Source organism: Oreochromis aureus, linkage group 19, assembly GCF_013358895.1.
Source record: "Oreochromis aureus strain Israel breed Guangdong linkage group 19, ZZ_aureus, whole genome shotgun sequence".
Taxonomy (NCBI): domain Eukaryota; kingdom Metazoa; phylum Chordata; class Actinopteri; order Cichliformes; family Cichlidae; genus Oreochromis; species Oreochromis aureus.
The window spans coordinates 15,214,081-15,358,259 of record NC_052960.1 but is presented as its reverse complement, the minus strand read 5'-3'; the positions used below and the strand labels follow the sequence as shown (position 1 = coordinate 15,358,259).

The 144,179-nt window shown below is 38.9% G+C and overlaps 6 protein-coding genes and 1 long non-coding RNA gene across 11 annotated transcripts; all 7 read left to right on the top strand.

Moving 5' to 3' along the window:
* The first annotated feature begins 31,531 nt into the window (after positions 1–31,531).
* On the top strand, positions 31,532–40,018 carry LOC120434690 (B2 bradykinin receptor-like). Its single transcript, XM_039602954.1, has 2 exons — positions 31,532–31,614; positions 38,797–40,018. The coding sequence occupies exon 2, from the start codon at positions 38,829–38,831 to the stop codon at positions 39,756–39,758; it is 930 nt and encodes a 309-aa protein (XP_039458888.1). The 5' UTR covers positions 31,532–31,614; positions 38,797–38,828; the 3' UTR covers positions 39,759–40,018.
* A 7,199-nt stretch (positions 40,019–47,217) lies between these two features.
* On the top strand, positions 47,218–87,029 carry LOC120434689 (B2 bradykinin receptor-like). 3 transcript variants are annotated; one of them, XM_039602952.1, is made up of 2 exons: positions 47,218–47,306; positions 48,044–49,436. In XM_039602952.1, exon 2 carries the CDS (start codon positions 48,076–48,078, stop codon positions 49,003–49,005), a length of 930 nt encoding a protein of 309 aa, XP_039458886.1. In that variant the 5' UTR covers positions 47,218–47,306; positions 48,044–48,075; the 3' UTR covers positions 49,006–49,436. The 3 variants fall into 3 exon arrangements, with proteins under 3 accessions (XP_039458886.1, XP_039458885.1, XP_039458884.1); XM_039602951.1 differs by lacking the exon at positions 48,044–49,436 and adding an exon at positions 85,625–87,029 and having other exon boundaries at positions 47,234–47,306; XM_039602950.1 differs by lacking the exons at positions 47,218–47,306; positions 48,044–49,436 and adding exons at positions 84,781–84,889; positions 85,625–87,029.
* LOC116330574 (B2 bradykinin receptor-like) lies at positions 55,563–61,763 on the top strand. The gene is made up of 2 exons (XM_039602953.1): positions 55,563–56,167; positions 60,366–61,763. Exon 2 carries the CDS (start codon positions 60,398–60,400, stop codon positions 61,325–61,327), a length of 930 nt encoding a protein of 309 aa, XP_039458887.1. The 5' UTR covers positions 55,563–56,167; positions 60,366–60,397; the 3' UTR covers positions 61,328–61,763.
* A 6,817-nt stretch (positions 87,030–93,846) lies between the features above and the next one.
* On the top strand, positions 93,847–95,533 carry LOC120434757. Its single transcript, XR_005609333.1, has 3 exons — positions 93,847–94,097; positions 94,818–94,896; positions 95,479–95,533. It is a non-coding gene; the product is annotated as an uncharacterized LOC120434757 (long non-coding RNA).
* Positions 95,534–103,442: 7,909 nt separating this feature from the next.
* On the top strand, positions 103,443–109,738 carry LOC120434980 (B2 bradykinin receptor-like). 3 transcript variants are annotated; one of them, XM_039603661.1, is made up of 3 exons: positions 107,690–107,767; positions 108,502–109,291; positions 109,385–109,738. In XM_039603661.1, exons 2-3 carry the CDS (start codon positions 108,534–108,536, stop codon positions 109,461–109,463), a joined length of 837 nt encoding a protein of 278 aa, XP_039459595.1. In that variant the 5' UTR covers positions 107,690–107,767; positions 108,502–108,533; the 3' UTR covers positions 109,464–109,738. The 3 variants fall into 3 exon arrangements, with proteins under 3 accessions (XP_039459593.1, XP_039459595.1, XP_039459592.1); XM_039603659.1 differs by lacking the exon at positions 107,690–107,767 and adding an exon at positions 103,443–103,476 and having other exon boundaries at positions 108,502–109,738; XM_039603658.1 differs by having other exon boundaries at positions 108,502–109,738.
* Positions 109,739–114,692: 4,954 nt separating this feature from the next.
* LOC116330575 (B2 bradykinin receptor-like) lies at positions 114,693–116,552 on the top strand. The gene is made up of 2 exons (XM_039603848.1): positions 114,693–114,761; positions 115,496–116,552. Exon 2 carries the CDS (start codon positions 115,528–115,530, stop codon positions 116,479–116,481), a length of 954 nt encoding a protein of 317 aa, XP_039459782.1. The 5' UTR covers positions 114,693–114,761; positions 115,496–115,527; the 3' UTR covers positions 116,482–116,552.
* A 19,208-nt stretch (positions 116,553–135,760) lies between these two features.
* LOC116326110 (B2 bradykinin receptor-like) lies at positions 135,761–143,556 on the top strand. The gene is made up of 3 exons (XM_039602965.1): positions 135,761–135,828; positions 137,159–138,962; positions 142,946–143,556. The coding sequence occupies exon 2, from the start codon at positions 137,187–137,189 to the stop codon at positions 138,192–138,194; it is 1,008 nt and encodes a 335-aa protein (XP_039458899.1). The 5' UTR covers positions 135,761–135,828; positions 137,159–137,186; the 3' UTR covers positions 138,195–138,962; positions 142,946–143,556.
* The last annotated feature ends 623 nt before the right edge of the window (positions 143,557–144,179 follow it).

The window sequence follows — 144,179 nt, the reverse complement described above, 5'->3', positions numbered from 1 at the left end:
GTGTTCACAGTGTGGGAAAAAAGTAGCCACTTATGACCCGAAAACTACGGTAAGTAAAAACAAATACTCAAAATGTAAATGGAACCTATAATGTAAAAGTAATCAGAACTAAAGACTAAAAGTGAAACAAAGATACAAAACTCACAAAGTCAAAGACTCAGGACCATCTCTCACAGTTGGATTTTTGGAGGATCTAAAGAGCAGACTCAATATACTGTATATTTGTTATTTTTACTCGTCTAGTGATCACTTGACCCAGTGGCACTGAGCAGCAACATGCAGGCTGCAGTGCGTGAGAAAGTATGGTGTAGGTACTTCACAACCTTTTTTGTATATAGAAAAACTGCAAACAGTTATGCATGTTGGAAGGAAATTTTCCTCTGTGGCAACACCATCAACTTACATAGAGATGTGAAAGAACACAAAGCCCTTCCTGAGGGGCAAAGAACAACTACATAGCTCATATACACTACAAAAACAGCTCTACTCCATCCATCCATCCTCCCAGTCTCTTCTGCTTATTCTTTTCAGGGTCGTTGGGAATCTGAAAAACTAGCAAATGAATCTAACTGCTGTATGCCTGAGATTTTACACCTTAATTTAGATTTTCACATAAACAAAACAAAAGCTTTCTATAGGACAAACTTTAGTGTCATTAAATATTTTTTTTCTATATTTTAGGCCTTTATTGATTGTGACAGTGAAGAATTGCTGAGGGAGAGAGGGGAAGACATGCACCACAGGGCTCTTTTCTCAAACTGAAAAGTTGTTTATGTGACCGTACGCTTGAAATAAGAAAAACAATTTTATTCTTATTGTGGAATTTCACACAAACCACTGCCATACCCTGTAACTGGTTAATAAAGCTCAAGATGAGCTGAAATATCTTATTAAGAAAAAGTCAGACATATTTTCCTAAAATGTGCAAAACTTGCTTGTTAAGAATATTTTTTCTTAGACAGAAAAATAAGAAACAAATGTGCATAAACAAGGGTTGTTTTTTTTTTACTTTCTTGAAAATCGTTTTATGCAGTGCAGGTGTGTAAATAATGTCTCAGTCATGTCTGATGCTGCATTAGGTCAAGTATTATTGTTCATCATAGTTACTTCAGCAGACTGATTAACTACATAAATATATGGAGTGGACCCAAAAGGTTTATTTAACTCAAGAGTCTTAACCATGAAAGCATGGCAGGAGCAAGAGTCTCAGGAGTGGAGTCGCTGTAATCAAAGGGAGAGGAGAGTTATTTCTGGAATACCGGCAGTAATTTAATCTTTACACAATGCTTACTTGACAAGCAGAAAAAAGGAGCTCTGGGGGAGGCAACCTAGCAAGTGCCTTGGTGAGGCGTGAGATGAGTGAAACAAGATGTTTGACCTTTTCACTCGTGACCAGTGATCCAGAGGTAAATGGTGAGCAGGAGGGGAGGCAGGCAAGATGTCCGAGCTTTAGTTATTTCCAGAGCAATAAAAGGAATCATCAAGCTGAAAAAGCAGAGGGGTGAGTTTGCAGCGGTTATGGGATGGCGAAGTAGACCATATTTAGTCAAACCAGAAGAGCGACAAGTAAGTTGAATGCTGGTCCTGAGCAAAGGAAAACTGGAGATGCAAAGCTAACACAAGGAGTAACACGATATATGCTGAAAATACCACCGAGTTTTAGCACAAAATCTGATGAAGAGTAAAAGTCTGAGCTGGTCTTAAATGCAAATCCAGTGATTGCTTCTTCAATTGCTCACAGGTGGGAAGAGGCAGGCACAGTATTCAGAATCTGGAAACAGGAGCCGTAGTAGAAAAACACGAGACACACCACCCGAATCATGACAGGCTGCCCATTTTAGCTACACAGCACACTTAAACAACACAAGCTGACACAGAGATGAACATTTATATTTCAGGTCTCCATTTTTATATGCTCATGCACTGTCATCCTTTTGCAGATCACAAACAGCCATAGCAATGTTTTAAACTTTTGGGGTTTTTTTTATATCTTCAAGACTCAGCTGTTCTTTTAAGTATGACTAAAACGGTCCATGCATCTGACTGTCCCCATATGACCCAGCGCTTTATGTTTTCTTGTTTTTTGATATTCATTGTTTATAGTTAGTCCTTTTGGCATTAGATCCTAGGTTCCTTACTTGTAGTTATTGTTCACTGTTTAGTAGGTCACCTTTGCGTCATCTTCCCATCTGTTAAAGTTCCCCTTGTTGTTTACTGTGTCTTATCTGTCATGTTTCTGGTCTGCCTGGTTAATGATGTCATGGCTGTGTCTTGTCATGTTTTCCTGTTATTTTGAAAGTCCAGTTTCCATGTGTTTGTGTTTTAGTTTACATTTCCTGTGCATCGTTATGTTCATCCTGGTCAGCTCTTTATCTCATGTGTCTCCACTTCCCCTGATCACCTCATGTGTGTATTTAAGTCATTTGTCTCTTAAGGTTCATTGTCAGGACATCTGCCAATTTCCCTCATGTCATCTAGTCACAGTTCCAATCACAGTCTGAGTCATAGCCTTTTGTTATCATAGTCAGTCATAGTTTCGTCATAGTTTTTCTTAGTTATTCTTGGTGTTTCATAGTTTCATGTTTTCAGCCGAAATAAAGGCTCGCCTTCTGTTTGCAAACCAGCTCCTTCCTTCAGTGTATGCTTTTGGGTCCGCTCTAACAAACACACTGGTGCACCTCACCGTGACATTATGTAGTTACTATGGACTTAAAATTTAGGATATAGTGGTTGTATTGATGTATAGCAATTTGAAATGCTCAAAAAAATTGCACACTACAGCATGTAAAAATGTAAAGATACGTTCTGGCAGACTTGGTTCTATGGTGAGCTTGAAAGGGTTAATCCTCAGTTTATTTTTCTGCAGGTAATTATTATTATTTTATTTTTTTTATTGACAAATGACTCTTTCCTTTGAATAAATGAGTCAAACTAATGAACCAATCACCCATTGTTCCCTAGATGCTTAATACGGTGGTAGTAACTGCTCTGTTGCAAAACTGGTGTAACCAGTGCTTTTTTAAGTCATTTGTGCTTCCTATATGTGACAAGCTGTGTAACCAGGCCTGTATTTCTTTTTAAACATGTGTCCAAACCATGTGTTAGACTCTGACAGCTTCTTATAAAAAAAAAAAACCCATCTGTGTTAGGTCAGTGACAGAAAACTTTATTTAGATATGTCCAAGTGGGTGAAGTATATTTATAAAGTGAACTTGGGAAAATACCCCGAGAAATAAATATAGCGAAGAGACGCACATGAGGAAAAAACAGAGAAGGGGCTGACTGAAGAGTGAAGGAGGCGGTGATAGAGGGAGTCATCTGGCATATTCCTTGTCTGGCATCACTTTAATATCAGATTACTTTCTCCTTTAAGTTAGGAAAGTCAAAGACAGAGACAGACAAAGTTACAGGTCATATGCTTAATTTGTCTTGCTTATGTGTTTTCACTTCTGTTCTCAGTAGTCAAAATAGTTGATAGGTTGGTTAAAAATTGAAAAAGTGTAAATCATTGTTCTTCAGTGACAGTGTTTTCTACGTCATAGTATTAAATGACAAATTGTAGAAACATTCTGAAAAGCAAAACGACTTCAGTTAACTTACCAGCAGAGACGATTTTGACAATTCCAGGAACAGTCTCCAGCCGAGACGATCACAGATTACAACCATTGTAATCTGTCACCCTCCAGGCTGAAGACTGTTATCTGGATTTGTCTCAACGTGTTTGGTGTTTTTGACACGCTACATCCAAATACAAAAAGAACCTTTATGCTAACAGGCACACACATATGATAAAGAGATCTTTAAGCATTTAATTTAAGTTATTTTTAAGCAGCAGCAAATCTGTGGTGTAAATATCAGTAATTTAATATATTTAAATGCTAAACAGTATCACACAAAAAAGTTGTCATCCCTTCGTCCCTTTTTTATATTTTTCAGCCTAAGTAATAGAGAATGGACAGCTCGTAGAGCTCTAGAGAAAAACTAACAGAAATGAGTTTGTTTTTCTAATAAATACAGTAAGAACAGTAAATTCAAACTGAGTACTGCTACGTTTTTACTACAACTACAGGAAAAAGAAGGAAAGCAAGAAGAAAACAGCAGGCTAAGGTTTTGTCTTTGGAGAACACTCACTCTATTGTTTAGCAGAGAAGGGAAATGTCTATAGAGCCAAGGATACATACCAGAACATGCTCTCCTGCTTTTAAAACTGGTGGAACTGCTTCGTTTTTCCAGTAATTTGGGAATCTGCTCTTTCTGATTGTTACTCTTATGAGATGTGTCACAGGTCTTATCAATTAAGTCTTGATATTTTTTTATTTATTATGATTTTTAAAAAAAGATAAAACTATATACATCTTTTGCCATAGAGTGTGATAGTCGCTTAATGATGCATGTGATTTCTACTTCATTAAACTACTAAATACAACAGGTTTGTGGTGATTCTGCTGCTTGCATCGTTAGTTATTGCTGAAGAATCAACATTTTGTCTTCATTCTTTTACTAATTGTACTAATTGTGTGAAGTATAACTCATGTGTCATGCAGCAATTATCTCCAGAATAGTTGAATTAAGAATACATGATGTGTATACTATTTATTTTCTGTTAATTTATTCTCTTTCTACTAGGTGACTTATTAGATAAATTAGTGACATTGTTTTTAACAAGTTTGAGATTTTTGCTTTCTGTAATTCCAGGTGTTTTTTATTTCCAAAACTGTAACAAATCACAACATGGTTGCATTGTTGTTGTGTTGTGTGAGAATTAATGGTGCCAATTCAAAAAAAAAAAAAAGAAAAGAAAAAATAGGTGTTCAACCCTAATAGGACATATGCACAGAATGATGATTTGACAAGAGTGCCAAAGTTTACACAAACACTGTCCTGTGCAAAACACTGGGACGTAAGGCTGTTGGCGGTGGCTTACCACTACTAGCAAGCCATAAAAGACCTTTAGGTTTGTCAGCTGTCCATCCAGTGTCTTCCACTTGTCCTTAACAGGGTCGTGGGACCTGGAGTCTGTCCTAGCTACCATAGGGCGATATGCAGGGTACACCCTGGACAAGTCACCAATCTGTCACAGGGACAGCACAGAGAGCTCGTGACTTGATTTATTATAGCTTGACTTATTATAGCTGATAACAAGAGTGCACAAACAGAGTTCAAGCAAGAGGGGAAAACTCTAAAAAAAAATTATGTAAGACAGCTCTGAATTGCCACTCTTAACTACAAGCAACGCTGAAGTTCAGAAGTTCAGTATGCTCCCAGGCAACGCAATCCATTATGCATGTTGTCTGAATTATTGCTTTATCTTCATGAACATAAATAACCTTTTTTTTTTAGTTTTGTTGATGCTTAAAATAATATTTTCAGGATTTCTTGTCACAGGCTGGGTCTCTGACCCAGCAGTTTGTTTTATTTTGTAATTTTTGAAGTTTTCATGTTAGTTTGGTTATAAGTTTGTGCTGTTCTTATTTAGGGGTTAGTGGAGGTTTAGGTTAGTTATTACTTATCATCTGTCTCGTTGGTTTCTGTGTTTGGTTCCTTGTCTAGTCTGTCATGTGTGTTAGGCCTGTTAAGCTTGTGTTATCATGTCTAAATCTGCATGTTTCCTGTTTTATTTTGAAAAGGGTCTTGTGTTCGGTGTTCATGTGGTTAGTTTTACTCTTGCCTGTGCATCATTATGTTTATCCTAGTCAGCTGTTTCCTCATGTGTCTCCACTTCCCCTGATCACCTCTTGTGTGTATTTAAGTCCTCTGTTTTCTGAATGTCATTGTCAGGTCGTCTGTTATCCCTACCATTGTCTTAGTCATAGTCATTCTTATAGTCTTAGTCATAGTAGTTCATAGTATTTGTTTCTTAGTGATTTTTAGTTTGCTTAGGTTTCCATGTTGAACCCCTGCTATCATCCAAATAAAGGATCGCTTTCTGTTTAAACCTGCAACCCCTCGTCCACATCTGCTTTTGGGTCCTGTTTCAAGAAACACACCGGCGCACCCCGCCGTGACATTCCTGGAAATTTCTCATTAATTGAACACTGGCCTTTATAGATACTCAGCTCTCTTCCCAGCAAATAAATATCCAGCAGAGTTAGCAAAACTATTTTTTCAAAGATTCATTAAGAAATCCAAAATTCACAGTTGCATATCTATAACATGGCTAGTTGTGCTCCAGATTTGAAGTGTGGAGGCTACACTGTGGCAAATGAGCCAATTAGGGTATGTTAAGGACAGACCAAAGAAGAAGGCCACCACTCTCTTCCTGGCAGTTACCCTGGCAGTCCTGATCTGCTGGATAATATTCCGTTTAAGTGAGTTACTAAGTGTGCTCGAAATAGTTGACTTTCTAAGGCGTCATCTCATACTGGTCATCTACCAACACATTTCTCTATATTTAGCCTTCTTCCACAGTGTCCTTGTCCTTAAGCCAGATCTCTTCATTATCTTTGGGAAAAGTTTCAAGAAAGAGCAAAGGAATTCTTTAAACAGAGATCCAATCCAACAATAAAAGCATTCAGCCTGCACAGACAGATTCCAGGCTTGGCCCTGGAATCTAACACTTCAATCTGATCTGCAGAACTGTGATGTTTTCAGCTGTGATGTGTGCTTTGATAATTTTAAATCATTTTAATGGCTTATCCAAAAAGAGTAACTAGTAAACTCCTCACCAACCAGCCTTAATCAGTCCAATTCGGCCCCCACCTCTTCCCCCCACTCTCACTCAGCACTGGATGCCCACAGGGTGTAACAGGCAGTGGGAGCCAACTGTGTTTAGAGTGTATACTGGACCCAAATGCAGACCCAAAAATGGAGCGTGAAATGTGATTTGAACTCAAAGCGAGCCATTTATTATAGCTGATAACAAGAGTACACAAACACAGCAAAAGCGAGAGGGGCAAAAACTAAACTAGAACCTAAACTGGCAGAAACTAAACTATGATAACTGTGACATAAGACATGAACATGATTCAGAGCAGGTGCGTGCAAGAACTATGAGAAAGCAACACAAACATGGTGCATGAGCAAGACCTGAGCGACACTTGACATGGTGGAAGGAACACAGACGACCTGACAACCACTGAATGAAACACACAGATTAAACACACACAGGAGGCGATCAGAGGAAGTGGAAACACATGGGGAAACAGCTGACACAAATGAACACCCAGCCCATGCCTTCTACACCTATGACTGCACACCAACCCACCCAACCAACGTCACTGCCAAGTATGCCGATGAAACCACGGTGGTTGGGCTTATGGATGGATGAGATGCACCGTACAGGGGAGAGGTAGAGAAGTTGCCCCACTGGTGCTCAGAAAATAACCTGTGGCTGGACGTCCATAAAACAAAAGAACTCATAATGGATTTCAGGAGGCACAGACAGATGCACTCCCCTCTCATTGTAAATGGAGAATGGGTGGAATCTTCAGGTTTCTGGGCACCCACATCTCCACTGATCTCACCTGGACTCACAACACCAATGTCCAGCAGAAGGTCCAGCAGCGGCTGCACTTCCTTCATGTCCCAAAGAAGAATAATCTGGACTGGAAGCTAGTGCTGGCCTTCTTCCACTTCTCAGCAGAGAGCATGCTCTCCTACTGCCTGGGTGTTTAGTACACATGAGCCACGACTGAGAACAGGAACGCTGCACAGAGGGTAATTAACGCCGCCCAAAAAATAATTGGCTGCCCCCTGCTACCCCTTAATGCCATTGCCAGATCCTCCTGTCTCAAGAAAAACAGGGCCACACAGGTGACCCCTTGCACATTGCTCACCACCTGTTTTACATGCTGCCCTCTGGTCGGTGCCTCAGGTCAATCAGGTCCCACACCCCCAAAATTACAAACAGCTTCTTCACCCAGGCCATTCGGACTGTCAATAAACACTATCCTCCCACACCCCACACTGCCCAGTCACCTCAATAATCGAAACCATGGTATGAGTAACCCTGATCACTCAGGTCACTCACACACAAACTCTATTCAGACCAAGTCTTTTTTTTGCACTACGTCCAAGCACTTTGTAACTCTTTTGTTCTCTGTTGTGTACCTTTCTATCGTTTTTTATATATCTTCTTGACTGTATAAATTTCTCCTGTTTGCTATCTACTATCTGTAGTTTATCCTATCACAGTTGGTGTGGAGCACCCACAATGTTGTTGGACATGTACAATCACAACAAAAGGCTATTCTATTCTATTCTATTCTATTCTATTCTATTCTATTCTATAATATGCTTCACTTACTTTCTGTATGTAACAGTGTTTTGCAAATCCAGATAATCCAGATGTTTACTTAATAAAAGTGCTGCCAGTCTGATTCTGCTTGAAGTAGTGAGGTTTTAGTTCTCTTTGAGTATTTTCCAGATGGGACATATCCCATGGCTAAGAGAAGGTATTTCAGTGGTTTTGACTCTGATGCTATGAGCTTTGTGGTATTTTTTTTTATGGGAACCCTACTATTATATATGGGAGTGTTACATAAAAACTGGAAGTTCAGACTGCTCTTAATTCTAGAAGTTTTTCCTACTCTTGGTTGTGCATAATGTAATGTCAGTGAGAGTGGATAACTTGATATAATCATCTCAAGCACACAGCTCTGGCTGCCCCAATCAGGTGCTGTTCAAATGCTGGCTTGTGAGGAGCAGCCAACCACAAGAAGGTGGACTTCAACGGACTGTGAAGTCACTTCAGCAGCTTAGTTAATTTTAAAATGCTCAAGATGGACTGTGCTTTCTAATAGAGAAACACATAAACTGTTTTCAGTACAAGACTGAATGTTTCTGTCACTGATGCATATCACTGAAATATAAAATTAATATAAAATGAATTGCCACTGTTGTAATCTGTGACTTAGCTGGTGCCTAGCGTGTGTAAATATATGTGTGACCTGCATAAGGTTGCCAACCATTGTCTGGGCATCCTTCATTGTCAATAAAACGGGGCCATAGTTACATACTTCCTTTGAACACTGGCATAACTGTTTCCTTTTTTCTAGTCATTTTGGAATCTGCTTCTTTGGATTTATGACTGGAAAAAATGCGCTTCCAGCCTTGTCAGCAAAGTCATGAATGTTTTTAATGATAAAAGTATGAAAACCACATATATTTTTTCCCTTAAGTTTAATAGTTTCTTTATGATTTTACTTTATTAAACTGATTTTGTTGTACATTGCATTATTAGTTACTGCTGAGCAATCAAAATTTCTGAATTTATTATATTTATCTTATCAATTCTCCTACCCATCATTCCTTTACCTCAATGAAAACATCATCAAGGTTAAGGAAAGGACAGGAAAGAGTTTAGGAAAGGGAGATAGGAGGGAGTTTTGGAAAGCAGCCTCTGTTTTTCCTCCATGTCGTGTAGTTTTACTTCCTGTCTCTGCCCTTGCTTATCCCCTGAGTATCCTCAGCTGTATTTTATTTCCCACTTGTTTCATTTCCTCTCGTCACCACTTGTGTAAACATTGTCTCTGTCTTGTATCCTTCCTTCCTGTATTCTAATCTTGGATACTCTGTGCTTTCTCGTGTATTTTCCAAGAATGTTTCGGCTTTGTGGATTTCCTAGTTTTCTATTTTTCCCTAGAATTTGTGCCCCTAAGTCTAAACAGCATTAAAAGCTCCCCTTTTCATTTACATCTGTCTATGATTCCGACATTTGGGTCCTCAAGACAAATTTGACTTTCGCAAAGCTAGCCTTGACCTAAAGATCTCACATATTCTCCGTACTCAGACACAGAATCAAGAAATTTAACGCACTCAGGAGATTGTGTTAGATTTCATTACTCTGGAAACAACCATGCAGTCAAGTGTTTTTATAGAGCAATCTCTCTCAATATGAATAGAACAAGAGAGCTGGCATGTGTTAAACACACCTCAATCCTTTATGCCACAGGATGCTTGTAAATTTATTGTGCAGCAGTTGATGACTTCTAACATAATGTCCCCATCGAACTTGAGGGCATTATGTTTAGAAGTGGGAAAATTTCTTTGCATTTATAAAATGATCACTGAGAAATTATGTTTAAAAATCATGACAACTGGGCTGAGTGAGAGCAGAAGAAGTCTGAATCTGATATCTCTTCTTGGATTCTGCTGAGTTTGTTTTGTGTTTCAGCACACTTCATATTTCGCTAAAATGCATCCCCATGCAGTACAAACAATTTACTCTAATGCTAATTAATGTAAAGACACAGACACAGATAATGAGACTTTTCAAAATTTAAATTGTTTTACTGTGGCTGCATATTTGAAGATACTCATACCTGGGTAAACCTGTTTTGTTGGTGTTGCTGTGGGGGAGACACTATGATCTTAGAAAGCATGCTCAGCACTAAATACATTATAATGCAATATATACATTGGTTATGCATGCATTCTAATATGATAATGGAAGAATTAAATATATAATTTTGATCACTAAATGCTCCATTAGTGATAAAAATTATTTGGTTGGTCTATTATTTAAGCCAAAGATGAATAACAAGAATGCAAACAATCACTGAAGAAAGACATAACCTATTGTTTACACAGTAAACACCAGTGATTGAATTGCCACTATCAACAGTAGTTAATCATCAGAGCTGACAGCACTGCACCTCACTCTTTAACAGTCAACACTTAAACACTGTTATTTCCCAGATGATCTGATGATAAACCTGCCACACTTCTTACTGCAGCTCTGCACTGACACTGAAACCCACAAACATGGTTAGGAGGTGTTAGGAGGGCCTAAAAACACTGAAAGGTGATTTCTATTGACTGAGGCAAAGCATGACAAACTAGTCCTACCTGCTGCTGATTGCAATTGTATATGTTCCGAATTCAACCTGAAATATCAGGCTATTAATCTCCAATTTTGACCACAGAGATAGCGATCAGATCTTGGTTGTAATCATGAGGAATGAAATAAGGGATGGTTCAGGGTCTCCTGAGCCAGCCATAAATCTTTTTATCAAAATTTAAAGATTTAGGTCTAATCACCAAGACATGTATGTTGTAAAACTGAGCCTGAATTCTGATTGCCACAATTTTTATGTCCATTGAAATCCACTGGAAAAATAGTGGGAAAATAGTTGGAATATTTTGGGGGGGATATCTCTATATTATTTTATAACATCTTAACTTTGTTAGAAAAATGTCACAGTTAGGAACATATTGTCCTTTATTTCTCTGCAGCATCCTTACCAAACTATTTCTTGAGACTGAAGATGTCTGAAAACCAAAACAATAATAATTGCAGTCTTGATGTAAACAGTGTGGTCTGTCCTTCCAGACTATATCAAGGTCATCCGCCTGCTTGGATTCATCTTTAACATGTTTGTGCTGATGGTTTTCTTCTTCCACAAGAAGACCTGCACTGTGGCTGAGCTCTGCTTGGCTGCAGCTGACCTTGACTTGCTGTGCTGTTTGCCCTTCTGGATCGAATACATAAAAAAGGGCTAAAAGTGGCTTTCTGGTGAAAGTGCATGTGAATTGTCATCAGCTGTTATCAACATGAATGCATTCTGCAACGTCTACTTTCTTGTTTTGGTTAGCATAGACTGCTATGTGATACTGGTACACCCGCTTTCCCATGAAAATATGAGAATGTGTTTTTATGCCAAACTGGGATGTCTGTGTGTGCTTGGTGTTTGTTGCCCCTGTATTCATCTAATCATCTAATTCACCATCTAAATCTGAGGGTTCAGTCAAATGTTACTGAATTCACATTTCACTTCACCAGACGAATATCCAGATATCTAAGATTAAGACCATAATCTTCAGCTTCATCATTTCTGTTTCCATGATCTCCTTCTGTACTGTCAGAATTATTCACACACTCCAGAGACTTGAGCTAGGAGTGAGTTAAGCAGTGAAATGGCAGATGAACTGAAGACACAAGGAAATCAAGATAAGTACAGAGCACAGACATAAAGATACGGCCTGGTTACCTCCATGAGATAGCTGACAGACTGGCACAGAGTAGATGAGTAGATGCACTGCCCTTAAGTATAGCCTCATTGATTGTCATCAGTGGATGGCAGGTGAGCAGAACAGGTGAGGAACCAATGCTCTGCCCACAAAGCAGACACAGAAAGACACAGGATGACCACCATGATGGATGATGGATATCCTTGATAGGATCCTCTCAGGCACACAGCTCTGTAAGCACAGAAGCCTCAACCGGCTGATGTTTTAAATTTTGTTATTTGAGGAACAGTCAATCAGTGTTTTCCAATAGAGAAACACATTTTTTGTCCTCTGTGCAAGATGACTATGTTTCTGTCATTTACACATATAATCCAGATTCACAGTTAGGGTGGCCCTGTTGTATTATGTGAATTTACAACATGTATGACTGCAACAATTGCAGTTTGCATCCATGCTCTAGACAAAGGACAGAAAAGTAAATAAAATAAAAAGTATTCAAAAAGAAAAAAGAGAAAACAAAAGAGAAAAAAAGTGAGTTCTACTTCATTTAATTATTGGAAACAAATAGTGTCAGCTGCTTATTACTTCTTGTCAAAGAATCTAAATTTTGTTTTCTTCAACTTATTGTATGAAGTATTTATTCAACTCATGTCCTTTGCAACAATTGTGTCTAGGATTATTTAACAACATTAACAGGGGGCAGGCATTTAATATTGAATCAATATCTACTTTTATGCATAATGTTTCATCGTCTGTTTTGAGGTTTTCATGAATTTTTTGGAGAGTAATTTAAATCTCTGCTCTTCATTTTTGAAAGGTAGTTTTGTTTATAGTTTTGTTTGGTGTGGTATTATATCCCTGTGATTCTTCTATACATTTATTGTAATTTGCAAGGCTTATTTTGTACTTATCTTAGCGTCTTTTACCTTATAATATAAACGCGACTGTTTTTGTGATTTGGCACCATTCAAATAAAATTTTTATTTAACTGAATATGTTCTGGTAATTGTGTGGATTCTTTATAATTTATTATCTGTGGTTGTTACTTGAGACCTTACTTCTTAGCTTTTGTTACTGGTGACTTTGAGGCTGTATTTAGCTTCTTCCCTTTTTTTCCTTGTGTCTCGTATCTACTTGTCTCTGTCATTATGTCTCCTCGTGTCGTGCTCAGTCTGTCTTATCGCACTATTTTGGTTTGTCTGCTCCCTTTTATCACTTCCTGTCTTTACTTTTAAAGTTTCTGTTTCTGCCCATGTCGTTTAGTTTTACTTGCTTTCTCTGCCCTTTCCTATTTCCTGACTTACCTCAGCTCTGTTTTGTTCCCCACTTGTTTCACCTCTGCTCGTTACATTTTGTGTGCATGTTGTCTCTGACTTTCTTTGTTGGCTCATCAGTATTATGGTGTTCTTACAGCAAAGTCCCATATTGGTATTTTAATCGATAACGACAACATCTAACATGTTGGCATTAAGTTTATAAATGAAAAATATAATTTCTCTGGGTGTCCTTAATTCAGTCATTTCAGTCATTTTTTATAAAATGAACCCAGAGGGAAAAAAAATGTTTAGAAGTAACTAAGTACTTCACTGAAGAGTAAAGGAAGTGGTCATAGACGGGGTCTGATGTCTCTCTTATCTGAAATCACTTGACTATCAGTTCTTCTTTAAATTAAGCAGTTCAGAAAGAAGACTGTAGCAGAAGGTACTGAGAGAGTGGAGCTGGCTGTTTGTTCTTTTTCCATCTGGAGGACTAATTGACTAATTTGCCTGCAAGGTATGTATATGCTTAATTTGGCTTGGAATTTACTTTCCTATGTCTTTACCTTTAGCTGGAATATTTGCAAGGTCTAAAACACTGTCCATCAGGAACAGTGTTTTTGACTTTTTGGCGTTATCTGTATAATCGTGGCTCAAGAGTTGGCAGTTTGCCTTTTAATCGGAAGGTTGCCGGTTCGAGCCCCGGCTCCTACAGTCTCGGTCGTTGTGTCCTTGGGCAAGACACTTCACCCGCTGTCTACTGATGGTGGTCAGAGGGCCCGGTGGCGCCAGTGTCCGGCAGCCTCGCCTCTGTCAGTGCGCCCCAGGGCAGCTGTGGCTACAATGTAGCTTGCCATCACCAGTGTGTGAATGGGTGGATGACTGAATGTTTGGGGTCCATACGGACTAAGTAAAGTGCTATACAAATATAGGCCATTTTACCATTTACCAAAAAAAGGAAATTTCTTCAGTTTAACAGCTGCACATGTTTTGGAAGCAGTGATGTCTTTAGGTGTACAGTAACGCGTCGACAAGTAGACGGCAGATTAACTAATTTTGTCTCAGCATGTTTTGTGTTTTGATCAAATTCAGTCTCATGCAGTAAGAACGTTTATACTAATGTATTTAACACAAACGAAAATGTATATTATAAACACTTCAGCCCAAAAAACATGATAAAACTTGTGAACTTGTTTTATGTCGCTGGTGCTGTGGCGATGACTCTATGATGCTGGAAAGCACGCTCAGCTCTAAATATGATGTAAAATGTGCATTGGTTATGCATGTTTTCTAACATAATGATGGTCTTTAAAATTGAATCAGATACTATCAATCCATCCATTTAGTTCTGCTTATCCAATTTAGGTCGTTTGGGGTCTGAAGCCTGTTAGTTATATATCAGTCTTATTCAGAATTGGGTGTATCTATATTTTGTGTCATCATAACAAATTATGTTAGAACAATACCAATTAAAATTATATGTATGTTTTCTATTTTGGTATCCTTTATTTCACTCCAGCATCCCTGCCAACTTGATTCCTGACACTGAAGATGTCCGGAAACCAAAGCAACACAAGTGAAGACCATTGTCCCACCATTGTTGACAACAATATCTTAATCTTCACTCTGGCTTTAACTTATGTCATCAGCGTGCTTGGATTCATCCTTAATGTGTTTGTGCTGATGGTTTTCTGCCTCCACAAGAAGGCCTGCACTGTGACTGAGATATACCTGAGCCACCTGACTGGAACTCACCTTCTTCTGGTGTGCGGTTTGCCCTTCTGGGCTGATTATGAAAAAGCCGACTATGACTGGCCTTTCAGTGAAAGCCTGTGCAAGCTGGTACCAGCTGTTTTGATAATGAATACATTTTGCAATATTTACTTTCTTGTTCTGGCTAGCTTAGATTGTTATGTGGCCCTGGTGTACCCACTTTTTCATGAGTTGATGAGTAGGCCATTTAATGCCAAACTGGGATGTCTGTTTGTGTGGAGTTTTGGTTTGCCCTTTGCTTTCCCCGTATTCATCTACAGGAAGTTAGAATTCGACTCTCAGTCAAATACTACTGAATGTACATTCTCCTCCATTTCACCAGATCAATATCTGCTGTATGACGTGAGAGGCATAATATTCAGTTTCATCATCCCTGTAATCATTATTTTGTTCTGCGCTGTCAGAATTATTCAAGCTCTGAGAAAGAGGCTAATGGGGGTTTTAAAACCTGAGAGAACAGAGCAGAAGACCACAACTCTCATCCTGGCAGTTCTGCTGGCATTCCTGATCTGCTGGGTGCCATTCCACGTGGCAAAGATACTAGATGTGCTGGAATACACTGGCATTCTGAAATGTAACATCATAGTGGTAATAATCAAAGCGTTATCTTTTTACTTAGTCTTCTTCAGCTGTGTCCTTAACCCCATTCTCTACATCATCATTGGAAAAAGCTTCCGGAACAGAACAAAGGAATTCTTCAAGCAGTGAAAAAAGCCTTAAAGGTTGAATAATTAAACTGGCAATTATTTATCCAAGCATCAGGAGACTTTGCTTTCAGATATATATTCTTACATTGGCAGCGTAATGTGTGATCGCAGAGAGAAGACGCTATAGCAGCTTCCATAACTTAGAAAACATAGTCTGTGAGAAGGTTTTTAAACTCAGTTGTCTGTTTTGGGATTTTTGTTTTATTTTTCATTATTATATGATTGTGTTTCTGCCACTGATGCATGCAGGGTTGTGGCTATCATACTAGGTGACTTTTTTTTTTTTTTTTTTTTCTTTTTCTTTTTTTTAACCTGTCCCGTTTGGTTCTTTTGCCATCAGAATTATTGTCTAAAGGCGAAGAAAGATGCCCAACGGATTTACTTTACCAAATGGACCATCCCAGCCTTGCCGTAATGGTCCATCTGATTCACCTTTTATTGTTTATTTTATTTTCACTTGCTGAATACGGGACAGACTTGACTGGTGGAAAGAAAGGGGAGAAAGAAAGAGGAAAAAAAAAAAAAAAAAAAACCTGAGAAGAGGGACGGGGAAAAAGGGCAAAAAACAAAAACCAACAGAATAAGCAGACAAAAAATACATATATCGATCACCTGGATCACCTGTTGAGAAAGAAAAAAGAAAGCAAGCAGAAGAAAACGAGAGTAATAAACAAGATCACAATGATATATGGGAATATGACAGTAAATACTAAATATTAAACATTATTGTGCAGCACGTGAGATCGACAGCGCACAGTGTGCTTTGAGGTAGGAGCCAAAAAGGGTGTAGTTTGTGTGTGTGATCACCCGTGTGTGCACCTGTGAGCATGAACGCACTTGTTTTTAAAAGGTTCCTTCATGTAATGATCTGCTAGAGGGTGTGGGGGGCCACTGCCCCGTCCTCCAGGGCATGAAGCAGGTATGGAGGAGATCAAAACTCCAGACATCCAGAGGCCCCCAGAACACAAGAGACCAAGGAAGACCAACAGAGGGGCAGCCGCGCCACTATCCCAGAAAGAGCTGAGGAGAGTCCCAGATGAGGGGTCACTCAGCAGCCGCGGAGCAGAAGCCGGGGGGGGCTGCAGTGACGTGCCCGTGAGCTCCGCCGGCAACCAGCCATACTAGGTGACTTACCTGGGAGCAGATTGTGTAAATCTATGTGTGACCTGCATAAAGCTGACAGCTACCCTCTGGGCACCTGACAGGCACCACTGTTTTGTTGTTTTGGGTTTTTTTTTAATGTCTTCTACTGCAATTTCTTCTTCTGAATTCTCGCACATGCAAATAGCGTTTGGCTATCTGCAGCTACTGTATTATTACTTATTGTCAATGAATTAAACAAATTCAGTTCCACTCACCATGTGACTCATTTTTTCAAACAAATCACAAAATAATAACTATTATTATTAAACTAATAATTATATTAGTTTAATAAATTACATCATACATTTATGTATTGAACTCTCAAAGAACATATGAACAGAAAATATAAACATATAATAATAGTGTATTTTCTGTTTCTTATATTCAATTCAATTCAATTCAATTTTATTTATATAGCGCCAAATCACAACAAAAGTCGCCTCAAGGCGCTTTATATTGTACAGTAGATCGCACAATAATACATACAGAGAAAAATCCAACAATCATATGACCCCCTATGAGCAAGCACTTTGGCGACAGTGGGAAGGAAAAACTCCCTTTTAGCAGGAAGAAACCTCCGGCAGAACCAGGCTCAGGGAGGGGCGGGGCCATCTGCTGTGACCAGTTGGGGTGAGAGAAGGAAGACAGGATAAAGACATGCTGTGGAAGAGAGACAGAGATTAATAACAGATATGATTCGATGCAGAGAGGTCTATTAACACATAGTGAGTGAGAAAGGTGACTGGAAAGGAAAAACTCAATGCATCATGGGAATCCCGGCAGCCTACATCTATTGCAGCATAACTAAGGGAGGATTCAGGGTCACCTGGTCCAGCCCTAACTATATGCTTTAGCAAAAGGAAAGTTTTAAGCCTAATCTTAAAAGTAGAGATAGTGTCTGTCTCCCGAATCCAAACTGGAAGCTGGTTCCACAGAAGAGGGGCCTGAAAACTGAAGGCTCTGCCTCCCATTCTACTTTTAAATACTCTAGGAACAACAAGTAGGCCTGCAGAGCGAGAGCGAAGTGCTCTAATAGGGTGATATGGTACTACAAGGTCATTAAGATAAGATGGGGCCTGATTATTTAAGACCTTGTATGTGAGGAGCAGGATTTTGAATTCAATTCTGGATTTAACAGGAAGCCAATGAAGGGAAGCCAAAACAGGAGAAATATGTTCTCTCTTTCTAGTCCCTGTCAGTACCCTTGCTGCAGCATTTTGGATTAGCTGAAGACTTTTCAGCGAGTTTTTAGGACATCCTGATAATAATGAATTACAGTAGTCCAGCCTGGAAGTAATAAATGCATGAACTAGTTTTTCAGCGTCACTAAGAGACAGGATATTTCTAACTTTAGAGATGTTGCACAAATGGAAGAAAGCAGTCTTACATATTTGTTTAATATGTGCGTTGAAGGACATGTCCTGGTCAAAAATGACTCCAAGGTTCCTCACAGCATTACTGGAGGCCAAGGTAATGCCATCCAGAGTAAGAATCTGCTTAGATACCATATTTCTAAGATTTTCAGGGCCGAGTACAATAACCTCAGTTTTATCTGAATTAAGAAGCAGAAAGTTAGCGGCCATCCAGGTCTTTATATCTTTAAGACATTCCTGCAGTTTAACTAATTGGTGTGTGTCATCTGGCTTCATAGATAGATAAAGCTGGGTGTCATCTGCATAGCAGTGAAAATTTATGCTATGTCTTCTGATGATGCTGCCTAAGGGAAGCATGTATAATGTAAACAGAATTGGTCCTAGCACTGAACCCTGTGGAACTCCACAATTGACCTTAGTGTGTGAAGAGGACTCTCCATTTACTTGTACAAATTGGAGTCTATTAGATAGATATGATACAAACCACTGCAGCACAGTACCTGTAATACCTACAGCGTGCTCTAATCGCTCTAATAGGATATTATGGTCGACAGTAACGAACGCTGCACTAAGGTCTAGCAGGACAAGCACAGAGATGAGTCCACTGTCAGAGGCCATAAGAAGATCATTTGTAACCTTCACTAAAGCTGTTTCTGTGCTGTGCTGAGCTCTGAAACCTGACTGAAACGCTTCAAATAAGCCATTCCTCTGCAGATGATCTGTTAGCTGTTTGACAACTACTCTTTCAAGGATTTTTGATATGAAAGGAAGGTTGGAGATTGGCCTATAATTAGCTAAGACTGCTGGGTCTAGAGATGGCTTTTTGAGTAAAGGTTTAACTACAGCCAGCTTGAAGGCCTGTGGTACATAGCCGATTATTAGAGATCGAAGAATTAATTAATGGCAGGACTTCTTTGAGCAGTTTTGTAGGAATGGGGTGTAAAAGACACGTTGATGATTTGGAGGAAGTAATTATTGAAGTTAACTCAGAAAGATCAATTGGAGAAAAAGAGTCTAACTTAACATCAATGGTACTAAGAGTAGCTGTAGACGATATTACATCTGTGGGATGATTATTGGTAATTTTTTCTCTAATGTTTAAAATGTAATTTTTGAAGAAGTTCATGAAATCATTAGTAGTTAACGTTAAAGGGGTGGTTGGCTCAAAAGAGCTCTGACTGTTTGTCAGCCTGGCTACAGTGCTGAAGAGAAACCTGGGGTTGTTCTTATTTTCTTCAATCAGTGACGAATAGTAAGATGTTCTGGCTTTGCGGACGACTTTCTTATAAAGCAGCATACATGCATATATATATATATATATATATATATATATATATATATATATATATATATATATATATATATATATATATATATATATATATATATACATACATATATATATATATCTATATATATATATATATATATACATATATATACATACATATATATATCTATCTATATATATATACATATATACATATATATACATACATATATATATCTATATATATATATATATCTATATATATCTATATATATATATATATATATATATATCTATAGATATATATATATCTATATATATCTATAGATATATATATATCTATATATATATATATATATATATATATATATATATCTACATATATATATATCTACATATATATATATATATATCTACATATATATATATCTACATATATATATATATATATATCTACATATATATATATATGTATATATATATATATATCTACATATATATATATGTAGATATATATATAGATATATATATCTACATATATGTAGATATATATATAGATATATATGTAGATATATATATATATATATGTAGATATATGTAGATATATATATAGATATATATGTAGATATATGTAGATATATATATAGATATATATGTAGATATATGTAGATATATATATATATATATATGTAGATATATGTAGATATATGTAGATATGTAGATATATATATATATATATATATATATATATAGATATATATATATATATGTAGATATATATATATATATGTAGATATATATATATATATATATATATATATATATATGAGTCACCTAAATCTCAAATCAACATGGGCCTTCTGCTCGAGCATCTCTGAGTTGAATAAAAATTTTATGACTCAAAGTTTATAATGTACATAAAATTCTGTCATATACTGTTACACTGGCAAATACATTAAACGAGTCCATATTTAAAAGGCTGAGGTCTGCATATGTTGGAGTGATCCTGAGAGCTGGAAAGTCGTACTTCAGATTAATCTAAACACTCAGGTTCACATGTTTGATTCGCCAAAAGTTGAGTACTTGAGGCAAATGAGTGACTTTTCACTTGCCACACAAATGTGTTAAAAACTAAATATACATAAAAAAGAGTAAAAAGTACTCAAAGTAAATCTACAAAAAGTAGCTCCTGATTCGAACAATTTTTGTAGAAAGGTAACAGAACCTTGTGCTAAATATACGTATATTAATATAATAATACAATAATATATTAGTACAACATTTGAATAACACAAAGTTAGTGTTATTTTGTTTGCTTTGCAGGACGTTTCATAAAATGAAACTACATTATTTATCAAAACACATCATATACCAATCCAATATGTCATTAAAATTCTGACATGTAAGTTTTAAATTTGCAGTTTATCGAGCATCACTGAGCAGTCCTTACCTTTAAATCTAACCTCTTTTCTTTCTCAAATGTCGTGCCTGTCTTCCTACATCTTCCTCAGAGTAAAGTTATCTCTCACTCTTTCTCTCCCTGTGAAATACAGCAGCTGGGCCTTTAGCTAGTAACACACTGTGCAACACACAGCATACAAACAGTTTGTGTGTTCGCTGTGTTGAGCTGATAGAATTTAAAATTACCTGCCACTTTTAAAAAAACTCACTTATGTGAAAATAAAGTCAATATTTTGAGATTGAAGTCGAAAATGGATTTTTAGAAAAAGGTCTAAATATGGAGATTACTGTTGTTGTTTTAAGACAAACTGCCATGGCTGCTATACCCTCTAAAAATGCCGTGTTTAGTTTGTTGGTGAGACAAATCGATCAGCCGTCTTGTGATACAACATCTTTTTTGCACGAGGCTGTGACCATCGATAACTTTGCATCTGTCCATTACAAGCCATTTCCTTTTGTGCAAATCTACTCTTGCTGTAAATTCTAAATCCTGTAAAAGAAAAAATGGTTATGAATGCTTTCTAAACTGTTGATGGCCTTTAAAATGAAGTGAAATACATTAATAAAAATAATGTTGGTCACTTAAAGATGATTGCTGTGAAGTGCCATATACATGACCATCTAACAAAACTACTGAAAATATAAGCAAAACATCTGTCTATCAACTCAAGAGAAAAAAACTGATTTATACAGTAAATGTCAACAACTAAATTATCAGTCTATCAACACTTGTTTACCATCAGAGCTGACAGCACTGCACTGAATATCACCTGCACTTCCCTTTTTATCAGAGTACACTCAAATCTTGTCATTTCCTGGCAATACTAGTGATGATCTGATAGAATAGAACGCCTTTATTGTCACTATACGGTTGTACAATGAGATACAGAGCATCTCCTACTCAGTGCAAACATGTTGGGGGGGGGGCACAGTTCTGCAGCACTATATACGGATGAACAGTATTAACAGAGGGAAAAAATATATATATACGGTATATAAAATGTACAAATATACAAGCCGGTTTTAAAAAAGTAATATGTAATAAATAGTGTTGTGTATATACAGTTGGGTTATTGCACATAGAATTTGGTATTGCACAGTGGTGGTTCATAGAGGAAATGGGAAGAAAAAAATGGGGGGGGGGGGGGGGTTACCGGTGCATGTGTGATTTCAGGGTGGTTATGGCTTTAGGGAAGAAACTGTTTTTGAGTCTGTGGGTTTTTGTGCTGATGCACCTGTAGCGCTTCCCTGAGGGAAGCAGGCTGAACATGTTGAAACCAGGGTGGGAGCTGTCCTTGATAATGTTTGCTGCTCTGCTGAGGCAGCGGGAGGAAAAAATGTCCATCAGGGAGGGGAGAGGGCAGCCGATGATCTTTTGTGCTGTCTTGACTACACTCTGAAGCCTCACTCTATCCGCCTTAGTGCAGCTGCCGTACCATACCGTGATGCAGTAGGTTAGCAGGCTCTCAATGGACGAGCGGTAGAAGGTCAGCAGCAGGTTGGAGTTCAGCTTGTACTTCCTGAGGACTCTCAGGAAGTGCAGCCGCTGTTGGGCCTTCTTGACGCTGAGATGTTGTCTGTCCAGGAGATGTCAGCAGAGATGAGGACACCAAGGAACCGGAAGGTGTGGACCCTCTCCACACACTCCCCGTTGATGTAAAGGGGGGCTAAGTCAGTGCGGTGTCTCCTGAAGTCGACAATGAGCTCTTTGGTTTTCTTAGTGTTCAGTGCCAGGTTGTTTTCTGAACACCAGGCTGCCAGCTTCAGGACTTCCTCTCTGTACTCTGCCTCGTCTCCCTTTGAGATGAGTCCAACTACCGTGGTGTCATCAGCAAACTTGATGACGAGATTGTTGTTGTGGGTCGAACTGCAGTCGTGGGTGTAGAGAGAATACAGGAGGGGGCTCAGCACACAGCCCTGTGGGGTGCCGGTGCTCAGTGTGCGAGTGGAGGAGAGATGAGGGCCGAGTCTTACAGTCTGGGGCCAGTTTGTGAGAAAGTCTTTTATCCAGGCACATGTGAGAGGAGGGAGGCCAAGAGTGACCAGTTTGGTGATGAGGATGTGCGGGATGATTGTATTAAAGGCTGAGCTGTAGTCCACGAAGAGCATTCAGACGTAGCTCTGCCGCTGCTCTAGGTGACTCAGCACAGCGTGGAGGGCTGTGGCGATGGCATCTTCTGTGGATCTGTTTGTGCAGTATGCAAACTGGTGGGGGTCGAATTCTGGGGGGAGATAATCCTTGATGTGCTGAAGGACTAGTCTTTCAAAGCATGATTACCGGCGTGAGGGCCACAGGGCGGTAATCATTCAGGCTGGAGATGGGAGACTTCTTCGGCACTGGGATGATTGTGGCTGATTTTAGACAGGATGGGATGGCTGCCTGATCCAGTGAGAGGTTGAAGAGTCTGGTGAAGATGAGGGTGAGCTGGTGGGCACATGCTCTTAGTACCTTGCCAGGTACTCCGTCGGGACCGGCCGCCTTCCTGGGGTTCACTGCTAGGAGCACACGTCTGACATCGTGCTCCGTTACAGTGAGTGGAGTGGTGCAGGAACCAGGTGAGGGTGAGGATGGGAGCAGGGGTGAAGCAGATGAGTGCTGCTGTTGTGGTGTTTGAAAGCAGGCGAAGAAGCTGTTTATTTCCTCTGCCAGCTGCACACTCAGGTTTTCTGTTTTCACAGTGCTGCCTCTGTGGTTTATGATGTCTTGCATTCCCTGCCACACCTCCCGTGTGTTGTTGCTGGACAGGTATGGCTCTATATGCATGCTTGATGTTGGAGTAAACATGGTCTAGAGTGTTTTCTCCTCTGGTGGGACATTTGACAGATGATAGACCTCTGATAGACCTTTGGGAGTACAGTCTTTATGTTGGCCTTATTAAAGTCACCTGCAATTATGTCAACACCGTCCGGGTGGGCCTGCTGCTGTTCGTTAATGGTGTTTAGCAGGATAAAGAGCGCCGTGTTTACGTTGGCATTGGGTGGAATGTACACAGCTGTGATGATCACTACTGTTAGCTATCTCCGTAGAAAAAAAGGCCGGCATCTTACTGACATGTACTCGAGGTTCGGGGAGCAGTGACTGTTTATAATTGTCCCGTTGTTGCACCAGCTTTCATGCACGTAAATACAGAGCCCCCCCTGCTCTTACCGGAGTCCTTTGTCCTGTCCCAGCGAAGCAGAGTGCGGCCTGCTAGCTGCACTCTAGCATCGGGTATTCCTGGGTGAAGCCAGGTTTTGGTGATGATCAAGGCACAGCAGTCACGAACATAGCAATTTCCCACTAGTTGTAATTCCAGGTCATCCGTAACAAGCATGCCACAGTTTAGAGAACCAAAAACAGGTCTCGCCTATTATAAATATAATTTATACATACATAAATATATAAGTGATATGTGCCTACACATTGCTTTTTAAAGGAGTACCCTCAAACACTGTTATATAGAAATATATATATCAATATAAATAAATGTTGGCTGTCATCTTAAGTACCAAAGGAACAACTAATCTTCTGGGATCTGCTGCAGAAATTCATTTTTTGCATTTGCCACCATTTTCATGTGCAATGGTGCTCCTGTTTATGAGTGTATATATGTGTGGTGTGCTGTGTGAGCTTCTGGGCTGATAACAGATGGTCTTTCAGTGATATCCTATGCAAAGTGTCATCAGCTGTTATCAACACCAATGCATTCTGCAGAATATACTTCCTTGTTTTGGTTAGCATAGATCATTATGTTGCACTGGTGCACCTGCTTTCCTATGAGAGGAAGAGTAGGGCATTTTACACCAAAACTGGGATGTCTGTTTGTGTGGGGTCTTTGCTCATTCATTTACTGGAAGGTCAAAATTCACCCTCAGTCAAATGTTACTGAATGCACATTTAATCTCACAAAAGATCCATATCTAATGATGGAGAGGATGATGATTATTTTTAGTTTTATCATCCCTGTTATCATTATTTCCTTCTGCACAGCATTAGTCAAGTTCTGAGAAACAGTCTAGCAGCGGGTTTAAACAGTCAGAGAATTAAGCAGCTGTCATGTTTTGCAATTTTTCTTGGCTTATCTTGTGTCTTCTTCTTATAAGTGAGCATTTTAGTTTGCTTTTCATTGCTGTTCTTGAGCTTTAGTTTTAATTATTATTTTAGGCTGAGTTTTGTTAGTGTTCCTGTGATTATTATTGCATTTCTGGGTTCTGTCAGAAATATCACTCCTTCTGGCATTTTAAAGTCCCTGTCTTAATGTTAGGCTTTTCCCTGTTTTGTTGCTTCATCTTTTTAATTTGGGTCTTTGGCCTCTTGTGGTCTATATTTTTTTTACCTTCCCGTTTGTGTCTAGATTCTGCTATGCCTTGTTATCTCCAGCTGTGCTGACTCTTCATGATTACTTTGTGTGTGTTTAAAGCCTCTGGCACCCATCTGTCTAGTTCCTAGTGTGTTTTCTCCTCCTGGTGTTATTTGGACTTTCTAAGCCTTTGTTTGGATTTTTTCTTTTAGAATTGAGTCAGCTGCAATGAAGCTCACTTTTTTGTTTGACAACAGGAGATGTATCACTCCTGTAACACCTGTAACATTCAGCAGTCGCCTCATTGTTCTGACACACACAACAAAACTATTGACTACACTACACACTAACTACACAAGCTTTGCGCTAAACGTCTCAAATCTCTCACATCTCAAAACACCGCTGTCACTCCTAAAACTTCCCCCCGTTTCTTAACAACTAGATGCCATGTTGCCATATCATTTTTTGATTGGTCGACATGGTACTTTTTTGGATGAATAGGAAAGGGGGAGCGGAGGGTTTTGTTTTTATCACAACTCTGGTTTTATGTGGCCTATCAACACAATTTAAAAACTGGTATAAAGTCCACACTTTTTCCGTCAATTGTTCCGTCTGTCCTGCTCACATCTCCAATGGTTGTACACGTTGTCATTAACGTGGCTTCACTTCACATCAGCCACGCCGCTTTGCTAGCTAAAACTCCGGTGTCGGCACATAAGGACGCTGTCATAGCCTGTCAACCACGTTGATTGGCTGCGTATATACGAATGTGAATCGCATTATTGGCTGGACTATAGGATAAGGTGGCATCGTTCTAATCCAGGGGTGGGCAATCTCAGTCCACGAGGGCCGGTGTCCCTGCAGGTTTTAGATCTCACCTTCGGTCAACACACCTGAATCACATGATTAGTTCGTTACCAGGCCTCTGGAGAAGTTCAGGACATGTTGAGGAGCTAATTTAGCCATTTAAATCAGCTGTGTTGGTTCGAGGACACATCTAAAACCTGCAGGGACACGGGCCCTCGTGGACTGAGATTGCCCACCCCTGTTCTAATCCCATACGGGAGCAGCCAGTCACTTACTGACTAACACTGCAAAACAGAATTGTCAAAGTATTAATTTTAATTTCAATTCAGGTTAGACTTTTTTTTTGTGCGCAACGCAGATTTTCTGTGTGCAGAGACCGTGCCAGCAGTACGCAATTGCTCACGTGCGTAGCTTAGAGGGAACATTGGACACAGCTAAGCATTTTGAAATTTTGCATAATTTTAAAAAGTTTAAATTTGTTCAGTAGCCTATTGAACAGCAGAAATGCATCTTTCTCTTCAAAAGTAAGGAAAAGGGGAAAAAAACAGCGTCCAACAGCGCTGTAAACAACGGTAGACTGGTGGGTAATAAGCAAGCGAATAATGCAGAAAACAGAGATTTTTTTAGATCAGAAACTGTACACACAGAGAGAGAGAGAGAGAGTGTCAAGTGCATTTATAAAATGATTACTGAGAAATTATGTTTTAATGTGGCTGCAGATTTGAAGATACTCATACCTGGGTAAATATGTGTTAAATTGGTTTTGCTGTGGGGGAGACACTATGATGTGCACACTCAGGACTAAATACATTATAATGCAATATATACATTGGTTATGCATGCCTTCTAATATGATGATGGAAGAATTCAAATATAATTTTGATCACTAAATGCTCCATTAGTGATAAAAATTATTTGGTTGGTCTATTATTTGAGCCAAAGATGAATAACAAGAATGCAAACAATCACTGAAGAAAGACATAACCTAGTGTTTACACAGTAAACACCAGTGATTGAATTGCCACTATCAACAGTAGTTAATCATCAGAGCTGACAGCACTGCACCTCACTCTTTAACAGTCAACACTTAAACACTGTTATTTCCCAGATGATCTGATGATAAACCTGCCACACTTCTTACTGCAGCTCTGCACTGACACTGAAACCCACAAACATGGTTAGGAGGTGTTAGTTCACATGGGCCTAAAAACACTGAATGGTGATTTTTATTGACTGAGGCAAAGCATGACAAACTAGTCCTACCTGCTGCTGATTGCAATTGTATATGTTCCGAATTCAACCTGAAATATCAGGCTATTAATCTCCAATTTTGACCACAGAGATAGCGATCGGATCTTGGTTGTAATCATGAGGAATAAAATAAGGGATGGTTCGGGGTCTCCTGAGCCAGCCCCTATATGCTTTTATCAAAATTTAAAGATTTAGGTCTAATCACCAAGACATGTATGTTGTAAAACTGAGCCTGAATTCTGATTGCCACAATTTGTATGTCCATTGAAATCCACTGGAAAAATAGTGGGAAAATAGTTGGAATATTTTGGGGGGAATATCTCTATATTATTTTATAACATCTTAACTTTGTTAGAAAAATGTCACAGTTAGGAACATATTGTCCTTTATTTCTCTGCAGCATCATTGCCAAAGTATTTCCTGACCAGTGTTGGACAAGTTACTTTGAAAAAGTAATTAATTACAGTTACTAGTTACTTCTTCAAAAAAGTAACTAAGTTAGTAACTGAGTTACAAGATTCTAAAAGTAATTAATTACTTGAAAAGTAACTATTGCGTTACTTTAAAAAAAAAGTTTCACCCTCTGGGGTCCAGGGTATAATTGGCAATTTTGATTCTCCCTCTACATTTCACCTTTAAAAACTATTTACTTTGCCTTGTTTGGTATCATTCTTTTCAGCACAACCTCACGTGTCTGAATTTACAGTTATGTTTTCATTTAGACATACTGTATTAACACAATTGATCTAAAATCAGACAAAAAACATAGAATCTGAGTAAAAAAAAAAGTTATATTTTATACTGTAACAACCACAAACATGTTTATTGAATCATATTTCATAACTTTTAATGCAAATATAAACTGTCAATTTTAATTTTTATATTTATTTATTTATTTTTAAATGACCATTTCAAACTACTTACATAACATGCATTAAATAAGATGCCACACAAATTATTTTTGCCACTCCAAAAATTTCTGTCCACTACAAAGGAGAACATCACAGCCTGATACCTGCAGGTCTGACAGCAGCAGGTGTATCACTCCTGTTTCTACCTGGAGACAGCAGTCCCCTCATTGTTCTGACACACAACACAAAACTATCTACAACACTACACACTAACTACACACTCCAAACACGCTAAACGTCACAAATCTTTCACATCTCAAAACTCGCTCTCTCTCTTTTTCTGCTGTCTTTCTTTCTCTCTCTCTCTCTCTCTCTCTCTCACTCACTCTCTCTCTCTCTCTCTGTCTCTCGCCGTCACTCCTAAAACTTCCTAAACAACCAAATGTCATGTTGCCATATCATTTTTTGACTGGTCGACATGGAGCATTTTTCCACCAACACGAAAGTGCTGATTTTGGTTTTGGTTTTTTATTTTTTGCTCATAAGCAGAGAGTGCTTGCTAGCGCTGTCTTTAGAGAGTAAACGTGACGAAACTGTTGAGGAAAAAAATGCTGCGTATATATTGCTTATCATGACTCTGGTTTTACGTGACCTGTCAACACAATTAAAAACTGGTATATATCACCTTGTTGCTTTGTCATCTTGAAGTGGTCATGTGATTGGCTTACCCCGACTGCTTTATTCTTCCTCAGTCAAACAGCAGCACTCATGCATTGTTTTGCTCCCTTAGCTCCAGGTGTTGTGCCAAAAAGTGATCGTCTGCCAGAAAGTGATTGCCGTCCGTGGGAGCGCGTGCAGCTGCTTAAAGCTGTAGTGCCTAGATTACTTACAGCTACTTCAGTGCAACTGATATAAGATGCGGTAAGTTGAAGACAGCTTCAACCGTCTGTTTGTTGAAAAATAGTAATGCAACCGCGCCGCATTTTCTTGTTAGTAACAACGTTGTAACGATAGGAATAGTAATTAGTTAGATTACTCGTTAAAGAAAAAAGTAACGCCGTTAATAACGCTGTTACTTGTAACGCCATTATTCCCATCACTGTTCCTGACACTGAAGATGTCTGAAAACCAAAACAATAATAATTGCAGTCTTGATGTAAACAGTGTGGTCTGTCCCTCCAGACTATATCAAGGTCATCCGCCTGCTTCGAATCGTCTTTAACATGTTTGTGCTGATGGTTTCCTGCTTCCACAAGAAGACCTGCACTGTGGCTGAGCTCTGCTTGGCTGCAGCTGACCTTGTCTTGCTGTGCTGTTTGCCCTTCTGGATCGAATACATAAAAAAGGGCTAAAAGTGGCTTTCTGGTGAAAGTGCATGTGAATTGTCATCAGCTGTTATCAACATGAATGCATTCTGCAACGTCTACTTTCTTGTTTTGGTTAGCATAGACTGTTATGTGATACTGGTACACCCGCTTTCCCATGAAAATATGAGAATGTGTTTTTATGCCAAACTGGGATATCTGTGTGTCCTTGGTGTTTGTTGCCCCTGTATTCATCTAAGGAAACTCAATTCTGAAGCTTCAGTCAAATGTTATTGAATGCAGTAGGAGTGAGTTAAGCAGTGAAGTGGCAGGGAAACTCAAGACACAAGGAAATCAAGACAAGTACGGAGCACAGACATAAAGACACGGCCTGGTTACCACCATGAGATAGCGGACAGACTGGATTGCATTTATATGGCGCTTTTCGAGACCCTCAAAGCGCTTTACAATTCCACTATTCATTCACTCTCACATTCACTCACTGGTGGAGGTAAGCTACAGTTGTAGCCACAGCTGCCCTGGGGCAGACTGACAGAAGCGAGGCTGCCATATCGCACCATCGGCCCCTCTGGCCAACACCACTAGGCGGCAGGTGAAGTGTCTTGCCCAAGGATACAGAGGAGAGGATCAAACCGGTAACCTTCTGGTTACAAGATGAGCTTCCCAACCCCCTGAACCACAGTCGCCCTCAGAGTAGATGAGTAGATGCACTGCCCTTAAGTATAGCCTTGCTGATTGTCATCAGTGGATGGCAGGTGAGCAGAACAGGTGAGGAACCAATGCTCTGCCCACAAAGCAGACACAGAAAGACAGGATGACCACCATGATGGATGATGGATATCCTTGATAGGATCTTCTCAGGCACACAGCTCTGGCTGTAAGCACAGAAGCCTCAACCAGCAGATGTTTTAAATTTTGTTATTTGAGGAACAGTTAATCAGTGTTTTCCAATAGAGAAACACATTTTTTGTCCTCTGTGCAAGATGACTATGTTTCTGTCATTTACACATATAATCCAAATGTACAGTTATGGTGGCCCTGTTGTATTATGGAAGTTTACAACATGTATGACTGCAACAATTGCAGTTTGCATCCATGCTCTAGGCAAAGGACAGAAAAGTAAATAAAATAAAAAGTATACAAAAAGAAAAAAGAGAAAACAAAAGAGAAAAAAAGTGAGCTCTACTTCATTTAATTATTGTAAACAAATAGTGTCAGCTGCTTATTACTGCTTGTCAAAGAATCTAAATTTTGTTTTCTTCAACTTATTGTATGAAATATTTATTCAACTCATGTCCTATCCAACAATTATGTCTAGGATTATTTAACTACATTAACACGGGGAGGCATTTAATATTGAATTAATATATACATTTTATGCATAAAGTTTCATCGTCTGTTTTGAGGTTTTTCATGAATATTTTAGAGAGTAATTTAAATCTCTGCTCTTCGTCTTTGAAAGGTAGTTTTGTTTATAGTTTTGTTTGGTGTGGTATTATATCCCTGTGATTCTTCTATACATTTATTGTAATTTGCAAGGCTTATTTTGTACTTAGTGTCTTTTACCTTATAATATAAACACACCTTGAGGTGACTGTTTTTGTGATTTGGCACCATTCAAATAAAATTTTTGTTTAACTGAATATTTTCTGCTAATTGTGTGGATTCGTTATAATTTATTATCTGTGCTTGTTACTTGAGACTTTAATCAAGTTTCTGTTTCTGGCCATTATGTGTAGTTTTACTTGCTTTCTCTGCCCTTTCCTATTTCCTGACTTACCTCAGCTCTGTTCTGTTCCCCACCTGTTTCACCTCCATTCATCACATTTAGTGTACATGTTGTCTCTGACTTTCTTTGTTGGATCATCAGTATTATGGTGTTCTTACAGCAGAGTTAGTCCAATATCGGTATTTTAATCGATAACGACAGCATCTAACATGTTGGCATTAAGTTTATAAATGGAAAATTTTCTCTGTCATTTTCTCTGAAAACATTTTTTAGAAATAACTAAGTGTGTCACTGAAGAGTAAAGGAAGTGGTCATAGACTGGGTGTGATGTCTCTCTTATCTGAAATCACTTGACTATCAGTTCTTCTTTAAATTAAGCAGTTCAGAAAGAAGACTGTAGCAGAAGGTACTGAGAGAGTGGAGCTGGCTGTTTGTTCTTTTTCCATCTGGAGGACTAATTGACTAATTTGCCTGCAAGGTATGTATATTCTTAATTTGGCTTGGAATTTACTTTCCTATGTCTTTACCTTTAGTTGGAATATTTGCAAGGTCTAAATCACTGTCCATCAGGAACAGTGTTTTTGACCTTTTGGCATTATCTGTATAAAAAAGGAAATTTATTCAGTTTAACAGCTGCACAGGTTTTAGAAGCAGTGATGTCTTTAGGTGTACAGTAACGTGTTGACAAGTAGACGGCAGATTAACTGATTTTGTCTCAGTATGTTTAGTGTTTTGATCAAATTCAGCCTCATGCAGTAACAACGTTTACAGTAATGTGTTTAACACAAACAAAAATGTAAATAATAAACACTTCAGCCCAAAACATAATAAATTTTAATTGTTTTAAACTGTCTGCAAATGTGAGGATGGATATACTAAACTTGTGAACTTGTTTTATGTAGCTGGTGCTGTAGTGATGCTGGAAATCACGCTCAGCTCTAAATATGATGTAAAATGTGCATTGGTTATGAATGTTTTCTAACATAATGATGTTCTTTAAAATTGAATCAGATACTATCAATCCATCCATTTTCTTTCGCTTATCCAATTCAGGTCGCTCGGGGTCTGAAGCCTGTTAGTTATTGTCAAGAGTTTATTTTTAATAAGACATTCTTCAGGCTGAATAAAGACACTCAAACAGTTAGAATGTAATAACATTAACGTGCACGGGTGAGCACTCTGACGAGACTCACGCACGGGTGAGGACTCTGGCGAGACCCACACCCTGAGTGCAGGCACAGTTCTTTATTTATAGGTTACATCGCGTATGCAAATACGTCACATTTCTCTTTACAAATTCCTTTAAACCAACAGTTGTATATGTGTGTGTGTGTCTGCTTCTTTCTAAAAAGACGTGGCGCTGACTTAATCTTTTGTGGTTAGGGAGTCGCGCATCTGTTTTCCTGTTGTGGTTTAGGTGCCTCATCCGTTTTCTATTGTAGTCTGGGTGACCCGCATCTGTTTCCTGCTTAAACTATATGTATTGCAGAGTTCACTGTCGGGTTGCATGACAATGGAGCAATACATCGAATCTTGTGACATGGGAAAGTACAGCAAATTCTGTGAAATATATAAACACTTTACAATATGCTTGAATATTAAAAGATAATAAAACAAAGAATAAAACACATAAAAACATAGAATCTCATAACATTCCCTCCTGTTGTTAATATATTTCACTCATACTTCATAGGCTTCAGTAGACAATCACTTGTTTGCACATTTTCAATTGCTACGTCATGTTAAGTGCAAGAAATTCTTAAACACAGTCTTCTTCTTCTTCAGTTGCTATCGGGCTATAAGCTTGTGCCAGGAAGATTCGGTTGCAGTGTCTTATTTGGATAAACAAAAGATACACCCTGCTTTTCTGGGACTCTAAGTCTCCATAGGCAGACCATGGTCATGTTATGGGCTAGTTCGGGCGGTGTGACCGGAAGTGTTGTTAAGTTCTTTATTGGTTCTTTTGGAGCACATGCACGCAGACTTGTATTCATTACTGTTTCTAGAGTTTGTAGTAGGTTTACAAAGAATGCCATTTCAGTTTTGTTATGGGGTACATAATTATGCATTAGTTGGCATTCCTCTGACCAGCATCGTCGTCGAGTCCTGTTGGGGACTGGGTCCTCTCCATCTGAAATGTCTGAATGTTCATTTTGCACATCTGTGTCGGGCATTGTTTATAAGTGTCTGAGTAGTTACTTGAGTGATGGGTTGCTCTTCTGGTTTTGCAGGTCGGACTGATCTCCTGTTACTCTACCGGGCAGGTGGGGCAAGGTCGGTGCTCGGGTTACAATGGGGTTTCTTCAGGTCGACCAAGTTCACCAGATCACCTAGTGTGTTGACTGAAAGCGAGAAGTCAAGAGGGCGGGGTATACCCAATCTGCCCTCTCCTCCACTTACAGATCACTAGATGACAGGTGAACTGGCGTCTGGGCTTGTGTCCCCTTGTACTTTTTTGGTGTGGCTCTGGTGGATCCACGAAGGTCTTTCAGCGGTCTTGCACGCTGTTGGCGTCGTTAGCAGGACCTGAAAAGGGCCCTCCCACCTCGGAGAGCTCCAGTTTTTCCTCTGGAGTACCTTGATCAGGATCCAGTCGCCTGGTTTCAACCTGGAAGAGACTGGAGAAGAATCATTCGGCAGTTGGTTGCTCAGAACTATTTCTTTGTTCTCTAGCAGTTTTGTCATCCATTCTGCTAGGGTTGTTTCTCTGACTGACTTGTCTATTGGTTCACTGGTGATGAGCAGAGGAAAAGGTCTACCATGTACAATTTCAAATGGTGTCAGTTTCTGCGAGCATTGGGTTAATCTCATCCACATTTTTACTAGGCCTATACACTCTGGCCACGGTCTTCCTGTTTCTTCCATGCATTTTCTAAGTCTCTGTGCCGTTAGTTCTTTCCGCTAGGCCGGCACTTTGAGGATGGTAAGCACAGTGATATTTGATGTTGAACCCTAGTGCTTCAGAGACTTTGCTGATTACCTCATTGACAAAGTGTGTCCCATTATCTGATCTTATCAGAGTGGGGATGCTATATGTTGGAATAAAATGGTTACATAAGCATTTTGCTGAAGTTTCGAAATTTAGAGTGTGTTTTGGAGATTATATCTCTTATCCCTCCTGTTGACGCATGGAGGGTAACTCCATGTGTCACTAAGGCTGCTGTTTTGTGTAGAGATTTTGGAAGTATTGGTTTTCCTTCACAAATCATCAAGTCGTCTTTTAGTTGCGCTCCGCATTTCAGCCATTTCTTTTGCTCAGCTGTGGGAGCTGCTTTTTGTTCATCCTTTGTCAGTAAAATTGTTTCCCTTTGTAATTTCATAGTCATTCTTCTGATGTGCTGCACACTTGCAAATTGCTAAATGTCGCATCACATGAGGAGTTTCCTCCGATGTAAACAGATGTGTGCCATGATAAAACCTTCTCCACACACTAGAAACAAAAACTAATTTCAACCGTTGTTACATCTTATTCACTTATTTTATAATACAGTTATTTTTCAAATCTAATATCAATCAACTAATTTGCATATCAGTTTATAATGCGCTAAATTGACAGGTCAACAGAAATGCACGTTCAAAAGATTATCACAAAGAGAATTTCCTCCATACAGTAAATTACTTGTGTTGCATCAATCAAACAGAAAGCATCTCACAATTTATTGTATTACCAACTAAATTTATTGTCTGGTCACTGCTTGGTCATACCAGACTCTCTCTGTGTCTTTATTTTTCCTTCTTTGTTTTCACAAACGTTTCACCTATTGTCCTGCAAGCTGGAGAGTTAAATGTCAGTAGTGGGTAAATTCAGCAGTTGATAACAAAACTATTAAGTTTTTCCTGTTTTAACACCAATGTGAGATATAGAGGCGCACATATAGTGTGTGCTCTAGTGTAAGCTGCTCTTCATTGCATGTATGTTAGTACGCTTGCATGCAGGGCCTCTGGGCCTGTCTCACCCAAAAGGGCATTTTCTTAACAGTTGCCTTTCACTCGTGTGTGTTAAGAAAGGCAAATGTGCTTGTAGCAGTTGTGAGATTATTATGCTGTCATATATTACATTATACCTGTAATCAAAATGAGTGAATCATAATACTGCTGGAGGCCACATCATACTTCTTAGTTAAAAGAATTTGAAAATCATTAGATTTATTAGATAGGTTTGTATTATCCTATACTGCTGATTCACTGCTGATTTACTGTGAGTGAGTTACACTGTTTCATGACATTTCATACTGCCGAGTTATGAAGAGAATATTGTATTCAGAGAGTAGGGGCCTCTCTCTCTTTTTCTTTGTGATAGTAAAAAGAACAGAGCACATGCCACGGGAGCGTCACCCCCACCTTTGGTGGAAGCAGAAAAACAGGGAGCCAAGGTCATAACTCAGGCTCACAAAGAGTCAGAAAGAATGTGAATACTTAGTTTTGTGGCTGTGGCGCATTCTGTATAGCTTCTTTTCTTTGTTTAGTAGCTTTCTGCCTTCACCTGAGGGTGTGCCCTAAGCATGTGACTTCAGGTCTCCATAATTGGAGTTTATTTAAAGATAAACAAGATGATTTCATATATTGCTCGCAGATCATGCACTAGACGGTATGTTGCAGTATTAGCCTGCTTCAACACTTAAACAAAACATCACTCTTTGTTCTATTATTATTATTATTATTATTATTATCCTGTCTCAAAACAGAAAATGAAATTGTAGTTGTTCTTGGCTGAGAAACACAAAACCTCTTTTTTTCTTTTTTTTTTTTTTTTTCAAAACAAGAAACTAAGTTTTAATCTCTCAGCCTTGTCACATAAAACAAAACAGATAACCCAGCTCTCAGCTGGCTCTGGACTTATCATCATCAAGGACACAAAAAGAAAAAGAAAAAGCTGCTGCCAGAAACAGAGCAGAAGTGTGAGGAAAAAACTGAGCTCACAGACAGCTGCATGTGTGACCTTTAATATGCAGCTTCTGCACTAAAAAACAAATACAAATTAAAAAAAAAAAATGTGTAACTTGCTCATCAGCTTGGTAGTGTCCACATATTTAATTCATTTTATTCAGCTTTTCAAACCTGTAGCTTTAGCTGTTGTATACAGGGTTTGACTCATTAGTTGTTAGTATAGGTTTGCTCTTCATCTTAACAAAGTCTCATCTAAGATGACAGGTTTACAAGCAGGTCAAGTGTCTCTATGCACCTGATTAGTGTAGTTATTTCCTTATTTTCTTCATCTCCTATATCATTGTACTGAGTTTGAGCAAACCTTAAGCTTGATTTAGACTACTTTTAACAATCTTCCACCTCGCATCATAACTGACTGAAGTGCCTCTTCCTATTAATAGTATGTCATTATTAATGTTATCATTGTATTGTTTTTCCTTTTTTATAACAGCAATAGTATATCACAATACACTACTTTACTACTAATATACAATAGTATATTGTAATAGTATATATACTAATATACAATAGTATATTAGTTTATATTTTATTATGTATCCATCACGGGTCTGTGTGAACCTGCAGCTTCACACCTTCCCAAGCTGGAGACATTTCCCTTGGCTGAACAATGACACAGCCTTAATATGCCTTATGCATCCCTCTTTTTTATTTGATATATTTTGTGTGAATTATCTGGTTTCACGCATTCTATCCATTCTAGGCACGGTCGTCATGCCAACTATATTTCATTGTTAATACCAGTTTACAGATTGTTATCCTTCTATTATCAATTTGAATACATTAAATAAGCTCTAATTTAATTTAACCTTTTGTTTATTCCACTTCATTCCTCTTTCCATGCTTTAAAACATTACAACTCTTGTGTACGCTTTGTTTTCTTTTTAGGATTCTTTTCGGTATTTATTTCTACTTGGAGGGTTTCTTTTAATTTAGTCAATGCAGAGGGGCTACATTTTCCCTCCCATGTGGGGCATTCAGTTTTTGGGTTTTTTTTTTATTTCTCCATCTGTTTGCGCTTATTTGTCCTGCACCGGGCATTTCTTTTCTAACCATAGTTCATCTGCAGTCAATTCAGGCTTTATGGGGTTTATTTCCATTTTTGGGCTTAGAGTTATCAATAATATTTTATTGTAAATTGCTTATAATTTATTTTGATTTATTGTATTTGGAAACACCTTGTTTTGCTTTTATTTATTAATACTGCCAACATACACTCTGTGTGACCTTCGCTGATATTAGAGTCGGGGAGGTTATTAAGGCAGCCTTCTACCCTGGTCTAGACCCAGGCGGCCTTAATTTTATGCGTTGAAGCGCAACCTTTGACCCCTTCTCACCAGTACATCGGTCAACACAGGAAACAGTAAGAGTGGTGCAGAAACCTGTTGTTTCTATTCAAAAGATCACTCACTCTTCAACAACACACAAACTTCACACGCGGTACTACAATCCTATTTTAGTTGACACGTTCTTTATTTACCATTCACTCTTAGAGTGAGATCCCTGACTTCCAGCCTTTTAATTGCGGAACGAGTCTCCCAGGGGACTGCCAGTTCCGTCTTACAGGCGAGTCTTAATACCCGACTTCCAGTCCTTAAAGGACGAGTCTTTTCCCCACTTCCAGTCCTTGAAGGACGAGTCTTTTCCCGACTTCCAGTCCTTGAAGGACGAGTCTTTTCCCGACTTCCAGTCCCTAAGGGACGAGTCTTTTCCCGACTTCCAGTCCCTAAGGGACGAGTCTTTTAAGAACCGTGTCAACCTAAAAACCGATTTCAGCCGCAATGTGTTCTTGAGTGTTTATATTCACCTGGTTCGGACGAAAATGCCGGTCAGAGAGAATCCTCCTCGCTCCCTGGGATCGTGGACCTCTTGCTAAAAACGCTGGCCAACGGCGAATTCACGTAGTTGGTCTTTACTGTTTCACTAGAAACAGGCTGTCGCGACAGACTTTGCAGCGTGGGTTCACGAATCCAGGAAACGACGAGGTCACTCTATCCGGCTCGAAGGACCAATTAAATGTCAAGAGTTTATTTTTAATAAGACATTCTTCAGGCTGAATAAAGACACTCAAACAGTTAGAATGTAATAACATTAACGTGCACGGGTGAGCACTCTGACGAGACTCACGCACGGGTGAGGACTCTGGCGAGACCCACACCCTGAGTGCAGGCACAGTTCTTTATTTATAGGTTACATCGCTGTATGCAAATACGTCACATTTCCTCTTTACAAATTCCTTTAAACCAACAGTTGTATATGTGTGTGTGTGTCTGCTTTTTCTAAAAGACGTGGCGCTGACTTAATCTTTTGTGGTTAGGGAGTCGCGCATCTGTTTTCCTGTTGTGGTTTAGGTGCCTCATCCGTTTTCTATTGTAGTCTGGGTGACCCGCATCTGTTTCCTGCTTAAACTATATGTATTGCAGAGTTCACTGTCGGGTTGCATGACAATGGAGCAATACATCGAATCTTGTGACATGGGAAAGTACAGCAAATTCTGTGAAATATATAAACACTTTACAATATGCTTGAATATTAAAAGATAATAAAACAAAGAATAAAACACATAAAAACATAGAATCTCATAACAGTTATATATCAGTCTTATTCAGAATTGGTTGTATCTATGTTTTCTGTCATCATAACAAATTATGTTAGAACAATACCAGTTAAAATTATATTTATGTTTTCTATTTTGGTATCCTTTATTTCACTCCAGCATCCCTGCCAACTGAATTCCTGACACTGAAGATGTCTGGAAACCAAAGCAACACAAGTGAAGACCATTGTCCCACCATGCTTGGCAGCAATAACTTGATCTTCACTATTGCTCCAGCTTATGTCGCCAGCGTGCTTGGATTCATCTTTAATGTGTTTGTGCTGATGGTTTTCTGCCTCCACAAGAAGGCCTGCACTGTGACTGAGATCTACTTGAGCAACCTGACTGGAACTTATCTTCTTCTGGTGTGCGGTTTGCCCTTCTGGACTGATAATGAAAGAGCCAACTATGACTGGCCTTTCAGTGAAAGCCTGTGCAAGCTGGTACCAGTTGTTATGAGAATGAATGAATTTTGCAATATCTACTTTCTTGTTCTGGCTAGCTTAGATTGTTATGTGGCACTGGTGCACCCACTTTTCCATGAGTTGATGAGTAGGCCATTTAATGCCAAACTGGGATGTCTGTTTGTGTGGAGTTTTGGTTTGGTCTTTGCTTTCCCCAATTTCATCTACAATAAGTTAATATTCAACCCTCAGTCAAATCTTACTCACTGTTTACTTGACTTTACTTCACCAGATCAATATCTGCTGTATGACGTGAGAGTCATAATATTCAACTTTATCATCCCTGTTATCATTATTTTGTTCTGCGCTGTCAGAATTATTCAAACTCTGAGAAAGAGGCGAATGGAGGGTTTAAACCCACAGAGAACAGAGCAGAAGACCACGACTCTCATCCTGGCAGTTCTGCTGGCATTCCTGATCTGCTGGGTGCCATTCCACGTGGCAAAGTTACTACAAGTTCTCCAATACACTCACATTCTGAAATGTCACATCATAGTGGTAATAATCCAAGAGTTCTCTGTTTACTTAACCTTCTTCAGCTGTGTCCTTAACCCCATTCTCTACGTCATTATTGGGAAAAGCTTCCGGAACAGAACAAAGGAATTCTTCAAGCAGTGAAAAAAGCCTTAAAGGTTGAATAATTAAACTGGCAATTATTTATCCAAGCATCAGGAGACTTTGCTTTCAGATATATATTCTTACATTGGCAGAGAGAAGACTCTATAGCAGCTTCCATAACTTAGAAAACATATTTTGCTAGAAGGGTTTTAAACCAAGTTGTCTGTTTGGGTTTTTTTTGTTTTATTTTTCATTATTATATGATTGTGTTTCTGCCACTGATGCATATCATCCAAATGGGACTATTGGGGTGTTTGGCAGTTCTGCAGCTACTGTATTATTACTTACTGTCAATGAATAAAAAAATTCAGTTTTACTCTCCTTGTGGCTTATTTATTCAAGCAAAGCACAACATATTTATGCTGTGTAAAATTGTGACAGTTAATAAATTACATCATACATTTATGTATTTAACATAACTGTATTTAACCATTTTATTTAACTCTCAAAGAACATATGAACAGAAAACATAAACATGTAATAATAGTGTGTTTTCTGTTTCTCATATGGGTCACCCCATCTCAAATCAACGTGGACCTTCTGCTCGATAATCTCTGAATTGAATAAAAATGTTATGACTCAAAGTTTCAAAATATATAATGAACATGAATGATTGCTGTGAATTTTTAGCCTCATACATCAAATTCATTTCAAGATACTGGCTATATTTTTTAAAATGGTCCACTGGCAGACTTCCAGGCATTTTTATCATGTTTCAACATAAATATCTTAAAAACTGTTAAAGACAAAAGCCTAAAAAGTTTTTTGCAGGTCTTTCCTGCAGACAAAATGAATCAGGATCTGTAGTTTGGATTAGACATGTCAATAAAAGTCTCCTTCTTAATTAGCTCATGTTTTTACATTTTCTTCTTCACCGTTGTCTTTTGGCTGCTCCCTTTAAGGGTCGCCATAATGGAAACCCAAATCAAATCTGTGTATTCGTGATTTAAATTTGCAGTTTATCGAGCATCACTGAGCAGTCCTTACCTTTAAATCTAACCTCTTTTCTTTCTCAAATGTCGTGCCTGTCTTCCTACATCTTCCTCAGAGTAAAGTTATCTCTCACTCTTTCTCTCCCTGCACAGCAACACACTGTGTGACACACAGCATACAAACAGTTGGTGTGTTCGCTGTGTTGAGCTGATAGAATTTAAAATTACCTTCCACTTTAAAAAAGAACTTCACTTATGTGCAAATAAAATCAATATTTCAAGATTAAGTGCCATATATACGATCATCTAACAAAACTATACTAACATCCACCTATGTATTAACTCAGAAGAAAAAGACAGATTCATACAGAAAATGTCAACAACAAAATTATCACTCTATCAACACTTGTTTGACATCAGAGCTGACAGCACTGAATATCACCTGCACCTCATTTTTTATCAGAGTACACTCAAACCCTGTCATTTCCTGGCAATACTAACGATGATCTAATAACAAGCATGCCACAGTTTAGAGAATGAAAAACAGGTCTCGCCTATTATAAATATAATTTATACATACATAAATATATAAGTGATGTGCGCCTACACATCACTTTATAAAGGAATACCCTCAAACACTGTTATATAGAAATATATATATCAATATAAATAAATGTTGGCTGTCATCTTAAGTACCAAAGGAACAACTAATCTTCTGGGATCTGCTGCAGAAATTCATTTTTTGCATTTGCAACCATTTTCATGTGCAATGGTGCTCCTGTTTATGAGTGTATATATGTGTGGTGTGCTGTGTGAGCTTCTGGGCTGATAACAGATGGTCTTTCAGTGATATCCTATGCAAGGTGTCATCAGCTGTTATCAACACCAATGCGTTCTGCAGAATATACTTCCTTGTTTTTGTTAGCATAGATCATTATGTTGCACTGGTGCACCTGCTTTCCTATGAGAGGAAGAGTAGGGCATTTACACCAAACTGGGATGTCTGTTTGTGTGGGGTCTTTGCTCTTCACGCATTCATTTACTGGAAGGTCAAAATTCACCCTCAGTCAAATGTTACTGAATGCACATTTAACCTCATAAAAGATCCATATCTAATGATGGAGAGGATGATGATTATTTTTAGTTTTATCATCCCTGTTATCCTTCTGCACAGCATTAGTCAAGCTCTGAGAAACAGTCTAGAAGACGGTTTAAACACTCAGAGAATTAAGCAGCTGTCATGTTTCGCAATTTTTCTTGGCTTATCTTGCGTCTTCTTCTTATAAGTGAGCATTTTAGTTTGCTTTTCATTGCTGTTCTTGAGCTTTAGTTTTAATTATTATTTTAGGCTGAGTTTTATTAGTTTTCCTGTGATTATTATTGCGTTTCTGTGTTCTGTCAGAAATATCACTCCTTCTGGCATTTTAAAGTCCCTGTCTTAATGTTAGGCTTTTCCCTGTTTTGTTGCTTCATCTTTTTAATTTGGGTCTTTGGCCTCTTGTGGTCTATATTTTTTTTTTACCTTCCCGTTTGTGTCTAGATTCTGCTATGCCTTGTTATCTCCAGCTGTGCTGATTCGCCATGATTACTTTGTGTGTGTTTAAAGCCTCTGGCACCCATCTGTCTAGCTCCTAGTGTGTTTTCTCCTCCTGGTGCTATTTGGACTTTCCAAGCTTTGTTTGGATTTTTTCTTTTGGCATTCAATCAGCTGCAATGAAGCTCACTTTTTTATTTCTTCAAGTCTCCAGTAGTCTGCATTTGGGGCCAGAGCTGGGGATCATCACAGATTTCTAGAATCGATTCGATTTTAATCGGGCAAGTTTTGCCTGAGACAGGCAGAAATATTATAATTCTGATCACGTATCAGTACATTTCCATATTTTTATATCTATAAAAACAAAGCTGACACTTGCAAGACTTTATCAAAGGTGTGAGCATCACAGCACATGCCTTTGTGTCAAAGTAACTGAGGATAAAACACAGAAAAACATGAAGGCGACTTTCCTGGCCTGGGGTTCTATAGCAGCTGACCTTAAAAATATTCTGCAGTAGATCAAAAACGAAAGAAAACCATTAATCAACATATGAACGTTACCTGATGCTGCTGAAATGAAGCAGAGCAAAGTTACAGAAGTTTTATTAGAGACACAGCTAAGCATTTTGCAATTTTGCATAATTTTAAAAAGTTTAAATTTGTTCAGTAGCCTATTGAACAGCAGAAACGCGCTTCCGACAGCGTTGTAAACAACGGTAGACTGGTGGGTAATAAGCAAGCGAATAATGCAGAAAACAGGGATTTTTTAGATCGGAAACTGTTCTTAAAGCACACTGAGAGAGAGAGTGTCAAGTGCATTTATAAAATGATTACTGAGAAATTATGTTTAAAAATAAATACAACTGGGCTGAGTGAGAGCAGAAGAAGTCTGAATCTGATGTCTCTTCTTGGATTCTCTTAAGTTTGTTTTGTGTTTCAGCACACTTCATGTTTTGCTAAAAATGCATCCCCATGCAGTACAAACGATTTACTCTAATGCTAATTAATGTAAAGACACAGACATAGATAATGAGACTTTTCAAAATTTAAATCGTTTTACTGTGGCTGCATATTTGAAGATACTCATACCTGGGTAAACCTGTTTTAAGTTGGTGTTGCTTTGGGGGAGACACTATGATGTGCACGCTCAGGACTAAATACATTATAATGCAATATATACATTGGTTATGCATGCCTTCTAATATGATAATGGAAGAATTAAAATATAATTTTGATCACTAAATGCTCCATTAGTGATAAAAAATTATTTGGTTGGTCTATTATTTGAGCCAAAGATGAATAACAAGAATGCAAACAATCACTGAAGAAAGACATAACCTAGTGTTTACACAGTAAACATCAGTGATTGAATTGCCACTATCAACAGTAGTTTATCATCAGAGCTGACAGCACTGCACCTCACTCTTTAACAGTCAACACTTAAACACTGTTATTTCTTAGATGATCTGATGATAAACCTGCCACACTTCTTACTGCAGCTCTGCACTGACACTGAAACCCACAAACATCGTTAGGAGGTGTTAGTTCACATGGGCCTAAAAACACTGAAAGGTGATTTCTATTGACTGAGGCAAAGCATGACAAACTAGTCCTACCTGCTGCTGATTGCAATTGTATATGTTTAGAATTCAACCTGAAATCAGATCTTGGTTGTAATCATAAGGAATAAAATAAGGGATGGTTCAGGGTCTCCTGAGCCAGCCCTATATGCTTTTATCAAAATTTAAAGATTTAAGTCTAATCACCAAGACATGTATGTTGTAAAACTGAACCTGAATTCTGATTGCCACAATTTTTATGTCCATTGAAATCCACTGGAAAAATAGTGGGAATATAGTTGGAATATTTTGGGCGGGAATATCTCTATATTATTTTGTAACATCTTAACTTTGTTAGAAAAATGTCACGGTTAGGAACATATTGTCCTTTATTTCTTTGCAGCATCCTTGCCAAAGTATTTCCTGACACTGGAGATGTCTGAAAACCAAAACAATAATAATTGCAGTCTTGATGTAAACAGTGTGGTCTGTCCTTCCAGACTATATCAAGGTCATCCGCCTGCTTCAAATCGTCTTTAACATATTTGTGCTGATGGTTTTCTGCTTCCACAAGAAGACCTGCACTGTGGCTGAGCTCTGCTTGGCTGCAGCTGACCTTGTCTTGCTGTGCTGTTTGCCCTTCTGGATCAAATACATAAAAAAGGGCTAAAAGTGGCTTTCTGGTGAAAGTGCATGTGAATTGTCATCAGCTGTTATCAACATGAATGCATTCTGCAACGTCTACTTTCTTGTTTTGGTTAGCATAGACTGTAATTGTCACGATCCTGGGTCTTATGACCCAGTGTTTTGAGTTTTAGTTTATTTTGATGTTTATAGTGTATATATAGTTAAGCTCATTAGTTTTTCTAGTTCTTTGTTATTAGATTCCCCTTGTGTCTTCCAACCCCTGTTAAGTCTCCCCTGCCCTTCATGTGTTTCATGTCTGTGTCTTACATTGTCAAGTTCTGGTTGTCATGTCTGCGTCTCATTATGTTTCCTGTTTTATTTTGAAGACATCTTGTGTTCCTGTGTTCATCTTGTTTAGTTTTACTCTTTCACTGTGAGGTCGTTATGTTCATGTGTGTCAGCTGTTCCCCATGTGTTCCCACTTCTCTCATTAGCCTCCTGTGTGTATTTAGTCTGTACCTTCTCATTCAGTCTTGGTTGGATCGTCTGTGTTGTTCCCATGCCATGTCCTGCGTTCAGGTTTTCATATATACTCCTCATCATTGCCATGTTTAGAGTTTTGTTTGTTTTTCTGTTTGCCAGGGTTTTTCATAGTTCGTGCTTCCTTTCTAGTTTACCCAGTTTAGGTTATTGCTTAGTTTGCATTGTTTTTGCCCTTTTATTTTGTACTTTTCTGTCTGCCTTAATAAACAGCTCATCATCAGTTAAGTTTGAGTTTTAGAATGTCTGCACCTGGGTCCACTCCTCACACTCCACACAGTTTGCCTCGGCAAACTGTGACAGTAATGTGATACTGGTACACTCGCTTTCCCATGAAAATATGAGAACATGTTTTTATGCCAAACTGGGATGTCTGTTTGTGCTTGGTGTTTGTTGCCCCTGTATTCATCTAAGGAAACTCAAATCTGAGGCTTCAGTCAAATGTTATTGAATGCAGTAGGAGTGAGTTAAGCAATTCCACTATTCATTCACTCTCACATTCACTCACTGGCAGGGAAACTCAAGACACAAGGAAATCAAGATAAGTACAGAGTACAGACATTTACATAGCGCTTTTTGAGGCCCTCAGAGTGCTTTTAATTCCACTATTCATTCACTCTCACACACTGGTGGAGGTAAGCTACAGTTGTATACACAGCTGCCCTGGGGCAGACTGACAGAAGCGAGGCTGCCATATCGCACCATCGGCCCCTCTGGCCAACCCAGAAAGTGGCAGTTGAAGTGTCTTACGACCAAGACAGACAGAGGAGGGGACCAAACCAGTAACCTTCTGGTTACAAGATGAGCTTCCCAACCCCCTGAACCACAGTCGCCCTCAGAGTAGATGAGTAGATGCACTGCCCTTAAGTATAGCCTTGCTGATTGTCATCAGTGGATGGCAGGTGAGCAGAACAGGTGAGGAACCAATGCTCTGCCCACAAAGCAGACACAGAAAGACAGGATGACCACCATGATGGATGATGGATATCCTTGATAGGATCTTCTCAGGCACACAGCTCTGGCTGTAAGCACAGAAGCCCCAACCAGTGGATGTTTTAAATTTTGTTATTTGAGAAACAGTCAATCAGTGTTTTCCAATAGAGAAACACATTTTTTGTCCTCTGTGCAAGATGACTATGTTTCTGTCATTTACACATATAATCCAAATGTACAGTTATGGTGGCCCTGTTGTATTATGGAAGTTTACAACATGTATGACTGCAACAATTGCAGCTTGCATCCATGCTCTAGGCAAAGGACAGAGAAGTAAATAAAATAAAAAGTATACAAAAAGAAAAAAGAGAAAACAAAAGAGAAAAAAAGTGAGCTCTACTTCATTTAATTATTGGAAACAAATAGTGTCAGCTGCTTATTACTGCTTGTCAAAGAATCTAAATTTTGTTTTCTTCAACTTATTGTATGAAATATTTATTCAACTCATGTCCTATCCAACAATTATGTCTAGGATTATTTAATCACATTAACACGGTTGGAGGCATTTAATATTGAATTAATATATACATTTTATGCATAAAGTTTCATCGTCTGTTTTGAGGTTTTTCATGAATATTTTGGAGAGTAATTTAAATCTCTGCTCTTCGTCTTTGAAAGGTAGTTTTGTTTATAGTTTTGTTTGGTGTGGTATTATATCCCTGTGATTCTTCTATACATTTATTGTAATTTGCAAGGCTTATTTTGTACTTAGTGTCTTTTACCTTATAATATAAACACACCTTGAGGTGACCGTTTTTGTGATTTGGCACCATTCAAATAAAATTTTTGTTTAACTGAATATTTTCTGCTAATTGTGTGGATTCGTTATAATTTATTATCTGTGGTTGTTACTTGAGACTTTACTCAAGTTTCTGTTTCTGGCCATTATGTGTAATTTTACTTGCTTTCTCTGCCCTTTCCTATTTCCTGACTTACCTCAGCTCTGTTCTGTTCCCCACCTGTTTCACCTCCATTCATCACATTTTGTGTGCATGTTGTCTCTGACTTTCTTTGTTGGATCATCAGTATTATGGTGGTCTTACAGCACAGTTAGTCCAATATCGGTATTTTAATCGATAACGACAGTATCTAACATGTTGGCATTAAGTTTATAAATGGAAAATTTTCTCTGTCATTTTCTCTGAAAACATTTTTTAGAAATAACTAAGTGCGTCACTGAAGAGTAAAGGAAGTGGTCATAGACTGGGTGTGATGTCTCTCTTATCTGAAATCACTTGACTATCAGTTCTTCTTTAAGTTCAGCAGTTCAGAAAGAAGACTGTAGCAGAAGGTACTGAGAGAGTGTAGCTGGCTGTTTGTTCTTTTTCCATCTGGAGGACTAATTGACTAATTTGCCTGCAAGGTATGTATATTCTTAATTTGGCTTGGAATTTACTTTCCTATGTCTTTACCTTTAGTTGGAATATTTGCAAGGTCTAAATCACTGTCCATCAGGAACAGTGTTTTTGACCTTTTGGCATTATCTGTATAAAAAAGGAAATTTCTTCAGTTTAACAGCTGCACAGGTTTTAGAAGCAGTGATGTTTTTAGGTGTACAGTAACGTGTCGACAAGTAGACGGCAGATTAACTGATTTTGTCTCAGTATGTTTAGTGTTTTGATCAAATTGAGCCTCATGCAGTAACAACGTTTAGAGTAATGTGTTTAACACAAACAAAAATGTAAATAATAAACACTTCAGCCCAAAAAACATAATAAATTTAAATTTAAATTGTTTTAAACTGTCTGCAAATGTGAGGATGGATATACTAAACTTGTGAACTTGTTTTATGTAGCTGGTGCTGTAGTGATGCTGGAAAGCACGCTCAGCTCTAAATATGATGTAAAATGTGCATTGGTTATGAATGTTTTCTAACATAATGATGGTCTTTAAAATTGAATCAAATACTATCAATCCATCCATTTTCTTTCGCTTATCCAATTCAGGTTGCTCAGGGTCTGAAGCCTGTTAGTTATATATCAGTCTTATTCAGAATTGGTTGTATCTATGTTTTCTGTCATCATAACAAATTATGTTAGAACAATACCAGTTAAAATTATATGTATGTTTTCTATTTTGGTATCCTTTATTTCACTCCAGCATCCCTGCCAACTTAATTCCTGACACTGAAGATGTCTGGAAACCAAAGCAACACAAGTGAAGACCATTGTCCCACCATGCTTGGCAGCAATAACTTAATCTTCACTACTGCTCCAGCTTATGTCGCCAGCGTGCTTGGATTCATCCTTAATGTGTTTGTGCTGATGGTTTTCTGCCTCCACAAGAAGGCCTGCACTGTGACTGAGATCTACTTGAGCAACCTGACTGGAACTTACCTTCTTCTGGTGTGCAGTTTTCCCTTCTTGGCTGATAATGAAAGAGCCGACAATGACTGGCCTTTCAGTGAAAGCCTGTGCAAGCTGGTACAAGCTGTTATGAGTATGAGTGCATTTTGCAATATCTACTTTCTTGTTCTGGCTAGCTTAGATTGTTATGTGGCACTGGTGCACCCACTTTTTCATGAGTTGATGAGTAGGCCATTTAATGCCAAACTGGGATGTCTGTTTGTGTGGAGTTTTGGTTTGGTCTTTGCTTTCCCCAATTTCATCTACAATAAGTTAATATTCAACCCTCAGTCAAATCTTACTCACTGTTTCCTTGACTTCACTTCACTAGATCGATATGTGATGTATGAGGTGAGAGTCACAATATTCAACTTTATCATCCCTGTTATCATTATTTCGTTCTGCGCTGTCAGAATTATTCAAACTCTGAGAAAGAGGCGAATGGAGGGTTTAAACCCACAGAGAACAGAGCAGAAGACCACGACTCTCATCCTGGCAGTTCTGCTGGCATCCCTGATCTGCTGGGTGCCATTCCACGTGGCAAACTTACTACAAGTTCTCCAATACACTCACATTCTGAAATGTCACATCATAGTGGTAATAATCCACGAGTTCTCTTTTTACTTAACCTTCTTCAGCTGTGTCCTTAACCCCATTCTCTACGTCATTATTGGGAAAAGCTTCCGGAACAGAACAAAGGAATTCTTCAAGCTGTGAAAAAAGCCTTAAAGGTGGAATAATTAAACTGGCAATTATTAATCCAAGCATCAGGAGCCTTTGCTTTCAGATATATATTCTTACATTGGCAGAGAGAAGACTCTATAGCAGCTTCCATAACTTAGAAAACATGTTTTGCTAGAAGGGTTTCAAACTAAGTTGTCTGTTTGGGTTTGTTTGTTTTGTTTTTCATTATTATATGATTGTGTTTCTGCCACTGATGCATATCATCCAAATGGGATTATTGGGGTGTTTGGCAGTTCTGCAGCTACTGTATTATTACTTACTGTCAATGAATAAAAAAATTCAGTTTTACTCTCCTTGTGGCTTATTTATTCAAGCAAAGCACAGCATATTTATGCTGTGTAAAATTGTGACAGTTAATAAATTACATACATTTATGTATTTAACATAACTGTATTTAACCATTTTATTTAACTCTCAAAGAACATATGAACAGAAAATATAAACATGTAATAATAGTGTGTTTTCTGTTTCTCATATGGGTCACCCCATCTCAAATCAACGTGGACCTTCTGCTCGATAATCTCTGAATTGAATAAAAATGTTATGACTCAAAGTTTCAAAATATATAATGAACATGAATGATTGCTGTGAATTTTTAGCCTTATACATCAAATTCATTTCAAGATACTGGCTATATTTTTAAAGTGGTCCACTGGCAGACTTCCAGGCTTTTTTGTCATGTTTCACCATAAATATCTTAAAAACTGTTAAAGACAAAAGCCTGAAAGTTTTTCCAGGTCTTTCCTGCAGACAAAATGAATCAGGATCTGTAGTTTGGATTAGACATGTAAATCAAAGTCTCCTTCTTAATTAGCTCATGTTTTTACATTTTCTTCTTCACCGTTGTCTTTTGGCTGCTCCCTTTAAGGGTCGCCATAATGGAAACCCAAATCAAATCTGTGTATTCCTGATTTAAATTTTACAGTTTATTGAGCATCACTGAGCAGTCCTTACCTTTAAATCTAACCTCTTTTCTTTCTCAAATGTCGTGCCTGTCTTCCTACATCTTCCTCAGAGTAAAGTTATCTCTCACTCTTTCTCTCCCTGCACAGCAACACACTGTGCGACACAGCTTACAAACAGTTGGTGTGTTCGCTGTGTTGAGCTGATAGAATTTAAAATTACCTGCCACTTTAAAAAAGAACTTCACTTATGTGCAAATAAAATCAATATTTCGAGATTAAGTGCCATATATACGATCATCTAACAAAACTATACTAACACCCACCTATGTATTAACTCAGAAGAAAAAGACAGATTCATACAGAAAATGTCAACAACAAAATTATCACTCTATCAACACTTGTTTGACATCAGAGCTGACCGCACTGAACTGCATATCGCCTGCACCTCACTTTTTATCACAGTACACTCAAACCCTGTGATTTCCTGGCAATACTAACGATGATCTAATAATAAGCATGCCACAGTTTAGAGAATGAAAAACAGGTCTCAACTATTATAAATATAATTTATACATACATAAATATATAAGTGATGTGCGCCTACACATCGCTTTTTAAAGGAATACCCTCAAACACTGTTATATAGAAATATATATATCAATATAAATAAATGTTGGCTGTCATCTTAAGTACCAAAGTGTTGAAAGATTTTATGTTTTATGTGTTTTTATTCGTTGTTTTATTATCTTTTAATATTCAAGCATATTGTAAAGTGTTTATATATTTCACAGAATTTGCTGTACTTCCCCATTTCACAAGATTCGATGTATTGCTCCATTGTCATGCAACCCGACAGTGAACTCTGCAATACAAATAGTTTAAGCAGGAAACAGATGCGCGACTCCCTAACCACAAAAGATTAAGTCAGCGCCACGTCTTTTAGAAAGAAGCAGACACACACACACATATACAACTGTTGGTCTAAAGGAATTTGTAAAAGAGGAAATGTGACGTATTTGCATACGCGATGTAACCTATAAATAAAGAACTATTGCCGGCACTCAGGGTGTGGGTCTCACCAGAGTCCTCACCCGTGCGCGGGGTCTCGCCAGAGGCCTCACGCATGCACGCCGCTGTTATTATATTCTAACTGTCTGAGTGTCTTTATTCAGCCTGAAGAATGTCTTATTAAAAATAAACTCTTGACATTTAATTGGTCCTTCGAGCCGGATAGAGTGACCTCGTCGTTTCCTGGATTCGTGAACCCACGCTGCAAAGTCTGTCGCGACAGCCTGTTTCTAGTGAAACAGTAAAGACCAACTACGTGAATTCGCCGTTGGCCAGCGTTTTTAGCAAGAGGTCCACGATCCCAGGGAGCGAGGAGGATTCTCTCTGACCGGCATTTTCGTCCGAACCAGGTGAATATAAACACTCAAGAACACATTGCGGCTGAAATCGGTTTTTAGGTTGACACGGTTCTTAAAAGACTCGTCCCTTAGGGACTGGAAGTCGGGAAAAGACTCGTCCCTTAGGGACTGGAAGTCGGGAAAAGACTCGTCCTTCAAGGACTGGAAGTCGGGAAAAGACTCGTCCCTTAGGGACTGGAAGTCGGGAAAAGACTCGTCCTTCAAGGACTGGAAGTCGGGAAAAGACTCGTCCTTTAAGGACTGGAAGTCGGGTATTAAGACTCGCCTGTAAGACGGAACTGGCAGTCCCCTGGGAGACTCGTTCCGCAATTAAAAGGCTGGAAGTCAGGGATCTCACTCTAAGAGTGAATGGTAAATAAAGAACGTGTCAACTAAAATAGGATTGTAGTACCGCGTGTGAAGTTTGTGTGTTGTTGAAGAGTGAGTGATCTTTTGAATAGAAACAACAGGTTTCTGCACCACTCTTACTGTTTCCTGTGTTGACCGATGTACTGGTGAGAAGGGGTCAAAGGTTGCGCTTCAACGCATAAAATTAAGGCCGCCCTGGGTCTAGACCAGGGTAGAAGGCTGCCTTAATAACCTCCCCCGACTCTAATATCAGTGAAGGTCACACAGAGTGTATGTTGGCAGTATTAATAAATAAAAGCAAAACAAGGTGTTTCCAAATACAATAAATCAAAATAAATTATAAGCAATTTACAATAAAATATTATTGATAACTCTAAGCCCAAAAAATGGGAAATAAACCCGCAAAGCCTGAATTGACTGCAGATGAACTATGGTTAGAAAAGAAATGCCCCGGTGCAGGACAAATAAGCGCAAACAGATGGAGAAATAAAAAAAAAAAAAAAAAAACTGAATGCCCCACATGGGAGGGAAAATGTAGCCCCTCTGCATTGACTAAATTAAAAGAAACCCTCCAAGTAGAAATAAATACCGAAAAGAATCCTAAAAAGAAAACAAAGCGTACACAAGAGTTGTAATGTTTTAAAGCATGGAAAGAGGAATGAAGTGGAATAAACAAAAGGTTAAATTAAATTAGAGCTTATTTAATGTATTCAAATTGATAATAGAAGGATAACAATCTGTAAACTGGTATTAACAATGAAATATAGTTGGCAGGACGACCGTGCCTAGAATGGATAGAATGCGTGAAACCAGATAATTCACACAAAATATATCAAATAAAAAAGAGAGATGCATAAGGCATATTAAGGCTGTGTCATTGTTCAGCCAAGGAAAATGTCTCCAGCTTGGGAAGGTGTGAAGCTGCAGGTCACATCGGCCTTTGATGGACACATAATAAAATATAAATAATATACTATTGTATATTAGTAGTAAAGTAGTGTATTGTGATATACTATTGCTGTTATAAAAAAGGAAAAACAATACAATGATAACATTAATAGTGACATACTATTAATAGGAAGAGGCACCTCAGTCAGTTATGTGAGGTGGAAGATTGTTAAAAGTAGTCTGATTCAAGCTTAAGGTTTGCTCAAACTCAGTACAATGATATAGGAGATGAAGAAAATAAGGAAATAACTACACTAATCAGGTGCATAGAGACACTTGACCTGCTTGTAAACCTGTCATCTTAGATGAGACTTTGTTAAGATGAAGAGCAAACCTATACTAACAACTAATAAGCCAAACCCTGTATACAACAGCTAAAGCTACAGGTTTGAGAAGCTGAATAAAATGAATTAAATATGTGGACACTACCAAGCTGATGAGCAAGTTACACATTTTTTTTATTTTTATTTGTTTTTAGAGCAGAAGCTGCATATTAAAGGTCACACATGCAGCTGTCTGTGAGCTCAGTTTTTCCTCACACTTCTGCTCTGTTTCTGGCAGCAGCTTTTTTTCTTTTTCTTTTGTGTCCTTGATGATGATAAAGTCCAGAGCCAGCTGAGAGCTGGGTTGTCTGTTTTGTTTTATGTGACAAGGCTGAGAGATTAAAACTTAGTTTCTTGTTTTGAAAAAAAAGAAGAAAAAAAGAGAGGTTTTGTGTTTCTCAGCCAAGAACAACTACAATTTCATTTTCTGTTTTGAGACAGGATAATAATAATAATAATAATAATAATAATAATAATAAAACAAAAAGAGTGATGTTTTGTTTAAGTGTTGAACCAGGCTAATACTGCAACATACCGTCTAGTGCATGATCTGCGAGCAATATATGAAATCATCTTGTTTATCTTTAAATAAACTCCAATTATGGAGACCTGAAGTCACATGCTTAGGGCACACCCTCAGGTGAAGGCAGAAAGCTACTAAACAAAGAAAAGAAGCTATACAGAATGCGCCACAGCCACAAAACTAAGTATTCACATTCTTTCTGACTCTTTGTGAGCCTGAGTTATGACTTGGCTCCCTGTTTTTCTGCTTCCACCAAAGGTGGGGTGACGCTCCGTGGCATGTGCTCTGTTCTTTTACTATCACAAAGAAAAGAGAGAGGCCCCTACTCTCTGAATACAATATTCTCTTCATAACTCGGCAGTATGAAATGTCATGAAACAGTGTAACTCACTCACAGTAAATCAGCAGTGAATCAGCAGTATAGGATAATGCAAACCTATCTAATAAATCTAATGATTTTCACATTCTTTTAACTAAGAAGTGTGATGTGGCCTCCAGCAGTATCATGATTCACTCATTTTGATTACAGGTATAATGTAATATATGACAGCATAATAATCTCACAACTGCTACAAGCACATTTGCCTTTCTTAACACACGCGAGTGAAAGGCAACTGTTAAGAAAATGCCCTTTTGGGTGAGACAGGCCCAGAGGCCCTGCATGGAAGCGTACTAACACACATCATGGCTAAAAGCAGGCGCAATACTGATAAATGATATCATGACTTGATGATTTGTGAAGGAAAACCAATACTTCCAAAATCTCTACACAAAACAGCAGCCTTAGTGACGCATGGAGTTACTCTCCATGCGTCAACAGGAGGGATAAGAGACATAATCTCCAAAACACACTCTAAATTTCGAACACACTCTAAATTTCGAAACTTCAGCAAAATGCTGGCCAGAGTGTATAGGCCTAGTAAAAATGTGGATGAGACTAACCCAATGCTCGCAGAAACTGACACCATTTGAAATTGTACACGGTAGACCTTTTCCTCTGCCTATCACCAGTGAACCAATAGACAAGTCAGTTAGAGAAACAACCCTAGCAGAATGGATGACAAAACTGCTAGAGAACAAAGAAATAGTTCTGAGCAACCAACTGTCGAATGATTCTTCTCCAGTCTCTTCCAGGTTGAAACCAGGCGACTGGATCCTGATCAAGGTACTCCAGAGGAAAAACTGGAGCTCTCCGAGGTGGGAGGGCCCTTATCAGGTCCTGCTCACAACACCGACAGCGTGCAAAATCGCTGAAAGACCTTCGTGGATCCACCAGAGCCACGCCAAAAAAGTACAAGGGGACACAAGCCCAGACGCCAGTCCACCTATCATCTAGTGATCTGTAAGTGGAGGAGAGGGCAGATTGGGTATACCCCGCCCTCTTGACTTCTCGCTTTCAGTCGACACACTAGGTGATCTGGTGAACTTGGTCAACCTGAAGAAACCCCATTGTAGCCCGAGCACCGACCTAGTCCCACCTGCCCGGTAGAGTAAAGGAAGATCAGTCCAACCTGCAAAACCAGAAGAGCAACCCATCACTCAAGTAACTACTCAGACACTCACAAACAATGCCTGACATAGACGTGCAAAATGAACATTCAGACATTTCAGATGGAGAGGACCCAGTCCCCAACAGGACTCGACGACGATGCTGGTCAGAGGAATGCCAACTAATGCATAATTATGTACCCCATAACAAAACTGAAATGGCATTCTTTGTAAACCTACTACAAACTCTAGAAACAGTAATAAATACAAGTCTGCGTGCATGTGCTCCAAAAGGTTACTCGTCCACAACAAATGACTCAGACCCATGTAATGGGCAGACACAATCAAAGTATTAGCAACTATCTTATGCAGTATTTTAGTGATGTTGGCCATTATTGTTTGTTGTATTGTACCATGTTTCAAAGCTTTGATTAAGAAAGTTGCTAAAGACACTGCAACCGGAATCTTCCTGGCACAAGCTTATAGCCCGATAGCAACTGAGGAAGAAGAAGACTGTGTTTAAAAATTTCAGACACTTCACATGATGTAGCAATTGAAAATGCGCGAGCAAGTGATTGTCTACTGAAGTCTATAGAGTATGTGTGAAATATATTAACAACAGGAGGGAATGTTGAAAGATTTTATGTTTTATGTGTTTTTATTCGTTGTTTTATTATCTTTTAATATTCAAGCATATTGTAAAGTGTAATATAATAGAACTTAACAAAACTTCCCCCCAAATCAATTCAATTAACAAAACTCAACATAACATGGCTCTGGTGACACAGCTCACCTCTCCTCTCTCCTGCATCTGGTAGAGACTGGCTTTAAATAGGGCCATCAATTTCCCTCCAATTACCCAGCCAGTACCACTCACTCAACTGAGGGATGTAAAACTCTACACAAATGATTTAAAAACACAAAACCTCTACACACGTCTAATATGCACATTTACACAACTAAATGGCAATATTAACAAAAGGAAAAACATTCAACAAATTCCTTTAAACCTTAACACAAACAAAAGGAAGCATCTCTATGGAAAAAGAAACCCCTCCACTTGGTTTGACCCGCTGATGTCATGTGTGACATCATCAGGATTTTAAAATGAGGAAATGCCAGGCGGGCGTTTCCCCACACCTGACCCTCATGAAAACTGAAAAGACAAACAAAGTAAGTATGAACAAATGACTTAATCTGTAACATAATAAAATATAAAGAAACATAACTTAGTATTTGTCCTAATTTGCAGAATGTTTGATTTGCCGGCAACAGAACGCTTACACAAACAAACCCGGGATAGTGAGTGAAGCAATGTTACTTGACAAATAGCAAATGGAAGCAAATACATAGAAACAGAATGTGTACAATGTGCAAAATAAAGTAAACACATATGGGACAAATGGAGAGCTTTACAACTGCTCCTCCACTTTGTCACAAGGCCCATATGACAGAGAATGTGCATCTTCTTTTTGTTTTCATATTTTAATTAATATTTAACTGTGTTGTGGTTTGGAGTGTTTTGTGTTGTTTCACTTAAAACCTAACTGGGGGACTCTTCAACTGGCAGGGAGGTTGTTCCATCCTTGCAGAAGTCCCCTCTGCAGGTGGGGGAGAGACACAGGAGAGGTGGAGAATAAACCTAACCTGGGTGTCTGTTGTCTTGTGTAGTCTGGAGATGATTGAATGTTGGGGTGGGTATAGTTTCCTCTGCGGTGGGGTGGGGTGGGCTTCCCCAGGTCCTGTGGGGCTTAGCGGTGCTGCTGCCGTGGGCCCCGATCGGGATGGGCCTGGGCTCCCTTGCCTTGGTGGGTACTAGAGGACGGGGGTGCCTACTGGGGTCAGCCGGGAGCTGGCCCTAAGGAGGGCATCTTGCCCTCCCTTCTTTTCCTCCCATCCCCGGCTGCCTCCCTCTTCCCGCTCCACCACACCCACCCACACAGGTAGGGCCTTGGGGTGCGGGTGTGTCACCAGGGTGCAGGGAGGCATTCCCCCCTCTGTCCCCTTCTGGCCACCTGTGCCTCAATTTTATTTCACAACTTAGACATCCACATTATTCACACTCTCATAACACACACACACATATATATATATATATATATATATATATATATATATATATATATATATATATATATATATATATATATATATATATATATATGTATAGGGCCTTGAGGGTGATCACGTTAACGGCGTCCAGAGGGCGGTCTGTGTATTCAACCCTACCTCTGGCGCCGGTGCCCACCTCTCAATTTTAAATCCATGTAGACATTGAGGGTTCTCGGGAGGGCCGTGCTAACACCTGCTGCTCTCTGGCAGCAGCACCATGCCCTCCCTTGTTTTAAATGCACTTTAGAACAACACGCAGCAACACTACACACGAGCGGGAGGAGGGAGGTATGGGGTCTTCACACACCCCTGTTCTCTACTAGCCATCAGGGCGGGGGCTGGGAGGAGGTGTTGGCTGTCCGATTGGCCTCCCTGCTGCTGCGGAGCCTGGGGCGGTCTGCTTGCCTCCACCCCGGGGAAAGGGTCACATCTCTTGGGTCTGGTGCCGTTTCCCCTCTGGGGCGAGTACCTGGACCCAGGGCATAGAGTATGTTTGGGGAGTATGATTGTGTGTACATGTCTATGTATGTCTATCCCTACGTTGGGTGAGTGCTGAGTGTTTGTATATGTGTGCATGAGGGTGGAAAAGCATGTTTATGTCTGTATGTGCCTGTTTGTCTGTGTCTATATGTCAGGTCTGGTCTTAGACTCCACCTCCCTGGGTACTCCCAGGCCCTCCAAGTGTGGAGGCTATCTCCCCTCACCACACTCCCTGCTGGTAGCTGATGCCCTCAGGGGTTGGTGCATTGGTGGTTCTTGGTGTCCGGGCTGGGCGCTCAGGTATGCACCGGCTCACTCCCGGTGGCTACTTGGCGGGGCCCGATGCCTGTCGCCGGTCAGGCCTCTTCCGGGCAAAGGGGCCCTCGGGCCTCCGGCCTCGGGGCCTGCAACTCGGTTCACTCTGGCACAGCTGGCTGCCGGCAGAGCGGCGGGCACGCCGGTGCAGCCCCTCTGGCTTCTGCTCCGTGGCTACTGGGTGACCCCTCGTCTGGGGATCTCCTCAGCCCTTCCCAGGAAGGTGGCACGGATGCCCCTCGGTGGTGCTCCTTGGGCTCTCGCACTCTGGGTCCTCTGGATGTCTGGAGCCCGGATCTCCTCCATGCCTGCTTCATGCCCTGGGGGACGGGGGCTATGGGCCTCCACACCCTCTAGCAGACCGTTACATGGGAAAACCTTTTGTATACAAGCGCGTTGATCCACACAGGTGTGCACACGGGTGTTCACTGTTCGTGAGACATAAACTACACCTTTCTTAGCTGCTACTTCAAAGCACACTGTGCGCTGTCTGTCCTGCGTGCTGCACAACAACTTTCAATATTTAGTATTTACTGCTGTTCACACTCAGCTAGATTAACGTGATGGTGTTGTGTTTAGTATGTTGCTTTGTTTTGTTTGGTTTTTTTTGCTTGTCTTCTCTTTTTTTTTCTCTCAACAGGTGATCCAGGAGATTTTTTTTTTTTTTTCTCTTTGTCTTTGTAAGTGCCCTTTCTCACTGTCCCTTTTCCTTCTGTTTTCTTTTCCTTCCTCTCTTTCTTTCTCCCTTTCCTATCCCCCAGTCATGTCTGTCCCATCTGTAACAACTGAAAATAAAATAAATAATAACAACAAAGTTTGATCAAATGGACCAATACGGCAATGCCATGATGATCCATTTGGCAAAATAAATCCATTTGGTATCCTTGTTGGTCTTCAGACAACAATTCTGACGGCTTAAGAACCAAATGGGACAGACAAAAAAAAAAAAAAAAAAAAAAAAAAATATGTTTAAAAGGAAAAAGGTGAAAATTTAAATAGTTAAAAGTTGAAATGTGAATAGTTGGTTTTAGTATTATGATTTATTTATTACATTTAATGTGGAGTGAATAAGTGAAAGTATATTTACAGTCGCCCCTAGAGACAAAGCATGTACAAACTTCAAAACATGTACGAACTCTGAAGCACGTACAAACTCCAAAACGCATAAAAATTCCATAGCACGTACAAACTCCGAAGCATGTACAAACTCCAAAACATGTAAAAACTCAGAAGCACGTAAAAACTCCAAAACAGTGCAAAACACAACAGAAGTGCTCCAGAATGCTAGGCGCAGTGTTGAGCTTTTGTTACCTAGTGGCTACACAAGCCAGCAAGTACCAACAACCGGATTTGGTGTGTGGTAGTAACAGGTAAATGAACATTTTTTTAAATTATTTGAATATATGTGAGTGCTTGTGTATAAATACACAAACAATACACATATGCTTTCAATTGTGTAATTTAAGTGATCTAGGTAGCTCTGCTTTGGAAGTTCAGTTAATGTTAGAAATGTGTTTTGGAGTTTGTACGTGCTTTGTCTCTACGGGCCACCGCCTATATTTATATATAAACATATATAAATAAAAACACTTTTTTTTAACATTAGTAATTCCTATTGTGCATGATTTTATATTATTGTTAATGATAAATTAATTAAAGCAACAAAACAACCTGAAGAGCCGGTTCGGAGCCGAAAGAGCCGGCTCTTTTCAGTGGCTTGAGCCGAAAGAGCCGGTTCTCTAAAAAGAGCCAGAAATCCCATCACTATAAATCACTGTCCATCAGGAACAGTGTTTTTGACTTTTTGGCATTATCTGTATAAAAAAGGACATTTCTTCAGTTTAACAGCTGCACAGGTTTTAGAAGCAGTGATGTTTTTAGGTGTACAGTAACGTGTCGACAAGTAGACGGCAGATTAACTGATTTTGTATCAGTATGTTTAGTGTTTTGATCAAATTCAACCTCATGCAGTAAGAACGTTTATAGTAATGTATTTAACACAAACAAAAATGTAAATAATAAAGACTTGACTTCTCCACACAAAAAAAAACTAAATTTAATTAAAAAAAATTTTTTAATTTAAATTGTTTTAAATTGTGTCCAAATGTGAGGATAGATATACTAAACCTTTGAACTTGTTTTATGTAGCTGTTGCTGTAGCGATGACTCTATGATGCTGGAAAGCACGCTCAGCTCTAAATATGATGTAAAATGTGCATTGGTTATCCATGTTTTCTAATATGATGATGGTCTTTAAAATTGAATCAGATAATATTAATCCATCCATTTTCTTCCGCTTATCCAATTCAGTTTGCTCGGGGTCTGAAGCCTGTTAGTTATATAACAGTCTTATTCAGAATTGGGTGTATCTATGTTTTCTGTCATCGTAACAAATTATGTTAGAACAATGCCAGCTAAAAAGATATTTATGTTTTCTATTTTGGTATCCTTTATTTTACTCCAGCATCCCTGCCAACTTAATCCCTGACACTGAAGATGTCTGGAAACCAAAGCAACACAAGTCAAAGCCATTGTATTCCTGAAGACAACAGCTTGATCTTCACTCTAGTTCCACCCTACATCCTGGTCATCAGCGTGCTTGGAATCATCTTTAATGTGTTTGTGCTGATGGTTTTCTGCCTCCACAAGAAGGCCTGCACTGTGACTGAGATATACCTGAGCCACCTGGCTTTAGCTGATCTTGCTCTGGTGTTCTGTTTGCCGTTCTGGTCTGATTATGCAAGAATTTCCTATGACTGGCCTTTCAGTGAAAGCCTGTGCAAAGTGTCATCAGCTGTTATATCCATGAATCCGTTCTGCAACATTTACTTCCTTGTTATGGTTAGCATAGATCGTTATGTGGCACTGGTGCACCCGCTTTCCCATGAGAGGATATGCAGCCCGTTTTATGCCAAACTGGGATGTCTGTTTGTGTGGGTTTTTGGCTTGGTCTTTGCTCTCCCCATATTCATCTACAGGAAATTAACATTCAACCCTCAGTCAAATCTTACTCACTGTTCACTTAACTTCACTTCACCAGATCAATATCTGATGTATGAGGTGAGAGTCATAATATTCAGCTTCATCATCCCTGTTATCATTATTTTGTTCTGCACTGTCAAAATTATTCAAACTCTGAGAAAGAGGCGAATGGAGGTTTTAAACATTCAGAAAACGGATCAGAAGGCCACCACTCTCATCCTGGCAGTTCTGCTGGCATTCCTGATCTGGTGGGTGCCATTCCACGTGACAAAGATACTAGATGTGCTCCGATACACTCGCATTCTGAAATGTCACATCACACTGATCATCGCCCAACAGGTCTCTGTGTACTTTGCCTTCTTCAACAGTGTCCTTAACCCCATTCTCTACGTCATCGTTGGAAAAAGCTTCCGGAACAGAACAAAGGAATTCTTCAAGCAGTGAAAAAAGCCTTAAAGGTAGAATAATTAACTGGCAATTATTTATCCAAGCATTAGGAGCCTTTGCTTTCAGATATAAATTCTTACATTGGCGGCGTAATGTGTGATCTTAGAGAGAAGACGCTATAGCAGCTTCCATAACTTAACAAACATAGTCTGTGAGAAGGTTTTTAAACTAAGTTGTCTGTTTGGGTTTTTGTTCTGTTTTTCATTATTATATGATTGTGTTTCTGCCACTGATGCATATCATCCAAATAGGATTATTAGAGTCGTGGCTATCATACTAGGTGACTTACCTGGGAGCAGAGTGTGTAAATCTATGTGTGACCTGCATAAAGCTGACAGCTACCATCTGGGCAACTGACAGGCACCACTGTTTTGTTGTTTTGGGTTTTTTTTTTAATATCTTCTTCTTAAAATTTCTTCTTCTAAATTCTTGGACGTGCAAATAGTGTTTGGCTATCTGCAGCTACTGTATTATTACTTATTGTCACTGAATAAAAAAATTCAGTTCTACTCACCGTGTGACTTATTTATTCAAACAAATCACAGCATAATTATGCTGTGTAAGCAAAATTGTGACAGTTTAATAATTACATTATACATTTATGTATTTAACTCTCAGAAAACATATGAACAGAAAATATAAACATATGATAATTGTGTATTTTCTGTTTCTCATATGGGTCAACCCATCTCATTTCAAGGTAGGCCTTCTGCTCAACCATCTCTGAATTGAATAAAAATGTTATGAATCAAAGTTTATAGCGAACATGAATGATTGCTGTGAATTTTTGGCCTTATACATCAAATTCATTTCAAGATCCTGACTATATTTTTAAAAATAGTGCACTGGCAGACCTCCAGGCATTTTTGTCATGTTTCAACACAAATATCATAAAAACTGTTAAAGACAAAAGCCTGAAAGTTTTTCCAGGTCTTTCCTGCAGTCAAAATGAATCAGGATCTGTAGTTTGGAATAGACATGTAAATAAAAGTCTCCTTCTTAATTAGCTCATGTTTTTACATTTTCTTTACCCATGTCTTTTGGCTGCTCCCTTTAAGGGTCGCCATAATGGAAACCCTAATCAAAGTCTGTGTATTCCTGAGTCCAGAGGTTTGGTCTTCAGTCACCACTGCAGCTTAGATTTATTTGAGTAACCTGGCTTTAACTCATTTTGCTCCAGTGTGCTGTTTGTCCTGCTGGGCTGATTATATAACAGATGCTTTTCAGTGAAATCCTATGCAAAGTGTCATCAGCTGTTATCAACATGAATGTGCTCTGCAGCGTCTTCTTCCTTGTTCTGGTTGGCGTAGGTTCTGTGCTCTTAAAGATTCTTCAGCTGGCTAAAGGAAGGTTTCTCAGAATGATGTTTTGAGCTGGGATGTGTGTTTAATTATTTAATATGATAAAAGGAACAATTATTTGTCTGTATGAGACAAACATTGGTGTATTTCTCTCTAATACTCTTACTGTATCAGGTCTAATTTAAATTCGTTTTTGAGTGACATGACATGACATGTTATTTTCATAGAAGTGATATGAAGGAGGACCTCCTTAATCCCACTGACACATCTTCCGAGGAGGAAGCAGAGTCTGGGGATGACGGGGATGACCCGCCAATATCCGGGGGCGAGGTCACTGAGGCAGTTAAACAACTCCTTGGTGGCAGAGCCCCTGGTGTTGATGAGGTCCGCCCCGAGTTCCTGAACGCTCTGGACGTTGTAGGGCTGTCCTGGTTGACACGCCTCTACAATGTTGCGTGGAGATCAGGGGCAGTACCCCTGGATTGGCAGACCGGGGTGGTGGTCCCCATCTTTAAGAAGGGAGACCGGAGGGTGTGTTCCAACTACAGGGGATCACACTCCTCAGCCTCCCTGGGAAAGTCTATGCCAGGGTGCTGGAAAGGAGAGTTTGTCCGCTAGTCGAACCTCGGATACAGGAGGAACGATGCGGTTTTCGTCCTGGTCGCGGAACACTGGACCAGCTCTTTATCCTCTCAAGGATACTTGAGGGTGCATGGCAGTTTGCCCAACCAGTCTACATGTGTTTTGTGGACTTGGAGAAGGCATTCGACGGTGTCCCTCGGGGTGTCCTGTGGGAGGTGTTGCAGGAGTATGGGGTGTCTGGCCCATTGCTACGGGCCATTCGATCCCTATACAACCGTTGCAAGAGTTTGGTTCGCATTGCCGGCAATAAGTCGGACTCGTTCCGGTGGGTGATGGGCTCCGCCAGGGCTGCCCTTTGTCACCGGTTCTGTTCATAATTTTATGGACAGGATTTCTAGGCGCAGCCAAGTGGCGGGGGCTTTCGCCGGTGGCCTCAGAATCTCATCTCTGCTTTTTATGGATGATGTGGTTCTGTTGGCTTCATCAGGTGAAGGCCTCCAGCTCGCACTGGAACGGTTCGCAGCCGAGTGTGAAGCAGCGGGAATGAGGATCAGCACCTCCAAATCTGAGGCCATGGTTCTCAGCCGGAAAAGGGTGGAGTGCCCACTCCGGGTCGGGATGAGTTCCTGCCCCAAGTGGAGGAGTTCAAGTATCTCGGGGTCTTGTTCGCGAGTGATGGGAGAAGGGAGCCGGAGATCGACAGACGGATTGGTGCTGCAGCTGCAGTGATGCGGACGCTGCACCGGTCCATCGTGGTGAAGAGGGAGCTGAGTGTAAAAGCGAAGCTCTCAATTTACCGAGTCGATCTCGTCCCTACCCTCACCTATGGCCACGAGCTGTGGGTAGTGACCGAAAGAACGAGATCGCGGATACAAGCGGCAGAAATGAGCTTCCTCCGAAGGGTGGCTGGCCTCTCCCTTAGAGATAGGGTGAGAAGTTCAGCCATCCGGGAGGGGCTCAGAGTAGAGCCGCTGCTCCTCCACATCGAAAGGAGCCAGTTGAGGTGGTTCGGGCATCTGACAAGGATGCCTCCTGGGCGCCTCCTGGGTGAGGTGTTCGGGCATGTCCCACCAGGAGGAGGCCCCGGGCAGACCCAGGACACGCTGGAGAAATTATATCTCTCGGCTGGCCTGGGAACGCCTTGGTGTTCCCCGGATAAGCTGGAGGAGGTGGCTGGGGAGAGGGAGGTCTGGGCTTCTCTGCTTAGGCTGCTGCCCCCGCGACCCGGCCTCGGATAAAGCGGATGAAGATGGATGGATGGATGGATGGTCTAAATATGGAGATTACTGTTTTTGTTTCAAGGCAAACTGTCATGGCTGCCATACCCTCTAAAAACGCCATGTTTAGTTTGTTAGTGAGACAAATCGATCAGCTGTCTTGTGATACAACATCTTTATTGCACGAGGCTGTGACCATCAATAACTTTGCATCTGTCCATTACAAGCCATTTCCTTTTGTGCAAATCTACTCTTGCTGTAAATTCTAAATCCTGTAAAATAAAAATTGTTATGAACGCTTTCTAAACTGTTGATGGCCTTTAAAATTAGGATATATATATTAATAAAAATAATGTTGGTCACTGAAGGATGATTGCTGTGAAGTGCCTTATATACGATCTTCTAACAAAACTATACTAACATCCACCTACTGTATGTATTAACTAACAAAATTAACAAAATTATCACTCTATCAACACTTGTTTACCACCAGAGCTGACCGCACTGCATATCGCCTGCACCTCACTTTTTATCACAGTACACTCAAACCCTGTCATTTCCTGGCAATACTAACGATGATCTGATAACAAGCATGCCACAGTTTAGAGAATGAAAAACAGGTCTCGCCTATTATAAATATAATTTATACATGCATAAATATATAAGTGATGTGCGCCTACACATCGTTTTTAAAGGAATACCCTCAGACACTGTTATATAGAAATATATATATCAATATAAATAAATGTTGGCTGTCATCTTAAGTACCAAAGGAACAACTAATCTTCTGGGATCTGCTGCAGAAATTCATTTTTTGCATTTCCAACCATTTTCATGCGCAATGGTGCTCCTGTTTATGAGTGGATATATGTGTGGTGTGCTGTGTGAGCTTCTGGGCTGATAACAGATGGTCTTTCACTGATATCCTATGCAAAGTGTCATCAGCTGTTATCAACACGAATGTTTTATCATCCCTGTTATCCTTCTGGACCGCATTAGTCAAGCTTTGAGAAACAGTCTAGCAGCAGTAGATCAAAAACGAAAGAAAACCATTAATCAACATATGAACATTACCTGATGCTGCTGAAATGAAACAGAGCAAAGTTACAGAGGGTTTATTAGAGACACAGCTAAGCATTTTGCAATTATGCATAATTTTAAAAAGTTTAAATTTGGTCAGTAGCCTATTGAACAGCAGAAATGCGGCTTTCTCTTCAAAAGAAAGGAAAAAGAAAAAAAACAGCGGTCAACAGCGCTGTAAACAACGGTAGGCTGGTGGGTAATAAGCAAGCAAATAATGCGGAAAACAGGGATTCTTTAGATCGGAAACTGTTCTTGAAGCACACTGAGAGAGAGAGTGTCAAGTGCATTTATAAAATGATTACTGAGAAATTATGTTTAAAAATAAATACAACTGGGCTGAGTGAAGAGCAGAAGAAGTCTGAATCTGATATCTCTTCTTGGATTCTCTTAAGTTTGTTTTGTGTTTCAGCACACTTCATGTTTTGATAAAATACATCCCCAAACAGTACAAATGATTTACTCTAATGCTAATTAATGTAAAGACACAGACATAGATGATGACACTTTTTAAAATCATGAATTTAAATTGTTTAATGTAGTGTAATATTTAAAGAAATTAGGTCACTGCTGAACTGTATATAACCACCATCCTTAACATTGTATTAATTATCATTTCATCAAAGTGTTTATTGAAGCTGCTGGCATTATGTTATAATTTATATTATAGGGGTTATCATAATCAAATATTAACATGTTTATTACAGGTGCAGTTATAACTACTTTAAAATGATTGAGTTAAATATATATGTATCATAACTCATATGCTGAGTATATTGGTACAGTAAAATAGTAGCTGAGCAAAGGCCTGAATGTATTCAGCTTCTTGTGGTATTTGAGTTTGCTTAGTTACAGGTGACGGAAGGATGTCCAGTCCATGGTGACCTCAAAGGCCTTAGGTCATCACCATATTCGGAAGAGTATGCCACAAGGAGGAACTTCTGTGTTTGCATTTAATTCTTTAAATACATGAATGTTCTGTACATGCAAATTATGTGCTTGTAAACGCAAGAAGGGGCGTTACAATACCCTGATGTTATAAAAGCAATCTAGAGTGTATTTTGGGCAGAGATGTACAACTGTTTTGCAGTTTACACCTCTCCACGCTGCGTGCATTAAAATCAATTGTTTGAATGACCTCTTCTGGACTATCATTGTTTTACTCTCATCCTCAATTTCGAACCCGTAACATTTGGTGCATTGGCCGAGGTTGAGGGAGAGAAGTTGGAGAATGAGACTGAGAGGGTCCAAGGTGCTCAAACAGGCAGACACGAGTCAGTGGTCGAAGTGAGTGGACATAAGCCGGCTTATTGAAAGGTAAGGCACTACCTGTTGAATTATTTCCAAACAGTGCTGAATTGGTTCTGACAAAATTGAAAGTCTACTCACTGAAATTACTGGTAAAGGTCTGTTTTGATTTTGGTGAAAATCTCATGAGAATTGAAGTTGAAGTAATGATAATGTAAGGTTAAGTGACAGTACTGATTAAAGGAAATGCAGTTGGACTGCTAAGGAAAGAGAATTTAAAGTAGTTGGACTACTAAATAGGAATAGGTAAAAGTAACGGAAATAGGAAAAGGACAAGTTAAAGTAGTTGGACTACTGAATTTAGGATATAGGTCATTTGAAATCTGTATATGGTCATACAGTTATAATTGAATATAAAGCTGGGCTTGGACATCAATAAAGTCGGTTTGGTGGTTTCATAGGATGTGTTAAGAGATTTTCAAATGTTTCAAGTATTATTCCCACTGCCATTTGTACGTTATTGAAAGTTTATCTTTAATTTTAGTGTTAATAGTTGTTTACCCATTTATTCTTTCCATTTAATCGTATTTTACTGCTTCACTAGAAGTGAAGCTGAAGTAAAGACAAAAGCATAGTGTTCTCAGATATGATTTACCCAGGACATCTCCTCTGTACCTGGTTCTCTACGAGCCGTTTCACTCCCAGGAAGGGGAGAGCAGGACGTTCTTATCTATACACTCCCAAATACAAAGAGGGGCCCATTCTTCAGAATCACACACACACACTCTGAGATCATAAACTTCACACACACACACATACTCTGAAACGCTATAAATAAAGAACTGCCACATACGCTGGTTGTGGGCCTGAGACAGCAGCGCTCACCCAGCGTGCGCACGTTGTTACCATCTAAACTGTTTTGAGTGTCTTTATTTCGCCTGAAGAATGTCTTGTTTAAATATTTACTCCTTACATTTATTTGGTCCTTCGAGCCAACAGAGTGACCTCGTCGTTTCCTGGATTCGTGAACCCACGCTGCAAAGTCTGTCGCGACAGCCTGTTTCTAGTGAAACAGTAAAGACCAACTACGTGAATTCGCCGTTGGCCAGCGTTTTTAGCAAGAGGTCCACGATCCCAGGGAGCGAGGAGGATTCTGTCTGACCGGCATTTTCATCCGAAGCAGGTGAATATAAACACTCAACAACACATTGCGGCTAAAATCGGTTTTTAGATTGACACGGTTCTTAAAAGACTCGTCCTTTAAGGACTGGAGGTCAGGGATCTCACTCTTATGAGTGAAAGGACTCGCCTGTAAGACGGAGTTTGACGGTCCTGTGTGGGGTCACTCCGCAGTTTAAAAGGTTGGAAGTCAGGGATCTCACTCTCACGAGTGAATGAAAATAAAGGGATCTCACTCTCACGAGTGAATGAAAATAAAGGATCTCTCACTCTCACGAGTGAATGAAAATAAAGGATCTCACTCTCACGAGTGAATGAAAATAAAGGGATCTCACTCTCACGAGTGAATGAAAATACAGAACGTGTCAATTAAAATAGGATTGTAGTACCGCGTGTGAAGTTTGTGTGTTGTTGAGGAGTGAGTGACCTTTTGAATAGAAACAACAGGTTTCTGCACCACTCTTACTGTTTCCTGTGTTGACCGATGTACTGGTGAGAAGGGGTCAAAGGTTGCGCTTCAACGCATAAAATTAAGGCCGCCCTGGGTCTAAACCAGGGTGAAGGCTGCCTTAATAACCTCCCCGACTCTAATATCAGCGAAGGTCACACAGAGTGTATGTTAACAGTATTAATAAATAAAAGCAAAACAAGGTGATTCCAAATACAACAAATCAAAATACATATGGGAAAAATAAAATTATAAGCAATTTACAATAAAATATTATTGATAACTCTAAGCCCAAAAAATGGGAAATAAACCCGCAAAGCCTGAATTGACTGCAGATGAACTATGGTTAGAAAAGAAATGCCCCGTGCAGGACAAATAAGCGCAAACAGATGGAGAAATCCTAAAGAAAACCTAAATGTCCCACGTGGGAGGAAAATGCATTAACTAAATTATAAGAAACCCTCCAAGCAGAAATAAATACTGAAAAGGAAGCTAAAAAGAAATCAAAACATACACAAGAGTTGTAATATTTTAAAGCATGGAAAGAGGAATGAAGTGGAATAAACAAAAGGTTAAATTAAGGTTAACTTAAATTAAAGCAATGAAATAATATTGGGAAGACAACCAAGCTGAATGAATGGAATGCGTGAAACCAGATAATTCACACAAAATATATCAAATAAAAAGAGAGATGCATACGGCATATTAAGGCTGTGTCATTGTTCAGCCAAGGAAAATGTCTCCAGCTTGGGAAAGGGTGAGACTGCAGCTCACCCTCAGCCCTTGGTGGACACAAATAAAATATTGTAATATACTATTGCTGTTATATAAAAAGATAATAACATTAATAATGAAATAATATTAAATATGAAGAGGCACCTCAGTCAGTTGTGATGTGAGGTGGATAATTGTTAAAAGTAGTCTGCATCAAGCTTGAGGTTTGCTCAAATTCAGTATAATGACATATGAGATGAAGAAAATAAAGAAAATATGTAAACTAATTAAGTGCATAGAGACACTTGACCTGTCATCCTAGATGAGATTTTGTTAAGATGAAGAGCAAACCTATACTACCAAGCTAATGAGCAAGATACACACTTTTTATTTTGTATTAATTTTTTTTGTTTTTCAGAGCAGAAGCTGCATGATATTAAAAGCTCACACATGCAGCAGTCTGTGATCTCAGTTTTTTTTTCTCTCACACTTCTCCTTTGTTTCTGACAGCAGTTCTTTTTCTTTTTGTGTCCCAACTCGTGTGTAAAGCGTTCATGCCATCAGCAACTTGTTTTTGTTTGTTTGTTTTGTTGGTTTGAAAAACAAATCTGTGATCATACTTGAGGATCACAGTGACACGAAATGATTAGGCACATGATTTACTGACGCCTAGTTTTAGAGCTGTGAGCTACGAACTGTAAGCAATGCAAAGTTTTTCCGAACTTAGAAGTTTGACATATGTAACATGTATGAGATATATGAATTATTTTAAAACGAAATAGAAATTGTCCAAAATGCCTTAAGAAAATATGTAGTGCTGTATCTACAGAGAAAAAAGGAAGAAGAAGCATTCAGTAACTTGGAAACAGCCTTTCTACTTACATGTAGATGGAAGTGCAGGTTACATGAAAGCTGTTTTAACACAGGCATTTGGAGAAAAACAACGTCAGCTTGCATTTTACTTCTGCAAATTAGACTCTGTTGTGTGCAGGCCGGTGTAGCTGCAGCAGAGGCAGTAAAAGGTCAGCTGACATTGTTTTAGGACACACTTTAATCATCAAAGTGCCCCATGCTGTGACTTCTGAAACAGCTCTCTTCATGCAACTTCATGCTTGATGATGATAATTTCGAGCCAGCTGAGAGCTGGGTTGAGAGCGATGCTTTGTTTTAAGTGACAAAGCAGAAAAGTTAAACTTAGTTTGTTTTTGTTTGTTTGTTTGTTTTTTAATACGAGAGAATGGTAATGGATAAGAAGTGATATTTTGTTTAAGTGTTGAAGAAAGCTAAATACTGCAACATACGTCTAGTGCATGATCTGCGAGCAATGAATGGATCATCTTATTTATCTTTAAATAAACTCCAATTATGGAGACCTGAGTCACATACTTAGGGTACACCCTTAGGTGAAGGCAGAAAGCTACTAAACAAAGAAAAGAAGCTATATACAATGCGCGATAGCCACAAGACTAAGCATTCACATTCTTTCTGACTCTTAATGAGCCTGAGTTATGACCTTGGCTTCCTATTTTTCTGCCTCCACCAGAGATGGGAGTGAAGCTCCGTGGAATGTGCTCTGTTCTCCTTACTGCATCTATAAAAATAGCATTCAGTAACTTGGATATAACCTTTCTACTTACATTTAGGTGGAAGTGCAGACTAGATGAAAACAGTTAAATTCAACAAAGAGTTCGATTACTCTGGAGAAACGGGAAATGTGTCTGTAACAGGAAAACGTGTAACAGGAACTACATGCCCATACAAAGGAGCTGACTGTGTCAAGACGCAGACAGACAGAGAGACACAGAGACAGCCAATATGTTTACTCTAACTGTTTTAATAGTTTTGCAATTTTCATTAGTTTTATTTTTCTTTAGTTTTGACTTAAGAATTTAAAACTAAACACATTTTTGCTACAAAATCAGTTAATTTTGTGACCACTCATTGCAGTTTTAGATAGTTTTACTTTTGTTTTTATTTTTATTTCTGTTAACGAAAGAATATTTTATTTTTTTTGACTTCTAGTTTTGTCTTTTCGTTGGTTTGACTTATCAATGATGAATTTGATCTGCAGTACGCCATTTTGAAAATATGGCATGACAGAGGGCGACAATTTTGCAGACCAAGCAGCAAAATCAGTAGCAGTACAAACAGTAGGCGCACTTATGGTGACAACACCTCTATGCAAATTCCACTGGATATCTTGAGAAATGAACCACACATTTGTGCCATTACTAGAGCGAAAGAAATGGTTGAGGTGCGGAGCAATTCTACAGGATGATCTGATCATATGTGATGGGAAACCGTTACAACCAAGTCTTTATACAAAAAACAGTAGCTCTTGTGACACATGAAGTTGTTCATGCGTCAACAGGAGGGAGTCTAATTAGTTAAAAACACTAGTTAAAGACACTTCTATACATTAAATTTCAAACAAGTCAATAAGAGAAACAACTCTAGCAGAGTGGATGACAAAGTTGCTGGAAAACAGAGAAATAGTTTTGAACAATCAACTGCCGAGTGATTCTCTTCCAGTTTCTTGCAGGTTGAAAAAGGGTTGAACCAATCCAAGAACCACAAACTCCCGAGCAGAAAAGTGAGCAATAAAGTCTAGACTGCAGACCGCTCTAACCTCTGGTGTTCACTGGTGGGAGAAGGGCTATCAGTGGCAACACTGAGACACTCGCTCCTCTTGCTGGGTGTCTACTCATTGGAGGCCAAGGGTGTGTCCACGGTCGAGAAGAGGAGAAACGCTCACAGAGGAGACCTGATGGAGATGGAAATACTAAATGCAAACCAGGATGCCCCTGAGGGTGAGAAACCGCACAGACGACGCCGATGCTGGACAAGAGGATGCCAACTGACCACTGTCACAACGATGTGTTCCATGCTCGTGTTCACAGTATTCTTATCACTGGCCCTGGTAGGCATGAACACGGCCTGCACCAGCAACCCATGTGACCCACACTGCCCGAGTTTACCGGCAGGCTCCAAATGTGACGTGTCCTGAAAGGGGAACCATTTTTAAGCTGCAGCCTATGCCCAGAAGAACGCATGGCGCAACGAGAAACAAAGAAGTGGAGAACAATGCTGCACCTTCATACCTAACAACACTGCAGCTGACGGCAGTCTGACCAGAGCCCTGGAAAGACTGAAGACCCTGAATGAGAGAATGAAAGAACATTCTGGAGTGGACACTTCCATGTGGGACAGCTGGATGGACATGTTTGGAAAGTACCGCAGCCTAGTGTCATCAATCCTAGTGTCAATAGCGGTTTTTGCAGCCATATTGACCCTATGTGGTTGTTGTTGTATTCCCTGCATAAGATCCATGATCAACAGACTGATAGCCACAGCTATTACACCGGACCCTGTCGGCCAAAAAGAAATTATGACACTGCTGGAACACGCCGACACTGACTCAAACACCGACGATGAAGATGAAGAAACAACCTGTAACTAAAAGAAAAAGACACTCCTGTTAATAATGAAGCAACAGTTAAAAATGCACTGTCCAGAGACTGTATGCTGATAAAGGTTAAAATGTGTAAAAACAAATTAACAACAGGAGGGATATGTTAAGAGATTTTCAAATGTTTCAAGTATTATTCCCACTGCCATTTGTACGTTATTGAAAGTTTATCTTTAATTTTAGTGTTAATAGTTGTTTACCCATTTATTCTTTCCATTTAATCGTATTTTACTGCTTCACTAGAAGTGAAGCTGAAGTAAAGACAAAAGCATAGTGTTCTCAGATATGATTTACCCAGGACATCTCCTCTGTACCTGGTTCTCTAACGAGCCGTTTCACTCCCAGGAAGGGAGAGCAGGACGTTCTTATCTATACACTCCCAAATACAAAGAGGGGCCCATTCTTCAGAATCACACACACACACTCTGAGATCATAAACTTCACACACACACACATACTCTGAAACGCTATAAATAAAGAACTGCCACATACGCTGGTTGTGGGCCTGAGACAGCAGCGCTCACCCAGCGTGCGCACGTTGTTACCATCTAAACTGTTTTGAGTGTCTTTATTTCGCCTGAAGAATGTCTTGTTTAAATATTTACTCCTTACAGGATGTCTTTAAAAACATAATTAAATTTATGTGGAACGGAACTGTGGGATGTTCTAGGAAGTGCATTTCTCGGAGGTGACGCTCCAAACTTCCTGGGGACGCTCGGGATTTTCCGTTGGACGGGATAGTCCGATTGGCGATCGTGGAGAACTTGGGAACCTCCAAAATAGCTAGTGGTTGGACCACTTTACCGTTTGGAACGGTTTATGCACTTATTTGGGTAGTAAAGGTTGGACCTTGGGCGTTGGACGCTTTTAAATTGACTTAGGAACTTTAGCAATTAGACCAGATACAGGTTGGACCTGAGACTGTCATTGACGATCAAAAACTTGGAGTTTGTCCCTTGGAGGGTTAACTTAAAAATTGTCTAAATTGTGTAGGTTTTGAAATGAGAGGCCTAAAATCTGTGCAGTTGTAATCATAGGACGTCTGTGTAAATATATTAAGAGACTTGTCTGAGTCTGAGAGTCAGGCTGGTATTATTTTTAGATTGTGTGTGTGTGAGAATGCAAATAAGGCAGCTGAGAGGTCAATAGAATATGAGGAAGTTTATAGAGACTGCTAGACATGGCTGATGCATGTATTTAAGACGCTGGATTTGTTTATGACAATATTGTAAGTAAAGTTTTATTTCTTGCCATGACTGTATGACTTTTTGCTGGGTTTTGAGATAGGATACTTAAACTGTTGATACTTATGACCGTTATTTGGGGTCTGAAAACTGAAATTGACTTTGAAATAATTTCATTAATAAATATGTCTGTAAGTGATGTCTCTTTTGGTGTCTCCAAGTCATTTGGACACATTTGGTGTTTCTCAGGTATTGACGTAGACTTTGAGTGATAGATATAGGTGTAAGTTGTTTGATGTTTGTTGGGCTAAGGAGGGGTTTAGCACATTGTAAGTGGTTTTCTTCCAGTTCCATAATATATAAGGAGTTAGATTTGACAGACTTATTTACACTTTGGGTTTATGTTAATATAGGTTGCAACGGGCACAGAGGAAACACAGTACAACATCTTAAGGGTTTAAAATAATAATAAATAAATGAATGAAGTTTCTTAAGGGTTCTTGTGTGTGTTTTTAGGGATAGTTTTTTGTGGGTTTTTAGGGGGAGTGTGTGTTGGTGGTGTTTGTGTGTGTAAAACGGAGATAACATGAAAACAGAGGAAATAGAGACTAGAATGTCCTAGAAGGCAATAAAATGCAAATTAAGAAGCTGTGAACTGCTTAAACCACAGCTGGTTTCACAAGTACTGGTGCAAACATTGTTGAATGCATGTGTTTAAGACGCCATTTATGTTTATTAGAGGGTTATAAATAAAGTTTTGAGTTGCTGTAGTGGATGTATAGTAAGTGACTGAATTTTGATAGATGTATATATTGTGAGCCATAAAGGCTGGTGTGTTTTATTTTTCAGTTATGTGTGTGTGGTGAGAAGCTGTGTGTGAGACGATGAGAGGTTTCAGTTTTTTTTCTTTTTTCTTTTTGACTTGCTCTTTCTGATTATGGAAGGTATGTCCAAGATACTCGTATGAAAGCGTAGCTTGAGTGATTTTAACCGTGTGAATGCTGTCAGTATTTGATTTGAATGTCTCTGCATGAGTTGTCTGAGTGAGTGAAAAAGGGAGAAGTTTGAGAGAAAAGGCAGTGTGTGTGAGACGAGTCATGGCGTCTGAAAGAGGTTAGAACATTTAAAAGTGGGTATGAAATATATTTCTTTTGTGATGTAAAGTAGGATGTTTTAAAGTTTGAAAGTGCTTGTAATTCAAGAAATGCATGAGTGATGGTATGAGAGGTTGAGTTTATTTTTATGTTTGAAAGAGCTCTATTTAAAAGTGTGTGAGAGGAAGGTGTGTGTGTGACTGATGATGTCAGGGGAGCACCCAGAGAAATAGACAGAGTTAAATTCTAAGAAGATGAAGCAAATGCATGTTTTAAGAAAAAGTAATAAAGTAATAAAATTATATTAATTACAGGGTTTAGAAAAGAGACAGACCGAGAGAAATAAATACATGAACTAACAATTACATTAATGAATTGAAAACGCACGTACACAAACTGTTACATGTGAAATTATTGTTGGAAAGTTTAATAAAGAAAGCAGTTTACACTCCTTTAATTTCCAGAACCAGTGTGTCCCCTAGACCTGATAACACCCTTGCCCAGTTGGCCCCTGTAGTAGGCGGGCATGGAAGGCTGGACAGCCCATGACGGGTAAGATCCCACCTCGAAACCCTGGGACAACCTAAGGCAAGGCGCAGTCACGATTGCTTGAACCTAAGTCCCGGAGTGACCTTGGAGTCACTGGAGGAGACGGGATTTAACAGGTAAGGCCACTGGGCACAGGCGAGGGGAAAGGTCATTAACAATGACCAGTGATGAGCCAGAGAGAGAAAACACACCCTGTCTAAAGGAGTTTGAAACACTGCAAAAGAAACATTTACAAGATCACAAGGATCATAAAGAAACATTTATAAAAATCACACATACAAACAGAAAATGCACTAACCTTACAGAGATAAGCTCATGAAGAGTAATGCATAGATAGTGATTAAAACTTGGCTAGGAACACAAACATATGTAATTAAATCAGCCTGCTAATTTCATGAGGGTTAAAATGGTGTGAATGTTGTAGAAAATATACTTAAAACACACTTGGATAAAATAGAGTTGTTGTGAAATAACTCAAACGAAGCTGTATGACAAGGGAGTGAGTTATGGGAAAAAACAAAAGAAAAGTGATTAGTGTTTATAAGAGTGACTCAGGAGTGCTCTTGCACTGATTGATCAAAACAAGTGATTAGTATAGAAAGAAAATGAAAATAATCGAATAATGTGATAAAGTTTAAACATGTATTTATTTTGCCAAGTTAAGTTGTTGAGATGTGACTCAGTATGCAAATTAGTTCGGGAGCTCATGTGAGTGCGGACAGAGGACCTTGCTGTGTGTGTGATTGAGGCCTTAAAGGAGAAGTTGACTGTTCAGAGGTGCAAATTTGATTAAGAGGTTTATAAATTAGTGTTGACACATTGTTATAACGTGTTTATATCTTAGGCTGAATCTGAGTATGGTAAAGTGCTTAAAGGGGGATATTGTTGTGTACGAAACGGTGCAGCTTTTGGCGAGGTTTTCAGTGTGTTGAACGGGTGAAATTTCAGATTGTTGAAGATTTTTGAGGTTGTTGTTTTATTTTTAATAGAGGGAGTTTTAATAAACATGGACATGTTTAAGGGTGGTTTGTAACAGTGCACTTAGAAAGAAAAACCTGTCAGGTGATTTTGTTTTGTACTTTGATGAGCTAACAATCAGCTCTCTTTTTTCTCATTTTTGCTCTAAGCAGGCCTGGAAGAGAGTGAACTGACGGCGCGGACAAATTACCAAGTAAGGATTGCAGCGAGTCAATCCAGTCAAAAGTATAGAGAACTATTTTCCTAAAAAGGAAAACGAGATAAAACAAATGATTGAGCTCATTTTGCTGATGTGGAGCATCTGATGACGTGCGCAGAAGGCTGCAGTATCAGCAAAAAATATCATGTGTGAATGCATGTGAGTGAATGCGAGTGATCGGACCAAGAGGGAAATAAATAAAAGGTTGACAAACAGGAGGAGTGGAAGACTTAATTCTGGGGATGTTGATGTTTGTTTTGAGAAAATTATTTACTGGGGTTGGATTATGTTATTACATTATAGAATGCCAAATGCTAAAAGGGAAACATTGTTTGAGGTAACTCAAGTTACCATTAACTGAGGTAACACATGATTAATAACTGTTCTGTTTAAGTTTATTTTGTGTTATAACACAGGTTGGATCATAAGTGGGGAAATTGAGTATGAAATGTGAAGTTCTGGTTAACACACAGGTTTTTGTTTCTAGGACGTTCCAAGGATGCAGGCTGTGGATGGAGCCAAGAAAAGATTTGACATGATGATTAATTTGATTTCATTCCTTAAAAACAGGTTTGAAGGTCCGGAGCATGTAGACTTAATATGATATGACTAACCTTTTCTTTTAATGCCATAACCTGAGTGAAGGATTTTGAGTTTGTAACACATGAGATGTGTCACAAAAAGGGGGGAGTTACAGGATTTAAGGTTTAATTTGAAAGGGGTTTTAGGATTACTTGATGATGTTTAGGTTTTTTGATAATTTAGGTATGGTAAAACTGAGGCAGAAAGTGTTATTTTCAGGTTATTTTTGATTTCTAGAATAAGAGGTTATAATTTAGGCGTGCACATACAGATATGTCAAAGGAAAATTGTATATATGTGATTAGCTACATGAAATGTGCTCTTTTAGGGTTACTAAGCAAATGTCTACGTGACTTTTACCTAATAACTTATGTGATGATAAAGTTGTTTACCGACTAGCAGCTTGCTCTCTTGTAGAACATACAGACTTAGAAAAGGGGAACTTAAGCTCTGAGTTCTGAGAATAACTCTGGTATTTTTGTAAGTAGACAGGAAACACGTAGAGACCGCCGTATAAGGGAAATGTGTTAGAGCTTGTAATTAAATGCGGGCTTGAAAAGAGGAAGCAAATTTGGTACAGGACGTGCTTGAGATGATCAGATGAGAGAAGGGCAAGGTCAGGAATAGTTTAAACTAAGATTGAGAAATTAAATTGGGTGAAAGGGGGGTGTAGCAAGTAGATTCAGGGCAGCTCACAGCCCGGCGTAAACGCAAGGTGCTGTCACACAGCTTAAGTTATTTGGTTGATTTATTTTATGACAAAATAATAAGGAAATACTAAAAATATACAACACGTTGAGGAGATCTCTTTGTTATATTTTAGTGTTTAACATGGAAGATGCCTCTCTGGAGCTTCTCTCCTGATGCTACTCCACCAAAAGAAGCTTATTTATAGAGACTATGTCAGCTCCCAAACAGACAACAACAAACCAAGACTAGCAAAAAACAATCTAAATATAAATAATAATAAATACAGAACAATACAGAATCCAAATCTGAACCAAAGAACAAAATAGTGAAATGTGGATTATTGGGTTTTTCTCTGTATATATGAAGCATTTGTAATGTGTATCTGCTCATTATAATGATGAAGGCTTGTAGAGGCCAGTTTCTACTCACAAACAAGTGCTCAGCCAGACTGAAAAACAGGAAGCTGTAGTGCACAAGGCATATTAATAAATATAGACACAAAAAGAGGAACTCCCCATATAAACAACGTTGAAAATGTGTGAAGTATAAAGTACCGAAATAACACTATATAAGTCACAGCTGATGATTCGAATGTTAGAGTGCTCTTGCAACTGGCGTCTGAGCTGTGCAGAGGTCTCTCTTAAGACAGGTACTTATGTAGGTTAGCATGAGGTTGAGTCCAACAGAAGCAAGGCACCCTAAATGCGCACAGCATGCAGCAGGGGTGGCCAAAATAATATAGGAAACAGCACATGTAGGGAGAGAATACTCACTAAAAGTTCTAACTAACATAGTGTGGTGGCTTATGTGAACTTGCAGGCGTTTACTATGACATCATTAGCACAACAGAGACTGAGTAAAGTTTTAGATGCTCGAAATCTGACACTTACACATGAAGGAATCAATATGGCAGATGTAATGGGATTAGGAGGACCTAATTATTGTACTAAGAAAGCAGAACTTGAAGGGAAAGTCAGGGAAGATTTAAAAGCAGGACCTGTTGGGATTTGGGATTTAGAGATTCTTTTATTGCTATCATATAATCTGCCTTAGGATGACTGTATTAATAACGTGTTGTACAGTATTATTTTATGTTTGTCATAACAGTGATGTCTCTATTTACAATTTGAGTTAATTTTATACACAATGCATAACTGTGCTTGTTTAGAGTTGATGTTCCGTCCAAAAGGGTTTTAAGCTTCACTGGTGAGAGTGTCCAGGTGATACATGTTGAGGGAAGATGAGAACATGGCAGGTTAATTGCATGCACGCTTACAGACACACATGATATATATATAGGCCAGGCCAGAGGCCTGGACTTGATGCAGCTTTCAACTTTACAGCTCCTAACTTGCAGGAATGGCGGGGAGTGTAATGAATGAATGCAAAACATGCTTACAGACACAATCATGACAGGGGTTTATTTTACAGGGTAAAGGTGGACCACAGGTTGCTTTGTTTCTGCTTAGCAACTACTGAGGTAAAAGGTGTTAAAGATAAATATGCAATAAGCGAACAGGAAACATGTGAGGGTGAGCCGGGTGAAACAAAATGTTGTAGATAATGGAAACTTGTCTAACGGGCATTAACAGTAACTTTTACATGTTATGTATATGCTTGAGGCCAAAAGAGACGTAAATCCAGATAGAAAACTTTGAAGTGTGCTTTTTAGCGGAGAGTTAGGCTGACAGGGGGATGGTGTGTATTTTACTCTGTGTTTAATAAAACTAAAAGCGTTGCTCACACACATAAAGAGTATGGAGACTAAATAAAGTTAATATAATGGATAGAGCCCAGAACATGATAATATATAAGTGAAATCAAATGCAATGTGTATTGAACTCTCCACATACATTGAAACTGCGCAACTCTCCGTGGGCCATGCAATCAAGCAACTGTTACATATCTGCATTAAACTAGCCAACATAGACTCACCACAAAATGATGCAGGATGTGGCCCTGCAGCGGAGGCAGAAAATAATTTGCAAATCAGGGATGTTATGTTGATTATAATATGCTTACCTATGTAGACACACACACAGAAGGGGAAATTTCAAAACAAAACAAAAAACAACCTCCCTTATCCTGTCAAGCACAGGAGTAAAATAAAAAATCTCTTTGGGCTCTGTTAAAATTTCTTTAGTAAAAGTGTAAAAGGCCAAACCTAAGAGGTTGGGCAACCCGGAAAGTCCCTCCAGTATCAGGAGTTAATAGTCAGGAAACATTCTTAACTTTAACGCCTTTTTTGTGAAAAACCACTGACTCATAGATGTAGATTGACATACAAGTGCACATACATCCAGATGTGCATTTAGACATTAAAAGTGTAGAGGCATGTACAAACAGATTGGCAAACCGGTACAGAGTCTAACTGAAGAGCTTAACAAAGCAGACGTGGCAGTAGGGTTTATCATTTTGCCTGATATGATATTGTGAACCAACTTTGAATAATGACAGGAACCTTAGATGAACACAGTAGGTTAGTAAGGTGTAGCAGAGAGAGGCTGTTTGTTTTTATCCCTTACAGGAGAAGATTTCCACTAGAGAGGGTAAGAGCGACATAGTGGACTTGGGAATGGTGGTTTCGGCGCCCATGGTGCCATTAATGGATGTAGAGGTGACAGAGTGGGTCGAGCGGTGACACAAGACACAGTATAGTGACCTCTTGTGGGCAAGAGGTCAAGAGAGGGGATTGTAATATTTAAAGAAATTAGGTCACTGCTGAACTGTATATAACCACCATCCTTAACATTGTATTAATTATCATTTCATCAAAGTGTTTATTGAAGCTGCTGGCATTATGTTATAATTTATATTATAGGGGTTATCATAATCAAATATTAACATGTTTATTACAGGTGCAGTTATAACTACTTTAAAATGATTGAGTTAAATATATATGTATCATAACTCATATGCTGAGTATATTGGTACAGTAAAATAGTAGCTGAGCAAAGGCCTGAATGTATTCAGCTTCTTGTGGTATTTGAGTTTGCTTAGTTACAGGTGACGGAAGGATGTCCAGTCCATGGTGACCTCAAAGGCCTTAGGTCATCACCATATTCGGAAGAGTATGCCACAAGGAGGAACTTCTGTGTTTGCATTTAATTCTTTAAATACATGAATGTTCTGTACATGCAAATTATGTGCTTGTAAACGCAAGAAGGGGCGTTACAATACCCTGATGTTATAAAAGCAATCTAGAGTGTATTTTGGGCAGAGATGTACAACTGTTTTGCAGTTTACACCTCTCCACGCTGCGTGCATTAAAATCAATTGTTTGAACGACCTCTTCTGGACTATCATTGTTTTACTCTCATCCTCAATTTCGAACCCGTAACAGTAGCTACATATTTGAAGATACTCATACTTGAGTGAACCTTTTTTAAGTTGGTTTTGCTGTGGGGGAGACACTATGATGTGCACACTCAGGACTAAATACATTATAATGCAAAATATGCATTAGTTATGCATGCCTTCTAATATGATGATGGAAGAATTAAAATATAATTTTGATCACTAAATGCTCCATTAGTGATAAAAATTATTTGGTTGGTCTATTATTTGAGCCAAAGATGAATAACAAGAATGCAAACAATCACTGAAGAAAGACATAACCTATTGTTTACACAGTAAACACCAGTGATTGAATTGCCACTATCAACAGTAGTTAATCATCAGAGCTGACAGCACTGCACCTCACTCTTTAACAGTCAACACTTAAACACTGTTATTTCCCAGATGATCTGATGATAAACCTGCCACACTTCTTACTGCAGCTCTGCACTGACACTGAAACCCACAAACATCGTTAGGAGGTGTTAGTTCACATGGGCCTAAAAACACTGAATGGTGATTTTTATTGACTGAGGCAAAGCATGACAAACTAGTCCTACCTGCTGTTGATTGCAATTGTATATGTTTAGAATTCAACCTGAAATATCAGGTTATAATCTCCAATTTTGGCCACAGAAATAGCGATCAGATCTTGGTTGTAATCATGAGGAACAAAATAAGGGATGGTTCAGGGTCTCCTGAGCCAGCCATAAATGCTTTTATCAAAATTAAAAGGGTTAGGTCTAATCACCAAGACATGTATGTTGTAAAACTGAGCCTGAATTCTGAGTGCCACAATTTTTATGTCCATTAAAATTCACTGGGAAAAAATGTGGGAAAATAGTGGGAATATATTTGGAATATTTTGGGGGGAATATCTCTATATTATTTTATAACATCTTAACTTTGTTAGAAAAATTGTCACGGTTAGGAACATATTGTCCTTTATTTCTCTGCAGCATCCTTGCCAAAGTATTTCCTGACACTGAAGATGTCTGAAAACCAAAACAATAATAATTGCAGTCTTGATGTAAACAGTGTGGTCTGTCCTTCCAGGCTATATCAAGGTCATCCGCCTGCTTTGAATCGTCTTTAACGTGTTTGTGCTGATGGTTTTCTGCTTCCACAAGAAGACCTGCACTGTGGCTGAGCTCTGCTTGGCTGCAGCTGACCTTGTCTTGCTGTGCTGTTTGCCCTTCTGGATCGAATACATAAAAAAGGGCTAAAAGTGGCTTTCTGGTGAAAGTGCATGTGAATTGTTATCAGCTGTTATCAACATGAATGTGTTCTCCAACATCTACTTTCTTGTTTTGGTTAGCATAGACTATTATGTGATACTGGTACACTTACTTTCCCATGAAAATATGAGAACGTGTTTTTATGCCAAACTGGGATGTCTGTGTGTGCTTGGTGTTTGTTGCCCCTGTATTCATCTAAGGAAACTCAATTCTGAAGCTTCAGTCAAATGTTACTGAATGCACATTTCAATATCCAGATATCTGAGATTAGGACCATAATCTTCAGCTTCATCATTTCTGTTTCCATGATCTCCTTCTGTACTGTCAGAATTATTCACACACTGGGAAAAAGAGGGGTGAAACACTCAGAGAATGCAGTAGGAGGCCACCACTTTCATCCTGGGAGTTGTTCATTCTGGCATTCCTGATCTGCTGGGTGCCCATTCTCTCATGAGCACGATATCAGATGTGCTTGAAAGAATAAATACTGAGTCTCTGTATATTAAGCCTTCTTTAGAAGCCTTCTAAATCCCATTTTCCCATTTAGCCTGGTTTCCAAGAATCCAAGAGTGACGGGAAGAAGGTGAGAGGCGATGCACTGAATTTTGCCAAAGTGACCAGCATCCAGAGACTTGAGCTAGGAGTTAAACAGTGAAGTGGCAGAGAAACTGAAGACACAAGGAAATCAAGATAAGTACAGAGCACAGACATAAAGATACAGCCTGGTTACCTCCATGAGATAGCTGACAGACTGGCATGGAGTAGATGAGTAGATGCACTGCCCTTAAGTATAGCCTTGCTGATTGTCATCAGTGGATGGCAGGTGAGCAGAACAGGTGAGGAACCAATGCTCTGCCCACAAAGCAGACACAGAAAGACACAGGATGACCACCATGATGGATGATGGATATCCTTGATAGGATCTTCTCAGGCACACAGCTCTGGCTGTAAGCACAGAAGCCTCAACCAGCAGATGTTTTGAATTTTGTTATTTGAGGAACAGTCAATCAGTGTTTTCCAATAGAGAAACACATTTTTTGTCCTCTGTGCAAGATGACTATGTTTCTGTCATTTACACATATAATCCAGATTCACAGTTAGGGTGGCCCTGTTGTATTATGTGAATTTACAACATGTATGACTGCAACAATTGCAGTTTGCATCCATGCTCTAGGCAAAGGACAGAGAAGTAAATAAAAGAAAAAGTATTCAAAAAGAAAAAAGAGAAAACAAAAGAGGAAAAGTGAGTTCTGCTTCATTTAATTATTGTAAACAAATAGTGTCAGCTGACAGTTTTATTACTGCTTGTCAAAGAATCTAAATTTTGTTTTCTTTAACTTATTGTATCAAGTATTTATTCAACTCATGTCTTTTGCAACAATTATGTCTAGGATTATTTAATTACATTAACACGGGGGAGGCATTTAATATCTATTTTTTATGCATAATGTTTCATCGTCTGTTTTGAGGTTTTTCATGAATTTTTTGGAGAGTAATTTAAATTTCTGCTCTTCTTTTTTGAAAGGTAGTTTTGTTTATAGTTTTGTTTGGTGTGGTATTATATCCCTGTGATTCTTCTATACATTTATTGTCATTTGCAAGGCTTATTTTGTACTTATCTTAGCGTCTTTTACCTTATAATATAAACACACCTTGAGGTGACTGTTTTTGTGATTTGGCACCATTCAAATAAAATTTTTATCTAACTGAATATTTTCTGCTAATTGTGTGGATTCATTATAATTTATTATCTGTGCTTGTTACTTGAGACCTTACTGCTTAGCTTTTGTTACTGGTGATTTTGAGGCTGTATTTAGCTTCTTCCCTTTTTTTCCTTGTGTCTTGTATCTAGTTGTCTCTGTCACAATGTCTCTTCGTGTCGTGCTCAGTCTGTCTTATCGCACTATTTTGGTTTGTATATAGTCTAGTTTGTCTACTCCCTTTCATCACTTCCTGTCTTTACTTTTAAAGTTTCTGTTTCTGGCCATGTCGTTTAGTTTTACTTGCTTTCTCTGCCCTTTCCTATTTCCTGACTTACCTCAGCTCTGTTCTGTTCCCCACCTGTTTCACCTCCATTCGTCACATTTTGTGTACATGTTGTCTCTGACTTTCTTTGTTGGCTCATCAGTATTATGGTGTTCTTACAGCACAGTTAGTCCAATATTGGTATTTTAATCGATAACGACAGCATCTAACATGTTGGCATTAAGTTAATAAATGGAAAATTTTCTCTGTCATTTTCTCTGAAAACATTTTTTAGAAGTAACTAAGTACTTCACTGAAGAGTTGAGGAAGTGGTCATAGACTGGGTGTGATGTCTCTCTTATCTGAAATCACTTGACTATCAGTTTACTTTCTTCTTTAAATTAAGCAGTTCAGAAAGAAGACTGTAGCAGAAGGTACTGAGAGAGTGGAGCTGGCTGTTTGTTCTTTTTCTATCTGGAGGACTAATTGACTAATTTGCCTTCAAGGTATGCAAACGCTTAATTTGGCTTGGAATTTACTTTCCTATGTCTTTACCTTTAGTTGGAATATTTTCAAGGTCTAAATCACTGTCCATCAGGAACAGTGTTTTTGACTTTTTGGCATTATCTGTATAAAAAAGGACATTTCTTCAGTTTAACAGCTGCACAGGTTTTGGAAGCAGTGATGTCTTTAGGTGTACAGTAACGTGTCGACAAGTAGACGGCAGATTAACTGGTTTTGTCTCAGCATGTTTAGAGTTTTGATCAAATTCAGCCTCATGCAGTAACAACGTTTACAGTAATGTGTTTAACACAAACAAAAATGTAAATAATAAACACTTCAGCCCAAAAAAACATAATAAATTTAAATTTAAATTGTTTTAAACTGTCTGCAAATGTGAGGATGGATATACTAAACTTGTGAACTTGTTTTACGTAGCTGGTGCTGTAGTGATGCTGGAAAGCATGCTCAGCTCTAAATATGATGTAAAATGTGCATTGGTTATGCATGTTTTCTAACATAATGATGGTCTTTAAAATTGAATCAAATACTATCAATCCATCCCTTTTCTCCTTATCCAATTCAGGTCGCTCAGGGTCTGAAGCCTGTTAGTTATATATCAGTCTTATTCAGAATTGGTTGTATCTATGTTTTCTGTCATCATAACAAATTATGTTAGAACAATAGCAGTTAAAATTATATTTATGTTTTCTATTTTGGTATCCTTTATTTCCCTCCAGCATCCCTGCCAACTTAATTCGTGACACTGAAGATGTCTGGAAACCAAAGCAACACAAGTGAATACCATTGTCATAACATCATTCTTGGCAGCAATAACTTAATCTTAACTATTGCTCCAGCTTATGTCGCCAGCGTGCTTGGATTCATCCTTAATGTGTTTGTGTTGATGGTTTTCTGCCTCCACAAGAAGGCCTGCACTGTGACTGAGATCTACTTGAGCAACCTGACTGGAACTCACCTTCTTCTGGTGTGCGGTTTGCCCTTCTACACTGATACTGAAAGAGCCCACTATGACTGGCCTTTCGGTGAAAGCCTGTGCAAGCTGGTACCAGTTGTTATGAGAATGAATGAATTTTGCAATATCTACTTTCTTGTTCTGGCTAGCTTAGATTGTTATGTGGCACTGGTGCACCCACTTTTTCATGAGTTGATGAGTAGGCCATTTAATGCCAAACTGGGATGTCTGTTTGTGTGGAGTTTGGGTTTGGTCTTTGCTTTCCCCAATTTCATCTACAATAAGTTAATATTCAACTCTCAGTCAAATCTTACTCACTGTTTCCCTGCCTTAACTTCACTAGATCAATATGTGCTGTATGACGTGAGAGTCATAATATTCAACTTTATCATCCCTGTTATCATTATTTTGTTCTGCGCTGTCAGAATTATTCAAACTCTGAGAAAGAGGCGAATGGAGGGTTTAAACCCACAGAGAACAGAGCAGAAGACCACGACTCTCATCCTGGCAGTTCTGCTGGCATTCCTGATCTGCTGGGTGCCATTCCACGTGACAAAGTTACTACAAGTTCTCCAATACACTCACATTCTGAAATGTAACATCATAGTGCTAATAATCGAAGAGTTATCTGTTTACTTAACCTTCTTCAGCTGTGTCCTTAACCCCATTCTCTACGTCATTATTGGGAAAAGCTTCCGGAACAGAACAAAGGAATTCTTCAAGCAGTGAAAAAAACCTTAAAGGAAGAATAATCAAATTAGCAATTATTAATCCAAGCATCAGGAGCCTTTGCTTTCAGATATATATCCTTACATTGGCAGAGAGAAGACTCTATAGCAGCTTCCATAACTTAAAAAACATGTTTTGCTAGAAGGTTTTTAAACTGAGTTCTCGGTTTGGGTTTTTGTTTTGTTTTTCATTATTATATGATTGTGTTTCTGCCACTGATGCATATCATCCAAATAGTATTATTGGGGTCGTGGCTATCATACTAGGTGACTTACCTGGGAGCAGAGTGTGTAAATCTATGTGTGACCTGCATAAAGCTGACAGCTACCATCTGGGCAACTGACAGGCACCACTGTTTTGTTGTTTGGGGTTTTTTTTAATATCTTCTTCTCAAAATTTCTTCTTCTAAATTCTTGGACGTGCAAATAGTGTTTGGCTATCTGCAGCTACTGTATTATTACTTATTGTCAATGAATAAACAAATTCAGTTCTACTCACCGTGTGACTTATTTATTCAAACAAATCACAGCATAATTATGTTGTGTAAGCAAAATTGTGACAGTTTAATAAATCACAACATACATTTATGTATTTAACTCTCAAAGAACATATGAACAGAAAATATAAACATATAATAATTGTGTGTTTTCTGTTTCTCATATGGGTCACCCCATCTCAAATCAACGTGGGCCTTCTGCTCGATAATCTCTGAATTGAATAAAAATGTTATGACTCAAAGTTTCAACATATATAATGAACATGAATGATTGCTGTGAAATTTTACTCTTATATATCAAATTCATTTCAAGATTCTGACTATATTTGTAAAATAGTCCACTGCCAGTCTTCCGGGCATTTTTGTCATGTTTCAACACAAATATTAGAAAAACTGTTAAAGACAAAAGCCTAAAAAGTTTTTCCAGGTCTTTCCTGCAGACAAAATGAATCAGGATCTGTAGTTTGGAATAGACATGTCAATAAAAGTCTCCTTCTTAATTAGCTCGTGTCATTTTCTTCTTCACCCTTGTCTTTTGGCAGTTTATCGAGCATCACTGAGCAGTCCTTACCTTTAAATCTAACCTCTTTTCTTTCTCAAATGTCGTGCCTGTCTTCCTACATCGTCCTCAGAGTAAAGTTATCTCTCACTCTTTCTCTCCCTGTGAAAGACAGCAGCTGGGCCTTTAGCTAGCAACACACTGTGCGACAAACAGCATACAAACAGTTTGTGTGTTCGCTGTGTTGAGCTGATAGAATTTAAAATTACCTATCACTTTAAAAGAAGAACTTCACTTATGTGCAAATAAAGTCAATATTTCGAGATTAAGATCGAAAATGGATTTTTAGAAAAAGGTCTAAATTTGGAGATTACTGTTGTTGTTTCAAGGCAAACTGTCATGGCTGCCATACCCTCTAAAAATGCCATGTTTAGTTTGTTAGTGAGACAAATCGATCAGCCGTCTTGTGATACAACATCTTTATTGCACGAGGCTGTGACCATCGATAACTTTGCATCTGTCCATTACAAGCCATTTCCTTTTGTGCAAATCTACTCGTGCTGTAAATTCTAAATCCTGTAAAATAAAAATTGTTATGAACGCTTTCTAAGCTGTTGATGGCCTTTAAAATTAGGATATATATATTAATAAAAATAATGTTGGTCACTGAAGGATGATTGCTGTGAAGTGCCTTATATACGATCTTCTAACAAAACTATACTAACATCCACCTACTGTATGTATTAACTAACAAAATTAACAAAATTATCACTCGATCAACACTTGTTTACCATCAGAGCTGACCGCACTGCATATCGCCTGCACCTCACTTTTTTATCAGAGTACACTCAAACCCTGTTATTTCCTGGCAATACTAACGATGATCTGATAACAAGCATGCCACAGTTTAGAGAACCAAAAACAGGTCTCGCCTATTATAAATATAATTTATACATACATAAATATATAAGTGATGTGCGCCTACACATTGTTTTTAAAGGAATACCCTCAGACACTGTTATATAGAAATATATATATCAATATAAATAAATGTTGGCTGTCATCTTAAGTACCAAAGGAACAACTAATCTTCTGGGATCTGCAGCAGAAATTCAATTTTTGCATTTGCAACCATTTTCATGTGCAATGGTGCTCCTGTTTATGAGTGTATATATGTGTGGTGTGCTGTGTGAGCTTCTGGGCTGATAGCAGATGGTCTTTCACTGATATCCTATGCAAAGTGTCATCAGCTGTTATCAACACGAATGTTTTATCATCCCTGTTATCCTTCTGGACCGCATTAGTCAAGCTTTGAGAAACAGTCTAGCAGCAGTAGATCAAAAACGAAAGAAAACCATTAATCAACATATGAACATTACCTGATGCTGCTGAAATGAAACAGAGCAAAGTTACAGAGGGTTTATTAGAGACACAGCTAAGCATTTTGCAATTATGCATAATTTTAAAAAGTTTAAATTTGGTCAGTAGCCTATTGAACAGCAGAAATGCGGCTTTCTCTTCAAAAGAAAGGAAAAAGAAAAAAAACAGCGGTCAACAGCGCTGTAAACAACGGTAGGCTGGTGGGTAATAAGCAAGCAAATAATGCGGAAAACAGGGATTCTTTAGATCGAAACTGTTCTTGAAGCACACTGAGAGAGAGAGTGTCAAGTGCATTTATAAAATGATTACTGAGAAATTATGTTTAAAAATAAATACAACTGGGCTGAGTGAAGAGCAGAAGAAGTCTGAATCTGATATCTCTTCTTGGATTCTCTTAAGTTTGTTTTGTGTTTCAGCACACTTCATGTTTTGATAAAATACATCCCCAAACAGTACAAATGATTTACTCTAATGCTAATTAATGTAAAGACACAGACATAGATGATGACACTTTTTAAAATCATGAATTTAAATTGTTTAATGTAGCTACATATTTGAAGATACTCATACTTGGGTGAACCTTTTTTAAGTTGGTTTTGCTGTGGGGGAGACACTATGATGTGCACACTCAGGACTAAATACATTATAATGCAAAATATGCATTAGTTATGCATGCCTTCTAATATGATGATGGAAGAATTAAAATATAATTTTGATCACTAAATGCTCCATTAGTGATAAAAATTATTTGGTTGGTCTATTATTTGAGCCAAAGATGAATAACAAGAATGCAAACAATCACTGAAGAAAGACATAACCTAGTGTTTACACAGTAAACACCAGTGATTGAATTGCCACTATCAACACTAGTTTATCATCAGAGCTGACAGCACTGCACCTCACTCTTTAACAGTCAACACTTAAACACTGTTATTTCCCAGATGATCTGATGATAAACCTGCCACACTTCTTACTGCAGCTCTGCACTGACACTGAAACCCACAAACATCGTTAGGAGGTGTTAGTTCACATGGGCCTAAAAACATTGAAAGGTGATTTCTATTGACTGAGGCAAAGCATGACAAACTAGTCCTACCTGCTGTTGATTGCAATTGTATATGTTTAGAATTCAACCTGAAATATCAGGTTGTAATCTCCAATTTTGGCCACAGAAATAGCGATCAGATCTTGGTTGTAATCATGAGGAACAAAATAAGGGATGGTTCAGGGTCTCCTGAGCCAGCCATAAATGCTTTTATCAAAATTAAAAGGGTTAGGTCTAATCACCAAGACATGTATGTTGTAAAACTGAGCCTGAATTCTGAGTGCCACAATTTTTATGTCCATTAAAATTCACTGGGAAAAATGTGGGAAAATAGTGGGAATATATTTGGAATATTTTGGGGGAATATCTCTATATTATTTTATAACATCTTAACTATGTTAGAAAAATTGTCACGGTTAGGAACATATTGTCCTTTATTTCTCTGCAGCATCCTTGCCAAAGTATTTCCTGACACTGAAGATGTCTGAAAACCAAAACAATAATAATTGCAGTCTTGATGTAAACAGTGTGGTCTGTCCCTCCAGACTATATCAAGGTCATCCGCCTGCTTCGAATCGTCTTTAACGTATTTGTGCTGATGGTTTTCTGCTTCCACAAGAAGACCTGCACTGTGGCTGAGCTCTGCTTGGCTGCAGCTGACCTTGTCTTGCTGTGCTGTTTGCCCTTCTGGATCGAATACATAAAAAAGGGCCAAAAGTGGCTTTCTGGTGAAAGTGCATGTGAATTGTCATCAGCTGTTATCAACATGAATGCGTTCTGCAACGTCTACTTTCTTATTTTGGTTAGCATAGACTATTATGTGATACTGTTACACTTACTTTCCCATGAAAATATGAGAACGTGTTTTTATGCCAAACTGGGATGTCTGTTTGTGCTTGGTGATTGTTGCCCCTGTATTCAATTCAATTCAATTCAATTTTATTTATATAGCGCCAAGTCACAACAAAAGTCGCCTCAAGGCGCTTTATATTGTACAGTAGATAGCACAATAATAAATACAGAGAAAAACCCAACAATCATATGACCCCCTATGAGCAAGCACTTTGGCGACAGTGGGAAGGAAAAACTCGATTTTAACAGGAAGAAACCTCCGGCAGAACCAGGCTCAGGGAGGGGCGGCCATCTGCTGCGACCGGTTGGGGTGAAAGAAGGAAAACAGGATGAAAGACATGTTGTGGAAGAGAGACAGAGATTAATTCATTCATCTAAGGAAACTCAAATCTGAAGCTTCAGTCAAATGTTATTGAATGCAGTAGGAGTGAGTTAAGCAGTGAAGTGGCAGGGAAACTCAAGACAAGTACAGAGCACAGACATAAAGACACGGCCTGGTTACCACCATGAGATAGCTGACAGATTGGATTGCGTTTATATAGCGCTTTTCGAGACCCTCAAAGCGCTTTACAATTCCACTATTCATTCACTCTCACATTCACTCACTGGTGGAGGTAAGCTACAGTTGTAGCCACAGCTGCCCTGGGGCAGACTGACAGAAGAAAGGCTGCCATATCGCACCATCAGCCCCTCTGGCCAACACCAGTAGGCTGCAGGTGAAGTGTCTTGCCCAAGGACACAGAGGAGAGGATGGAACCGGTAACCTTCTGGTTACAAGATGAGCTTCCCAACCCCCTGAACCACAGTCGCCCTCGGAGTAGATGAGCAGATGCACTGCCTTTAAGTACAGCCTCATTGATTGTCATCAGTGGATGGCAGGTGAGCAGAACAGGTGAGGAACCAATGCTCTGCCCACAAAGCAGACACAGAAAGACACAGGATGACCACCATAATGCATGCTCTAGGCAATGGACAGACAGGTCACTGATTTGAAAAAATCTAAAAAACAAATTAAAATATAAAAAGTATTCAAAAAGAGAAAACAAAAGAGAAAAAAAGTGAGTTCACTTCATTTAATTATTGTAAACAAACAGTGTCAGCTGACAGTTTTATGACTTCTTGTCAAAGAATCTAAATTTTATTTTCTTCAACTTATTGTATGAAATATTTATTCTACTCATGTCCTTTGCAACAATTATGTCTAGGATTATTTAACTACATTAACACGGGGGGGGGGCATTTAATATTGAATTAATATCTACTTTTATGCATAAAGTGTCATCGTCTGTTTTGAGGTTTTTCATGAATATTTTGGAGAGTAATTTAAATCTCTGCTCTTCGTTTTTGAAAGGTAGTTTTGTTTATAGTTTTGTTTGGTGTGGTATTATATCCCTGTGATTCTTCTATACATTTATTGTAATTTGCAAGGCTTATTTTGTACTTATATTAGTGTCTTTTACCTTATAATATAAACACACCTTGAGGTGACTGTTTTTGTGATTTGGCACCATTCAAATAAAATTTTTATTTAACTGAATATTTTCTGCTAATTGTGTGGATTCTTTATAATTTATTATCTGTGGTTGTTACTTGAGACCTTACTTCTTAGCTTTTGTTACTGGTGATTTTGAGGCTGTATTTAGCTTCTTCCCTTATTTTCCTTGTGTCTCGTATCTACTTGTCTCTGTCACAATGTCTCTTCGTGTCGTGCTCAGTCTGTCTTATCGCACCATTCTGGTTTGTATGTAGTCTGATCCCTTTCATCACTTCCTGTCTTTACTTTTAAAGTTTCTGTTTCTGGCCATGTCGTGTAGTTTTACTTGCTTTCTCTGCCCTTTCCTATTTCCTGACTTACCTCAGCTCTGTTTTGTTCCCCACTTGTTTCACCTCTGTTCGTCACATTTTGTGTACATGTTGTCTCTGACTTTCTTTGTTGGCTCATCAGTATTATGGTGTTCTTACAGCAAAGTCCCATATTGGTATTTTAATCGATAATGACAACATCTAACATGTTGGCATTAAGTTTATAAATGAAAAATATAATTTCTCTGGGTGTCCTTAATTCAGTCATTTCAGTCATTTTTTATAAAATGAACCCAGAGGAAAAAAAAATGTTTAGAAATAACTAAGTACTTCAATAAAGAGTAAAGGAAGTGGTCATAGACGGGGTCTGATAGCTCTCTTATCTGAAATCACTTGACTATCAGTTCTTCTTTAAATTAAGCAGTTCAGAAAGAAGACTGTAGCAGAAGGTACTGAGAGAGTGGAGCTGGCTGTTTGTTCTTTTTCCATCTGGAGGACTAATTGACTAATTTGCCTGCAAGGTATGTATATTCTTAATTTGGCTTGGAATTTACTTTCCTATGTCTTTACCTTTAGTTGGAATATTTTCAAGGTCTAAATCACTGTCCATCAGGAACAGTGTTTTTGACTTTTTGGCGTTATCTGTATAAAAAAGGAAATTTATTCAGTTTAACAGCTGCACAGGTTTTGGAAGCAGTGATGTCTTTAGGTGTACAGTAACGTGTCGACAAGTAGACGGCAGATTAACTGATTTTGTCTCAGTATGTTTAGTGTTTTGATCAAATTCAGCCTCATGCAGTAACAACGTTTAGAGTAATGTGTTTAACTCAAACAAAAATGTAAATAATAAACACTTCAGCCTCAAAAACATAATAAATTTAAATTGTTTTAAACTGTCTGCAAATGTGAGGATGGATATACTAAACTTGTGAACTTGTTTTATGTAGCTGGTGCTGTAGCGATGCACTGTAAAAACGATAACTAGTAATTGTTGATTTGAGTAAAGTTTTCAAATTAAACTGACTTAGAAATAAAACTTTCCATTTACAACCTAAAATAGCTTGTCTGCCCAACAAATTTCTTCCATTGTTGTCCTAACTAAGATTTTCTAGCGAGCATAACAAAGATTATCAACTTTTGAGTAGATTTTTGAGTCGAGTTGGGAACCGTGGGAAACCCGTAGGTGACTGGCACACGTCGTGGTCTGAATAAGTTTGAACTAGACCAAACGAGTCTGAGCAGACTGTGTGATAGTGGTTTGTCGATGTGTTCTGAACTGAAAACCTGCTAAGAAACTTTGAACAAACGTGGCCAAAGTTGGATGAAAATTAAAATTTTTCGACCATTACGGATTTTACCTGGTCTGAAGTTGGAGTGTATTATTTGACCATTTTTTGGACAGGTGCGGAGCTGCCGGCCATTTGCCCTAGCAGGTAAGCTAACGACATCTGTTATTAGGATTTTCTACAAGCGCTAGGCTGCATCCTCCTGAGGACCCAGGAGGGTGGAACGAGTAAAGCACTGAAAAAAGCCAAACAATAACATATTTAAGTCATCTAAGGGACTTATATATCATGTTTAAGCTAGCGAAGGACCGCGCGGGGGGTTGAAAATGATATGCCAGGAGTTCGCTGTTCTCGCTGCTCTAGCGAGCCTTGAATCCCCAGCTAGCTATCGAAGCTGGTGGTAACAGACGTCTCCGAAAACGTAGAAGCATTTTTGCAAAAATGTGTTGTCTTGATAAACTGAGCAGATATTTGAAATTTACACAGCTACATTCTCGCCTGAAAATACCTTAAAAGTTTACTTTGTGACCCAGAAAGAGTAATAAGAGTAATATTAAAACTAAGTGGCTGCCGCCATTGTTTGAAACTAGAATCGGCTGGGCCGCGCTATGAATTCTGGCATAGGGTGGGCCACGAAGGATACACCTGACCCATCCTTCAAAGCTGTGGAAAGTATTGTATTGTTTTGAGAGCCTTTTTGTTGGTGGAGTATTGATTTTATGTACAATTCCACTGGTAGACGCGATCTGTATGGTCCGAGTTTGCACATGCGCAGTAAGGATCGGGGAGTCCGATCCGTAACTTTTTTTTCTCGTTTTTTTCTACATTATATTGAAATGTTTCATTATTGCAAACATTTTCTCTCAGGCGGAGAGAGGTCGTGGAGTGTCAACCTATGGTATCTGAGGTCCAGGAGAGATGACCTGCGCTGTTTTCCTCTGAGGAGGTAAGACTGTCCTAATTTATTTATAATTTAATTATTATTCAAATTGGGCATGATTTATACTTATATTGAAGCAGTACGGTATTTGCTGGGGTAATGCATTGGCCAACTTTATTATCTTGTGCTACCACTCCAGTCAAGGCCCTTGCCAGTGTTATATTGAAATCCTTACCCTGAACATTTCTGCCAGTACAAGAAAAAGAGTCTCCATGCTAAATCGAAATTGTGAAACAGAAAGGCAATCTCATAATTTTGACTTAGCATGTATTTTTTTTTTTTGTGCTAGAAATAGGACTTCTATAGTCTGAGATTGTTAGGAAAGAATACTAAGGCAGGTCACAGAATCTGATTGGTCACAGATTTTGGTGCAACTTAGAACATAATATGTATTTTCATATTGATACTGGGTTTTGTGGGGGTGTTTCTATTCCTGTGCAAAAGACGTATTCATGAGAGATTTTTGAAGTAGGTTTTGCTGTTGATAACACAGTCAGGCATATAACATGGTGCAGACTGTCCAAGACAGCTACCCAGGAATTTTCTGTGCTGAGTAAATGACAATATTTTGGTGAATGTATTGTTTAGATATCTGAACATTTCATCGGATCACAAGCAAAGACCTCCTGGGGACCTTCAATGCATCCCTTGACAAAGTTGTGCCTGGCCTGCTGAAACTGTACTGGTCTAAGAAGGAGCTCTTGGTGAGGAGATGGAAGACCTCCTGGATAAACTTGATGAACAGGTGAGTGAAGTGCTCCTTTATCTGACATTTTTAGAAGAGAGTATACTTTTCTCTTAACAGAAACTGAAAAGATGTTGGCTTCAAACAAAACACATCAGTGGATATGTCAGTAAAAATGAATGTCATGAGTCATTGCTTTGTTCTTATTTGGCAGTATTTTATTTAATTTGTAAAACGAAAGTAAAATTGTTAACATGGTGTTGTTGGGGGTTGTACGTTTTGCATGTTGCTGGGTCTGACCTGTGCTTTACTTTCATTACTATGAGAGTTCTGATTTTGCATTGTGTATAGTACACCATGTTACTTCACTAATTGAAATTCTTGTTTTCCACTGAATACTCTTTAGACATCCAACACTGTGTCCAACGGGCACTGAGAGGCCTGCCCATTTTCCTCAAGAGAAGATGCAACAGAGGTTTTCCTGAAGTGCTTAGTAAGTACAAAAAGTAATGCAAGTAAAACTAATTGCTATGAGATGTTTTTAAAGGATGAGTTTATCCAAAATAGAAATGTACACTTTCTCAGTGCAGTCCAGATAATTTTATAGTGGGGATTGCAGTTGTCATAACTCTCACTCCTTTTTTTCTGCTGAGCAGCAGCTGGGCATTGTTAGTGGTTGTTCCATAGCAGAAAATATTTTTGTACAAAACTCACAAGGTGGCATTAATTAAAAGAAAATAAGCTTTTCTTCTTAAAACCTCCATGGGTCAAACGACCAGCATGGTATAGAGGTTAAAGTTAAAATCTTTAGAAATTTGTTTTGTCTTTAGTTTTTCTTAGCTTTCAATAATTCATATTTTACTTTTCTTCAGGACACTGACATTTTGGAACCAGTGTTGAACGGTGCATCAGTTGCCATCCTCACCATCCTACAAGATGACGATGCTGATACGCCTGTGCGAGAACATGCAGTTGTGTTGGAAGGGGACATTGTGCTACATAACATTCCAGATCTCTCTACTGCCCTGGCACACCTCTTTGGCCTTCTGTATGTCCTCAACATTGATTATCCAAAGCAGATGAGTTTTACCTTTGAAGCAATTCAGGCCATCTTATTTTGGCCTGGTCGGACAATATGAAGGTGAAGTGGATAAATCATTATTCGAAATGTAAATTTTAGTCAGATGAATCTGTATTGTTGAGAATATATGGTGAAAATTTGTCTTGTAGTATTTTAAAAGATTTGTTATAGTGTTAGTTTCCTCTTCATTGATGGTAACATTTCTAATAACTTTTAACTTCCATAGTTCATCATAGTAAGCCTGTGTAAAATGTCAATGTCTGGGTGCATAGGCAATCGTTTGTGGCACTACCCTATTTAATGTGCAATAGTTATGTTCAGCTTTTACAAGACGGTCAGGGTGTGTGTGCATGAATTATTAAGTTGCTGGACACTTTTCTTTTTGGTTCTGGACTCTGGAATTTTAACGTTTCTGCTGGGGTGCTCAAAGCACCCAAAAGAAACTGGCAACACGTTTTTGTTTGTTTGTTATTTCTTTTCTTTCTTTCTTTTTGTTTTTTTTAACAGAAATTCACCCTACTACCCATGACATTCTGAAATGTACTGAAAAGACTGTTGAACAAAATAAATAAGCTTTTAGATAACATTGAATTGTGCTTTGTTTTATTCTATATCTATTAAGTGTTTTTTCAAGTATAATAACAACATACATTTTCCTTTGTTTATATAGGTAAATTTTCAACTCACTGGAGTAAGAATTGTATGATTACTCAACAAGAATATCTGTGTTTGGTGAAGGCAGAAATACATGGCATTGAAACCAGAATTTCTTCGTTAGACTTCCAGGATTATCCTAATTAGGTGAACAAGAAGATCCAAGTTGGCAGAACTTGTAAATCTTAGTTGAGTCAACAACAGTTGGCAAAAGTTGAGAAAACTCAAAAATCTCTTGCATCATGTTGCCTTGAAATTTTACGTTTTCTCAACATTTTCTTTTTTACAGTGTGCTGGAAAGCACGCTCAGCTCTAAATATGATGTAAAATGTGCATTGTTTATGAATGTTTTCTAACATAATGATGGTCTTTAAAATTGAATCAAATACTATCAATCCATCCCTTTTCTCCTTATCCAATTCAGGTCGCTCAGGGTCTGAAGCCTGTTAGTTATATATCAGTCTTATTCAGAATTGGTTGTATCTATGTTTTCTGTCATCATAACAAATTATGTTAGAACAATAGCAGTTAAAATTATATTTATGTTTTCTATTTTGGTATCCTTTATTTCCCTCCAGCATCCCTGCCAACTTAATTCGTGACACTGAAGATGTCTGGAAACCAAAGCAACACAAGTGAATACCATTGTCATAACATCATTCTTGGCAGCAATAACTTAATCTTAACTATTGCTCCAGCTTATGTCGCCAGCGTGCTTGGATTCATCCTTAATGTGTTTGTGTTGATGGTTTTCTGCCTCCACAAGAAGGCCTGCACTGTGACTGAGATCTACTTGAGCAACCTGACTGGAACTCACCTTCTTCTGGTGTGCGGTTTGCCCTTCTACACTGATACTGAAAGAGCCCACTATGACTGGCCTTTCGGTGAAAGCCTGTGCAAGCTGGTACCAGTTGTTATGAGAATGAATGAATTTTGCAATATCTACTTTCTTGTTCTGGCTAGCTTAGATTGTTATGTGGCACTGGTGCACCCACTTTTTCATGAGTTGATGAGTAGGCCATTTAATGCCAAACTGGGATGTCTGTTTGTGTGGAGTTTGGGTTTGGTCTTTGCTTTCCCCAATTTCATCTACAATAAGTTAATATTCAACTCTCAGTCAAATCTTACTCACTGTTTCCCTGCCTTAACTTCACTAGATCAATATGTGCTGTATGGACGTGAGAGTCATAATATTCAACTTTATCATCCCTGTTATCATTATTTTGTTCTGCGCTGTCAGAATTATTCAAACTCTGAGAAAGAGGCGAATGGAGGGTTTAAACCCACAGAGAACAGAGCAGAAGACCACGACTCTCATCCTGGCAGTTCTGCTGGCATTCCTGATCTGCTGGGTGCCATTCCACGTGGCAAAGTTACTACAAGTTCTCCAATACACTCACATTCTGAAATGTAACATCATAGTGCTAATAATCGAAGAGTTATCTGTTTACTTAACCTTCTTCAGCTGTGTCCTTAACCCCATTCTCTACGTCATTATTGGGAAAAGCTTCCGGAACAGGACAAAGGAATTCTTCAAGCAGTGAAAAAAGCCTTAAAGGAAGAATAATCAAATTAGCAATTATTAATCCAAGCATCAGGAGCCTTTGCTTTCAGATATATATCCTTACATTGGCAGAGAGAAGACTCTATAGCAGCTTCCATAACTTAGAAAACATATTTTGCTAGAAGGTTTTTAAACTAAGTTGTCTGTTTGGGTTTGTTTGTTTTGTTTTTCATTATTATATGATTGTGTTTCTGCCACTGATGCATATCATCCAAATAGGATTATTGGGGTGTTTGGCAGTTCTGCAGCTACTGTATTATTACTTACTGTCAATAAATAAAAAAATTCAGTTTTACTCTCCTTGTGGCTTATTTATTCAAGCAAAGCACAACATATTTATGCTGTGTAAAATTGTGACACTTAATAAATTACATCATACATTTATGTATTTAACATAACTGTATTTAACCATTTTATTTAACTCTCAAAGAACATATGAACAGAAAATATAAACATGTAATAATAGTGTATTTTCTGTTTCTCATATGGGTCACCCCATCTCAAATCAACGTGGACCTTCTGCTCGATAATCTCTGAATTGAATAAAAATGTTATGACTCAAAGTTTCAAAATATATAATGAACATGAATGATTGCTGTGAATTTTTAGCCTCATACGTCAAATTCATTTCAAGATACTGGCTATATTTTTAAAATAGTCCACTGGCAGACTTCCAGGCATTTTTATCATTTTTCAACACAAATAGCTTAAAAACTGTTAAAGACAAAAGCCTGAAAGTTTTTCCAGGTCTTTCCTGCAGTCAAAATGAATCAGGATCTGTAGTTTGGAATAGACATGTCAAAAAAAGTCTCCTTCTTAATTAGTTCATGTTTTTCTGGCAAGTTTTCTTCTTCACTGTTGTCTTTTGGCTGCTCCCTTTAAGGGTCGCCATAATGGAAACCCAAATCAAAGTCTGTGTATTCCTGAGTCCAGAGGTTTGGTCTTCAGTCACCACTGCGGCTTAGATTTATTTGAGTAACTTGGCTTTAACTCATTTTGCTCCAGTGTGCTGTTTGTCCTGCTGGGCTGATTATATAACAGATGCTTTTCAGTGAAATCCTATGCAAAGTGTCATCAGCTGTTATCAACATGAATGTGCTCTGCAGCGTCTTCTTCCTTGTTCTGGTTGGCGTAGGTTCTGTGCTCTTAAAGATTCTTCAGCTGGCTAAAGGAAGGTTTCTCAGAATGATGTTTTGAGCTGGGATGTGTGTTTAATGATTTAGTATGATGAAAGGAACAATTATTTGTCTGAGTATGAGACAAACATTGGTGTATTTATCTCTAATAATCTTACTGTATCAGGTCTAATTTAAATTCGTTTTTGAGTGACATGACATGACATGTTATTTTCATAGAAGTGATATGAAGGAGGACCTCCTTAATCCCACTGACACATCTTCCGAGGAGGAAGCAGAGTCTGGGGATGACGGGGATGACCCGCCAATTTCCGGGGGCGAGGTCACTGAGGCAGTTAAACAACTCCTTGGTAGCAGAGCCCCTGGTGTGGATGAGGTCCGCCCCAAGTTCCTGAAGGCTCTGGATGTTGTAGGGCTGTCCTGGTTGACACGCCTCTACAATGTTGCGTGGAGATCAGGGGCAGTACCCCTGGACTGGCAGACCGGGGTGGTGGTCCCCATCTTTAAGAAGGGGGACCAGAGGGTGTGTTCCAACTATAGGGGGATCACATTCCTCAGCCTCCCTGGGAAAGTCTATGCCAGGGTGCTGGCATAGATAGCTGATAGTCTCTGAATTGAATAAAAATGTTATGACTCAAAGTTTCAAAATATATAATGAACATAAATGATTGCTGTGAATTCTTAGCCTTATACATCAAATTCATTTCAAGATACTGACTATATTTTTAAAATAGTCCACTGGCAGACTTCCAGGCATTTTTGTCATGTTTCAACACAAATATCTTAAAAACAGTGAAAGACGTTCACTCGTTCGATTTGAGCATTTGATGCAATTGAGTGACTTTTCACTTACCACACAAATGTGTTAAAAACTAAATACACATATGTTTCACGTAGTTTGTGCTGTGGGCAGAGGTGGCAAAAGTGCAGACTGTCTTCACTTAAGTAGAAATACTGAAAAAATACTCCAGTAAAACTGCTGAAGCAACTTCTTTACTCAAGTAAAGTACTCAAAGTAAGAAAGCAAAAAGTAGCTCCTGATTCGAACAATTTTTGTAGAAAGGTAACAGAACCTTGTTCTAAATATATGTATATTAATATAATAATACAATAATATATTAGTACAACTTTTGAATAACACAGATTTAGTGTAGTTTTGTTTGTTTTGCAGGACATTTCACAAAATGAAACTACATTATTTATCAAAACACATCATATACCAATCCAATATGTGATTAAAATTCTGACATGTGAGCTTTAAATTTGCAGTTTATCGAGCATCACTGAGCAGTCCTTACCTTTAAATCTAACCTCTTTTCTTTCTCAAATGTCGTGCCTGTCTTCCTACATCTTTCTCAGAGTAAAGTTATCTCTCACTCTTTCTCTCCCTGTGAAATACAGCAGCTGGGCCTTTAGCTAGCAACACACTGTGCAACACAGCATACAAACAGTTGGTGTGTTCGCTGTGTGTTGAGCTGATAGAATTTAAAATTACCTGCCACTTTTAAAAAAAACTCACTTATGTGAAAATGAAGTCAATATTTTCAGATTGAAGTCGAAAATGGATTTTTAGAAAAAGGTCTAAATATGGAGATTACTGTTGTTGTTTTAAGACAAACTGCCATGGCTGCTATACCCTCTAAAAAATGTTGTGTTTAGTTTGTTAGTGAGACAAATCGAGCAGCCGTCTTGTGATACAACATCTTTATTGCACGAGGCAGTAACCATCGATAACTTTGCACCTGTCCATTACAAGCCATTTCCTTTTGTGCAAATCTACTCTTGCTGTTAATTATAAAATGGCCTTTAAAATGAAGAGAAATATATTAATAAAAATAATGTTGGTCACTGAAGGATGATTGCTGTGAAGTGCCATATATACGATCATCTAACAAAACTATACTAACACCCACCTATGTATTAACTCAGAAGAAAAAGACAGGTTCATACAGAAAATGTCAACAACAAAATTATCACTCTATCAACACTTGTTTACCACCAGAGCTGACCGCACCGCACTGCAGATCATTCACACCTCACTTTTTATCACAGTACACTCAAACCCTGTCATTTCCTGGCAATACTAGTGATGATCTGATAACAAGCATGCCACAGTTTAGAGAACCAAAAACAGGTCTCGCCTATTATAAATATAATTTATACATACATAAATATATAAGTGATGTGCGCCTACACATCGCTTTTTAAAGGAGTACCCTCAAACACTGTTATATAGAAATATATATATCAATATAAATAAATGTTGGCTGTCATCTTAAGTACCAAAGGAACAACTAATCTTCTGGGATCTGCTGCAGAAATTCATTTTTTGCATTTCCAACCATTTTCATGTGCAATGGTGCTCCTGTTTATGAGTGTATATATGTGTGGTGTGCTGTGTGAGCTTCTGGGCTGATAGCAGATGGTCTTTCACTGATATCCTATGCAAAGTGTCATCAGCTGTTATCAACACCAATGCATTCTGCAGAATATACTTCCTTGTTTTTGTTAGCATAGATCATTATGTTGCACTGGTGCACCTGCTTTCCTATGAGAGGAAGAGTAGGGCATTTTACACCAAAACTGGGATGTCTGTTTGTGTGGGGTCTTTGCTCTTCACGCATTCATTTACTGGAAGGTCAAAATTCACCCTCAGTCAAATGTTACTGAATGCACATTTAATCTCACAAAAGATCCATATCTAATGATGGAGAGGATGATGATTATTATTAGTTTTATCATCCCTGTTATCCTTCTGCACAGCATTAGTCAAGCTCTGAGAAACAGTCTAGAAGACGGTTTAAACACTCAGAGAATTAAGCAGCTGTCATGTTTTGCAATTTTTCTTGGCTTATCTTGTGTCTTCTTCTTATAAGTGAGCATTTTAGTTTGCTTTTCATTGCTGTTCTTGAGCTTTAGTTTTAATTATTATTATAGGCTGAGCTTTGTTAGTGTTCCTGTGATTATTATTGCATTTCTGAGTTCTGTCAGAAATATCACTCCTTCTGGCATTTTAAAGTCCCTGTCATGGTTCTGGGTCGGTGACCCAGTGTTTTTGATTTTGTACTCTTATTTTTGATATTATGAATTATGACAGTTTGTTTTGGTTTCCCAAGTGTTCATTCTGTGCTCCCTCGGTTTTCCGTCGTCCCTGCCTGTGTATCCCCTCTAGTGTGGTCAGGTCCCTGTGTGAAGCCCGCGTCTCGGAGTCTGTGTCCTTGCGTGTGTGTGTGTGTGTGTGTGTGTGTGTGTGTGTTTCCTGTTTTATTTTGAAGGTCCGTGTCTTATGTGAAGGTGTCCTGCTTTGCTTCCCTGTCTCGTCAGTCCTGATTTCTCCCAGCTGTGCCCTCCTTCTGTGTCTCATTCCCCTCGTTACTTCCCAGTGTATTTAAACCCTGTGTTTCTCTGAGTCTGTGTCGCGTCGTCCCTCAAGCTGTGTGTTTCCTTGTGTGCCTCCCCGTCAAATGTAAGTTTATATTTCCCAGTTTAGTTTTGTATGCTTTCCCCCTGCCAGCAATAAAGCTGAGTTTTGAGTTCATCCTTCGAGTCTGAGTGTCTGCACCTTGGGTCCTACTCCTGCCTGCCACACAGCGTTTCATGACAGTCCCTGTCTTAATGTTAGGCTTTTCCCTGTTTTGTTGCTTCATCTTTTTAATTTGGGTCTTTGGCTTCTTGTGGTCTATATTCTTTTTTACCTTCCCGTTTGTGTCTAGATTCTGCTATGCCTTGTTATCTCCAGCTGTGCTGATTCGCCATGATTACTTTGTGTGTGTGTTTAAAGCCTCTGGCACCCATCTGTCTAGCTCCTAGTTTGTTTTCTCCTCCTGGTGCTATTTGGATTTTCAAAACCTTTTTTTGGATTTTTTTCTTTTAGAATTGAGTCAGCTGCAGTGAAGCTCACTTTTTTATTTCTTCAAGTCTCCAGTAGTCTGCATTTGGGGCCAGAGCTGGGTATCGTCACTGATTTCTAGAATCGATTCGATTCCAATTCGATTCTATTCGATTTTAATCGGGGAAGTTTTGCCTGAGACAGTCAGAAATATTATAATTCTGATCACGTATCAGTACATTTCCATATTTTTATATCTATAAAAACAAAGCTGACACTTGCAAGCCTCACTCACCTCACTCTTCAACAGTCAACACTTAAACACTGTTATTTCTTAGATGATCTGATGATAAACCTGCCACACTTCTTACTGCAGCTCTGCGCTGACACTGAAACCCACAAACATCGTTAGGAGGTGTTAGTTCACATGGGCCTAAAAACACTGAAAGGTGATTTTTTATTGACTGAGGCAAAGCATGACAAACTAGTCCTACCTGCTGCTGATTGCAATTGTATATGTTCAGAATTCAACCTGAAATATCAGGTTATTAATCTCCAATTTTTGTTCAGGGTCTCCTGGTATGGGCAGAAATCTGTGCCATCAGAAACTGAATTTGAATAAGTTAAATTTGAATTTGAATTGCTCAGATTGAATCTGAATTGTAACTTGAATAAATGCTTTTGAAAACTGAATTTGAATTAGTCTAATTTGAAATTGAATTTAAATGATCATCACTAAATTGAAATTGAATTTTATATTTTGAAAATGAATTGATTTGCTTTGAAACTGCATTTTATCCTTTAAAAATTCAGCTCTCGAATAATTTCAGTTTCACTCTCACCATTCAGTTTCAGTTCTACAATTCAATTTCAGTTCCAAAATTCAGTTTTTTGGAACTTACATCCGGTTCCGGTTCAAGCGCAGATTAATAGAACTATGTTTTACTAGCCCATAATTTCTGCCCATACTCCTGAGCCAGCCCTATATGCTTTTATCAAAATTTAAAGATTTAGATCTAATCACCAAGACATGTTATAAAACTGAGCCTGAATTCTGATTGCCACAATTTTTATGTCCATTGAAATTCACTGGAAAAAATGTGGGAATATAGTTGGAATATTATTGGGGGGAATATCTCTATATTATTTTATAACATCTTAACTATGTTAGAAAAATGTCACGGTTAGGAACATATTGTCCTTTATTTCTCTGCAGCATCCTTGCCAAAGTATTTCCTGACACTGGAGATGTCTGAAAACCAAAACAATAATAATTGCAGTCTTGATGTAAACAGTGTGGTCTGTCCTTCCAGACTATATCAAGGTCATCCGCCTGCTTGGATTCATCTTTAACGTGTTTGTGCTGATGGTTTTCTGCTTCCACAAGAAGACCTGCACTGTGGCTGAGCTCTGCTTGGCTGCAGCTGACCTTGTCTTGCTGTGCCGTTTGCCCTTCTGGATCGAATACATAAAAAAGGGCTAAAAGTGGCTTTCTGGTGAAAGTGCATGTGAATTGTCATCAGCTGTTATCAACATGAATGCGTTCTGCAACATCTACTTTCTTGTTTTGGTTAGCATAGACTGCTATGTGATACTGGTACACCCGCTTTCCCATGAAAATATGAGAATGTGTTTTTATGCCAAACTGGGATGTCTGTGTGTGCTTGGTGTTTGTTGCCCCTGTATTCATCTAAGGAAACTCAAATCTGAAGCTTCAGTCAAATGTTATTGAATGCACATTTCAATATCCAGATATCTGAGATTAGGACCATAATCTTCAGCTTCATCATTTCTGTTTCCATGATCTCCTTCTGTACTGTCAGAATTATTCACACACTGGGAAAAAGAGGGGTGAAACACTCAGAGAATGCAGTAGGAGGCCACCACTTTCATCCTGGGAGTTGTTCATTCTGGCATTCCTGATCTGCTGGGTGCCCATTCTCTCATGAGCACGATATTAGATGTGCTTGAAAGAATAAATACTGAGTCTCTGCATATTAAGCCTTCTTTAGAAGCCTTCTAAATCCCATTTTCCCATTTAGCCTGGTTTCCAAGAATCCAAGAGTGACGGGAAGAAGGTGAGAGGCGATGCACTGAATTTTGCCAAAGTGACCAGCATCCAGAGACTTGAGCTAGGAGTTAAACAGTGAAGTGGCAGAGAAACTGAAGACACAAGGAAATCAAGATAAGTACAGAGCACAGACATAAAGATACAGCCTGGTTACCACCATGAGATAGCTGACAGACTGGCATGGAGTAGATGAGTAGATGCACTGCCCTTAAGTATAGCCTTGCTGATTGTCATCAGTGGATGGCAGGTGAGCAGAACAGGTGAGGAACCAATGCTCTGCCCACAAAGCAGACACAGAAAGACACAGGATGACCACCATGATGGGTGATGGATATCCTTGATAGGATCCTCTCAGGCACACAGCTCTGTAAGCACAGAAGCCCCAACCAGCTGATGTTTTACATTTTGTTATTTGAGGAACAGTCAATCAGTGTTTTCCAATAGAGAAACACATTTTTTGTCCTCTGTGCAAGATGACTATGTTTCTGTCATTTACACATATAATCCAAATGTACAGTTATGGTGGCCCTGTTGTATTATGGAAGTTTACAACATGTATGACTGCAACAATTGCAGTTTGCATCCATGCTCTAGACAAAGGACAGAGAAGTAAATAAAAGAAAAAGTATACAAAAAGAAAAAAGAGAAAACAAAAGAGAAAAAAGTGAGTTCTACTTCATTTAATTATTGGAAACAAATAGTGTCAGCTGTTTATTATTTCTTGTCAAAGAATCTAAATTTTTTCTTCAATTTATTGTATCAAGTATTTATTCAACTCATGTCCTTTGCAACAATTATGTCTAGGATTATTTAATTACATTAACACAGGGGGAGGCATTTAATATCTACATTTTATGCATAATGTTTCATCGTCTGTTTTGAGGTTTTTCATGAATTTGTTGGAGAGTAATTTAAATCTCTGCTCTTTGTTTTTGAAAGGTAGTTTTGTTTATAGTTTTGTTTGGTGTGGTATTATATCCCTGTGATTCTGCTATACATTTATTGTAATTTGCAAGGCTTATTTTGTACTTATCTTAGCGTCTTTTGCCTTTAATATAAACACGACTGTTTTTGTGATTTGGCTGCATTCAAATAAAATTTTTGTTCAACTGAATATTTTCCGCTAATTGTGTGGATTCGTTATAATTTATTATCTGTGCTTGTTACTTGAGACCTTACTTCTTAGCTTTTGTTACTGGTGACTTTGAGGCTGTATTTAGCTTCTTCCTTTTTTTTCCCTTGTGTCTTGTATCTAGTTGTCTCTGTCATAATGTCTCCTCATGTCATGGTCAGTCTGACTTATCGCACCATTTTGGTTTGTATGTTTTCTGGTTTGTCTGCTCCCTTTTATCACTTCCTGTCTTTACTTTTAAAGTTTCTGTTTCTGGCCATGTCGTTTAGTTTTACTTGCTTTCTCTGCCCTTTCCTATTTCCTGACTTACCTCAGCTCTGTTTTGTTCCCCACTTGTTTCACCTCCGTTCGTTACATTTTGTGTACATGTTGTCTCTGACTTTCTTTGTTGGCTCATCAGTATTATGGTGTTCTTACAGCACAGTTAGTCCCGTATCGGTATTTTAATCGATAACGCCAACATCTAACATGTTGGCATTAAGTTAATAAATGGAAAATTTTCTCTGAAAACATTTTTTAGAAGTATCTAAGTACTTCACTGAAGAGTAAAGGAAGTGGTCATAGACTGGGTGTGATATCTCTCTTATCTGAAATCACTTGGCTATCAGTTCTTCTTTAAATTAAGCAGTTCAGAAAGAAGACTGTAGCAGAAGGTACTGAGAGAGTGTTGCTGGCTGTTTGTTCTTTTTCCATCTGGAGGACTAATTGACTAATTTGCCTTCAAGGTATGCAAACGCTTAATTTGGCTTGGAATTTACTTTCCTATGTCTTTACCTTTAGTTGGAATATTTTCAAGGTCTAAATCACTGTCCATCAGGAACAGTGTGTTTGACTTTTTGGCATTATCTGTATAAAAAAGGAAATTTCTTCAGTTTAACAGCTGCACAGGTTTTGGAAGCAGTGATGTCTTTAGGTGTACAGTAACGTGTTGACAAGTAGACGGCAGATTAACTGGTTTTGTCTCAGTATGTTTAGTGTTTTGATCAAATTCCGCCTCATGCAGTAACAACGTTTAGAGTAATGTGTTTAACACAAACAAAAATGTAAATAATAAACACTTCAGCCCAAAAAACATAATAAATTTAAATTTAAATTGTTTTAAACTGTCTGCAAATGTGAGGATGGATATACTAAACTTGTGAACTTGTTTTATGTAGCTGGTGCTGTAGCGATGCTGGAAATCACGCTCAGCTCTAAATATGATGTAAAATGTGCATTGGTTATGAATGTTTTCTAACATAATGATGGTCTTTAAAATTGAAGCAAATACTTTCAATCCATCCATTTTCTCCTTATCCAATTCAGGTCGCTCGGGGTCTGAAGCCTGTTAGTTATATATCAGTCTTATTCAGAATTGGTTGTATCTATGTTTTCTGTCATCATAACAAATTATGTTAGAACAATACCAGTTAAAATTATATTTATGTTTTCTATTTTGGTATCCTTTATTTCCCTCCAGCATCCCTGCCAACTTAATCCCTGACACTGAAGATGTCTGGAAACCAAAGCAACACAGGTGAAGACCATTGTCCCACCATTGTTGGCAGCAATAAATTGATCTTCCCTATTGGTGCAGGTTATGTCGCCAGCGTGACTGGAATCATCTTCAATTTGTTTGTGCTGATGGTTTTCTGCCTCCACAAGAAGGCCTGCACTGTGACTGAGATCTATTTGAGCAACCTGACTGGAACTCAGCTTCTTCTGGTGTGCGGTTTGCCCTTCTACACCGATTATGACAAAGCTGACAATGACTGGCCTTTCAGTGAAAGCCTGTGCAAGCTGGTACAAGCTGTTATGAGTATGAGTGCATTTTGCAATATCTACTTTCTTGTTCTGGCTAGCTTAGATTGTTATGTGGCACTGGTGCACCCACTTTTCCATGAGTTGATGAGTAGGCCATTTAATGCCAAACTGGGATGTCTGTTTGTGTGGAGTTTTGGTTTGGTCTTTGCTTTCCCCAATTTCATCTACAATAAGTTAATATTCAACCCTCAGTCAAATCTTACTCACTGTTTACTTGCCTTAACTTCACTAGATCAATATGTGCTGTATGACGTGAGAGTCATAATATTCAACTTTATCATCCCTGTTATCATTATTTTGTTCTGCGCTGTCAGAATCACTCAAACTCTGAGAAAGAGGCGAATGGAGGGTTTAAACCCACAGAGAACAGAGCAGAAGACCACCACTCTCATCCTGGCAGTTCTGCTGGCATTCCTGATCTGCTGGGTGCCAGCCCACGTGACAAGGTTACTACAAGTTCTCCGATACACTCACATTCTGAAATGTCACATCATATTGGTAATAATCGAAGAGTTATCTGTTTCCTTAATGTTCTTCAGCTGTGTCCTTAACCCCATTCTCTACGTCATTATTGGGAAAAGCTTCCGGAACAGGACAAAGGAATTCTTCAAGCAGTGAAAAAAGCCTTAAAGGTTGAATAATTAAACTGGCAATTATTTATCCAAGCATCAGGAGCCTTTGCTTTCAGATATATATTCTTACATTGGCAGCGCAATGTGTGATCGCAGAGAGAAGTCTCTATAGCAGCTTCCATAACTTAAAAAATATATTTTGCTAGAAGGTTTTTAAACTAAGTTGTCTGTTTGGGTTTGTTTATTTTATTTTTCATTATTATATGATTGTGTTTCTGCCACTGATGCATATCATCCAAATAGGGTTATTGGGGTGTTTGGCAGTTCTGCAGCTACTGTATTATTACTTACTGTCAATGAATAAAAAAATTCAGTTTTACTCTCCTTGTGGCTTATTTATTCAAGCAAAGCACAACATATTTATGCTGTGTAAAATTGTGACACTTAATAAATTACATCATACATTTATGTATTTAACATAACTGTATTTAACCATTTTATTTAACTCTCAAAGAACATGTGAACAGAAAACATAAACATGTAATAATAGTGTATTTTCTGTTTCTCATATGGGTCACCCCATCTCAAATCAACGTGGACCTTCTGCTCGATAATCTCTGAATTGATTAAAACTGTTATGACTCAAAGTTTCAAAATATATAATGAACATGAATGATTGCTGTGAATTTTTAGCCTTATACATCAAATTAATTTCAAGATACTGGCTATATTTTTAAAGTAGTCCACTGGCAGACTTCCAGGCATTTTTATCATGTTTCAACATAAATATCTTAAAAACTGTTAAAGACAAAAGCCTGAAAGTTTTTCCAGGTCTTTCCTGCAGACAAAATGAATCAGGATCTGTAGTTTGGATTAGACATGTAAATCAAAGTCTCCTTCTTAATTAGTTCATGTTTTTCTGACAAGTTTTCTTCTTCACTGTTGTCTTTTGGCTGCTCCCTTTAAGGGTCGCCATAATGGAAACCCAAATCAAAGTCTGTGTATTCCTGAGTCCAGAGGTTTTTTCTTCAGTCACCACTGCGGCTTAGATTTATTTGAGTAACTTGGCTTTAACTCATTTTGCTCCAGTGTGCTGTTTGTCCTGCTGGGCTGATTATATAACAGATGCTTTTCAGTGAAATCCTATGCAAAGTGTCATCAGCTGTTATCAACATGAATGTGCTCTGCAGCGTCTTCTTCCTTGTTCTGGTTGGCGTAGGTTCTGTGCTCTTAAAGATTCTTCAGCTGGGTAAAGGAAGGTTTCTCAGAATGATGTTTTGAGCTGGGATGTGTGTTTAATGATTTAATATGATGAAAGGAACAATTATTTGTCTGAGTATGAGACAAACATTGGTGTATTTCTCTCTAATAATCTTACTGTATCAGGTCTAATTTAAATTCTTTATGTAACACTGTTTTTTTGTTTGTTTGTTTTTCGGTGATATCCAGACATGGCATGTTAAATTCATAGAAGTGATATTGGGGAGCTGTCAGTCAGTAGTGAGTAGTGATGTAGTGAGGTTTGAGTGCTCTTTGAGTGGTTTTCCAGTTGTTATACAGCCCATGCATTTATCTAAGAGCAGGTAGTGTACTGGTTTTCAGTAACAGAAAAGTTACACGCTTTTACTTTATTACTGGAACCTCATGATGCTTTTCATATTTTCTGTCATATACTGTTACAGTGGCAAATACATTAAACGAGTCCATATTTAAAAGGCTGAGGTCTGCATATGTTGGAGTGATGCTGAAAGCTGGAAAGTCATACTTCAGATTAATCTAAACACTCAGGTTCACATGTTTGATTCGCCAAAAGTTGAGTATTTGAGGCAAATGAGTGACTTTTCACTTGCCACACAAATGTGTTAAAAACTAAATATACATAAAAAAGAGTAAAAAGTACTCAAAGTAAATCTACAAAAGTAGCTCTGATTCTAACTATTTTTGTAGAAAGGTAACAGAACCTTGTGCTAAATATACGTATATTAATATAATAATACAATAATATATTAGTACAACATTTGAATAACACAAAGTTAGTGTCATTTTGTTTGCTTTGCAGGATGTTTCACAAAATGAAACTACATTATTTATCAAAACACATCATATACTAATCCAATATGTGATTAAAATTCTGACATGTAAGTTTTAAATTTGCAGTTTATCGAGCATCACTGAGCAGTCCTTACCTTTAAATCTAACCTCTTTTCTTTGTCAAATGTCATGCCTGTCTTCCTACATCTTCCTCAGAGTAAAGTTATCTCACTCTTTCTCTCCCTGTGAAATACAGCAGCTGGGCCTTTAGCTAGCAACACACTGAGCGACACAGCATACACCATGATGGATGATGGATATCCTTGATAGGATCTTCTCAGGCACACAGCTCTGGCTGTAAGCACAGAAGCCCCCACCAGCTGATGTTTTACATTTTGTTATTTGAGGAACAGTCAATCAGTGTTTTCCAATAGAGAAACACATTTTTTGTCCTCTGTGCAAGATGACTATGTTTCTGTCATTTACACATCTAATCCAGATTTACAGTTAGGGTGGCCCTGTTGTATTACGTGAGTTTACAACATGTATGACTGCAACAATTGCAGCTTGCATCCATGCTCTAGGCCAGGGGTCGGCAACCCGCGGCTCCTCTTTAGTCTTTATTTTGCGGCTCCGGGTGGTTTGGGAAAATAAATTAGAAGTATTTAGCTGAAGTGTATTTTATTTGTGTTTAGTTCTTTTTTTTAACTTGTAGTTCTAAATTGGAAGATTATTGTGATTTTGAAATGTAAAAATAAAATTATATCTTATTATTTTTTTCATCGCTCAAAATAAGCGTCACACTCGCGGAAGCCGGTATACCCGCCGAAACACCGTGCATATATCGAGACTTTCAACCCCAGATAGGCCAATTATGGATCTTCGGATCCACATTATGTCGACAGCTGTTCTCCACCGTGAACTATGTTAAAAACAAACACCGCTCCCGCCTCACAGATGACAGCTTACAGTCCTGCGTAAAGATGAAAGCCCCGATTTGCAGACGCTGTGCGCCGAGGTTTGGGACCAGAAGTCTTATTGTAAACATATCACGGCAGACTCGACGATGTTTGCATGGACATGCTTTTCAGCATCTCTTTATTGACCACTTTTCACACACGGTTGCTGTACGCAATACGCCGGCTGTAGCTTTTCAGCTCACAGCCCGACAACAAAACAGCAGAGAGAACACAGGCTTTAAGGCGGCGAGGCGCGATTGTGGGTGCCGCTCAGGTGCGTCTGACTCCCATGCAGCGGCACTGCAGACCACGCCCCGCCACACACATTAACCAGATAAAACACATATTTAGGCAGAATTTTGCAAATATCTATGTTGGGGTTTTTTTTAGCGGCATAGTGCTTTTTTTCCAATTACTTTTTAAAAGTCAGGTCAAGGCTCCAAACGCCCAAAGGCGATATAAGGGTGGCGGCTCACAACAGTTTTTGTTTGCTACATGGATCATTTTAGTTCAGCTGGGTGTCTTTCCTTTTGTTATATTTCTTTAAGAGTTCAAAATGTGTTAATTACATAAATAAAATGTAATTTTCTCTGTAGCACTTCATGGATTTCATAAGCAACACACCTTAGTTGCTCTGTGGATTCTTTTAAAAAGCAGTTAAAAACCTTTCTGTTCAAACAAGCCTTTTGTTGATCTACGTATTTTATATTCTTTACATTATTTACATTTGATCTTTTACATTGTGTATAATGTCTATTGATTGTATTGTTTATTTTAATATTTGTGTACAGCGCTTTGTGACTGCCTGTCTGTGAAAAGCGCTTAATAAATAAACTTTACTTACTTACTTTAGTTGTCCACACAAAGCACAAAAAACAATATATACAGTGTTATCTTCATTTTAGATTTCAAAAAGTATTTGCGGCTCCCAGTGTTTTCTTTTGCGTGGAAACCGGGTCCAAATGGCTTTTTGGGTGTTAAAGGTTGCTGACCCCTGCTCTAGGCAAAGGACAGACAGGTCAGTGATTTGAAAAAATGGAAAAAAGTGAAAATATAAAAAGTATTCAAAAAGAAAAAACAAAAGAGAAAAAAAGTGAGTTCTACTTCATTTAATTATTGTAAACAAATAGTGTCAGCTGACAGTTTTATTGCTTCTTGTCAAAGAATCTAAATTTTGTTTTCTTCAACTTATTGTATGAAGTATTTATTCAACTCATGTCCTTTGCAACAATTATGTCTAGGATTATTAAATTACATTAACGGGGGGGGGGTGGGCATTTAATATTGAATCAATATCTACTTTTATGCATAATGTTTCATCGTCTGTTTTGAGGTTTTTCATGAATTTTTTGGAGAGTAATTTAAATCTCTGCTCTTCGTTTTTGAAAGGTAGTTTTGTTTATAGTTTTGTTTGGTGTGGTATTATATCCCTGTGATTCTTCTGTACATTTATTGTCATTTGCAAGGCTTATTTTGTACTTATCTTAGTGTCTTTTACCTTTAATATAAACAAACCTTGAGGTGACTGTTTTTGTGATTTGGCACCATTCAAATAAAATTTTTATTTAACTGAATATTTTCTGCTAATTGTGTGGATTCTTTATAATTTATTATCTGTGATTGTTACTTGAGACCTTACTGCTTAGCTTTTGTTACTGGTGACTTTGAGGCTGTATTTAGCTTCTTCCCTTTTTTTCCTTGTGTCTCATATCTAGTTGTCTCTGTCATAATGTCTCCTCGTGTCATGCTCAGTCTGTCTTATCGCACTATTTTGGTTTGTATGTAGTCTGGTTTTTCTGCTCCCTTTCATCACTTCCTGTCTTTACCTTTAAAGTTTCCGGCCATTATGTTTAGTTTTACTTGCTTTCTCTGCCCTTTCCTATTTCCTGACTTACCTCAGCTCTGTTCTGTTCCCCACCTGTTTCACCTCTGTTTGTCACATTTTGTGTGCATGTTGTCTCTGACTTTCTTTGTTGGATCATTAGTATTATGGTGTTCTTACAGCAGAGTAAGTACCGTATTGGTATTTTAATCGATAACGCCAACATCTAACATGTTGGCGTTATGTTTATAGATGGAAAATTTTCTCTGGGTGTCCGTAATGGGGGCATTTTTGTTTATAAAATGAACCCTGACAAAATATATTTAGAAATAACTAAGTAGGTCACCGAAGAGTAAAGGAAGTGGTCATAGACTGGGTGTGATGTCTCTCTTATCTGAAATCACTTGACTATCAGTTCTTCTTTAAGTTAAGCAGTTCAGAAAGAAGACTGTAGCAGAAGGTACTGAGAGAGTGTAGCTGGCTGTTTGTTCTTTTTCCATCTGGAGGACTAATTGACTAATTTGCCTGCAAGGTATGTATATTCTTAATTTGGCTTGGAATTTACTTTCCTATGTCTTTACCTTTAGTTGGAATATTTGCAAGGTCTAAATCACTGTCCATCAGGAACAGTGTTTTTGACTTTTTCACATTATCTGTATAAAAAAGGAAATTTCTTCAGTTTAACAGCTGCACATGTTTTGGAAGCAGTGATGTCTTTAGGTGTACAGTAACGTGTCGACAAGTAGACGGCAGATTAACTGGTTTTGTCTCAGCATGTTTAGTGTTTTGATAAAATTCAGCCTCGTGCAGTAAGAAGATTTATATTAATGTGTTTAACACAAATGAAAATGTATATAATGAAGACTTGACTTCCCCACACAAACAAACCTAAATAAATTTAAATTTAAATTGTTTTAAATTGTATAAACCTGTGAACTTGTTTTATGTAGCTGGTGCTGTAGCGATGACTCTATGATGCTGGAAAGCACACTCAGCTCTAAATATGATGTAAAATGTGCATTGGTTATGCATGTTTTCTATAATGATGATGGTCTTTAAAAATGAATCAAATACTATCAATCCATCCATTTTCTTCTACTTATCCAATTCAGGTCGCTCGGGGTCTGAAGCCTGTTAGTTATATAACAGTCTTATTCAGAATTGGGTGTATCTATGTTTTCTGTCATCATAACAAATTATGTTAGAACAATACCAGTTAAAATTATATTTATGTTTTCTATTTTGGTATCCTTTATTTCACTCCAGCATCCCTGCCAACTTGATTCCTGACACTGAAGATGTCTGGAAACCAAAGCAACACAAGTGAAGACCATTGTGATTTCGACGATAGTTTAATCTTCACTCTGGTTCCACCCTACATCCTGGTAATAAGCGTGCTTGGAATCATCTTTAATGCGTTGGTGCTGATGGTTTTCTGCCTCCACAAGAAGGCCTGCACTGTGGCTGAGATATACCTGAGCAACTTGGCTGGAGCTGATCTTACTCTGGTGTGCTGTTTGCCCTTCTGGGCTGAATATGCAAGAAAGAGATACGACTGGCGTTTCAGTGAAAGCCTGTGCAAATTATCATCAGCTGTTATATCCATGAATCCGTTCTGCAGTATTTACTTCCTTGTTATGGTTAGCATAGATCGTTATGTGGCACTGGTGCACCCGCTTTCCCATGAGAGGATATGCAGACCATTTTATGCCAAACTGGGATGTCTGTTTGTGTGGGTTTTTGGCTTGGTCTTTGCTCTCCCCATATTCATCTACAGGAAGTTAGAATTCAACTCTCAGTCAAATCTTACTCACTGTTTACCTGACTTCACTTCACCAGATCAATATCTGATGTATGACGTGAGACCCATAATATTCAGGTTCATCATCCCTGTTATCATTATTTTGTTCTGCACTGTCAAAATTATTCAAGCTCTGAGAAAGAGGCGAATGGAGGGTTTAAACCCACAGAGAACAGAGCAGAAGACCACAACTCTCATCCTGGCAGTTCTGCTGGCATTCCAGATCTGCTGGGTGCCATTCCACGTGACAAAGATACTAGATGTGCTCCAATACACTCGCATTCTGAAATGTCACATCACACTGATCATCTTCCATCAGGTCTCTGTGTACTTTGCCTTCTTCAACAGTGTCCTTAACCCCATTCTCTACATCATTATTGGAAAAAGCTTCCAGAACAGAACAAAGGAATTCGTCAAGCAATTAACTGGCAATTATTTATCCGAGCATTAGGAGCCTTTGTGTTCAGATATATATTCTTACATTAGCAGCGTAATGTGTGATCTTAGAGAGAAGACGCTATAGCAGCTTCCATAACTTAAAAAACATACACTGTAAAAAAAAAAATTGTAATATAAAAGTATTTTTACTGTGTATTTTACAGTTTTGTACTGTTTTTCTAGAATATCATTAAATTTACATGAATAGTCTTTGATTTTACATTTCAAATGTAAAATAATATAAAATTACTCTAAATGTAATAAAACATAATTTTCCTGTTTGTTAAATATATTTGTCTGTACATATGCATATTTAGATTGTTAAAATACATTCACTAATGTATCATAATTTCACAGATATGTGTCCGTTATTTGAAAGATTGAACTGTTAAATTCAAATGTAATACTATGGAAAAATATATAAAATGATTCTTATAAACTTTTTTTACATCAAAGAATGTTATATAGGGCGATCGTGGCTCAAGAGTTGGCAGTTACTCTTGTAATCAGAAGGTTGCCGGTTCGAGCCCTGGCTCGGACAGTCTCGGTCGTTGTGTCCTTGGGCAAGACACTTCACCTACCACCTACTGGTGTTGACCAGAGGGGCCGATGGCGCGATATGGCAGCCTCGCCTCTGTCAGTCTGCCCCAGGGCAGGTGTGGCTACAACTGTAGTTTGCCTCCACCAGTGTGTGAATGTGAGAGTGAATGAATAGTGGAATTGTAAAGCGCTTTGAGGGTCTCGAAAAGCGCTATTTAAATGCAATCCATTATTATTTAAACCAACTGTTAACTGTATATTTCTGCACATTTAAGTATTATTATTCAAATTGCCGCATTCACTGACCTTGTTTATAGGTAATTTCATTGTTTAATCACATTAAAATGTTCCTAATTTAATGTTTAAAAGCACTTGAAAAAGGCAAAATCCCATGTAAAATTAGGGGAACAAACTGTATTGTCATTACTGAAAATAACCGTATTTTTATGAGAAAGTTATTTTCTGTTATTTTCTGGTATTATTTTGGCGCCCCAGCTGCTGGAATATTACTGTTTTTTTAGGATTTTTTTTTTTTTTACAGTGTAGTCTGCGAGAAGGTTTTTAAACTAAGTGTCTGTTTGGGTTTTTGATTATTATATGATTGTGTTTCTGCCACTGATGCATATCATCCAAATAGGATTATTGGGGTCGTGGCTATCATACTAGGTGACTTACCTGGGAGCAGAGTGTGTAAATCTATGTGTCACCTGCATAAAGCTGACAGCTACCATCTGGGCAACTGACAGGCACCACTGTTTTGTTGTTTGGTTTTTGTTTGTTTTTTTAAATTTCTTCTTTTCGAGATTTCTTCTTCTACATTCTTGAACATGCAAATAGTGTTTGGCTATCTGAAGCTACTGTATTATTACTTATTGTCAATGAATGAAAAAATTCAGTTCTACTCACTGTGTGACTTATTTATTCAAACAAATCACAACATAATTATGCTGTGTAAGCAAAATTGTGACAGTTTATTAAATTGCATTATACATTTATGTATTTAACTCTCAAAGAACATATGAACAGAAAATATAAACATTTAATAATTGTGTATTTTCTGTTTCTCATATGGGTCACCCCATCTCAAATCAATGTGGACCTTCTGCTCGATAATCTCTGAATTGAATAAAAATGTTACGACTCAAAGTTTCAAAATGTATAATGAACATAAATGATTGCTGTGAAACTTTACCCTTATATATCAAATTCATTTCAAGATTCTGACTATATTTTTAAAATAGTCCACTGGCAGACTTCCAGGCTTTTTTGTCATGTTTCACCATAAATATCTTAAAAACTGTTAAAGACAAAAGCCTAAAAAGTTTTTTGCAGGTCTTTCCTGCAGACAAAATGAATCAGGATCTGTAGTTTGGAATAGACATGTCAAAAAAAAGTCTCCTTCTTAATTAGCTCATGTTACTACCAGACAATTTCTTGGCTGGTAGTCTCCTGTTTTTAATTTTATGCTAAGCTGAGCTAAATGAGCTAAGATGGCGCCGGTGTGTTTGGCAGGCCGTCTCCACTGCTCTCTGCTGCTTCTTACCTTTCTGCTAATATGCTATTCAGGTGGCTCTGCATTGCTAACCTATGACCGGCTTACTCTTCTAAGTCTCCGGCCACCCTATACCTACGGGTCATACTTTCATGGATCGGACCCGTGGTGGAATTTAGGAGATACCAGTCTGCCGCGGACGGATCACCTCTCAGGAACGTACCGCCGATCTCCGCTTCCTCCGCTTCCTTCACGCAGGAGACGCTACAGGAAAAGGGGTAAACGGAGTGGTGTCCGTGTCCGCATTAAGGCTTACCTAAAGGCACGGTATGTGGCTGGCTTCGACGTCGATGTGGATGCTCTCCGCCTTCCCCCGACTTTCTGGGAGCACTTTACCTTTAGATTGTCTAGGCATCGATGGATTCGCCATGCTGAATTCCAGGCCCGCCCTGCCGCCCCAGTGGTTTATTCGTCGGCTCGATGTTGGATTAAGCCTCCTAAAGGCGGTGTGTGCTATGGCAACCTATGCCGCCCGAGACGTGCTTCCAACTGCGACTCGGCGTCTTCGACTCGGATGGCGCTATTTAATGTTAGGTCGTTGACGAATAAGACTTTTATTGTGAGCGATTTTTTTACTGTTACAGGACTGGATTTGCTATTCATGACGGAAACTTGGATTCGTCCCGGTGAGTCTTTCCCTTTCTCAGAGCTCCTTCCTCCGAATTGTGCCTTTTTTAGCTCACCGAGACCTTCAGGCAGGGGTGGAGGACTGGCAGTGGTCTTTAGGAATAAATTCCGAGTACGGCACCTGCCCTCCCCTATGTTCCCTAGCTTTGAAGCCCAGCTGCTGGAACTTGCTGGTACCCCCTTGACTCTCTGTGTTGTGATTTACCGTCCCCCCGAAATATAATAAGACTTTCATTACTTCCAGTCACCCCAGCCATAAACTCTTCAGACTACTTCCATCAGGAAGGAGGTTCTGCAGCATCCGGTCCCGAACCAGCAGACTGAGAGACAGCTTTTTCCACCAGGCCATCAGACTGCTGAACACGTCATAGACACCTCACCCTCACTACTGGAACTTCAACATTATGCACTCCATACTGTACATTAATGCCACTGTTTTGCACATACCTACCTCTGTATATTTTATATTTTATATATCTTATTTTATTGTTTACTCTATTTCATTTGTAAAACATGTATATACACACTCACACACACACACACACACACACACACACACACACACACACACGTAGAAAAACATATTTAGTACACACATTCAGTAATGTATATACCTTTATATATGGTACATATATTTATTACTTTTTAGATTAACCATTTTTATATTTTGCTTGTTGCACGTTATTGTATTTTGCACAACTCTGTTGCTTGTGAAGCTTGCACACAAGAATTTCACTCGCATGTACTGTACCAGTGTACCTGCACATGTGATGTGACAATAAAGGTGATTTGATTTGATTTGATTTGATTAACGACTTTGGTGACTTTTTAGCATCTCTTTACCTAAATTATGATCGTGTTCTTATCACTGGTGATTTTAACATTCACATTTGTTGCAAAGATGATGTGTTTGCCAAGGATTTTCTAGCCTTAGTTGACTCTTTTAATCTTATCCAGTGGGTCAATGCACCTACCCACCTTAAAGGTCATACTCTTGATTTGATTTTTTCTTATGGACTGGACATTTGCATCAGGGACATCAGCAACATTGGAATTTCAGATCATTTCCCAGTCATCTTTGATGCTGATCTGTGCAAATTGGACCAGGGCTCTGAGGGTCCTCGATGTCTTGTGCGCATTATCAATCCTGGGACTGTAGCTGAATTTTCAGCTGCTTTCTCTAAATCTGTTCTCCCTGACATTGATTGTTCTACACCCTCTTCAGTTGATGATTTTGCTAGCTCCTTTCTCTCTACCTGCTCCTCTTTACTGGACGTTGTGGCTCCTGTGAAAGTAAAAAGGCCTAGAAGCTGCTCTCAGCCGTGGCTAAATGAGTCTTTACGCGCTTTACGACGCGTTTGCCGCCAGGCTGAAAGGCGGTGGAAAAAAGATGGGCTCCAGGTGTCTTTTGATATCCTTCGCAGGACCCGTCTGGAATTTCAGAAATCTGCCAAGTTGGCTAAAGCGGCTTTTCTGTCGGGTGTCATTGCGGATAACAGTCACAACCCACGCTTTTTATTTAAAACTTTTAACTCATTGATCAATCCTTGTCCTGAAACGCCTAGACTGGCTTCCTTAGCCCTTTGTGAGAAATTTTTAACTCATTTTACAGGCAGAATCTTATCTCTTAGAGTCTCACACCCCTGTGATGAGTCAGGCCCCAGCATTAAGATGCTCTACTAACCTCAATCAGTTTAATCCAGTTTCGCTTCCTACTCTTAAGGGTATAGTTGATCACCTAAAAAACTCAAACGCTGCTCATGACATCCTTCCATCTCGCATTATTAAAGACGGGTTTAACATTATCGGGCCCTGTATCTTATCATTAATTAACCTGTCATTATTATCGGGTTGTGTTCCGGCTGCCTTTAAACACGCTGTAGTGCAACCTATACTCAAAAAGAGCTCCCTTGATCAGAATGACCTCGCTAACTTTAGACCTATTTCTAAGCTCCCATTTCTGTCTAAAATCCTAGAGAAGATTGTTCATTCCCAACTTCAAGCTTATTTGGATGCAAATAATATCGGGGAAAAATTCCAGTCGGGGTTTAAGCCACGCCATAGCACAGAAACTGCATTACTGAGAGTCTTTAATGATCTTCTCTCAATTGCTGATTCAGGGCGCCCTGTGGTGTTAATTTTGCTTGATTTGTCCTCTGCTTTTGATTTGGTGGACCATAATGTCCTTTTAATGAGGCTTGAGCATCTGGTGGGAATCACAGGCAGTGCCCTTAGCTGGTTTAAATCCTATCTCTCAGAAAGGTCTTTTTCTGTCACCATGGGTACCTATGCCTCCTCCATTGCCCCTGTTACCTCTGGTGTCCCCAGGGGTCTGTGCTGGGTCCCATGCTGTTCTCTTTATATTTGTTACCCTTGGGCCGAATCTTTGATAAATACAATTTCTCTTTTCACTTTTATGCGGATGACATTCAAATCTATTTTGAACTAGCTGAGGATGTCACGTCGTCATTGCAACACTTCTCTGATTGTATGAATGAAGTTAAAAACTGGTTACTGAGCAATTCTCTTATTCTAAATGATAAGAAGACTGAAATTGTAATCTTTGATAGTCCCTTCTCTCGGGCTGAATCAACTGGTATTTTTGGGCCCTTTGCTGACTCCCTTTCTGACACTGTGAGGGACCTGGGTGTTGTCTTGGACAGTTCCTTCAAGTTGGACAAACATATGTCCTCCGTAGTTAAATCGAGTTTCAATCAACTACGCCTAATCTCTAAGGCCAAGCCCTACATACCACGTAAGGACCTGGAGAAACTTATCCATGCCTTTGTTACATCGAGGTTAGATTATTGTAATTCCCTTTATACTGGTCTCCATTCTGCCCTTATCCATAAACTGCAGCTTGTTCAAAATGCGGCTGCGCGTCTCTTAACTGGAACTGGCAGGTTTGAGTCTATTACTCCAGTTCTTTCCGACCTGCACTGGCTCCCTATTAAATTTCGTATTGATTTTAAAATTTTATTGCTCACTTTTAAAATCATAAACAACACCGCGCCCAGCTATCTTACTGATCTCCTCAGTTTTATATCCCTGGGAGAGCGCTTAGATCAGCAGGCCAAATGCTCCTGGTGCAACCGAGATCTCGGCTCAAGACCAGAGGTGGCAGCGCGTTCGCCGCTGTCGCACCCTACCTCTGGAATAACCTCCCCTAGCTATTCGGGCGTCTGATTCAATTCAATCTTTTAAATCTCGATTAAAAACTTATCTGTTTAGCCTTGCCTTCCCCAGCTCTTAGAGCCCACATCCTTAGTCTATTGGAACTTATTTTTATTACTTGTTAACGATTATAATGTTTTAACCTTCAGCCTTTCGGGTTGTGTCTACTATGCCTGGTGTATTATTGGTTAGTTATGTCACCTGCCTGTTAGTATATTTTATGTGTATTTTGTATTTTATGCTTTATATTTGTATTATTATTGCTCTTAACTCATTCTGTGAAGCACTTTGGCATGCCTGTGGTTTTTAAATGTGCTATATAAATAAAATTGTATTGTATTGTATTGTATGTTTTTACATTTTCTTCTTCACCGTTGTCTTTTGGCTGCTCCCTTTAAGGGTCGCCATAATGGAAACCCAAATCAAAGTCTGTGTATTCCTGATTTAAATTTGCAGTTTATCGAGCATCACTGAGCAGTCCTTACCTTTAAATCTAACCTCTTTTCTTTCTCAAATGTCGTGCCTGTCTTCCTACATCTTTCTCAGAGTAAAGTTATCTCTCACTCTTTCTCTCCCTGTGAAATACAGCAGCTGGGCCTTTAGCTAGCAACACACTGTGCGACACAGCATACAAACAGTTGGTGTGTTCGCTGTGTTGAGCTGATAGAATTTAAAATTACCTGCCACTTTAAAAGAAGAACTTCACTTATGTGCAAATAAAGTCAATATTTCGAGATTAAGATCGAAAATGGATTTTTAGAAAAAGGTCTAAATATGGAGATTACTGTTTTTGTTTCAAGGCAAACTGCCATGGCTGCTATACCCTCTAAAAATGCCGTGTTTAGTTTGTTAGTGAGACAAATCGATCAGCCGTCTTGCGATACATCTTTATTGCACGAGGCTGTGACCATCAATAACTTTGCATCTTTCCATTACAAGCCATTTCCTTCTGTGCAAATCTACTCTTGCTGTAAATTATAAATCCTGTAAATAAAAATAAAATAAAAATTGTTATAAACGCTTTCTAAACTGATGATGGCCTTTAAAATTAGGATATATATATATTAATAAAAATAATGTTGGTCACTGAAGGATGATTGCTGTGAAGTGCCATATATACGATCATCTAACAAAACTATACCAACATCCACCTATGTATTAACTCAAAAGGAAAAGACAGAGTTATACAGAAAATGTCAACAACAAAATTATCACTCTATCAACACTTGTTTACCACCAGAGCTGACCGCACTGCACTGCATATCACCTGCACCTCACTTTTTATCAGAGTACACTCAAACCCTGTCATTTCCTGGCAATACTGGTGATGATCTAATAACAAGCATGCCACAGTTTAGAGAATGAAAAACAGGTCTCGCCTATTATAAATATAATTTATACATACATAAATATATAAGTGATGTGCGCCTACACATCGTTTTTTAAAGGAATACCCTCAGCCACTGTTATATAGAAATATATATATCAATATAAATAAATGTTGGCTGTCACCTTAAGTACCAAAGGAACAACTAATCTTCTGGGATCTGCTGCAGAAATTCATTTTTTGCATTTGCAACCATTTTCATGTGCAATGGTGCTCCTGTTTATGAGTGTATATATGTGTGGTGTGCTGTGTGAGCTTCTGGGCTGATAGCAGATGGTCTTTCACTGATATCCTATGCAAAGTGTCATCAGCTGTTGTCAACACGAGTGCATTCTGCAGAATATACTTCCTTGTTTTTGTTAGCATAGATCATTATGTTACACTGGTGCTTTCCTATGAGAGGAAGAGTAGGGCATTTACACCAAACTGGGATGTCTGTTTGTGTGGGGTCTTTGCTCTTTCTGCATTCATCTACATGAAGTTCAAAATTCACCCTCACTTACTGAATGCACATTTAACCTCATAAAAGATCCATATCTAATGATGGAGAGGATGATGATTATTTTTAGTTTCATCATCCCTGTTATCATTATTTCCTTCTGCACAGCATTATTCAACTTGTGAGAAACAGTCTAGCAGCGGGTTTTAAACTCAGAGAATTAAGCAGCTGTCTTGATTTGTGGTTTTTCTTGGCTTATCTTGCGTTTTCTTCTTATAATTGAGCATTTTAGTTTGCTTTTCATTGCTGTTCTTGAGCTTTAGTTTTAATTATTATTTTAGGCTGAGCTTTGTTAGTGTTCCTGTGATTATTATTGCATTTCTGGGTTCTGTCAGAAATATCACTCCTTCTGGCATTTTAAAGTCTGTGTCTTAGTGTTAGGCTTTTCCCTGTTTTGCTCCTTCCTTTTTTTAAATTTAGGTAGTCTTTGGCCTTTTAAGTGGTTTATATTTTGTTTAACTACCCCTTTGACTCTGGATTCTGCTCTGTCTACAGCTGTGCTGAATCGCCATGATTACTTTGTGTGTATTTAAAGCCTCTGTCGTCCATCTGTCTAGTTCCTAGTGTGTTTTCTCCTCCTGGTGCTATTTGGACTTTCTAAGCCTTTGTTTGGATCCGTTCTTTTGGACTTGAGTCAGCTGCAATGAAGCTCACATTTGTTTCTTCAAGTCTCCAGTAGTCTGCATTTGGGGCAACACTTTTTCCCAGCCTCATACAGTAATTTCATTTGCATGAATATATTCATGCAAATGTATTCATGCAAACACACACACATATAATAAACTCTTCAGGAATTTAAATTCTAATTTTTAAGTGGCTGCAAAGGTGAGAATATGTATACTCATGAGAAGATGTTTCAGGTGAATTGTAAAGTGCTCTTAGTACGGAAGCTAGATAAGATCTCTATAAATTATGTATCCTGTAAAATACTCAAACAACGTTATTTCCTGGAAAAAATGATCGTAATATGAAAGTAAGTATTTTAGAGTTTACAGAGCTTGCATATTGTTGATAATCCAAAAGTATCTGTTTCATGATTCACACTAAAATCTGCTTGGTTTCTAGCATATATTCTTTTTTGCATTTGCAGCCATTTTCATGTGCAGTTGTGCTCCTGTTTACAAGTGTGGTGATCACGCTGTGGGCAGGGACACAGCTGAACCCATGTAACCTATGATCCACCAACCTGTCACTGACTAAAACTAGATAATGAAAAGGTTTGTTAGCTCTGCAAAAACAAACATCACTACATAACTACACTATCAAATCACAGAGCTTGGATTTTGCCGCTGCTTTTTAAAAATTATTATTTTGATTCAGCCTCTTTGGGAACTAATTGAAATATGAGCATTTTAATTGAATGCTAATTGAATTATGAGTATTTTGTACTGAATATCAGTGTTACTTAAATGGACGTGCAGCTCTGCATCTCCAGAGTAACAACATAGTAACAACAATATGCCAGAAAAGTGACAGTTGGCTTCAAACTTAAAATGATATCTTATCTGTTTTCCTGTCCTCTTTTTTTTGTTTAGAATCCCATCCAAATTTAGCACTGTGACAATATCTGGAAACCAAAACAACACAAATGACGAAGTCCTGATATAATTAGCTTGATGTTGACGGTTTCCAGTGTACATGCTGGTCATCAGTGTGCTTGGAATCATCTTTAAGGGTTTTTTGTTGGGGTTTTTTGCATTTTTGCTAATGGTATTCTGTGTAAAAAATGGCTATGACTGGCTTTTCAGTGAAATCCTACGCATAGTGTCATCAGCGGTTATCTGCATGAATGCATTCTGCAGCATCTAAGTCCTCATTTTCCTCAGCATAGATCCTTATATGGCACTGCTGCACAGACTTTACCCGGAGCGAATGAGTAGCCTACTGGGGTCTTGACTTGATTATTGCTCACCATGCATTCATCTACAGGAAGTTACAATTTCTCAGTTAGAGAGAACATTAGAAATAAAAGAGAAATGTACAGTATTAGTCAAGCTCTTAAAAAAAGCAGGCCAGTTTAACTGTTTACAAATTGAGAAGTCCACCACCAACCTGGCATTTATCCTGGTGTTCCTAATCCACTGGGTGCCATTTCACAAGAGCAGGATACTAGATTTACTCCAAGACATTCACATTCTCGAGTGTCACATTGTGCAGGTCATCTTCTAACTCTGCCTTCTTCTACTGTGTCTTTAACTCCATTCTCTATGTTAGTGTAGGAAAACCCTTCCAGAAAAGAGCTGAGAAACTCATCCACCAATTTAATAAATAAAGCATCCAACTTTATGTCCTCAAATGCACACACTGAATTGCAGTATTGAGATATTTTAGGTTAAGTTAAGTATCTAAGATTTGGAAACATGCTGTCATTGTTCCAGTTGCTAAGGGCAGTTCACCTAAAGTACTGAATGATCTTAGGCCTGTGGCTCTGACTTCTGTAGTGTTGAAGTCATTCGAGAAGATGATTAAGAAGGAGATTTTAATGCATGCTGAACACCATCTTGACCCCTTCCAGTTCATCTATAGAGCAGGGAGAGGTGTGGAGGATGCTGTTGTCACACTCCTGCATTTCTTGAATAAGCATTTCAAGGTCCCTCACACCCATGCAAGATTATTATTTGCTGACTTTTCATCGGCATCCAACACAATTGAACCCTTCTTACTTGCTCACAGGCTTTACAGTCATTTTACGCTTTGTGCTAGTCTGATTGGCTGCCTGACAGACTTTCTGACCAATAGGTCACAATGAGGGTGAATCATGTATTTTCTGACGTGCTCTCCTCCTCTACTGGATCTTCCCAGGGTTGCTGCTTCTCAGCCCTTCTGTTCATTCTGTACACAAAAGAGTGTTGCAGTAATTTTTCTAACAGGCACATCCTGAAGTTTGCTGATGACACAGTGATCATCAGTCTTCTTGTGGGGGACGAGTCAGGCCATGGGAAGGTTGTAGATGATTTTGTTGGTTGGTGTGATGAGTCCTTCCTTTCACTAAATGTGTCAAAAACTAAAGACATGATTATTGATTTTAGGAAGTCCTTTTATAGCTCTTCACCTACTATCATTAAGGCTGCTGATATTGGAATTGTGGAGAGTTATAAATATTTAGGTGTGGTACTTGACCATAAACTGTGTTTTGAATCTCATGCTGATGCCACTACTAGTTCAACAAAGACTGTTCTTTTTAAGGAAAATTTGATACTTTAATGTCTCATCTGAGATGGTGTCTTTGTGAAACTTTATTGAATCTGTGATGTCTTTTTGTATCGCTGCCTGAATCGGTAACCTGACGGTGAAGAATAAGAATCGGTTGGGACTTCTGGAAAAAACTCCTGGCAAAATTTCAGGGTGCTGGTAAGATGGACTTTTGGCCATTTACAACAAAAATTTCCGTAGGAATGCTCATTCTGTTGTTAATTGTTTGAACCATCCACTTCACAGTGAGTTTGAGTTGTTGCCTTCTGCCCGCCGTTTTAGAGTACCTTTGAGGAAGAGCAAAAGACTCCAGGTTTCTTTTATCCCTACTGCATCCCATCTCCTTAATGGCAAATAACTGTCCTGTGACTTTCTATTACTATTATGTCATTATTATTTTATATTATTGTTTTGTTTACTTTTATGTTGCCTGCTGCTAAACTAAAGTAATTTCCCCTTGTGGGAAAATAAAGAATTTGAATTGAACTGAATTGAAAGCATTTGATAAAATATCATTTAAAAATACCTCAGTGACACTGTTTCACACGTTCTAATGAAACACTGTCAGGGTGCACTCCATCAAAGGCTTCATGAGTTACTAAACCACTAAAGTATATCTGCAAGGCCATCAGTGTCTTATATGACATCTCTAACTTTTGTTTAATAGCATCAAAGAAACACTAATAGAAAATCAGTGTAATGTAAATATATTACATATCATAAGCCTAATTTAATCTCATGCAGGCCAAATAACAAAGGTACTGTTAATGGTACAGCTTCATAAATACCAATAATTTTGGATTTAATTAAATTTACATAGTTGTTCATAGTCAATGTACTTACAATATTTAAAAGTATTTTCTCTTTCAGGTTGAAACTATAGGAAAGCTGATGAAATGCCGACAATGAGGTTTTGCTTTGTTGGCTTTTTTTTAAGCAGAAGAACATATCATCACCTGAAACAAAGGTAGATTTAAGTTACTGCATTTGGATTTGTTTCTCTGGAAACATGACAGTATGTTAAGAAATGAAAGTTTAAATATGTAGAAATTTCAAACAAACAGAAAGCAAGGGATGGCACAGAGTTATCTTATCTATAAGGCCTGAGTTCTGAATCACTATAAATAAAGACAGAGTCAGACAGAGTGTGAGAGAGTTCAACACACACCCCCTTTCCTGATCCCACAGTGTGCTTGAAAATGTAAATACATTGTAAATTGTCAGCAGCAGCATGTTTAAAGACAACTTTGGAACTCTTGTGGACACGTCAATGATTTTTGAGAAAACACTACAAAAATAAATAGTGCAAACTGCTACACTATTGAGGCTCAAAAGTGCCAAAATTAAATGAATATTATTAAATAATTTTTTTTAAAAAAACCTGTTTATGAATGCAGATGAAAGTGATAATGACCAAACCATTGTCACAAGAGGCACGCCAAATGAGCAGTGTAAAGTGGTCGTTAAACTGAGTCAGGAAGGTGCCTTATTTAAAGAGTGGAGCCAAAGCGATATATAAAGTAGTAGATGTCAAAAACACCAGGGATATTAGAAGTAAGACACTCATAATTATCTGTAGGGACAAGGTTAGTCATCAGATCAGGCGAAATTAAAGGCCAAAAGTTGACAAGCACGTTGACTGAGGACAAAAAGATTGTCCTTGGACTTATTTCTGGTGTGCCGACAGCTATTACAGCTGAGCAGACCAAAGAAAATATAGCAGTCTCTATGGTAACCAAGGCACAGCGCTTAAAGACAAGCGGAAATAGAGATTAATGTGACAGTTTAGCTGTAATGCTAAAGTGTGAGGGGGGGGGGGACACAAGCAATGTTTTCGAAGGGTATATGAGCTATGCACTTAGACATTATACATCCCCAGAGGTTTTAAGTGCCAAAATTATATTAAGGGCACATTGCTGCTGTGTGTAAAGGAAAACAAAGTTAAAGTGCTACAACTGTGGAGGACAACGCAGCTCAGATTACTGTGGCTGTGAGGCATGTACTGGAGCAGTAGTGAAAAAAAAATCTCAGACAATCAGTGAAAAGAGCGTCCATGCAGTCACACTTAATGAGATCAACATTTAACTATACAGCTTATATGTCAGCATCACATTTAAAACTGTTTAAAGCTACTGGAAACTTCTCCACTGGCAGCTGTATAGGTGGATATTGGATAAATGCCACTTAAAATTGGGAGTTAAGTTTCAGCTTACATATTAGTTCAAAGTCCAGGGGCATAATGAGAAGCAAAGGCAATCTTGCTGTAGTGCTGGGAGTGTCATAAAATTAACTTTATGAGTTTTGGATGGGTTTCAAAAGTAACAGGAAAGTCCAATCATACTTCTGTTCAGTCCATAGCAAATGAGATGGTTCAAAGAACCCGAACTGGGATGCACAGTGTCATTCCTCAGCTCCAAATAACTATTAATAAACAAATGAAAAAATTGAGAATATACATGGTGTAGCTATAATGTAACATTTACAATGGGTAAACGAAAACAATCAAAAGAAGTAGTATTGCAAAAGTTATTATATCGGAAAGTTTATCAGCACTTCAAGGTTCAAGGTTACTTTATTTTCATTTGGATGTTTCCATATGTACATGACAATGTAGCAGCACAGTAGGGCAGAATAGTGCTGGTGGAATTAATGAGGTATGAAGTTCACCAGTCTTACAGTCTTCTTGGGAAGAAGCTGCAATTGAACCTTGTTGTTTTGGCCTTGATAATCCACCTCCTGCCAAAACCCACATAGTAAAATGGTTTATGGGCTTCTTCAATGGAAAGGACTTTGGTACGAGTGATCGTCTAGGTGGCTTCTTTCGCTTTCAGCAGTGACTTTTTGGTCAACAGAATACCAGTTCTAGTGCCAGGTGCTGATGGAGAAAGTAAGTGTAAACTTAACTACATACCTTTAGATTGAGGCCAGTCTGCCACAGCCTTCTGTGTCACTCCTCCTCCTCAAGTCCATAACAACCTAGTTTTTAAAACCTTGATGTTTCCCTAACTGGTCCCACTAGATTTTCCACCTCATCTGGGTACATTAATCAATTCATTTTCTCCCCACTAAATTGTGAGATATACTAAAACATTCCAATATGTATATATATATACATATGTGTATATATATATGTTCAAGTTCAAGTTCAAGGTTCTTTATTTGTCACATGCATAGTTATACAAGTATAACACACAGTGAAATGTATCCTGACACGCTCCTCGACATGTGCAAAAAAAGGGGGGGGGTGTAGAAGAATGACATTATAAATATAGATATATATAGTATATACATTGGGTGAATGTGCAGTAGTAGCAGCAAGCAGGTGAATTCTGTACATTAATATGAATAGACATCTGACTATTTTACAGAATGGACAATATAAACATATTTAAAGTCTTATTTTCTACAGTTGACAGGCTAACAAACCCTCCTGTGTCAGTGGCAACTGAACTTCATTCGACCATGGCCTGCAATGACTTTGCCAAATTCTTCACAGAAAAAATCCAAAAGATTAGACAAGCAATTGGTACATCAACAGCAGATCCAGGATATGTACTGTGTCCACCAAAAAACTGTTTAAACACCATCAAACAGTTTCACCCTATTAACAGCAAAGACCTGGAGGACATCTTAGGTCAACTGAACTCCTCCTCTTGCTGTTTAGATGTCCTGCCAACAAGTTTTTTCAAAAAGGTCTCAAAGACTTTGGAGTCAGACCTGTTACAGATCGTAAACTTTTTCTTTAATATCAGGTGTGTTTCCAGAACCACTAAAAACTGCTGTAATAAAACCTATACTGAAAAAGGACAATCTTGACAAGACACAAATGAACAACTACAGGCCGATCTCAAATCTCCCATTTTTAAGTAAGATCATTGAAAAGCAGTTTCTCAACAGCTCAATTACTTCTTAACACAGAATAACTGCTATGATGCCTTCCAGTCAGGTTTTAGACAGAACCACAGCACTGAAACCGCTCTGACCAAAGTGTTTAATGACATATGTCTGAATACAGACAGTGGAAAAATCTCAGTCTTAGTTCTACTGGATCTCAGTGCAGCATTTGATACAGTTGACCACAACATATTACTCAAACGACTGGAGAACTGGGCAGGTCTTTCAGGAACTGTACTAAACTGGTTCAAAACATACTTAGAAAACAGGAAATACTTTGTATCAATAGGTAACTTCACATCTGAGCAGACAAGTATCACATGTGGAGTTCCCCAAGGTTCCATCTTGGGACCCCTTCTGTTTAACATATACATGCTCCCACTGGCATTGATTATAAAGAACAACAAAATAAACTATCATAGCTACGCAGATGACACACAAATATATATCACAATGTCACCAGGAGACCGAGGCCCTGTACAGGCTCTTGGTAAATGCATTGAGGAAATTAATGACTGGTTGTGCCATAATTTTCTTCAGCTAAACAAAAACAAAACTGAAGTAATAGTCTTTGGTGCCAAAGAAAAACGATTACAGGTCACCAGAGAACTTCAATCTATACACCTAAAAACCACAAACCAGGCGCGAAATTTGGGTGTAGTGATGGATGCAGACCTAAACTTAGAAAAACACATTAAGACAATAACAAAATCAGCTTACTATCACCTCAAGAATATTTCAAGGATAAAAGATCTGATGTCTCAACAGGACCTGGAAAAACTAGTCCATGCATTCACCTTTAGTAGGCTTGATTACTGTAACAGCATCTTTACAGGTCTACCTAAAAATCAGTCAGACAACTACAGCTCATTCAGAACTCTGCTGCTCGAGTCCTCACTAAGACCAAAAAGTGGACCACATCAGTCCAGCTCTGAGGTCTTTACACTGGCTGCCTGTCCGTCAGAGGATAGACTTTAAAGTTCTGATGCTGGTTTATAAAGCTCTGAATGGTTTAGGACCAAAATACATCAGTGACCTCCTGACCCAGTATGAACCTTCCAGATCCCTCAGGTCATCTGGATCCGGTTTCTTATCAGTTCCCAGAGTCAGAACCAGACACGGAGAAGCTGCATTCAGCTTTTATGCTCCATATCTCTGGAACAAACTCCCAGAAAGCCTCAGATCAGCTGACACACTCAGTTTATTTAAATCCAGATTGAAGACCCACCTATTCTCAGCTGCTTTTGAATAAATCACCAAATCCACACTTTTAAGCTTAAATTTCAAAACTTACATTTTAACTACTGACTTTATCTACTGCTCTGATTTTATCTACTGTTCTGATTTTATCTACTGTTTTCATTTTTGATTTTAAACACTGTTTTGTTTGTTTGTTTGTTTGTTTGTTTGTCTTAATCAATTTTAGATCATGCTTTTTATTTGTTTTTGTTTTTAATGTCTCTGTAAAGCACTTTGAATCACCTTGTTGTTGAATTGTGCTATATAAATAAACTTGCCTTGCCTTGCCTTGCCTAAAGTTAAAGGAATTGAGTGTCTGGAGGAGAGTCTCAGTCAATTATAGATGATGTGAGAGGGCGGGTGTGTGTGTGTGTGTGGGGGGGGGGTTTAGGGCCTGGCTTGAGGATAGAAGCTCCGCTTGAGTCTCTCTGTCCTTGCCCGGATGATGCGGAACCTTCTACCAGATTGTAGAAGTTGGAACAGTTTGTTGCCAGGATGGGACGGGTCCTTCAGTATCTGCGTTGCTCTAGTCCGGCATCTCCTGGTGTAGATGTCCTGAAGCGGGGGAGAGCAATCCTGCAGCAGCGTTCTGCTGTACGGATCACTCTGTGGAGAGCTTTTTGGTCCTTCACACAGCTGTTCCCAAACCACGATGTCATGTTCTGTGTGAGGATGCTCTCCACAGCGCCTGTATAGAAGATCCTGAGGATCTTTGGAGAGACCCTGAACTTCCTCAGTTGTCCTAGGTGATACAGGCGCTGCCTAGCCTTTTTGGTCTGGACCTGAATGTGGGCAGCCCATGTCAGGTCTGAGGAGATGTGGACACCAAGATACTTAAAGGACTGCACCCTCTCCACTGGAGCTCCATTAATGATAATGGGCTTGTAGTCTCTGTGTATATATGTAGTCTCTATGTATACATGTGTATATATATATATATATATATATATATATATATATATATATATATATATATATATATATATATATATATACATAGAGACTACATATATATATATGTATATATATATATATATATATATGTATATGTATGTATATGTATGTATATATATATAGACAGCACAGAGGCACTAATCATGGCAGCACAAGAACAAGCTCTGAGTACAAGATCCATAGAGGCTGGGGTCTACCACACCAGGCAAGACCCCAGGTGCAGGCTGTGTAAAGATGCCCCAGAGACAATCCAGCACATAACAGCAGGGTGCAAAATGCTAGCAGGCAAAGCATACATGGAACGCCATAACCAAGTGGCCGGCATGGTGTACAGGAACATCTGTGCCGAATATAACCTGGAAGTCCCGAGGTCAAAATGGGAGATGCCCCCAAGGGTGATGGAGAATGACCGAGCTAAGATCCTGTGGGACTTCCAGATACAGACGGACAAAATGGTGGGGGCTAACCAACCGGACATAGTGGTGGTAGACAAACAGAAGAAGACGGCTGTAGTGATCGATGTAGCGGTTCCAAATGACAGCAACATCAAAAAGAAGGAACACGAGAAGCTGGAGAAATACCAAGGGCTGAGAGAAGAGCTCGAGAGGATGTGGAGGGTGAAGGTGACGGTGGTCCCCGTGGTAATCGGAGCACTAGGTGCGGTGACTCCCAAGCTAGGCGAGTGGCTCCAGCAGATCCCGGGAACAACATCGGACATCTCTGTCCAGAAGACCGCAGTCCTGGGAACAGCTAAGATACTGCGCAGGACCCTCAAGCTCCCAGGCCTCTGGTAGAGGACCCGAGCTCGAAGGATAAACCGCCCGCAGGGGCTTGCTGGGTGTTTTATGTATATGTATGTATCTCTCCAAAAGTTGAATCTGTTCATCTGGACGTAGCGTTTTGTGGGAGAAACGTTTCGTCACTCATCCAAGTGGCTTCTTCAGTCTGAAGAACTGTCTATATATGTATATATACACATATACTGTATATATATATATATATATGTATATATGTATACATATATATGTATACATATATATGTATATATACACATATAAATATATATATATTTATGTATATATGTATGTATGTGTGTGTGTGTGTGTGTGTGTGTGTGTCAATATAAAAAAAATAAGTATTTATTTATTTATACATTATTTCCGTTGAATTAATGACAAAATTATTTGCTGAAATGTTTATTTATTTCATTCCGGCACGTTAGGCCCTCCATACCACAACGGTACTTAAAAAGAGAAAAGGGAGGGACTGACAGAAGTGTGTGGCAGCAGCGCGAGGCAGTGTTGCCAACTTAGCGACTTTGTCGCTATATTTAGCGAGTTTTCAGACCCCCTAGCGACTTTTTTTCTTAAAAAAGTCGCTAAAAAAAGACGTGAAAGCACGTATCCCTTTTACTCTCAACAAGCAGCGGGTGCTGTAACACAGTCAGTTCTTCTTTTACTCTTTTACTCTTATGCTGTTTTGTGGATCACAAGGTTTAAAACTACTTATAAACACACACACACAAAGTAACTCCACCAGAGTGCCTATTTCGGGTCACTTTTGCCGGTCCAAGCCCGGGTAAAGGAGCAGGGTTGGAATTGTGACATTAAAAAAAACAATAATTGCTAAAAGAAATTTAATTTGTAGTTCTAAATAAACTCTAAATGCATTTAGGACGTTTTTTACTCACTTTATGTCTCTTCCACGATGTTATTTCTCTCTCCAACAACATAGGTTACAATTATATTAGCATGACCAATTATGCAAATTAGGTGATGACGTCATTTAGCGACTTCTAGCGACTTTTAGGACAACCAATAGCGATTTTCCTTACTGAGGAGTTGGCAACACTGGCGCGAGGCATCAGTTTACTTTCCCCTCGAAGTCAGCGACTGCCAAAGTCAGTAGCACAAGGTGTTGGATGTGTATAGTAGATTTTTCGGACGCTTTCTTTTTTACCTAGAGGACAGACTCTTGCGTACAAGGTATGAATAAACTTGTTTTTTACTTTTCTGTCTGTGTTTTTCTTTTTTTTCTTTTTTTCTTTTTTTACCTTTTTTCCTCTGCAGTTTAAGGTTAATTAAATCATAACTACAACTTAACAGTGTACATAATGATTTATCATGAAAAGTGTTTTCTGCTTTATATCATTACCTGTGACGAAAAAAAACAATGTTTTGAGTTAATTTTCTTGCTGTGCAGGTTATGAACTCTGTCATGTTTTTTTTAAGGTGTACCTGCAGAGTCTTAACTGGATTTGTCTCAACACGTTTAGCGTTTTGAGAACCTTTAACCAAAAAGAGTAAGCACGATTAAAAATGTAGACTAATACAAACACACACATATGATGACGAGTTTTTGTTTCTTTGCGTCTTTGTTTTGTTTTTAAGCATTCGTGCATTTCAGCTAAAATTGTTTTAAAGCTGTTGAGAAAACATACAGAAACTGTGGATGCCCCGCAGTTATACAGTGGAGGCGACATGCAGGCAAAAGGTTGTTGGATTGGTGCTATTGATATTGTGCAGCGTTAAGTGACAGATATGGGAAAGTTCTGCAGTCAATTTGGTTTCTGTTTTGCTGAACCGCAGTAAGTTCAAAATGTGAATACCTTTGGGTTGTTATCGTTTATGTGCAAAAACAAATACAAAATACTACATATGCACGGCCGGGGGGGTCATTGTTAGAATTAAGTATTTTTAATAGAAAAAAAAGTTTTACAAGCAACAAAAACAAAGTTCAACAACGCTTTAGAGAATTGAGTGTTTGAGTTATTGTTCGTGCTGATGTTACTCAAGATATCAATCATCTGTCATTAACACCAGATTTTCATAGAAAATCAATTTTCTATGAAAGATTGAGGTCTTTTTTATGAGGAGGTGGGGTTGTTTGTTTGTTTGTTTACTCTTTTAAATGTCTAGGCAAGGGAAAAAAAATCAGTTGATTTTTATTTATTTAGCACCAGTTTGCACAAACTGTTCCCTTAAGGTCTTTATAGTGAAAGATGAAGACTATGATAGAGAAAAATCTGACACGCATACAAGCCCCTGGGGGGAAACACTTCTTTGAGAGGAAGGGCACTTTTTTTTAAACAGGAAGAGGCCTTTGGCAAACCCCGATTCAGGAAGGGCTAGCCATCTTTACTGTGAATAGGTGGAGATGAGTGGAAAAAGAAGAGAAACAAAGGGCTCATGGATAAGCAAAGGAAAACACAAACTATGGTAGACAGTAGATAAAAGTTTATGAGAAATAGAAGGAAAATACTGCATCATAGGAAGTTGTCTAATTGGATGAGCCTAGAGCAACTTCAGTGTTAGGCTTGGCAGTACAGTGGTGCAGTGGTAAGCTCTGCTCCTTCAAAGTACAAAGCTGGTGGGTTCAAATCCAGTCGGGGAGTAAGGGTTTAGAGACGGTAACAAAAGTTCATAAAAAAAAAAAGATTTTCTTTCAGGAGTCACCAAAACAGGTTCTGTGCCTGAACTTGCCACAGTGTTTAGTCATTAGAAACTAACTGGAAATACAACAACAGCTTTTGCATTATGAGTTTTAATGACAATGAAGTATATCTCTGTGTTCCATATAACATAGCATTTCATAATGTTTTACCTGTGTTGCTGTCCTCTGTTTCTCTGCAGCATCCGTTCCAACTCTTACTCTGTCAAGATGTCTGGAAACCAAAGCAACACAAGTGAAAGCCATTGTATTCCTGAAGACAACAGCTTGGTCTTCACTCTGGTTCCACCCTACATCCTGGTCATCAGCGTGCTTGGAATCATCTTTAATGTGTTTGTGCTGATGGTTTTCTGCCTCCACAAGAAGGCCTGCACTGTGGCTGAGATATACCTGAGCAACCTGGCTGGAGCTGATCTTGCTCTGGTGTGCTGTTTGCCCTTCTGGGCTGAATATGCAAGAAATAAATACGACTGGCCTTTCAGTGAAAGCCTGTGCAAAGTGTCATCAGCTGTTATCTACATGAATGCATTCTGCAGCATCTACTTCCTTGTTATGGTTAGCATAGATCGTTATGTGGCACTGGTGCACCCGCTTTCCCATGAGAGGATACGCCGGCCGTTTTATGCCAAACTGGGATGTCTGTTTGTGTGGGTTCTTGGCTTGGTCTTTGCTCTCCCCATATTCATCTACAGGAAATTAAAATTCAACCCTGAGTCAAATTTTACTCACTGTTCACTTAACTTCACTTCACCAGAGCAATATCTGGCATCTGAGGTGACAACCATAATATTCAGCTTCATCATCCCTGTTATCATTATTTTGTTCTGCACTGTCAAAATTATTCAAGCTCTGAGAAAGAGGCTAATGGAGGCTTTAAACATTCAGAAAACGGATCAGAAGGCCACCACTCTCATCCTGGCAGTTCTGCTGGCATTCCTGATCTGCTGGGTGCCATTCCACGTGACAAAGATACTAGATGTGCTCCGATACACTCGCATTCTGAAATGTAACATCACACTGATCATCGCCCAACAGGTCTCTGTGTACTTTGCCTTCTTCAACAGTGTCCTTAACCCCATTCTCTACGTCTTAGTAGGGAAAACCTTTCAGAAACGAGCAAGGGAACTCTTCATGTTGTGGAACAAGAATCAAACAGCATCTTTCAGCCAACTGTCCACACGCCTGACAAGTTTTAAATTTGATCAGAGCTCAAAGTGATGTGCAGGACTGCCATCTTTTGGATAGGTGCTGTGATGGCTTACGCAGTTAAATGGACAAATATTTACTCAGGCAAAGAGAAAAATGTTGTTTTTGTAATCTGAATGTTGTTGTTTTCTGTTTAACATTGTGCATGCATTACTTTTTCTTCAGAAAGTGATATTTAGCCATAACATGTTTATATCCTAGAGGTGATACTGAAAGGCTGTCAGTCTGACTCTGCTTGGTGTCGTGAAGTCTGAGCGCTCTTTGACCGTTTCTCCAGTTGGAACATAACTCCTGGATTTAGCTAAGAGAAAGTAGCATGGAGAAGACAGCTGGCATGGAGGGAAGGCTAAATATAACTAGCAAATCGTCTGAAGTGGGATTCATGGAACATTCCTGAAGTTAAAGAAAATACACTGTTGGAAAAAAAGTCACAGTCTGACCTTTTTATTGTCTTGGGCTTAGTTCCATGTTTCATCCGACTCTGGCAGGAGGGTGAATAACAGGAGACATTACCTCATGCTGTCAAACAAGTTTTTTTGTTTTACCAACCGTCCATGGACTCCTATCTGTTTAGATGACACATTTTGAAAAATATAATTATATAATTATAATTACAAATACAATTACATTTAAGGCCATATTTGAGCATTCTTCTGTGCTAAATATCAATGAAGTTAAAATTCAATGGCAAGCAAGGGTGTGGTTGTTCTTTAAAACCAGTGATCCAGTATAGCTTTCTCTTGACATCCTATTGACATTCGTAGCATGACAGGATATGAGGTTCAAATATGAGGTTTTTTTTTTTTTTTTTTTTTTTTTTTTTTTTAAACCTGTCCCGTTTGGTTCTTTTGCCATCAGAATTATTGTCTAAAGGCGAAGAAAGATGCCCAACGTTTACTTTACCAAATGGACCATCCCAGCCTTGCCGTAATGGTCCATTTGATTCACCTTTATTGTTTATTTTATTTTGACTTGCTGAATACGGGACAGACTTGACTGGTGGAAAGAAAGGGAGAAAGAAAGAGGGAAGAAAAACAGCTGAGAAGAGGGACGGGGAGAAGGGCAAAACCAAAACCAACAGAATAAGCAGACAAAAATACATATATCGATCACCTGGATCACCTGTTGAGAAAGAAAAAAAAAAAGCAAGCAGAAGAAAACGAGAGTAATAAACAACATCACAATGATATATGGGAATATGACAGTAAATACTAAATATTAAACATTATTGTGCAGCACGTGGGATCGACAGCGCACAGTGTGCTTTGAGGTAGGAGCCAAAAAGGGTGTAGTTTGTGTGTGTGATCACCCGTGTGTGCACCTGTGAGCATGAACGCTTGTTTTTTTAAAAGGTTCCTTCATGTAATGATCTACTAGAGGGTGTGGGGGCCACTGCCCCGTCCTCCAGGGCATGAAGCAGGTATGGAGGAGATCAAAACTCCAGACATCCAGAGGCCCCAGAACACAAGAGACCAAGGAAGACCAACAGAGGGCAGCCGCGCCACTATCCCAGAAAGAGCTGAGGAGAGTCCCAGATGAGGGGTCACTCAGCAGCCGCGAGAGCAGAAGCCGGGGGTTGCAGTGACGTGCCCGTGAGCTCCGCCCGGCAGCCAGCTGTGCCTGAGTGACCGAGCCCCGGGCTGAGAGGCCGAGGCACCCCATCCCAGTGGCCCGAGCGAGCCCCAGGCTCCAGGCCCCGATAAGCAGCCGCCAAGGAGTGAGCCAGTGGGTACCTGGGCGCCCACCCCGGACACAAAGAACCACCAACGCACCGATGTCTGAGGCGTCTGCCACCGGCAGGGAAGTGGTGGGGAGATGGGCCTCAAACCTTGGAGGGCCTGAGATGTCCCCAGAGAGGTGGCGTCTGATACCCAACCTGACATAAAGACACAGACAAACAGGCACACACAGATACAAACATCTATTCCCACCCTCATGCTCTCATATACAATTACTCAACACTCACCCAACGTGGAGACGGACATAAAGAGACGCTGTACACACAATCACACTCCCCAAGCGTACTCTAAGCCCGGGTCTAGGTACCCTTGCCCCTGGAGGGGAAACTGCGCCCAGACCCAGGTGATGTTACCCTTTTCCCTGCGGTGGGAGAAGCAGACTGCCCCGACTCCGCAGCAGCAGGAGGCCCCACATTCCAGACCCCAGTCGGACGGCCAACTCCTCCTCCTAGCCCCCGCTCCAGCAGGCAGGCGCAGAGAACGGGGTGTAGGAAGACTCCAAACCTCCCTCCACCCGCTCTTATGTAGTGTTGATGTATGTGTGTTCTAAGGTGCATTTAAAACCCAGGAGGGCATGGAGCTACCTGCCAGAGCAGCAGGTAAGCGTATAGCCCCTCCTGCTAGCCCTCAATGTCTCGTGTATTTAAAATTGAGAGGTGGGCAGCGACGCCAGGGGTGAGGTGTACACCCTGATGGTAATTTGAATCCGTGTGGCGTGCCCACCCCAAGATCCTATATGTATGTGTAATGAGAGTGTGAGTAATGTGAATGTCTAAGTTGTGGGATAAAATTGAGGCAGAGGCAGCCAGAAGGGGACAGAGGGGGGATGTCTCCTCTGCACCCTGGTGACACACCCCTACCCCAAGGCCCTGCATGTGTGGGTGATTGTGGTGGAGCGGGAAGAGGGAGGCAGCTGGAGATGGGGAGGGAAGGAAGGAGGGGCAGTGACCCCTCCCTGGGGCCAGCTCCCCGCTGACCCCAGTAGGCACCCCATACTCTGCAACCCGCCAGGAAAGGGGGGCCCAGGCCCATCCGGACCGGGGCCCAGTGCAGCAACGCCGCCCAGCCCCACAGAGCCCGGGACAGTCCACCCGACCCCACCACAGAGAAAACTGCACCCACCCCATCATCCACTCATCTTCCAGACTACACAAGACAATAGACGCCCAGGCTGAGATCTTCCTCCACCTCTCCTGTATCTCCCCTCCTGCAGAGAGAGTTCCTGAAGAGAGGAAATCTCCTGCAGGATTTGACAACCTCCCCACCAGTTGAAGAGCCCCCAGGTGGTTCGATGCACAGGCGGCACCCTGCGCCAGGACTGGGCCCCATACACCCACCCGCCCACAACCCCGGCAACACACCAACCAGGACCCAAGCCCCTGAGGCTTGGCCAGGGCCCCAGCCCAGAGACGGGCGCCCCAGAACCTCACGCCCATCCCGGACCCACCCAGGGGCAGCCAGGCTACCAGGTCAGTAACCCACGTCCGTCAGCACAGACCCTCCCTAGCCCTGCTGCACGCAGCCACGAGGAAACCGTCACCTAAGAGCCAACAGAGCCCCTAATTGGCCATGACCGTTATCCCGGGTTGAGCCCCCAAGGAAGATGCTCCCGGGAACCCCTGATGCCCTAAGCCCGTCCCTACCCCCACACCAATCACAACAGTGAAGGTGGGACCAAACTAAGACCCCCACCCCACTAGGTGATGGAGCTGATCAAAGGAGCCCAGAGCAATTGATCTGATGTGGTGGCAGAGGCTGTATCAAGACTAATGTAATCTAATAGATAATTTCTATATTGGTTAGAATTAAGATTATTTTTATTTTCCAGTTCATGAGGACTGTTTTCTTGGCTATGCATAGGGCAGTGAAAACCATATGGGCTATATTCTTTTCCGGAGTGACATTATCTAAGCTGCCCAACAAACATACTAAAGGGAAGTTGGAATGTTACATTTCAGACACTTTGATAAGTCTTCACATATCTCACGCCAAAACTTCTGAACTGGTGGACAGAACCAAAGAGCGTGGATATAATTGTCCGGTGAATTGGTTTGGCAGTGTGAGCAGTTGTTGGTAGACGTAAAGCCCATCTTGAACATCCGATGGCCTGTATAGTGCACTCTATGTAGTATTTTGTATTGAATTAATTGAAGACTGGGATTTCTAATTAGATGAAAGGTTTTTAAGCAAATCTGAGACCAGAAGTTTTGGTCAAAGTTAACTGATAAATCCGCTTCCCATTTTGCAATAGGAAGTGATATTGATTCATCTGTTTTAGAAAGCATTCTGTATATTTTGGATAGTAATTTGGGGTTTTAAGAGTAAGAAATTGAACCACACTTGGTGGCGTTTGTAGTTCAACTTGACCCGGTTTAAATCTCTTTTTATTATGGATTTAATTTGTTGATATTCTAAAAATCGTTTCTTGTTGATCCCATATTGTGTAACTAGTCTGTCAAATGAAATAAATTCTGTTCCTTCTAGTATATGTTCTAAGTATTTGATTCCTTTACTACTCCAATCTGAAAAGTTTATCATATTATTGTTTTGTAATATGTCAGGGTTGTTCCAGATAGGTGTGCGTTTGCATGGGATTAATGAAGACTCTGTCAACTTCAGAAACTCCCACCACGCTGTCAGAGAAGAGCTGATGTTGATGCTTTTGAAGCATTCATGTCGTTGGATGTTTGAGCTGATAAATGGTAGATCTGAAATCTCTAGATTATTGCAAAGTGCTTGTTCTACATCTAGCCAAGGTTCATCTAAGAGGGTATGTTTTGCCATCCTGAGATAAACTGAAGCCTGTTGGCTAAGAAGTAGTGCTGAAAGTTAGGTAGTTCTAATCCTCCTTTATCCTTGGTCTTTTGTAGTGTTTTTAAGCTTATACGTGGGGGCTTATTTTTCCAAAGGAATTTGGACATATATGAATCTAGAGATCTGAACCAATCTTGCGGCGGTTTAGTTGGGATCATTGAGAATAAATAATTTATTTTTGGTAATACCATCAGGTATTTGAACCATGAGGTTCAAATTTCAAATGTGCCATTCTACTGCTCATCCTCTAATTGATGTCTATTAGACACAATTTTGGATTTAATGCCATAATAACCCTGCTACACAATTGAATGGCATTCCCACCTTTCTTTTATATTGCACATGTGATAAACACAAGCTAAGATAATGAAACAAATAGATGGCAGCAGTTTAACAGTGTTTATACTATTAACATAATATTTACATGGTTAGATTTTCCACTTCACTTGTGTGCATGTGCGTGGTTATGTAGTTGGAGTGCTCTGTGCTGTGGCATGATGCAGATTTACTGCTAACAACTTGGAATGTTTTAGTGATGAACTTAAAAAAATTCAAAGAGTGATTTTTTGTTTTTATTTTTTTGCATTACATTAAAATATTGTGTTTCTATTCATGTTACATCAAAAAGAAAGTCTGTGTGGATATTTGCAAGGGTTTTAAATTTACAAGTACAATTTACAATGCTTTAAGTAGTTTATTTAATGTTTAAAATCACCAAACACTGCTGGACACTGAAATGCATACCTCTTTTTCACAGCAATCTTAATGTAACACTCACTCAATATTATCATTTGTAGACACAATAAATAAATAAAACCTTACAGACTTCTGTTGTCCCCTGTGGTGTGTTTCTGCTTTGTTATTTTTAATGCTTCTTTAAGCTGTCCATCATGAGTCTTATACTTTTTAAAAACAAGTCTGTATCCTCTATACTTTAGGTTCAGTGAGCTGCTGAGGAGGCCGTGCTAAAAGTAGCTGTGCTCAATCAGTGGCATGAGCTCCCCCTGGTGGGCCAGTGACGCAGTACAAATGAGGATGTGGACAAAAAGTATGGAATTAAACAAAGATCAATGATTTAACTAGGAAAAATGAACATTTTGCAGATTTTGAAGTGGTCTGTAGTTACTTTATTTTATATCTGTGCAATGTCAACGTCAAATTCTGTTATTAGAAGCCAGCAAAATCACTATAAATAAAATGCACTTCCTAAGTTTTGCAACATTTAAATTTCTCAGTGTCGCACTACATGGGACATTAATAGAGCAGATATAGCCACAAATCAGAGATGGCATGAGTTTTATACGCTGGATGGCAGTAACTCCAACAAGCCTTTATTTGGTAAGCAGCAGCCAGATCTCTATGCAAGTTATGTGGTTAGTGGGCTGCCTGTGGCTGCTTTGTCTCAAGAGCACGCATTGCCATATCCAGAGGTGGGAAGTGACAA

What these genes read in the sequence shown, in the direction of transcription:
- LOC120434690 (XM_039602954.1), top strand. Translation starts at nt 38,829, where the DNA reads ATGTCTGGAAACCAAAGCAACACAAGTGAAGACCATTGTCCCACCATG.
- LOC116326110 (XM_039602965.1), top strand. Translation starts at nt 137,187, where the DNA reads ATGTCTGGAAACCAAAGCAACACAAGTGAAAGCCATTGTATTCCTGAA.
- LOC116330575 (XM_039603848.1), top strand. Translation starts at nt 115,528, where the DNA reads ATGTCTGGAAACCAAAGCAACACAAGTGAAGACCATTGTGATTTCGAC.
- LOC116330574 (XM_039602953.1), top strand. Translation starts at nt 60,398, where the DNA reads ATGTCTGGAAACCAAAGCAACACAAGTCAAAGCCATTGTATTCCTGAA.
- LOC120434689 (XM_039602951.1), top strand. Translation starts at nt 85,657, where the DNA reads ATGTCTGGAAACCAAAGCAACACAAGTGAATACCATTGTCATAACATC.
- LOC120434980 (XM_039603659.1), top strand. Translation starts at nt 108,534, where the DNA reads ATGTCTGGAAACCAAAGCAACACAGGTGAAGACCATTGTCCCACCATT.